Genomic DNA, 122189 nt, shown 5'->3' on the forward strand with positions numbered 1-122189 from the left:
GGAAGGAACCACTAGTACTAGTGGTTTACTGCTATCCCTAGGGTCCCTGAGCTGGGACCCGGAGTAGAGGGAGGGCCTGGGTCCCTCCCTCTCCACTTCCCTCCTCTAGGACACTAGTGGGGCAGTTAATACTCCAGTTCAGGGGCAAGAAACGATGCCCTGAACCCCCCTCTCCCTCCAAGAAGAGAAAGCGCGAGACCCATCATAGTAGTGCTGGCAATCTGCCACATTTCACAGAGATCTAAAAATTGGTAGACCGAGAAGGAAGAAAACTACTATGAATTTCAGATTGTGAAGTGTGCCATACCTTTTATCTATGCTCAGAAATAATACAAGAAAAAATTAAAATCTTGTCAAGTCTAGGATAAATTATTAATGTGGAACTAAAGGTTTTAACTTTCGTTGAACAGGCAGAACCCATTAAAATCAGTTGTAAATTTTTAGGAATTTAATTATAATTTTATGTTGTAGGTCTGCGAAGAGCACTATGGACTAATTTCATTGTTATGAGATTTTCCTGGTAGACATGAATTCAAATGAAACAGTCACTAACTCTGCAATAAAGCAATGCACTGAGCCATAGAATAAACAAAACAGATCAAGCAAATAAAAATGAACTTTTATATTGGGCTTGAAGTTACACAAAAAGAGTGAGTTGGGCCTGTTGGGGGCCTTGTATATCTTCCCTTGTCGTCATTTAGATTGCAAGATCGTCAGACCAGAGACGTGTCTCTTGATATGCCTGGGATGTGCCCAGCATGCTTGTGGGTAGTATAAAAGATCTTTCAATCTCTATTTTATATACTTGTATGGTCAAATCTAGGCTCACTGCAGCATTTGCAGTTCGATTAGATCTTTGCTGAGGAAAAGAGGGAAGGGACAAGAGACCCTTTTCTCTTAGGGTGAAATTCATTATCCCCTATATAAATCCCAAGCAAATCTGTGTGGAGAAATTTACCGGTACAGGTGGAAGAAAATAGATTCTCAAATGCTATTACTGCCCCTATGCACCTCCTCCAAAGAGATTGGGGGTAAGTGGATATATATTAGTGCAGATCCTGAAAATTCTCCTGCATGTAACTGCGGCTGAGTGAAACTCATTTCTCAACAGGCAGAGGGTGAGGAGGCCTCTCTATAAACTAAACACAATCCCGGTCCCACATATCGTTGGGCCCGAGTTGCACAGGTAGCCTTCCATGCTGGTGTAAATCCATGCAGAACTATTCAACAAAGATATTTTTCATAGATCTTTGCTGTGCTCCATCCACTGAAGGAGAAGGCCTAAGCATTCTTTATCATCCTTATAGAAGGTAGGTATTTAACCCACAGAAAATAGTTCCCCTGTCCCATGAGTATTAGATTTCGGCCCTGGTCCCAACAAAGGAGGATTGGAGAGTTTGGCAGGGAATGAAAGGCAATAGTGCAGGATTCTAGGAAGGGGCTGCAGACTGGAAGGTTGAAGGCTAGTCTGGTTGTCAGGGCAGGGTGCATCAGCATATTGGCTAGGGGAGATGCACAGACTTCACACACATTATCACCCTTTGCCCACAGGGTAAGATGAAAAAATTTGTAACATCATAACCATCAGGTTGTCAGAGTTCAAATAAATTTTTCTGACATACCAAGCAATTGTCCTGCTCTAGACACTGTCAATTGAAATTCTGCATGTAATATTTAGGAAAGACCTTCGAGAATGACTTCTGTTAACTGTTCGTGGATCTGTCAAAATTAAAAATAAACACTATTTCTAGCTTCAAAACTTCTATAGTGAAACTAATCAAATAACTTGTTGGATTTTCTTAAGAGTTTCTGGTGATCAAATTCACTTGCTCTGAAGAATCATGTGGTACAAAGACCTGAAAAAATGCTTCTGCTTGTATGTGACGCTTTTGGATGATCAGCATACGCTGTGGTTAATAAGCTGTCTTGCAGTACTTCTCCTCAAACTTCATCTTTCATCTGTGTTTAAGAAGTTGGAGATTGATGGTCTTTTTTAAAATTTAAAATGAAATGAAATCACTTGAACTTTTAAAATTAAGCAGCCACCAGTCCAACACACAGTACTTCTAACTGGGAATGATCTGTGCTGCAAACACTTAAACATTTGAAATTCCTTCCACCTGTCACTAGCTTATCAAAAGATCAGATAAACTGACTGTAAAGCACATCCTTTTCCTGGATTTTAAAAAATCATGTATAAAGCCACAATATACATGAAATATCCTCTACATTTAAAACTATTAGCAACTGCCAAACACTGACCTAAGCTGCAGATAATGTTAAAGGAAAGGGCCACATGATGTGAGCATTTTGCGTGACTTCATCTCTTTTTCCATGCTGTCTCTTGTAAATCACATGCACACAAATTGCACTTCAGGGAGATGAGACATTTGGGGATAGAAGACTGAGTGGATGAGTGGATTTTTTTTTTTTAAACACCTTGCCAAAGCAGTACCTCAGTAGCTTGGGATAAGTCACCTAGGCCTGGCTCCACAAAAGGACTTAGGTGTTGCAATGCCTAACTTCTAGGCACTTAGGAAATCACAGGAACAACCCACTGCAATCCACAACACCTGACTCAGGCGTGTAGGCGCCTATATAATGCAAGGGGGAGAGAGAGGTGTCTAAGTCAGTGATCCACAAAAATCAGCATGGGAGGCCAGGAGCTTCCTAAGCCAGCCAACGGGAGAGGCAAACACCCCTCTTTATGGGTAAACCCTGCCTCGATGCACATGTTGTAGCTCAGTGGCTAGAACAGTCTCCTCAGAGATGGGAGATCCTAGTTCAAATCTTTTCCCCCACTCAGGCAGAGGAGAGAATTGAACCCGGGTTTTCCCACATCCCAAGTGGGTGCTCTAATCACTAGACTAAAAGTTATCAGGAAGGTAGCACCTCTACCTCTGGCCAGATTTTGGATGGGACGTGATGCAGTAGGCAAACTCTGAGCTCACCCACTGGACTGGATCCCGCACACGAGATAGGGATGCACACACTTATTTTCCTCTTATTCATCAGTTTGCTCTGTGGCTTAGGTGGGAGATAGATGCTTCAGCACTCAGAGGGAGGCAGCAGTGTGCCTGCTCAGATGCAGAAGTTTATGCACCCAGGGAATTTCTAGCCTGAAAATTTAGGCACTTAGTGAATGTAGTGCCTACAGGGTTCGATGTAAGCTTTATAGATCAGTGGTACCTAAACCCCTAAACTCAGGTGCCTAAGTACCTTTGTGGCCATGGGACTGTCCCTATAAAATCGGGACATCTGGTCACCCTACTCACAAGAGAAAGCACTATGTTTGAGTCTTTAATTCAGAGCCACAGAGTTTTTTTTTTTTTTTTCAAATAAACTAGTTTTCTTACAAGCCTGAAGCCAGCTAGCTTTGCAGAAGTTTCCAGATTTTGCAGGAAGCCTGTACTGCATTGTGGTTTCAGAGGAAAGCCATGATACCTTTTGCATGGTTTCACCTTGAACTTTGCCTCCCCCTGTTTCCAGAGTTTTATTCTGGTTTTTGAATCATTCAGAGCTAAAACTCTAAGACAGACTTGCAGAGTGAAGATCCCCAGAAACTGCTTGCACATAATGCTGTAAATGAAAACCGCTGGGTCTTGTACACATCTTGTGGAACTGAGCAGCTGTGACAATTAAATGTGTTGATAGTTGTTCAAGAAAAAATGTAACTTTTTTTTGGACACTTAGTAACTATTTTGATCCCAGAAACAGTGTTAGGGTATCAGCTGCTGCCTGACACAATCATGCACTTTTCAAAATTTCCCTTCTTAAAATAAAAATGTTGATCAATGCAGTTTAAATTTAGGCTTCTGAGTCCAACTTAATATCTGTCACCATTCCTCCCTTTCTAGTACCTCACAAATGTCCCTTAATGGTGGCTTTGCATGAAAGTGTTACAGAGGGACCTGGAGGTGAACAGCCAGTCCCCTACTCCGATAGGAGGCTGCTAATCTCATGGGTATGCGAGTGGAAGCTGATTTTTCTTAAAATGGTGTCTCCTCTTTAGCTGCAATTGAGCAACTTGCAGGAGGATGACCAAACACAGGTTCTGCTGGAGAAGTCCTGCTTCAGGGAAAAGAGAAGAGAGCCAGCAGAGTTATCATTGCAAGCAACTCCTACTCCCACATCATGCTGACTAATTCAGTGTTAAATATTGTTCAGCACTCATTGTAAACCAGGGCTGCTGTGTCTTAACAGGTTATCTGGCTGCGGTGAACTCTATGGCCAGTTAACCACAACCAGAGATAGTGTGGAACAGGACAGTCCTTGTCTCAGTCATACTTAACCAGTGTTCTAACACCATCTTTTCCTCTACACTTGAAAGGAAATATGACCCAACATTCTTACAGAAGCGGACACGTTCATGCCATGACCGAGGTTAATTGTGAAATTCTCTGATTCATCTTCTTCCCTCTTCCTAACTTGTTTTTCAAGAGGGTAAGAACTTGCCAAATTGCCAAGTTTTTTGCTTTAAAATGTATTGTGGTGTTGGAACTGTTCAAGCTGCTAATACATACACATAACAAAATATTATCCCATTTATAACTTCATGACAGAACTATTTATCAAGAACTCTGCAGCACAGTCTAGTGCCTTGAGTACAGCTGTTTGGAAGGTATGCCAGTTGAAGGAAGCTTTTAAAGAGTAATTTCACATGAAGGCTAAAAAGTAGTGGTTCAACTTACTTTTGCCAGCTCTACTGAATTCATAGGATATAACATAACTTCAAGTGTTTTAAATGATTTATTCAGATTAGGCAATTTTCTCAACACTTTTTTTGGTTTAATATAATATATATAGTTTCAAAAACATTTCAGCTTTGAGGTAAAGTACTTTAAAGGAAAAACAAGAACACTTTTAAAAATAAAAGCAAAAGATCAGTAAAATTTTTAGGCAGGATAAACAGAAAAATATTCCCTCCTCACTTCAATGCTAATGATTCCAACACCAATACAATTCAAACAGCAAAGTAATCCAGTCAGAGTCCAAGTTCCTTCCTAAGGCAAAATTCTCTGATTCCAGAGGCAATTTTGCCCAAGTAAGGATTTCAGGATTAGGCCCATAATAATAAACCAAGAAACTGCTCAGGGCAGCTCTTCCCCTGCCATTGTACCCCACACCCCCACTCCCATATGGTGGAAATAAAAAGAAGCCTTACATTGTCTCTTCCTGCTCTGTGGAGGTAGATAATGCATTCACCATTGCATTATCCCATCTCTTACCTGCAGGGTTTCCCCATGTCAAATAATGCTCACCTTGCCAGCATTATGTTTTAGGCAAGTTCTTATCCACACATAAGAAAGACACCTCAAGAGAATTCTTGGGAGTGCTCCCAGTGGGAGAACATCTATGCTGACAAAGACGACAGCTAGGATTCAGGAGTGTATTCTCGAGATACGAGGTACCTGACGGGATATCTTGGGACAACTGCATGTTTAGAGGGCTAAGTCCATTCCCATACAGCAAGATGGGGAGAGAGAGCATACAACCTCCAGCATGATGATTTCAAGGGAACTCTGATTTAAAATTTGGCATTTCCTAGCCTTTGTGGGGTCTCCTTGTGCAAGAGATTTCACCCTCTGTTTACATGTTATAGTGAGAGATTGCAAGACTTCATTACTCTAAGGTATTTTTTACAGTTGCAAGGATATGATTCGGGAATGACAGGCAATAGAGGTTATCGTTTTTAAGACATTATGAAGGAAGTTAATCGGAGTCTTCATCATCGAGGTATTCCTCTGCGTTACTTAATGTCCGCACTGTATCTGAAAATAAAACAATTCTACTTTAGCCAGGGACAGAATCAGGCATAAAAACACAAAACTTTTAATAGTTTAAATTTGTAGTGCTGTGGGCAAACACATGTGAGCAACTCTTAACACTACATTAAGAGTTTTGTTTTTTTTTTTTTGGGGGGGGGGGCGGGATTTCTTAGGGTTTAAGATATTTGTAGGTGAGGAGCTAGCCAGGAGCTGGTCAAATGGTCACCTTTTCTACACATGAACCTTTGCATATGTCTTTTGGAGAAAGTTCAGTTGATGAGACACTGGCATGCCTGCTGCTCAGTTCTCTTCATGTGAAGCTCCAGGAGCCTGGCTGCCTGAAAAGCTTGCACACCAGAAGAAAGTTGGACACAATTTAAACCTCTCTAATGGGAAAGTTTTAAACACAGAATATCTGATTGGTGAACTAGAAGAAGTTTCCCTAGCTCATTCTGAAGGCTCTAAGTCAGTCTTCATCCTCTACTTTAACTCCCATGCAGACATCTCCTGTCTCTTCTCCTGTCATCCACTGTCCCTTGTTCTCTTCCCCACCTGGTTGTCTTCTTGTTGACTACGTGTTAGTTTTTAGACATGGACTTATACTTTCAAAAACTGCATGTATAAAACACATCTAAACCTTGTGCTTCTGGATGGCAAGTAGAAAATTGGATACAGCAGAGAGGGAGGGCATAGGACTAGTGGACACTGGGAAAGTGGTCCTCCTCACCCAGATATGCAGTAATGTCAAGAGAAGAGCATCTGGCTTGTGCTCCTTAAAGAGATGCATAGAAGGGGAATTCTTTTGTTGTTGGACAGGAGTTCCCCTCCTACAGGAGATGAGCCCTGCAAGGAGGTTCTCATTTACATCTCTTCCAGTGAAGGAATGGAAGGCAGTCCTAACCAACTACGGCTTCTGTCTGTTTCCTCAAATATGACTTATCCTGCAGAGTTGTGTTGTACAACCATTCTCCATCAAAAATAACTGATGCATAATCTGTTCTACACTGGTTAATAAAATATATTTGATGATAAATTCTGAAGTTAAGCAGTATTGAAAAAACAATCAATCATCTTAGTAAGCCAGCCCATGTCTTATATTTTGGAGTAATTGAGAAGTCAATTTTAAACTCTGATCTCGGGAATTGTTTTGCTAAAAGGGAGCCCAAAAAGACTTGTTTTTAAAATCTCAGAAAATCCATTTAATATTTAAGAGTGAGGGTAGTAAAGGTGGGGAATATACACCATCTTGCTTAATAAAGGTTTAGTCCCAGCTGTAAGTGCAAATATCCACACAGCCTTATCTATCAAAGGGCTATGGCCCTTCCAGACACTGTTGTACCAAGGTCAGCCTCTGACTTCTCATTCTCAGAAAGGCCCAGCACATTTCTCTCCTATCTTCTTCCCATTCCTTTTTTCTAATTCCCTTCATCGCCTCCTCTTCTCAGGATCTTCTTTCTTTCTGCAGCTCTCTGCCAACCCTTTATCTCCTTTAAATCTACCTTTTTTACAGCCTTCCAATGAAGAATCTCTAATATCCCTTTGCAACCTTATATTTGAATACTTATCCCCAACTGTATTTGTTTACCTGAATTACAATATAAACTTTCTGGGGAAGAGATCATGTCTTGAGTTTAATATTCTAGAGTGCATCACACTTTCAAACATCAGAATTTCTCAAATATTCTCCTCTCCTTAATCCTCCAAACTTTTAAACACAACTGTTATGATTTGATGTTACTACAGTAGCTTCTGAAAAGTAAACCAACTAAGAGGGTTCCTAATGCTTTAAAAATAAGGTTTATGGAAAGAACAAATCAATTGAATGCAGTGCCATTAAGTACAAACACATTTTTAAAAACATGCACAAATTAAAATATTGTAAAATGAGTTAAAGCAGACCGCAGAAGCTATAAATATGCCACATTCATGCTACAGAGAACATACTGGAAGCAGAACTAAACTTGGATAGTTTGATACTAGGAACAGGAAGAGTCCTAAAATAGTACATAGCAAGTACTGAAATGTAAATTGCAAGGAGTGCAATAGATGCAGATGCATTTGAAAAACAAACATAAGAAGAGGGGAAGAACAGTATCAAATATGAATGGTCAGAGAAATTCAGGGAACAAGAAAAGCACACATGTAGCTGTGACCGTGTTAACAAGAGGGAAGATTATGGAAGATCATTTAAAGGAGAGAAGTGAGCAAGAAGTTAAACACTGATGTTGAAATGAAAACTGCAAACAATATTACAAATTACAAGGTGATAGATTAGGTGGATATTGATGAAAAATGACATGATTTTTGTTTCTCAGTTGTCTAGAAGGAATGAAAGAAATATTCCAGAAATAAAGGTTAGCTTTCTGGAGATGAAAAAGGAAAAATTAATGTAACTAATAGGGACATTAGAACAGAGAAGGATTCAGTAGTAGATGGCTTGAATCCCAGAATTCTGAAAGAGGAAGATAAAAAATACTTCTCATGGAGATTAATTCACCCTAGAAAAATGTATAGGAACCTAGGAAAAACCAGTGTGGCTTCTGTTATAGCTGTTTTTTTCTGAGCCTAAGTTGACAAACGAGATATTCTGATGTTGCAAGAAATTGAATATTATGCTACTACCTCCTAACTTACTTCCATAAAGTACTCAAGGTTAAGGAGTTGTCAGATGTTTCATTAACATTATTTAAGGGTGGTTATAATAGCTCTTCCTTGCCTAGTTAAACTTCCATAAAACTATCCCCCAAACAAAACTGTTGCTAACTTTGAATTAAGATATACTTTCGTCCTATTTCCTTTTCAACTCATTCTCCACCCCTTCAACACTCCATACAGGTTCCCCATCTCACTTCTACTCCCTCCCACAGTCCACCTATCTCATCCCTGATCCTGAACAACTGACTTTAAGCTTTTTAAAACTGCCCTGTATCAGTGTGTGTAGTATGTATAGGTGGAGCTATACCTGTGTTTAAAAAGTTAATCTGTCAGGGGAGTTTCAGAGTAGCAGCCGTGTTAGTCTGTATTCGCAAAAAGAAAAGGAGTACTTGTGGCACCTTAGAGACTAACCAATTTATTTGAGCATGAGCTTTCGTGAGCTACAGCTCACTTCATCGGATATGATGAAGTGAGCTGTAGCTCACGAAAGCTCATGCTCAAATAAATTGGTTAGTCTCTAAAGGTGCCACAAGTACTCCTTTTCTTTTTGTCAGGGGAGTGGCGATATGGGTGGAAAGATTGTGGGAAGATTATATTCTGACACACACTAGAGCACAACTCCCTTTCTCAAGCCAGCAGGAGGCTGGGGAGTATGTGAGGAGAATGGAGTGGGATGGTGTTGATGGGAAAGAGTGGTTTCTGCTTCTGGGATAAGCTGTGGGGATAGAAATAGGCATGAAAACATTTCATATGGCTAACCACATGAGGCACAGAGCAGGGATGAGAACCTTTTTTTCTTTCTGAGGCCCCCACAACATTCTATAAAAACTCCACGGCCCACCAGTACCACAACAACTATTTTTCTCCACAGAACAGCTATGGCTGACACTAAGGGGTAAGAAGCAGGGCAGTTGCCCGGGGGCCCATATCACAAGGAGCACCGCAAAATTAAGTTGCTCAAGCTTCAGCCCCAGGTGCTGGAGCTCAGGGCCCTGGGCTGCAGTCCTGCAAGGTGGGGCTTCAGCTTTCTGCCCTGGGCCCGAGCGAGTCTAACACCAGCCATGCTTGGTGGACACCCTGAAACCAGCTCATCAGAACTCAGCTTCTCGTGGTTCATCAAAATGGAGTTGCTCTGATGAACTCGAGGTCTGTTAGAGCCCTGCTCCCCATGGTTCCAACTGAACAAAGAAGTGAGAAACAAACAATACCTCTCCCTTGTTTCTTTTTAAGCAGAGAAGCACAGGCAGCATTGGTAGCCATATCCAGAGCCAATTTCTTCTCATTGTTTCTTAAATCTGTTCTTGCCCCTTAAAAAAAATAAAGTCCAATTATGTCCAAAAATACTGCCCTAGCAAAACCTTCAGTAACAGTAAAATGAAATCCCTTCTCACACAAGTAGCTTAGTCAGCATAACCAATGGGAAGGGGCAATGGACAGCTCATCTAGGGGTTTATCCAAAGTCAATAGAAAGATACCCAGTGGGCTTAGGATCAGGCTCCTACTTAGGAGCTGTGGAGCTCCCTTGCTGCTTTACTGGGTTTAGGTACCTATTTTTGTCTTCCACAGCAGAGTGAAATTTTACCCTGGATGGGTCAGCCTGTTGCACAGACAACTTCCAGGGTTTGCATGGTTTGCAAATATACGCTGGGCTAGCTAGGAACCATAACGAGATTATAGAAAACAAATTGATAAAATATGCAAATTACAAACTCAGCAGTGATTTACACACAGGAAGCAGATTTGCCACACACAGAGTATTAAAATCTTGGTGAAGATCTTTACCCTTTGCCAGGAGCATCTCTACAATATCTGCATAACCCTTCCAAGCAGCAGCATGCAAAGCTGTATCTCCCAATTTGTTCTGTGGAGTTACAGGGAAAAGCAACAGGATTAAAACACAGCAAAAAATAATCCATTTGCACTAAGAATTAACAATAACAGCACTGTAAATGTCTGAATAAACAGGATAAACTTCCTACCTGTTGATTTAGTTCTACACTTGGCTGGGTAAATAACACTTCCACTATATCTACATAAAATGAAGGGAAAGGAAAAGAAAACTTGATGAAATCAAAACTTGCTTTCTTATATTCCAATTACAGCATTGAAGTCAGGATTGCACAGAGAAAGGATATAAACCCAATTAGTTAGAGAAAATCCATATCATTAAAGCCTGTGAAGACTGCTGAGCAAGCACTACAAATAGATACAGAAGTGAAACATAAATATAAACCTCAGTGACAAACACCATTTTTTTGCTCTTCCTCTCAGCAGTCTGCATTTCGTCTCTCATTTTTTATAATCAGACTGTGATTAAGAATGTCTGTCTGCTTTTAAAATAAAAGGATTTAAAGATGTTCTATTTTTTTTTAAAAATGCATTACATTTGACATATCTGAGCCCTTCTCCGCTGGTTTTTATTTTTATTTTTTTTGCTAACCTGAATTACATAAGAGTATAGACTTTGTTACTGATTATAGCCGATTAAGTAATAAGTGGTCCATTAGCCCAGCAAATAGAAAAAAATAGAACATAATCAGTAGAGTTGATTGAGTGCTATACTGTACCTTTGTGCCCACCATGGCAAGCCCAGTACAGAGCTGTGCTTCCAGCTTTGTCTAAACCATTGACACCAACTTGGTTATCTAAGCACTCTCTCAACCAGCTCACGTTTCCTGAAACAAATAGAAAAACCTGTTTGTTTTTTCAAATCACTGTTTTTAATAGAGATTTTGTTTGAAGAATTGAGTAGCAGAACCACGAAGGGCATTTAGCTCTGTATAAATACTATGTTGCATTAGAACTTAATTTTTGTTTAGCAATTCATTAGAAACCATGTTTGGCAGTAATAGTTATTGCTACAGGTTATGGAGGGGGAAAAAATAGTCCAACTACCATTAAACATCTTGTTCAGAGGACAATTTTTTCCCACCTTAAAAGCTAATCAGTAATGGAATAGGACAAACACATTATATATTGCATCCATTTGCAATCTGGTAAATTCCCTGCCCTCCCTCCCATCCCCTTTTTTTATTTTACTCTGATACTCAATGCTGCAGAATTTAGATACCAAAGGTATTCAAAATATTCAGGTTAGCCAGCCAAAATATGCAGCACATTCCGTCTTTATTCAAATAACATTCAAATAGAATGCCTTTGTTGGCACACATGTGCATACATACACAAACCACACACAGACTTCTTTTGGCATTACAAAATTTAAAATTCTCTAAATGAGAAGTCCAGGGTATCACAGTCCAAAAAACACACCCACCTCTTTTGGCAGCTTCATGCAATGGATTATCAATGGACTCAGCTTGTTCAGCCACTGAAATGAGACACACAATAAATTCTGATCAGTTTCTCATAGTAAAGATTTTTGTATTTCATTTTTTTCAGACTCTTGATAATTAAGTCCGAGAGGCTAGTGTACAGAAGTAGATTTCGCATTTTGTTCTGATGGTGCTAAGGTTAGTGGTCTTCCTGTCTCTTGTGGAAGTGGGTTCAAGAATGATGGGTTAGTCACTGAGACTGTTCTACTTCCTGTGCACATGAGCTCAATTCAAAAGAGGCTGTGGAAGCTAGAGGTCCCAGGATGAAATCCTGACCCTGTTGGAAATCTATGGCAAAATTACCTCTAACTGCAACTGGGCCACAATTTCACACATGGTATTTCTTAGCCTAATGTGCTAAGCTTGTGAAGTGACTGTAATGGTTGACCACCAGCATCTAGTGATCTGCACTCTGAAGCTCACATTTCCTGTGAGTGTTCTTTCTAGCTAAGACTTGGAATGGGGAGGAAAGCATTGACTGGTGCTGGTGAAGATCAGAAGGTGATGAGGGGTGCGCTCCAGAAGGCCAGGGTGAAGCATGTGTGTTTGGTTTTCCCGGGCCCTATGCTGTTGCTGTGGGAAGTGGCAAAGCTAGTGAAACTCCACAGCAGAGCAGCAGGGAGTTGGTTTGCAAATGGAATTATTCTCTTTGGAAAAACTGAGGTGCAAGCATTAGGCAACTTTGAGGACGTGTCCGTGGTATTCATGTCAGTGGTACTCTGAAGAATGTGGTGGTAGGGGTCCCTGCTTTACATGAAAGGATTTTAATTCCATTGTCAAATCCCCTGCGCTATCCAGACCTTCTTTGAGTTTTCCATTTATGATATCACCCAAACAGTGGTTTATAATTGCACTGTTTCATATGTTGAAGTACTTGATTAATCCTGAACAAAGCAAAAAGGCAAATCCGAGATTCTTTGATTATGCACACAAATGCTGTTAAACAATTAATATATGGAGGGAAAAGCAGAATTTGATCACTGTATCTTAGCCACTCTGCAAACAGAATTGCTTAATTATACAGTACACTAAAAGCACTATACAATGTGAAGTAGAACTCTTCTTTTTATTCTATATGGATTGTACTTCTCTCAGAAGACTGAATTTCTTTCCCATTATTTCGTACTATTGCCAAATGGCAATTTTTCCCCTCAGTTCCTTATGATGGAATTATTGTGGCACTTAATATCTCCCTATTATCAGTATTGTCAAATTTACATTGGTTTTCAGTTTGTGCTTCTGCAGGTCAAGCAGATGGAGCACAAGATCATTGGATAGGCATGCTTGCTGTATCAGGGCATATACCCTGAATTGGACCTCCTGTAACTTGTGTCTCATTTATCCATACTAAGTTTACATCAGAGTTCAGGCCAATGTACTGTGCCTCAAAGTAGCTTAGGGATGGGGTAAGGCACCATAGAACAGTTTCAGCAGGAGAGACTGAGGGATCCCCACCTAAGAATATCCCATAGTACAGTGGTTTGAGCACTCTCTGGAGACGTGTGAGCCCCCCATGTTCAAATCCTCCCCCCGCCCCGTGGCAGAGAGGTGAGTGATGTAACCACTGGGATAAAAGTTATAAGGTGGGCACCACCTCCCGCTGGATTTTGAATGGGACCCGAGCTGGCAGGCAAGCTCAGAGGCTGCAACTCAGGTGGTAGCTGAAGAAGAAAAGACTTTGAGGAACTGGTCAGCACCATCGCAGTATGTCATGAATTTGTCACCAGGACACTGGATTGTTGCAGCTCACTCTACCTACGGTTAATTAGGACATTCATAAAGAAGTCACCGCTGGTAAACAAAACAGCGGTCCATTTTCTAAGCAGAAAGAGGCACAGGAAGCCCAATATACTGGTACTCTGCAATTTGTATTAGCTCCGTATTCATTATTAGAGCCACCTAGAGATTCTGGTATTGATTTATAAATCTCTTTAAAGCAACAGGCTTATGCTATCTCAGACATCTTCTCAGAGCCACCACAGCAGTTGATTGTCAACCACTATGTATTTAAAAGATACTGTCACAGAGTGACTTGCCCCTGCAAGAAAGGGAGCAGGATTCAGTGCACCTCGACTGATTACCTGCTGCCCAGTTGGACTTTAAGGGGAGGCACCTGGACTTTACAAAGGAGGAGACAGCTTCAGATGGGTTGTCAGATGCCTGCAGGCACTGCAGGGAGTAAGAAGGCTCCTGAAGGACCCTGAGTTAACAGGGAGAAGGCCTAACTCCAGGCAAGAGGTGCTGGAAACACAGGAAGACAAACCCTCAGGGAGGAAGGGCTGTGCCCAGATTGTGATTGGGGAGAAAGAAGGGAAGTTTAAAGAAAGGACAAACATTCATGGATGAAGACTGCGTAAGCTTGAGTTCTGTTTTTAAAAGACTTTGTGCAGGATTTAATAAATTGAACTGCAGGAGGGGATTTTTTGTTTTGTTTTAATATCTAAACTCTGTAGACCAGTGGTTCTCAACCAGGGGTACATGTACCCTTGGAGGTACACAGAGGTCTTCCGGGGGTATGTCATAAATGTAAAGGGAAGGGTAAACACCTTTAAATCCCTCCTGGCCAGAGGAAAAACCCTTTCACCTGTAAAGGGTTAAGAAGCTAGGATTACCTCGCTGGCACCTGACCAAAATGAACAATGAGGAGACAAGATACTTTCAAAGCTGAAAGGGGGAGAAAAACAAAGGGTTCTCTCTGTCTGTGTTTTTGCTTTTGCGGGACCAGAGCAGGAATACAGGTCAGAACTCCTGTAAAGGGCTAATAAGCAATCTAGTTAGATATGTGTTAGATTCTGTTTTGTTTAAATGGCTGATAAAATAAGTTGTGCTGAATGGAATGTATATTCTGTTTTTGTGTCTTCTCTTTTTGTAACTTAACGTTTTGCCTAGAGGGATTCTCTATGTTTTGAATCTGATTACCCTGTAAGGTATTTATCATCCTGATTTTACAGAGGTGATTCTTTTACTTTTTCTTCAATTAAAATTCTTCTTTTAAGAACCTGATTGCTTTTTCCTTGTTCTTAAGATCCAAGGGTTTGGGTCTGGGTTCACCTATGCAAATTGGTGAGGATTTTTATCAAGCCTTCCCCAGGAAAGCGGGTGTAGGTTTTGGGAGGAGTTTGGGAAGAAAGACATTTCCAAGCGGGCTCTTTCCCTGTTGTATATTTGTTAGATGCTTACTGGTGGCAGCAATAAAGTCCAGGGACAAAAGGTAAAATAGTTTGTACCTTGGGGAAGTTTTAACCTAAGCTGGTAAAAATAAGCTTAGGGGATTTTTCATGCAGGTCTCCACATCTGTACCCTAGAGTTCAGAGTGGGGAAGGAATCTTGACAGGGTACATCAACTCCTCTAGATATTTGCCTAGTTTAACAACAGGCTACATAAAAAGTTCTAGTGAAGTCAGCACAAACTGAAATTTCATACAGACCATGATTTATTTACACTGCTCTATGTACTATACACTGAAATGTAAGTACAATATTTAATTTCCAATTGCTTTATTTTATAATTATATGGTAATTGAGAAAGTAAGCAATTGTTCAATAATAGTGTGCTGTGACACTTTTGTATTCTTATATCTGATTTTGTAAACAAGTAGTTGTTAAGTGAGATGAAACCTGAGGGTAAGCAAGACAAATCAGACTCCTTAAAGAGGTACAATAGTCTGGAAAGGTTGAGAGCCACTGGAGTAGACTTTAAGGGAGCCTGAGTTAAGGGGAAACTCAGGCAGGCCTCTAAAAACCTCTTGGACAGAAGGAGGTGCTATAGGGCAGGGACACCCTTTGACACACATGAACACTGAAGGGGTTCCAAGGTGAGCCAGCAATAGCCTTTCAAACTCCTCCACAAAGAAGGATATCTAGAATAGTCAGTCCTACCATCACCATGTTTAGTTTTTAAGATCACTCCTTAGTCAAAGCATTTCCCAAAGAACCACAAAAAACCTGACAGCATACCAGAGTAGGAAACTGATAATTAGAGCAAGAAGTAGGACAAAAAACTTCCTGCATGTCTGGACAGTCCCACAGGTTTTGTTTTGTTTGTTTGATTTTATAACCTATATACAATGTCTACCTATGGTGGTGATAGGTACTTGAGAAATGCTGATTAAGTATTCTGATGTACTTTGATACTGGACCCTTAACTGCAGCACTGTTACCAGTGTCCAAAAAAATAATCATATCTAGTAGTTTCTACTTAGTGATATGTAAACAAAGAGAAAAATAAATTCTAGACTTTACCATAGTTGCTTGGAATAAGTCCAGTCCTGCCTTTGCAGGTTCCCTTCCACCAATTTGTGTCACTCTGGAGGGGAAGGGGGAAAAAAAAATTAAAAAACAGTCTATTGCATTTTAAACTTAGTCAGTCTACATGTGACACCGCTGCTGAAATAATGTTACTCACCATATCTGAAATGTAGATGATATCCCCTTCTTCAAAATACAACTCATCTGGCTGAAAAAACAAACATAAATATGTGTGAAGAGATAAAGCAAGTACATGAAAAGAGCACAGCACCTTTAGTTTTTGTGGTAATATTGCACCATCCAAAAATCTCCAGTGTCAAGTCAACTGCTTGATAGTCATTTACATTCTCGGCAAGTCAAGCTACTTGTACTACAAGTAAGAAATGTGACAGGCAGTACCGTATGAGGCATGTACGCTAGAGGAGGAAGCTGGTAATCTTCCTACCATGTACTGAATGAAACTATTTAAGTGGAATGGGGAGTAATTAGGTTTTTTTTTTTTTTAATTCTTCTGCACAATATATCTTTGGGCAAACTGAATCTGTCATTTATCTGTCTGTACTAATGACATGTAATCTAGTTTTAAAAAATAAAAATAGTGTGGAGAAGGAAACGCCAAAGATTCTAAGACATCTCAACGACTTGACTTTGGAAGGACAAGGTTAAAGCAGAGCAGTGTGTGAAATCTTATAGTGGGGCTATCACATCCTTATCATTAAGGTTGACAATAGCTTACTGTTTAATAGCCAATTTTCTAAATGTTCTAAAATGTACATAGTGCAAATAAATATTTTGGAAACTGATGAAGGGGATACAGGATAGGACTAGTGATCCAAATGAGATTGTTTGAGCCAAGGGTTTTCTGAGATACAGATCTCTTCTCTCCTCCGCCCCCCGGCCAAAATTATTTTAACATTAAAATAAACTTAAAATAATATTTTAACCTTTTGTGCCTACCTGGGACTCAAACTATGACTGTGATCCTCCCCAAACTGATAACCATCCACTTGGTATTGATCTCAGCTAGGGTCTGGCACCCACTGCCCAGTCGGAAAGCAATATTTAAATACTTAGTATAAAAATGGATCTACAATTTGCTTTCCAAACTGACAAGCCACAGAAAGTCATTTGTGTTTATGCTGCAGGCAGGAGCTCTACTGCAAATCCATGTTTTGTAGGTAGTGTGACATCACAGTAAATGAATGTCTCAGACATGCCCAAGTAGCACCCATGTACTAGGAGTTCAAGTGTTGATCTCGGCAGCTTACTGAGAACATGGGGTGTGGATAGTAGTTGCTCTCTGCCTGCATTCTGCAGTGGCTCCTCCTGAAAGCAAAATTCTGGTTTTAAGAGCCAATATTTCAAAGTGCTCTTAAAATCCATACTTATGCTTCAGTTGTTTTGAAAATTGCTAACCTGTAACTCTATTTCCTAGTTTTCGGAGGCGTGAGTATAACCACACTTAACATTCTGGAAGGGTACAAGGCACTGTGAATGAACTTTAATTCTGTCAGGTTTTTGGCAGTGAATTGCACTCCTATTTGCCTCGTTAACACCCTTACACCTACTCTAAAGGAGGCAGACTTCAAAAAGACAACTAACTCCTGTACTGCCCCCTTACTGATTGTAATGTAACCCTTTCTGAAAATACTCTTCTTATCCTGGGGATTCTGCCAGGGAAAGGCACCTTAAGTTCTTGGTAGGACTCCACAGTAGCCCTTCTGGCAAAGGCTACTCAGAAGATGTGCTTATTCAGCACGAGTACTAAATAGCAAACTTTTAAGGGGAGGTTTGGTTTATGTTTCTCAGCTACCAATCCAATTAACCTAATTAAATGGGGATAGACAAGGAGCACAAACTAGTAGCCCCTCAAACCTGCAACCTCGATGGAGGGGCAGAGGGTCAGCATTCATGGGAAAAGGTGTGCTGGTTTTGTTGTAAACACCAGTGGGCTACACAAATGCTCACTAACCCCCATGTTTGATTTGCATCCCAGTCCATCCACCCCCTCTGTCCTGCTGAATTTTATGCTGCCTTTGGGAGGAGGAAAAAGTAAGTGAGCCCAGTCTCAGAATCTGCTAATCCTCTATTGTGGACATATGGTACAAAGAACACACCAGAGCTCACAGCATTACCTAATAGAAGTTGCATGTAGAGGAATCTGAGCTTGAGAAAGAAATGGACAGTGAATTCTTGTTTAGTGTTGGAAACTAGTTATAGCTCTGTTAAACCAATCATTTAGTTTTTATTTATATAGCAGCGTAACAAGGCTATTTACGCTTTTTTTACAGTCCTGATGCATTAGCCCACACAATTAGATCACTTTGTTCTATGAGTGATATGAAAACTTAAGTACTTACAGTTCTGGGTTCAAATGTATACAGGGCCCTGAACACTTTGACCTGTCCTAAAAAGAAGAAGAAAAAGCATTAACGACAGAGGAATGGGGATAGTTCTCTCTTCCTTAGGGCAGAATATATCATCAGCATTACAAATCTAGCTCAAAAAAGTCAAAGCTGCACTTCCTCCCCCAGTCGTATTATGGTTAATTTAAAATAAACAGCCCCTTATGTGTTGTTTTGTATCTATTAACTCTAAAGTCCCACTAAGGCTCTACTCCATAGTATGGCTTTCATGTCAACAGCCAGTCTGTCAGCTAAAGAGAACCTGCCTTCTGTGGAAGGACATGGGGCCCTCATCCTGCACCATTACAGTCAACTGGAGTTTTGCCATTGACTTCAACGGAGTTCCACAAAACCAGGTTCTGAGTCTGATCAAAGCCCATTGAAATCAATGGGAATCTTTCTACGGACTCCAGTGGTGGTTGGATCAGGCCTTAAAGCACCGAGGAAGGCACAGAGGAATTAAGTGCCTAACATGATGGTCTTTGACTGTAGCATTTTTCAAGCAGACTATATAAATGGGATTTACGCAGTCAGTTGTATCAGTTTTTTTCCTTCAGGAGTCCCCTTAAGTCCAGTAATGAGTTTTTTTGTTTGTTTGTTTTTTCGCATGTGCACACTACTACATCTTTCCCCTATCCACCAGATGAGTAGGGGAGATTCAGGTAGGGCTTCTGTTTGGAAATTTAAATTAAAATTTTATTCTACATTAGGATTGTTTGTTTTAAATAGTTTTAAAACTGTCAAAGCCACCCACTAGCTGGCATGGCTGCTCTTACTGCAGAGTATCAAAAATCTAAATACATAAAAACTGCAGAACAAGCTTCTATACAGACATGAAATATCCTCCACTGCATTACTTTTAGGAAAACAAAGAAGGACCAAATAAATTATAAGAGAGGGTAACTTATCAGCTGTTCAAAGAACCGTTGAAACCTATAGAATTTGCTGAAAAAACATCTTACACAGACAATTCTGCAGTGCTTAGTTTTAAGTGCTTGAAGTTTCAATCATTAGTCCTTCCACATAGTATTTCTAGTTCCTAAAAATTGTAATGTTTCTTATGGTGAATCAGACCAATTTGCACCCAGAATATGGTGCATCATGGTGTTGTATAACTGGGAACCACATTCTATGTTGCTCATCCTCACAGGCATCCATGAACTTAAAGTTGAGGTCTGGCACTGTAAAATAAACTGTGTGCTTAAATAGCATTTTTCAAAAGCAGATCTTTAAACCAGAAGTCAAATGGGAAGAGTTAAACTATTTTCTTAGATGCATTACCCACATGCCCCCTCAGCTTCTGTAAGGAAGGATAGATATTGCTTTCTCTTCCAGTCCTGTTAGAAGGAAGCAAACTTAAAGGGGTTTTTAAAGTTGTGAGGTTTTTTTGTTTTAAATATGTTAGGCATGCAGTGATGTGTTCAAGGAGGCTGATGGAGATAGGTATTTAGCTGTGAAAGTGGTGAGACTGAGGGTCATTCTTATTTCATCTGGCAGTAAGCTCCACAGTTCTGGATTGACCTTTTTGTGTACAACACCCAGGCTCTCACCAAGAGCTATCCGGAAGCATATACTTACTGAACTCCTGTTTTTAAAAGCCTACACAGGAGTAACCTCCAGGGAAAGACATTTCTGTAGCACAGTCTTTCATAGAATTATATTTAAATGGTATATCTTCATGAATAAACTCTAAAAGCTTTGAGTTACCAGATGCATATAGGCACTTCAGGATATGACTTTTTTTCCAATACATAACTTGACCCCTTAGCTGCACCAAAACTTTAAAAATTTGAAGAAGAAAGTAATATGGGACTTGATCAGCAAAGTGAGAACTCTCACACTCACACAAGTTCTCTACAGTCATTCCTGAGCTTAGAAACATGAAAGGTTCAAAACTCTTCAATTAGGTACATCAGACCAAGTTCTTTTTCAACAGGACCACTATTTTGAGAAGTGTCTTCACAGAGGGGCACTTAACTCAGCAAGGTGTGAGAAGCGGCTGGTCCTGCCCCCTCTGCACCTGACTGACGGGGACTGAGCGTTCCGGGGGATGGAAGTGGGGGGGGGGCGCAGGCACAGCAGGAGGACAGAACCCTTTTCCCTGCTCCCCCTCCACCAGCAGGCCAATCTTGGGTGGCACTTGACCCTGCATGCCCCCCCCCCCCGCCCCCATGTATCACCTCTGCCGACATGCTGAGGGTCTAACCAATTTGCCATATCTAGAGTCAGGAAGGAATTTTTCCCCAGGTAAGATTGGCAGAGACCCTGCGGGGGGAGTTCGCCTTCCTCTGCAATCTCAGGCACAGGTCACTTGCTTGTTTGAGCTAGAGTAAATAGTGGATTCTCTGGAACTTGACATCTTTAAATCAGGCTCTGAGGACTTCAGTAACTCAGGCAGAGGTTATGGGCCTATTACAGGAGTGGGTAGGTGCAGTTCTATGGCCTGTGATGTGCAGGAGATCAGATTACATGATCATGAGGGTCCCCTCTGGCCTTAAAGTGTGAGTCTATCATAGAACATGTAAATGACTTGTTTAACTACTGATGCTCTCTAATCAGTGACCTGCTTCTGCTACTTAAGTTAAAGTAAACAACTGAACCGCATAAGGCCAACCTGGCTCTCTCTGGGCCTTTCTGGATTACTGCTCCCATAAAATGCTATTAGGCACAGAAACATGATGCTCATAGAGACTTCTAAGACTTCCTTTCCAACTAAGAAACTGGTTTGTTTGAAAACTATGAACAACACACACAGTTTGCAAAAATGAAATCCTTAAAGGGCTTGCAGTGGCAAATTAGAAGCAGCATTTTGAAGTGCTGTGACTGTTCTGTTACAAACAAGCAAGATGAGTACACAACTTTATTTGTGTTTTATAATGTAATTTAAAAAGAAAAATATTATCACATTAGAAAAAGCATTTTTTTCCTCTGAGTAACTTGCAATTTGTTTTAATTGCAGCAGTACTAATGGAGGGCTGTTTTCAAATAAGTGCCTAGTGTTTTCCTGACAAGAGGCTACAGTTTTCTCACACTAGGGTTCTTCTAATCAGTTCTTTCCTTCCCCCAATTCCAACTCTTCTGTACCAGCCTGCAGTTTTTACATACTACCATGCAACAATCCCCTCTTCTATTACACTCACTACTAAAGCTTTCCCTGTCTTCCTCTTCTTCAGCTCCACTCCTCAAAAAAATTATCCATTATGTGTGAAGCTACTTATTTCGACATCTGAGAGAGGCTGAACTTCCGGAGAGGAAGGGGAGGGAAAGCTTTCAACTCTATTTGGTTAAAATAAGTTTTGCTTCTGAAGTAGAAGAAACACAAGTTAGCTTGGGGAGCTGTTTATTTCTTCTTTCTAGAAAATGAACATTAAAATAAAGCAATAAACTAATATTTAGTGGAGCTGGTACTTGGCAGGGTGAGTTGATGCAACTCTTCTATTAGAATTCAGGGGCCCAGTTCTCCTGTTGTAGGATACAAACAGTTCCCATTGATTGAATTATTCATATTCTCCCACAGGAAAACAGGACACCAGGGACCAGATTCTGGCTACTGCTGTGACTGTTTTGCATTGCTGTGCCAACACCAAACAGCCAGAAAACCATCTTAACTAGCTTAAAGGGATACCCTGAGTGTCATAAATCACCATCTTAGAACCTGGTGTAGGGAGATTTGATGCAGCACCTCTATGCCCTCAGACTTATTTAATTTTCTAATGGACTAAACTAACTCTGGGCTGGCTCTAGAATCATGGGCTTTGAGGTTGCCATACAGTCATCGTCATCCTTCCACCCATTAGGCTTCACTGGGCACAGTTCAAAATCTGGGAGCAGGTGCCTAGAATTGATTTGGGTAATAAGGGCTAAATCCTAGCCCCAACACACAGCATAAATATTGGATTATGCTCTAGATATTCATGGGGCTGAGGGTAGGGAAGAAAGGAATATCTTACAGGCCTCAGAACAGCACTAAATCCAGTAGCTCCTGCACGTCCCTTCTCCCAGAACTCCCTGATGAGTTGGGGACATGGATTTTGGAACAACTTGTGAGGTATTTCCATGGCAATGGAAGTAACTGGGCAGGAGAATGATTTGCCTCTAAACAAAAGGTTGTGGCAATGGGTAAGTGAGGAGAAAAGAATTAAGTGCTCTTTCCAGAGTCCCTAATCAACACTGCAGACCAGGGTGGATTTGATTTAAATCAAATCATGATTTAAATCACTAGTCAGGAAGACTCAATTTAACCATGAATTTCTACATAAAAGTGCGTTCTTGTTCGTTGTTATAACCTTAATACATATTCTTCACAACTCAGAGATCGATGTAGGTTTCAATTTTTAGAAGGTACACACTATACATTTGTTAAGTGATTTATTTTGAAAACTTTTCAGATTTGTTTTACAGCAATATCAGAAAATGAATGATTGGTTATTTCATTTACCAAAGGTAATTGAAGCAGATATTTATGAAGTCATTGAGAGGTGAACTATCTCCAATTCAACAGGTTAATCATTAATATTTGGAGGATTTTCTTGCCATGCTGTATTAGAAGAACATTACCAGACAAACATTTAAATTGTTTTATATAACTAAAACAACAATATTATGTATTCTGGATTTTTTTTCCTTCAACAGCAAACATATAATATTTTAACGAAACAAGCATATGAAATTTTGAATGTATTAAACATTCATGTTATTTAAAATAGGGTTTGTTTTTGTTAAAATTGTTTAACTAAAATAGCTAAATGAATTAAAAAAAAAAAAACAACCCAAAATTAAATAGACTGTCAGCCAGGTCAACACTGGCTTCTGCAGCTAACTCAGTTGTCTTCACCTTCATTTTCCTGTTTGTTCATAATCTGGAAAAGAAAAACAAGCTTTCCTCCTTTTTCAGATCCCAAACGATTTCTCAATTTGGAATGAATTAGTCCAAAGGAAGAAAATATTCTTTCTACACCGGCAGAAGAAGCTACTGCTGTTAAAAGTGAGATTATCACTTCAACAGTCTCTGAATCCAAGTGCTTAAGTGACTCCCACCAGTTCACTGGTGTGACTTTCTTTAAAACATCATCAGCAAACATATATTTCTTGAATGGTTCTTATTCTCAAACTGGGTCTCTTTTACAGCCTGCTGCCATAATACGTTTTTCCTCCTAGTGACAGAATGGTATGGTAAATCTCAAATCAATGAAGGCTACACTCAGAAACACCTCAAGACTTCTGGAATCTGCCGCTCAAGCAGTTTCACTTTTGTTTCTACTGCCTGTCCCTCCCTTCTCACATTTATCTCCAGACTTCTTCTCCTTGTCCAGATCTATTCCGCCCCCAACAATCTTATATTCACTGAACTTTTTCAAACTTTGCACTTTTAGACAGAGGTAAGGGATTGACTCTGGGTACACAAATTTGAAGAGGGACAATAGGGTTGAGGTCTGTTGTTTTTCTCCTCTATTATTTATTTATTTTAAAAAACATTTTTTGCTGTTAACACACGTTATCTCTGGAGACACAAATCCAGTTTGAGAACTGCAAAAGTAAGCATCTCTGATCGTATCTTCTAGACTGAGCACTGAGTCCCATTGGGTAGATAGAAAGATTAACCTAAATAATCTATACAGAAGCCCCTGGAACCCCATAAGATTGGGTCTCTAATCGGTGAACTATTGGAACTCATTTACAAAATTTTTCTTAAACATTACATGAATATATTGTCTCATGCTATAGAATTAGAATTTATAATCCCTCTACCATGATGAGATATCTTTGAGCTATAATGCATTTTAATTAAAACTATCTTTAGATAGGTTTTTTCCTCAAAGCATTTTATCAAAAAATCAGATTTAAGTTAAAAAAAAATCCAAATTTTTTAAATGTATTTTTTTTTAAATCATTGATTTTTATCCACCCTGCTGCAGACAAACTGTTAATATTCCCACTTGGTTCAATTTGAACTCATGACTCTCTCAGGTCCAGAACTAGTATAGCAGATTTCAGAGTAGTAGCCGTGTTAGTCTATGTCAGCAAAAAAAACGAGGAGTACTTGTGGCACCTTAGAGACTAACAAATTTATTTGGGCATAGGTTTTCATGGGCTAAACCCCTCTTCATCAGATGCATGAAGTGGAAAATACAGTAGTAGCGTGTGTGTGTGTATACACACACACACAGAACATGAAAAGATGGGGGTTGCCTTACCAACTCTAACGAAACAAATCAATTAAAGTGGGCTATTATCAGCAGGAGGAAAAATCACTTTTGTAATGGTAATCAGGATGGCCCATTTCAAACAGTTGACAAGAAGGTGTGAGTAACAGTAGGGGAAAAAATTAGCATGGGGAAATAGTCTTTAGTCTGTGTAATGACCCATCCACTCCCAGTCTTTATTCAGGCCTAATTTGATGGTGTCCAGTTTGCAAATTAATTCCAGTTCTGCAGTTTCTCGTTGGAGACTGTTTTTGAAGGTTTTTTGTTGTTGAAGAATTGCCACTATTAGGTCTGTAATTGAGTGTCCATGAAGGTCGAAGTGTTCTGTGACTGGTTTTTGAATGTTATAATTCTTGATGTCTGATTTGTGTCATAGAATCATAGAATATCAGGGTTGAAAGGGACCTCAGGAGGTCATCTAGTCCAACCCCCTGCTCAAAGCAGGACCGATCCCCAATTAAATCATCCCAGCCAGGGCTTTGTCAAGCCTGTCCTTTTATTCTTTTGCATAGAGACTCTCCGGTTTGGCCAATGTACACAGCAGAGGGGCATTGCTGCCAAATGATGGCATATCACATTGGTAGATGTGCAGGTGAACGAGCCCCTGATGTTGCAAATCAGAATTAAGATGCAGTGGTAAGACCATTTGGAGAATTTTACACAGAACCTGCTTGTTCTATATCCAGTGATCTTGAGTATCACTTGTCTCATTTTTATCACCACCAGACTCATGCAAAATAGTTCTATGTCTTTGTGGATTTTAAAGTTTCAGGATTAAGAATTGACAAAAATAAACTGCTTTTTCATTGGAACTACTTTAGATAAATAAATTTGTTAGCTCCAGAAAAGGTAAACAGGTCTATCATAGGTATTTCTAATGCATCCAGCACAGTATTTAATGCAGGATATTTAATATCCTGATGCTGCAAAGAGTTATGAATGCAAGAAGTCCCACTGAATGCATAAGTCTGGGTGAGTATTCTGTTGAAGAGATTGATTAAATGTAGATAAACTTGCAAAATGGAAGGTCATGCAAATCTGTTTGCTAATGGTGGCCTATATGGAGAGTAAGTTAGAGCACCTTAGCTACACTAATACTGTATCAATCAGCACCTCAAATATTGTAGGTGCCCAGAGTGTTTAACAGTTGTTTAAAAACAAACTGTATTGGGATATCTTCAAGGAAAAGGTATGAAAAATTATTTAACATAAAATTTACTTGCAAATAACTTTACAAGTGAAGTTCAGGTGTCCCACTGTTTAATATTGGGAACTTCATTTATTCACAGAGGTCTTGATCCTGCAATCTGTGGTATGCAAACAGACTACTGCACTTACATGGAGCTGGGCTCTGCACAGCAGTCCACCCAAGTGCAATGACTATCAAGACTGGGGCCAGAAATATCAGTTCGTATTTCCAATGTAAGCTGCTCAATATAATAAAGGTGGTGTGTGGGGGTGTTAAACAAATAAACAAAAAAAAAAACCCCACAGCAATTCAGTGCTCCTTAAATCCACTTTCTAAGTCATGTCTGACTAGCAGAAAGTTTTCTTTGGCTACCAAGGGGACCTAAACTATCAGTGAATCTAGAATGTAAGCATTTGTTTAAAAAATAAAAACAACAAAATTCCTCTGGTTCCAAAGACTTTCCAAGTATGAATGAATGCAGTGTTCCCTTCAGTGCCTCCTCTTCAGCTTTTCTTTTCTGAACCATGAAATTAACAAGAATCTTATCAGTTTCACTACTGATATTTTACAATCCTGTTTGCAAGTGTGAAGATCTATTAGTGGCTGCATGTATCTGCATTAAAACAATTAACACTTATAAAAGTTGTTAAAAATAGGAACTAACCCTATGCATACGTTACACCACAAATGACTGCATAACCTTATCCTGTATAGCTCAGTTTTCCTCTTGCCACCCCTATTCCCTATCCAATATCTCATTTTAAACTGTAAGGTTCTTGGGGCAGGGTCTTTTCTTTTCTCTGTGAAGTGCTCTGCACACCTATGTGGCTAACTTATTTAATCTAGAGGATGGAGAAGTAATGCATTTTTAGCTGTTAACAGCACACTCCAAGAAGTTTGCCACAGATCTATGTACAGGCAGTCCTCGGACTTACGACACAATTGGTTCCTGAAAATTGCGTCGTAAGTCGAAACGTCGTAACTCAGAACCACAATACACTCCATTGCGGGACCAAGCATCATAAAGTTGAAATCAATTGTCATAATCGAATCGGGGTCAATTCAGAAACGTTGTAAGTGCCTTTCGTTGTAAGTTGAACGTTATAAAGTCGAGGACTGTCTGTACTGTTCTTATTCAGAAATACAGTATTACTGGACATAGAGCATAGTCCAAGAGCACAGCTGGCAATGGCAATTCACTTTGTCAGGTTTGCAATGTTTGTAAATAGGATTAACATCCTCAACACAAAAAATTTAAATAAGTTAAAAAACTCTAAAAAGGGCAATGTGGTTTGAGGATAGAATGGAACTGCTGAAAGAAAAAGGAGGATCCAAAACTTGCATAGTACTGACTATTGACAATAACTGAAATTTTCATCTTACTCCCATTCACCTCATTTGAATTGCCAAGAACAGATATATCAGGAATAGGGCACATTGTATTATTCTTGCTTCCTAGCACATACAGGGTAGAGATAGCAGTTTTCACAGGGGATAAAAAAAAATAAATACAGCAGTCCAGGAAAGACTTTTTCCACTGACCCAAGAACCAGGTTCTCTGCTTAATCAGCAGAGAAACATGTCATGATTTCACAAAGACCACAGATGCCCGAAAATGAAGTCGGAGGTGATTGGACGGAGGGAAGCAGCATCAGATTTGTAACTTCATTTGGCATGTAAGTAGATTATGTGACAGGATTACTAAACATACACAGCTGTTGTCCAATACTAAACTTTCAGATGTTAAGATTATATTTACTTATTTGGCTAGGATTCTTTTTTAAAGTAACCATCATTTGCCCCCTCCCAGAGTTCTCAAACTTTTTTCTTAATGTGTACAATTCTTGATAGATTATCTCATCGTTCAGCCCCCGTCCAATTTGCAATCATATAACATCCCTGTGGCAACTACAGTTGTTGCTTGTATGCAAAACAGATATTAGGAGAGTGCTTATGTATTTTTAGATATCCTCATTGTGATTTTTTTTTCTTTCTTTCTTAAAAAAAGGCCAATCAACTATTTCTTCCTCCCATCTGTTCACTTTCTGTCTACTACTAGAAATGCTTCTCTGCCACCTGGTCTCTCTCTTCTTTCTGCTCTGCTTTTCTGGACATTCCTCTGCTGCTGGTGGTTGCAATACCTGAAGACAGCTCCTGTTTTCTTATCTACTTCACTTATGTAGTAGCAGCCCAGAGTAGAGGTAGCTAGGCTTGTTACTCCTTATTCCTGCCTGGCTTTACAGACTGGACACCTAGCAGCTGTGAACAAGAAAAATCCAGCACAGTATGACCAACCACCATCAGGAGGTGCTCCCCAAGGAGAACTCCTACAGAGTATCCCATTGCCAAGGAAATTATACCACTGGGTGTGCTCCTCATAGCTTTATATGTCTACTTCTTTGTAACAGTGGGTACCTTTTGGAACATTTAGAACCACAAAACAAAGATTCATAGGAAAACGATAGTATTATAGTCTAACCATCAAAGGAGTGAAGTTTTGGAATAGCCTTCCAAGGGAAGCAGTGGGGGCAAAAGATCTATCTGGCTTTAAGATTAAACTTGATAAGTTTATGGAGGAGATGGTATGATGGGATAACATGGTTTTGGTAATTAAATATTCATGGTAAATAGGCCCAATGGCCTGTGATGGGATATTAGATGGGGTGGGATCTGAGTTACCCAGGAAAGAATTTTCTGTAGTATCTGGCTGATGAATCTTGCCCATATGCTCAGGGTTTAGCCGATCGCCATATTTGGGTCGGGACGGAATTTTCCTCCAGGGCAGATTGGAAGAGGCCCTGGAGGTTTTTCGCCTTCCTCTGTAGCATGGGGCACGGGTCTCTTGCTGGAGGATTCTCTGCTCCTTGAAGTCTTTAAACTACGATTTGAGGACTTCAATAGCACAGATATAGGTGTGAGGTTTTTTGCGGGAGTGGTGGGTGAAATTCTGTGGCCTGCATTGTGCAGGAGGTCAGACTAGATGATCATAATGGTCCCTTCTGACCTAAATATCTATGAATCTATGAATCTATAATACAAGTAGCCTTATCAAGATGAAAAGCACAATATAGCCTTCATATAAAAATGGCTTCTTAATACATTTAAAAAAAGACTGACAGCCTCTCCCTGAAATGGCCTGACAAGTTATTGCTGTGAAAACTGTCTGCACAAGGCATTCTCTCAAGAATTAAGAAGTTTAGAAATGTTCAGTCAATTAAAAAAACTTCTCTGAATATCCCTTTAAAAAGTATCTGAGAGGTAATCCAGTTTATAATTTATCTGTACAAATAGGTCTACAGATTACAAACTCATTGAAAAACCTTTTTTAAAAAACCAAATTCTAACTAACCTGTCTGGTAAATTAGAAGATTAATACAATTAATTAAAGACATAAAGATCACCCATTCACACTTGGGTCTTAAAACTGGGTCAACTCTACTAGGAATCCTCTGAATTTCACTCAGCTATAATCTTTTACAGAAAGACAAACAGTGATAGTTCCATCAGCATTTTTAAAGCCTCATTTTCAAAGGGGCTTAGCATTCAGCAATGAAGGGGAACATCCATCACAGGCTGAAACTTGGCATTTAATGTTCAGCTGATTTTTATTTTCTATTTTTTACTGTGCTCATCACCACAACATTTGACTGCCTTCCATAGCACAGTAAGCAATGTGAATATACATCTGTCACATGTGTCCTCTCCTCCTCTCCCCAAAGTGGTGTCTCTTGTTTTGGTAGGGCTTTTTGTGCTGTTCTTGCTTGTGGTTTTTTTTTTTTTTTAATTATTATTTATTTCTTCTTTAAATATAGCTGTTGCTATGTGTTTGTTATTAGAGAAGACAAGGTCAAAGAAATGGGTCTTACACTTGGAATGGAAACAACTGAGGTTTGTAATGGTCCTTACTTCCTGGGGGAGTTTTGTTCCTTGATTTTGGAGAAGTCTTAGAGAAAGTTCTGTCTCCCACACAGACAAGCTTTATTCTTATCGTTGAGTTCCACTGTGCCAAATGTACAAAGCTGTCGACCATGGATGGTGAGTATCATAGGCTGGGGGAGGCTGTGCCTCCCCAAACAGCCTGTCGTGGTCCTGCCCATGTTCTGCCCCCAGACCCTCTCCTGCCATTCCCGGCATTGTACCCTGACCCAGACTGGCTGGGGCTGGCCGGCCTGCCCAGGTATATTTGTATTTCTGCAGTCCAGCCAAGAGGTGATGAAGGTATGAATAATATTTTTATACCTAGTGGGTGGCGTGTGTTCGTTGTGGGGCAATAATTTGATAGGGGAATGTCCATTTTCAGGTCCTACAAGGGGTTTTGCTTGTGTGACTTTAAACAGTCAAATGCAAAGAAGTTACTTTTAAAAACTGGCTATTTAGTCAACACTATCAACTGGGTACTTTAAGTATTTCAAGAAATATAGCAAGTGGCCAAGATATTGAAGATGAAAAATATTTTAGTGGGTACGTGGTAATTCTATTAGAGGCACCAGTCACAGCTCCACAATTACTTTAGAGTTAAGTTCTGCACTTAAAATAGGGATTCAACCTCTTATCTGTTAAAAATACAGTATATTCTCCCCCAAAATACAGCACTTAATATAGAATTTTCTGATCATTTAAAAATCTGTTAATTAGTTTTTCCAAACAAACTTTGTGACATCTAAATAAGGATGTGTTACATGTTCCAACTACATTAAAGACTAGATCCTGCAAATTATTCAGGAAATTAGTCCTTACTCAGGAGCTTAGTTAGATTAAATTTGTGTAAGGGTTAAGGATCATCTCCTGCTCAGAGGCCCTTCCTTCTTCCATTCAGATAAATAGGCAAAGCTTCTGTTCTCCCGGTCTCCAAACACAAGTAGAAGGGGATATTCAATGAAATTGAGAAGTAGCAAAGTCAAAACTGATAAAGGAAATACTTTTTCAAACAAAGCTGTTAGGCTGGAACTCACTGTCACAGGATATCATTGAGGCCAATAATTTCACAAAAATCAAAAAGGGCCTGGACATTTGTATAGATAGCAATATCCCAGGTTTTGACAGTTAATGCTAAAAGGATTATTGGAAGGGATAGAAAACCTCATGTTTCTTGGCTTAACTACCCTCCATCTATTAAGGATTAGGACAAGACATTCATGGGGGCAGATTATCCCACATCAGTCTTCTGTGGGATTTCTTGCACATTCCTGGAAATTGACAGGATACTAGACTAGATACACCATAAATCTGATCCAATATGGCGATTTCTAAATTCCAATGACAATTTTGTTATTAATTCTAACAGAACCAAAACTGATGGTGGCTCATTAAAGGAGCCATGATTCTATTGGTAAATATGCATTCCTTCACAAAATGTGTATGTTTATAATTAAACTGCATCTCCTTGAGTAAACCAAGCATGTAGTATAGCTTTTGGTTTCTCTTTAAAAGAGATGCTATCAAGAAGTTTAAGTCACCAGATAACTTTCTTTTGCACAAGCATACAGACTGGCATAGTTAATTTCTCCCTCTTTTTTAAAGAAAATTACATGACTGAATTAAAAATAGTATTTTACTTAAGTCTAAAAAGGAGAAAGAGCTGTAGCATATATATAAAACCCTCAATCCCTTCACACACACTTATTTTAGAAAATGCAAGAACTAGTAAAGTGTTAGCATTTTTTTAAAATGGAAATAGACCATTCCCTACTTAACAGCAAACTAGATTTAGGATCTAATCAGCGCTTAATTTGTGCCAGGGCTGAGCCCAGGCACTTCTAGGCTTGGCAGTTCAAAGCCCCGGCACCTCTGGGTTTATACTATGTCAGTTATTAAAGTAACAAAACTGCTCAGGCCTTGGCACCTCTTTCATTACAAATCAAGCACTGAATCATCTTGATAGCATCTTTTCCTAAACGGAAATTTAAGCAACAGGATATTGTCACATATTTGCAAATGACAGAAAATTCAAAAGTTTAAGGGTGACAACTCTAAGCACCTTAAAAGTCATTGGATCCCAGTAGATCATACCTTGTATAGAGCCCTGGATCCTTATCCAAGGCTCCATTCAACAGAGGACAAACTGTGTATTCAGGCTTTGGAAGAAGATAGTCTTCTGTGCTTTGGCAATTTCAACACACTTTTACCAATCAAGCCTTGAGAGTTCACAACTCATTCTCCGATCTTTCATCAGTTATTGTCACAATTTTAATGCTTTTTTTTTTTTTGGTAATAATAACTGAAAAAAATCTTGTCTTTTTAGGAGCAAGTCTCAGATTTATGGCAAGTACTAAATCACAGAATGCTATCGCAAGTAAGGAAAACTGCTCCCAAGAAGGGTGCTTGTTAGGACACCTCTTCCCACGTGGAGGCACCATAGTGACAATCAGCTTCAACTTTCTAGCTTGACATTCCTTAGTCACAGAATAATTCTCGGTGCAGCTTGTTCATCGAGCAGCCTTAGAAGAGCATTTTAACCGAGGCTTGTTTCCGTCCTTCCGCAATTGTCATGCAGCAGCGAGTTTACTAAAAAGGGTTGTAAAATGATCCCAAGACCATTTGCTTCTGCGTCTTCCTCCTCGCCACAAAGCCTCAGCGGGGACTTTAAGAGCTCAGCTCACTTCCTACTTCTCGGCCACTAGCAAGTGCGCTCTGACAGTGACAGCCCGAGCCACGTCCCAGATAAAAAGGAAGCCCCTCGCCCTGGAGCCATAACCTTCCTGGTGCTCTGCCAGCCCGAGGAGCCTGCCCCTCCCACCCCTTCTTCAGCACATCGCAAAGGGGGCCCCGCGCCGGACACATAAAAAGGGAGCAAGGAAAAACATCGCCCACGTGTCAGAGCCCAGCTCCGTGTCTAGCGCCGAGCATGAACTTCAGGCCCGTGTGATGCAAATGCAGGCGGGGTGCAAGGCGGCTGCTGTTCCTGTGCAGGAGGAGCGCGGCGACAGGCCGCTCCCTTACCTGGTTTGGCTGGTTTAGGTGGCGGCTTGGACATCGCGGCGGCTTGGCTTAGCACAGAGCCGGGAAACCCCTTCCTCCGCCTCCCCGCAAACTGCCCTGGGCCGGTCCCTCCTCCTGCCCGGTAACCTGAGCCCAGCGGCGGCGGAGCCCCTCCTCTGCAGCGGGCGCGGGGCTCAGGCGGAGCGGCGGCGGCTGTCCCAGCAGCGAGTCCCCGCGGAGTGCGCGCACTGGGGGCGCGGTGAGGAAGTGAGAAGAGCCGGAGCAGCAGCGAGCCGGCCGCTGGGCGCTGCTCCCTCTAGGGGCGGCTGCGGAGCCAGGCGGACGGCGGGGCTGCAGGGGTGGACCCGGGAGCGCGAGGCAACCAATCTCCGCGCGCGTCGCGCCAGGCAGGCGGCTCCCCTCCCCTCGCCCACCCAGCCTGAGCCGGCCAATCCCGGCAGTCAGCGGGACAGGACGGGGTGGGCCGTGCAGGCTGCTGCCTGTCTCCGCGCGCAGGGGCGCCTGAGCGCTCGTCTTCCGGGGTGGGTGCCCGCTGCTCAGCCCAGCCGCTGGTGGGGCAGCGCTCCGCGGGGCGTCGGTCCGGCTTGGTAGTTCACGCGCACCTCTGTGCTTTCGCTGCATAGTCTTGCATTGCAGACCACCGGCCTGGGGAAGCGACAACAGAGGCCTCGGCTGCTCAGGTAACGCGGTGGGTCGCACTGGACCTGATCGTACCGCTGCGGTGCCACCTACACACCCGAACATCGCATGAAATCCGAGCCACGGCTCCAGCAGCGCCGTTCCCTTAGTTCAGGTGCTCTTGCTATGTATTTTGTGGGGCATATTTGCAAATGCTGTCCTTACGCCAGTTTCTTGAATCACGCACCGGCTAGTGACTACTGCCAAGTTGGCAGATAAAGTTGAAAATTCTCTCGGAACCTTATTTTTCCTGTGCATTCCCTTACAAATCACACACACACACCCCCCTGTAACTGTGCCACTTCAAATAATTTGGGCAGATACTTTACATATACCAGTAGTTTGCAGTGGCATAATTAAAAATTGCAGCTGAAAACTTAGGAAATGCAAAATTAAAGTACTAATTGTGTACATCTGTGTTGGGAGGATTGGTGCCTTAATGTTTGGCATTGTAGGCTGCTCATGGTAAGCCTGATGATGACCTTGCCATGTGCAATAAGATGGTATATTTGTAATTTTTTTTATTGGTCCAACTTCTATTGGCGAAAGAGTCAAGCATTGAAGTTTACACAGAGTTCTGCCTCAAAAATTTGTGTCTCACCCACAAAAGTTGGTCCAATAGAAGATACTATCTCACCAACCTTGGTCTCTGATATCCTGCGAACAATTGGCTACAATTATACTGCAAACAAAATATTTTATTACCCACTCTTGGTTTCCACTTTTCTTTATTTTTCACATATATACAAATAAAGTTGCCTGTTTTATTTACTCTGGAATCCTTCCTTTAAATTGTGACTATAGTTGATACAGACAATGACATAAATTAATGAGTTAAAAGTTTTTCAGATATGTGTAGATGGTATCTGACTTGTCAGCTAATACTGCTTTTTGCGTCAAACCTTACCTGCACTGAAAGGCCTTTATTGATCATTATAAAATATTTGTCATTTGCTAAGGGCTTATCTACACTTAAAATGCTACAGTGCACGGATGCATTACTGCAGCGCTTCCGTGTAGATAGTACCTATCTCCCGTTGGCATAAGTAATCTACCTTCCCAAGAAGTGGTAGCTAGGTTGATGGAAGAATTCAGTCTAGGTGAACACCCAAAGTGTCCAAGAAAATCCTCCAAAAAATTGGGAAAACAAGATCTGAGATTCCTGATACTGTAATGTTAAAAATAAAAAATCAGAAAAGGAAGTTCCCAGAAGAAACTTGAAACAAAACAGGACACAAACTCATTTCCCGCCCCCCCCCCCCCTTCCCTAGGTTACGTTCAAGGGCCCAATCTGCAAACACTTTTTACTATTGCACTAAGTAGTCCTGTTTTCTTTAATGGGACTGCTCATAACAGTGAGAACTATGCTTGGTAGTAAGCAATTGCAGGGTTGGGCCTTAAAGGAGCCCTCATGGTAAGACTGTGAAGACAACTCAATAAAAGTGGTAGAGGTTGAAAACCTTTAAAATGCTTTTTGTGGATAATTGGTGTTTTCCTGTGTAGCAGCTGATTTTGTCATTGTCCAAATAGGTTTGTTCATTGTTCATATTTTAAACAGTGGAAAGAAGGGAACTGGATAGAACACAAATTATGAAGGTGTTAGTCATTGGACTTGGAGGGTAAGTGCAAACAAGTTCAGTCTCTGTTAAAACAAAAATTTAAGATTGCCTCAAACTCCATATTGCGATCTAACAATCCCTGAGTGTGAATATAGCTGTCTTTAATTACTTTTTTTAAAAAACTTAAGCTTAATATTGTACTGTCAATTGTATTTAATTCAGGGGCATAGCCACAGATGGGCCGGGGTGGGCCGTTAGCATCCAGGCCCATCCAAATCTGAGCAGGGGTATAGTGGTGCCACAGTGCCCCGGAGCATCACTCTGGCACCTGAAATCCAGGACGGAGGTATGCGCCTGCCCTTCAGAAAGCTACGCTCCCACAGCTCTGCCTTGCCGTTTTCTGAGCCACCCTATGCGCATGCCCAGCTCGGCAAGTGAAGCCCTGTGTCTGGGGGTATCAGGGCTTGGAAGAGGGCATGGCATTGGGGGAGAAGCTGAGCTACCACAGTCTGTCATTGCCCGTCCACCTGAAAGTCAGGGTCCACCCAAATTTCCACTCCTAGCTATGCCACTGGTTTAATTTTTGATATCTTGTCCCACCCTCCACCATAGATTGACCCTCTCAGACATCAACTCTAGTCTTCCTCTTTTCCATAGTGCTATAAGCAGACTAAAATTAGTGAAAAGATAGAATTGTAGGACTGGAAGGGACCTCAAGAGGTCTAGTCCAGTCCCCTGCACTCATGGCAGGACTAAGTATTTTCCAAACAAATGTTAGGAAACTGCAAACAGTATTTAATATTCTGAATAAAATTAGATTTTTTAATTGCCTTTTTGCTAGCGCACATTGCACATTATTCATTATTTTTGTCCTGACCCACTGTTTGTTCCATTTTCAAAATCAGTGTGACAAATGGGGGGAAAACAACACTGGCAAAACGACTTGGGAAACAGCTTCCGAACTGCAGTATACTCTATCAAGATGACTTCTTTAAGGTAACTGAACTGATGGAATGACTTCATACATAAAAGTAGACTTTAAATGTAGTTCCTGCAAGACTCTATTCTTTTTTCTTGATCTATCAGTATGTGACAATTTAAAATGAAATTCCGTTCATAGAGTCAATATAAAGTATTATCTAGAAGAGAGGGAAATATAATTAAGAATGCTATAATAATGTTAAAGCTTTCGGTTGCCAAAAAATATTAAGAACATGACTAACAGAATAATCATCTCGCTGCATCCTCTGATATTTAAAGGTGAGTAGAGAAACAAATGCATTTCAGGGAATGCTTCATGCTATTGAATTCATCTTTTTGCAGTTCATTTTTAACTCTAGATAGAAAATAACAAATAGAAACAAAATAGCAACAAAAATTAAATATTGTTGCTTGTTCTTTCATATCTTAAAATGCAAAAGCATATCTGTATCTGTATGAGTGAGAGGGGCCTGTTCTTGTTCCTGATGTGGCTCTTGTTCTCGAGTAAAACTATAGTTTATTCAGAAGTTAATATTAAAATCCAGAGATGCTTGTGTTTATATAATATGTGATATATTATCAATATCAATTTCGGTAGATTAGTAAATAATTTTACCTGGATGGTACTATTTTGGGGGGGACATGTGGGAAAATTATTTTTTATTTGAAGAGTAATTTTGGGGAGTCTTAGTGATACATCAAGATTAAATTGGGAGGGGCGGGGAGCAACACTCCTGCTATGTTGCAATCCACTGTTTATGAAAAATACTGTGAATATTCTACTACGGTCTTTTCTTACACCACACGCTTCTTTGGCTTCCTGTTTCTCCCCCTGCCCATGTTACATTTTCTGCTTCATATCCTAGTAACCTAACCCTTCTCCCTAAGCCGTTCACACTGGCCTTCCGGCCTTCTATCCATCCATACCATAAATACTACACAAGGGAATTCAGAGTAATAGGGTTACTATTGCCTTGTGGCCTTCATTGCATTTTTTTCTCTCTAGCCAGAATCTGAAATAGAGATAGATGAACATGGATTTAAGCAATATGATGGTAAGTGAATTGGTATATTGTTTTTGAACATTATGTATTAACTTTAGGTTCTGTTTCTTTTGGATCAATGTAGTCATCAATGGGGACAGTGTTTTGCTTTGTTTTTAAAAAAAAATGGTTAGTGGGGTATGTCTGGCAAAAAATATATATAATTCGATAGAGGATTTTTTCAGGATGTTGGTTTAACAAAAAAGTCAGTATTTTAAAAGTTCATCATCATCATCATCGTACTGGACAGTTTAATAGAGCATACCTTTATTTGCTTATTACACAATACTATTACTATGGAATGGCAATAATATTTTAACTTTCTGCATTTATCACTGACTTTATAGCTTTCTGTTTTGCAAATTAGCTAGCCTTTTCTGTTTCTCCAGAAACAGCTCTTGCTTAGCATAGGGTATTATGAACATTTCTTCTAGTGACAGCATGTATCTAAAGTTCTGAGGAGATGGGTCTCCAGACTGCTTCATCCAGTGCTTTCCTTTTCTAGAGGCTAGTTAAACAAACGATCTGCAACAGACTTTTATTCTCTCTATTCTTGGTCTTCTAAATTATGGTGCATGACACAGCCAACTGTCTGTTGCTTATAGTGAAACCTTTTCAATTTATTAACCTGTCAATATTAAGACTCTTCTGAACAGCATTAGTAGTTGTGATTTCAAACCTAATACCAATTACACCATTTTACAGTGTTAAATGTTTGTTTTTGTTTGGTCATTTAGGACCATATTCTGGCATCCTTACTCATTTTGGGTAGCCTCTTGCTTCACAAGTAGCCCCACTAACTTAATAGGGCTACTTGTGGAGTATGTTGTCAACATGAGTATCAGAATCTGGCCCATAACGAGCAATATGCACCTTAAAACCAAATAAGTAAAATATAGATATTAATATCTTATTCTTGTTTGACAGTAACTTAGAGAAAACTACATTCCAGAGGTGAAATTCTGACACCCTCCCCACCCCCACAACCCAAAGTCAGTGGTAGTTATATTTCAATTCCAGGCCAGTTAAATGAAATCAGATGTAATATAGAAAGTTATCAGATTAAATTAAATTGCACTATTTGCTAAATGATTATCCCTTTTTTCCCCATTTGTAGAGTTGCACCTCATGACATGAAATGTCCGTGTTTTGTTGAATGGCTGTTAGCCTGCAAAGTTAGTGTAGGCCCAATCCTGGGAGATTTTGAGCACTTCCCGTAATATCCTCAACTCCTGATGTGAAGTCACTGAGAATCAAGGCTGCTTAGCACCTCCCAGAATCACATCCTAAATGAAGCAAGATCGGATTCAAGTTTCAACCTTTTTCTAATGCAAGAAGTCTCACTGAGTTCAGGACTGTACCACAGACCAAATGTGTTGTAGATTATAACTAAAAATGAGTCCAAATTGCAATTTGAGATCTGAATCTAAACTTTAAATTCTAGGCTAGTCATCAGGCCATCTCTAATTATAAACCTACAGTTTAATATCCTGCAGCTGATCTAAGATTTCCTGTAATACATGGGTATTTATAACATTAGCCTAAACCTTGAATTCTGTGTTTACTACCAACATTCATCAGCTATGTAACTTTCAGTTCAACTTCTGAACTTCACTCAGTTGACAATGAAACTAGATGAATCAGCTGGACATTCTGGTTCACATGCCCAAGTTCAGTGCTGTTGGTTTAGGTTCCAGTAGTAAATGGAAATGTTAACATTTAAATTTCCATTTCTTTTAAATTAACCCTGCGTCTTTTACTTAACACCTACATTTAGTTCTTAAACCATTTGACAGGGTTTCTGCTTAACTCAGAAATAATGCAAAAATTAAAAGCCAAAACAAAAACACCTAACCTTTTGTGTCTTTTCTAGTACTTGATGCCCTTTATATGGAGGAAATGGTGACAAGCATATACTCATGGATGAAAAACCCAACGGGCTCTTCTGTCTCAACAGCAGAATCAAAGAGTACACCTCTCAATCTGAAAAGTACAGAAGAAGTTCACATTTTAATAGCTGAAGGTTTTCTTCTGTATAACTATGAGTAAGCAATGCTACCTAAGAAATAATTTTTAAAATGTCATGTTATTCACGCCCCATTTACAGTTGATATTAGGGAAACAAAATGACTAAACATGCTGTCATCTTAGGCCTCTTAATGAAGTATGGGATAGAAAATATTTTCTGACCATTCCATATGAAGAATGCAAGAGGAGAAGGAGGTAATGTTTTAAAATTATTGCTCACTGCAGATCACTATGCCCTAGTACCCGTAAGATAAAAAGGTTCCTGTATGCCAGTGTGTTCTCACACATCCACCAACTGTAATAACTCTTAGAGCAGAGACTGCTGACCCTCCTCAGTCCCTTCGTGTGATCTTGCTATTGCTGAGGTAGTGAGCTCCGCCTTGTTACTATTCCATCCCTGAGGGTAGAGCCTTTGTGGTTCCCAGGGAAGTTCAAGCAGCATCTATAATCCTTAAATGTATAGATCCATCCCCTGTTTATCACTATTATTATTCATATTGTAGGTGTGCATGGGGACACCAATCACTGTTCAGACTGCCAGTGTACAGAAACAAAGTAAAAAGCCCCTCGCCCAAGGAACGTAAAATATAGGTTAATTACAGTACAATGGCACTTAAGCATTATTTAAAAGGGGACAGAAACAAAGTGTTTACTCTTGCAGCTACAAGAAACTGTGCCACTACAATGCTGTTCAGTGGCAGAGTTGACATGCAGTTACGTTGTGTATTATTTGAGTTAGATATTGGCCCTTTTCTGCCTTCAGTTACTGTTGCAAATCTGGTTTTGATGGTGTTATTCTAGAATGACACAAGTTAATCTAAGGTCAGAATCTGATTCACTGATTGCAGAATTCCCATATTCATAATGGCCTATGTTTTGAAAAGTGACTAGTAGATTTTGGGCTCCTTTCTTTCTAGGAGCCCAATTTAAGAGACCTTGAATTCAATCATCAAAAGGTGGGTACTCAGCACTTCTGAAAATCAGGCCCTCTAAGGCAGTGGTTCTCAATCAGGGGTATGCATACCCTTGGCGGTATGCAGAAGTCTTCCGGGGGTACATCACCTCATCTAGATATTTGCCTAGTTTTACAACAGACTACATAAAAAGCACTAGTGAAGTCACTACAAACTAAAATTTCATACAGACTATGACTTGTTTATACTGCTCTATATACTATACACTGAAATGTAAGTACAATATTTATATTCCAATTGATTTATAATGGTAAAAATGAGAAAGTAAGCAATTTTTCAGTCAGTGTGCTGTGACACTTTTATTTTTTTTATGTCTATTTTGTAAGCAAGTCCAAGTCGTCTTTAAGTGAGTGAAACTTGGGGTATTTAAGACAAATCAGATACCTGAAAGGAGTACAGTAGTCTGGAAAGGTTGAGAGCCAGTGTTCTAAGGTGTTGCAAGTTGAGCAACCAAAATCACTAGTCCCTTCTCAGAATTTAGACCAATGTGAAAAATATTCTCTGTGATAGAAGTGTATTTTGGCTATTCTTATGTAACTTACTTATGCAGTGAAGTTTGTTTAAGATGCAACATCTGTTTCAATAAGAATCTGCTCTTACCCAGTTTTGCAGTTGAAATGATCGGCAGAAATAGGTGATTTGATAGAGGTCATGTGGGCAATATGCGAAATCCTGTTATAATTAAGGAGTCTCCTTTGCTGTGACCAGCAGATACACAGCCTCCCTCTCTCTTAATATTTTGGATAGATATTCGTACTAAATAAACGATGAAGGGTATATGTGAGCACACCAGAAAAAAAAATGTAAAACTTGCACAAGAAAGCAAATATATTTTTCTGTAGTACCAGAGTTTATCAACCGGCAGATCCACCAGGATACTTCGATGGACATGTATGGCCTATGTATCTGAAACATAAGAGGGAAATGAAAGAAAATACAAATAATATTGGTATGATATACATAATCTTTAAACATATAAAAATGATTAAAAGTAGTAATTTTTGCAAATCACTCTATTTTTCCTTTTTTTTTTTTTTTTGGCATTTACGATTTACGCTGCAGTGTTAGATGCATTTATTGTCTGCTCATAGATAAGTGATTTTCATGCAAGAAAATCTTGTAGAGATTACCCACCTTTGTGAGTTATAGGAATAAACAAAAATGCATTGGTCACCTTGACTAGTGATTCCTAAACTCCATGTGACAAACCAGTTTGTGTGTGTGTGTGTGTGTGTTTAACTAGAAAAATTGTGGGGAGTTATATGGCTCATTGAGTTGATGCATTAGAATGTGGCTTACAATCCTGATTTAGGTCTTTGGGCTTGTCTACACTGCCCACCGGATCGGCGGGAAGTGATCGATCCAGCGGGAGTCGATTTATCACATTACTATAGACACGATAAATCATCCGCTGAGTGCTCTCCTGTCGATTCCGGTACTCCTCCAAAACGAGGAGTGCAAGCGGAGTCGATGGGAGAGTGTCAGCTGTTGACTTACAGCAGTGACGACAATGCGGTAAATAGTTCTAAGTACATGGACTTCAGCTACGCTCTTCATGTAGCTGAAGTTGCGTATCTTAGATCGACCCCGCGTGGTAGTGTAGACAATCCCTTAGATAGAATAAGTTTAATAGATTCCTCCAAGTTGTACACATTGCCAAGCCACTACACAGTCTGACATAAGACATGTCAGGATTTTGGTGCTTTGGTGGAACTATGTAGGGAAGTTTGCATAATACCAAGCAAATAACGCTGTTAGAACCTGATCCTGCAACATGTGGAGCACCTTCAGCTTGTATTGAATGGCAGTTAGGCATGCTCAACACTGTTCATGATCAGGCATTAAATTCTTTCTTCTTTTATTGATCAATATCATACTAAAGATTTGTATTTATCAAAAAGGTTAATGGTGAAATTCACCCGAGTGGCAAGAGATCGTGCAAGGCTCTGTGCATCATGTATTGGGTGTACATAGAGCCTCTTACAGGCTCTCTACTAGAGTGAACTATGCCAAAATAAATGTGTGAATTAGCTGAAGCACATGTTTGAAAATCAGTGGGTGTGTGAGAGATGGGATGGGGGAGGGAATAGAAACTGCCTTTAAAAAAAAAAAAAAAGAAAAAGCCTTGAAGGATCATCTCAGAAGTAGAGTTGTTCCTTTGGGTCACTTTCAAATGGATTATGCTGGAATTATGGGACATATAGTCATACATAATCTTTAGCTGGGGCCCTGTTAGAAGTAACCCATCCTGACACTGATTTACAAATAAAATCATAGAACTGGAAGGGACCTAGACAGGTAATCTAGTCCAGGCTTCTGCACTCGTGGCAGGACTAAGTATTATCTAGACCATTCCTGACTGGTGTTTGTCTAACCTGCTCTTAAAAATCTCCAATGATGGAGATTCCACAACCTCCCTATGCAATTTATTCCAGTGCTTAACCACCCTGACAGGAAGTTTTTCCTACTGTCCAACCTAAAACTTCCTTGCTGCAATTTAAGCCCATTGCCTTTTGCCCTATCCTCAGAGGTTAAGAAAAACAATTTTTCTTCCTCCTCTTTGTAACAACCTTTTAAATACTTGAAAACTGTTATCTTGTCCCCTCTCAGTCTTCTCTTTTCCAGACTAAACAAACTCCATTTTTTCAATCTTCCCTCATAGGTCATGTTTTCTAGACCTTTAGTCATTTTTATTGCTCTTCTCTGGACTCTCTCCAGTTTGTCCACATCCTTCCTGAAATGTGGCGCCCAGAACTGGACACAATTCTCCATTTGAGGCCTAATCAGTTCAGAGTAGAGCGGAAGAATTACTTCTCATGTCTTGCTTACAACACTCCTGCGAATACATCCTAGAATGATGTTCACTTTTTTTTGCAACAGCGTTACATTGTTGGCTCATATTTAGCTTGTGTTCCACGATGACCCCCAGATCCCTTTCCGCTGTACTCCTTCCTAGGCAGTCATTTCCCATTTTGTATGTGTGCAACTGATTGTTCCTTCCTAAGTGGAGTACTTTGCATTTGTCCTTATTGAATTTCATCCTATTTACTTCAGACCATTTCTCCAGTTTGTCCAGATCATTTTGAAATTGAATTCTGTCCTCCAAAGCACTTGCAACCTGTCCCAGCTTGGTATCGTCTGCAAATTTTATAAGTGTACTCTCTATGCAATTATCTAAATCATTGATGAAGATATTGAACAGAACTGGACCAGAACTGATCCCTGCAGGACCCCACTTGTTATGTCTTTCCAGCATGCCTATGAACCACTGATAACTACTCTCTAGGAACAGTTTATTCCATTCTATTGCGTCAAAGTATCTTTGCCTTTTTATTAAAAAAGACAACAAAACTGGCTAGCGGTTACATTTGTTAAAGCTTGTTGTTTAAAAGTGAAAAAAACCTTTACTCTGTCTGTAGCAGCGTTTTTTAACCCTTAGAGAATCTGCTTGTTTGTGTTCTTTTTTGGGAGTGCTGCTTTTTTCTCTTGAATGAGAGGCTGAATTATGAGACTTCGGTTTCTACTCAATTTCATAGTTAAAAAACAAAAAAAACCATGTCTTGTGCCCAGGGAGACTGACATCCCCACTCTGTAATTAGGAGATGCTGGTCTATTTTCAGAAACCTGGATCTTTTATGGAAAACAGAAGAGGGGAATGAATGTAGGCTTCCAGAAAATGGAAGACTCTATTGAATAAGCACCTGCAACATGGGTGTTCTCTCCACAATCTGAGAAAATGCAGTTCAACTGTTTGAAATGAAGCTAGTGGTGCCCAAAGCCCTGATAATTTAAGAACCCTGTGTGTATGATATTGTCCCCTGCAATCCCAGCTTTTCATTGTTGATCCTCTTGCCCTCTAAACGCTATGCTGAGGAATTGCCTGGTATTGTACTGGCTGAAGTGGGAATGTTTTCTTGTTCCTAAGAGGGGTCTCATCCATATACTGATCAGATCAAATCCTGCTTAGCGTGAAATTTGATATGCTCAGATAACAGAGGGCTGCAGAAGGATGCTGAGAGACTCAAATCAGCATTCTCAAAATCTCTCAAACCTTGGGTCTGGAGAGGATTTATTATTATTTTTTTTTAATGACAGAATAAATGTCAATCCTGCAAAAAGGAACAATAAAAGAGCCATATCCAACTTTTCCTCAGGTCCGGTCTACATTAGAAATATTTTTGCTGGGATAGCAATGTCAGTTGGGGGTGTGACTTGATTTTTCTTTTTGCAGTGTTTCTATACACTGGGGCTTTTGCAGGTAGACTGTTATATTGACATAAGTGTTCTTGCTGGTCTAGCTTATTTTGCTTGCCAAGCTGGGATAAGCACTTTTTTGCCAGTTTAATAGGTGCCTCCACACTAGGAGGATCTGCCAATATAACTATACTTTTCTAATGTAGACCTGGACTTCATCAGCCAATCCATATTTATAGTTGGGTAGGAAAAACAGTTTTGTTAAGTTTGTCATTATTTCCTTTAGGGATGGGGAAAGTAATAAAAGAGTATGCATAGCACAAAGATTTAATCTGTCTTCCCCCCCCCCCCCCCCGCTCAAATAAATAAATAAATAAAGTAAATATATAATATATATTTTTAACCTAAACACCCAGGAGTATTAGAGATTACAGCACATTCATCATCGTATCCTCTCCCCATTAGGAGAGTTATTACAACCTAGCTGGAGGTCCTAATGATTACATACATAATGGGCCACAGAAGAATATTAATTTGCATTAACCATCCACTTTCTAGTTGGCTGCGCAAGTTCTGGCAGTAATGGTTCCCAACCTTCTTCACCAAGGGGCTTCCCTTACAAGGGAAAATTTCTGCTGAATTTCTCAGCTTACCATAGAACTAGGATTTCTGTCCTTTTGGGATGACTCTAGACTATGTATTTTTAAAAATGAATCTGGTATTTTTGGGTGGATTGATCCCCTATTTATGGACTTTTATTTAAGCAATATTGGGAGAGGAAGTATTCTTGATTTCTATCATGATAGCACCTACAGATGCCATTCGGGATTGTGCTGGGTGTTATACAAATTTATAGGAAGTTACTAATTAAAATGAACTGTAATATTGTGACCACTTTTCTCTCCCCTTCTTTCTCAGTTTATTTGGATGGAACAAAATCTGAGGAAGACCTTTTTTCACATGTGTATAATGATATAGTACGGGAGCTAGAAACATGGAATAAGTAAGTCGTCTTCGGGAAATTGGAACAGGATAAGGGAACTCATTAACAAAAATCTATGCCAATATTAAGGGATAATGTAAATACCTAGCATTTGAAGTCCTGTGTTACAAAACTCTTGTTTTTCTACATAGGAAGCAAAAAGCTGAAGAAACAGCTTTTTTTGTGTGTGTGGTCTGAGTCTTAGATCTAAAATACTTGGACTCTCTGGAACCATAGATTCCAAGTACACCGGTATTGGCTTAGCCCTTCATCCTTTTGTGGTATGCTAATAGAGTATACTAATTGCTTACTATGGGTGGGCTTTAAGTAAAACTTTAAAAACTGAGCCTATGTTGGTGCTTCTCGGTCAGAGAAGAACTTAATGGCGTTTCGTTTAGAGCTAGATTTTGACTATTTTCTTTGACCCCACTGAAAGACTGAGTTATTTTATCATTTTAGATCCCCTCTCTGTTCTCACTCTTATTGGTGCTTGTTGCATGTTAGGAGTAACCTTTTTATTATGTTCCCCCAAATTCTCAAACCACTGCTTTTCATAAGTGGAGGAATTAGGCCTGTGGATTTATTCACAACTAGAGAGAATAGGAAGGCTCTTGAATAATGATTTAAATATTGAAGAACAGGGAAATTTAGTAAATCTAGTTTTCCTAATCCCCTATTCCACACGTTATTTGATTTGTAGTTATGGGGTGATTTTATTCTCTCTCTACTGAATTCTCACAATCATTAGAGTGATTTAGCTAAAATGCCCCCTTTCTTTCTTTAGATTAGGAAGCATACACACACCTTTTTTCTTATTATTATTTTTAATTAAACAGTAGTTAAAGGAGTTGCAGCACTAAGCTAACTGAAGTCTGTCAAATAATATCTCAACTGGTTCTTAAAAAGAACTCTAGAGGAAGAATCAATGCATCTTTATCTGAAAGAAAAAGCAAGTTTGTGTCTTAATAGTTGATCCCATAAGTCTGTCCTTTCTACTGTGTATAACGTGTGCAATGCTTTTACTACCTCTTTGATACTGATGCAGTGCAGTGAATGTATCGATATCGCTGGTCAGTCTCTACATTTATTTTGTAACTCAAAATCCATTAACATTTGAATGTTCATAAAACATACATCATATGTGATATAGACAACTGGGTACAGAGTTGTGACTGATCTTTACTATTAAAAATAAGAGAGAGGGGAAATGAGGTAGCAAAACCCCAGCCAAATAAACCTCCTGGTTATGGTTTGTGCCAATACATAGCATGCATAATAGGCATGCAGAGAAGGTCATCACAAATACCAGCTATTCAGAGTGAAGCAAGTTAACATTAATTGAAAAATTAAAATTAAGTGAAAAATAATTAAAAATACAGTCAATGATATTGTGTGGATGTGCCATCCTTATGAATGAGAGGGATGTTTAGTATCTTAATGTAGATTATATAGAAACTGAATATAAATACTTGTTTTACAACTCTTCAGATCTGGAACAGATCAATAGCTGGATAGCAGAATTAAGAGATATATTTGAAAGTTTTTGAGAGAAAGTGGTAACATTATGTTTGAGGGGAAAAAAGGTTTGACAAGATTTGAGCAGTAGAGGGGAAAGAATTACGTATTTTGAGCTTCAGGCAGGTGACAAGAATTGTGATGGACATATAATAGATGCCCTGTAATATCTGTGAACTGATATCTTTACTTTTATTTTTTTAAGGTGAGCAGGTCACAGCAAAACCATGTGAGAAGTTGAGATTCTTTCCAGTATGGATTCAGGGTCAATTTTATGGTGTCCGGATGGATCACTTTGCCAATCTACTGTATGTACATCAGTAACACCAGTTTATACAAATCCTCATTGTACTGTAGTGACTGCTATTTCTGTTAGAGTTATAAATATTGATGAACAGACAGTATAGGTCATCCAGTAGTCCAGAGCAGTATTTTTAAAGTGATAGCCTTGCTCAGAGTGGCATCTGTAACTCTGTGTCAAACTTTAAACCTGATTTAATATTTAATCATGTAATATACAGAATTTGAAAATTACTTTAATGTATGAAAATATAGCCCTGGATATTTCATAAATATACTTTCATAAGTATACACTATGTGCACAATTTCATATGCAAGTAAAATATTTTTGGAATTTAAAATCACAAATGCATAGTGATTGCATATGAGTAATATAGGGAAAAATAGAAGTAATAGCTCATAAAATATTAAATGAGTATTAAATGACATGTGGTTAAAGAGGCAAAAGCCATTTTGGAAGTATGTAAATAGAGGTATTGCTCTTGAGACCACAGAATTCTTCCTCTTTCACATGGTGCTTGTTACACAACACTCCAGATGTAGTCTATTGTTTGGGGCATATGGAAAGGATAGTGATAATTTGAAGAGCAACTACTAGGCCATAGAAAGAGTTGTAGGATAAGAAGAGAGGTTGGTGGTAGTTCAGGTGTGTTAACAGTGATAGGATGAAAAACATGCAGCCTGGAAAATAAGAGGTTTGGAGTTGTAAAAGATTCTGGATGACAAATGTACAAAAGATGCTACAAAAAAGGAGAAGGAAAGAATAAGATTCTCATTAATCATAAATGATTAGAAATAAATGAAAAAACAATGTGATTAGAGAACAGAAAAATTATATGGTTTAGATCAACTAAGGCAGTGTTTCCCAAACTTGGGATGCCGCTTGTTCAGGGGAAGCCCCTGGCCTGGATTGGCGAACCACGGCCAGTGAGAGCCGTGATCGGCCAAATCTGTGGACGCGGAAGGTAAACAAACCAGCCCAGCCCGCCAGGGGCTTTCCCTGAACAAGCGGCGTCCCAAGTTTGGGAAACACTGAGCTAAGGAATAGTACCAGCTTCTTCTTCATATAAAAATATATAAATACACACAGGGAGGACTTAAAACTATTTGAAAACAAACTATCTTTTGAGGATTGTCTAGATACCTTAATTCTACTCAAACTAAAGGTGAAAGCCATATAACCTACTACATCGGGGTAGCCAACCTGTGGCTCCGGAGCCACATGCAGCTCTTCAGAAGTTAATATGCAGCTCCTTATATAGGCACCGACTCCGGGGCTGAAGCTATAAGTGCCAATTTTCCAATGTGCCAGGGGGTGCTCACGGCTCAACCCCTGGCTCTGTACAGACCCTGCCCCTAATCCACCCCTTCCTACCCCCTCCCCTGAGCCTTCCATGCCCTCGCTCCTCTCTTCTCTCCCCTCCCTCCCCCCAAGACTCCTGCACGCCACGAAACAGCTGAGCGGGAGGCACTGATCGGTGGGGCTGATGGTGGGTGGGAGGCGCTGGGAGCTGGGGAGGGGGCTAATGGGGAGTGGGAGGCTGCTGACGTATTACTGTGGCTCTTTGGCAATGTACATTGGTAAATTCTGGCTGCTGTTCAGGTTGGCCACCCCGTACTACAGGGTCCTTCTGGCCCTAAAAGTTCTAGTATTGTTCGCTTTCAGGCATTTTTGGTAGCACAGAAATGTGGTTTTTTTGGTTGGGATATTTTTAGCCTGATGACTTAATATGGTAGCTATCTTGACTTTCTGATCATGAATGCAATATTAAGACCTTTACAGTATACAGAAAATACATTTGTGGTGATCTACTAAAACAGAAGCACAGTGTAAGTGTTTGTAGAAATATGTTTAAGATGAAATACTTTCTAATGTGAATTTCTGTATCTCCGTTTTATACAAAAATAAAATATACTGTTTTCTGAAATGGCTTGTGAGAACAATAAATGGCTTTAAACATATATGTTTATTTTGCAGGCAGGTGTGCAGTCATATGATAGCAAAGCAAGTATGTATTAGACTAGTTGCTACTTGCCAGAAACTTCTTATTCTGATGCTCAGAAATCCTGGATTCTGTCTCTGGGGTATAAGTACAGTAAGACAGATAAAACTGGGGTTGTTAAATTAGAGATTTGGGTTCTATTCCTAACTGTGGTTGGAGAAGGTAAAATAGAAATGGGTATAACCTGTTAGTTAACTTTAAGTCCTTAAGAGCTATGATCTTTGATACATCTTTAGATTTTAGCTGTATTTTAAAGATATCTTTACAATACAATGTATTATACCATAGATCAGTGGTTCTCAACCGGGGTACATGTATTCCTGAGGGTACGCAGAGATCTTTCAGGGGGTACACCAAATCACCTAGATATTCGCCTAGTTTTACAACAGGCTATATAAAAAGAACTAGCGAAGTCAGTACAGCCAACTAGCGAAACATCATACAGACAATGACTTGTTTATACTGCTCTATATACTATAAACTGAAATGTAAGTACAATATTTATATTCCAATTTATTTTATATTTATATGGTAAAAATTAGAAAGTAAGCAGTTTTTCAGTAATAGTGTGTTGTGACACTTTAGTATTTTTGTGTCTGATTTTGTAAGCAAGTAATTAAGTTAGGTGAAACTTGGGGTAAGCAAGACAATTCAGACTCCTGCAAGGGGTACAGTAGTGTGGAAAGGTTGGGGGCCACTGCCATAGATAAGTTTTTTCTAAACTAGCTACCGTTAACTTTAACTGAGGCTGGAATTATATCTGCCTTCTATTCTCAGATTTTCTCCATCTGAGGGATCCTATTTAGACACCTCTGTATCCCTGCATATTCTTATATATTTTAAAAATATATCAACGCGATAGATCTGTCTTTTAGGATATTACTATCATTTGTGTAACGTAGTGTTTTGCTGTGTTGCAGGAGCACAAGTCCTGTGGTGATAAAAATAGTTAATATAAAATAGAACAAGTAGCCAAAAGCATCTTTCATTTTCATCTAAACAAGATGCTGGACTTTGCTTTGGCTGGCCCTCGCTGTTCTCATTACCACTTATTATAAGCAAGACGACTCCTTCCTCTCACACTCTCTGCTCTTACTTTTTTGTGTTATGGTCCATTCTTAGGATAGGGCTCCCTCCTGCCCTCCAGTGCCATTAACAGCAAAACTGCCCTGGAGTTAGAAAGGAGCAGAGTCCAATCACAATATATGTGTTACTGACGTGCAGATTTAATTTTTTTTATTAACGCTAATGTTAAAAATTATACAGTACCCAGGTGAAGAAAAGAGTGTCTATAGATCTGGGTATAGGGCTTAAATTATCCAACCATGCCCTTTGCAAGGGCTGGGCCGCTCACGGTGAGAGGGGGCAGTTGCCCCCTGGTACCCTGTTTCTTTACATATAGGTATGGCACCTCTTTAAACATATTTTTCAATGGAAAATAGTCACCACTGACTCATCCCTTCTCTTCTCTCTCTCGCTCCCCCCCGTTACAAACTACTGCCCCTTTCTTTGCTGTCGCCTGGGGCCGCGCTACGCTCTCTGGCCAGGGAGAACGTCTCTGCTGCAGCCAGGCTGCAGTCTAGCGGCTCCGGCTCTCCTCCCTCTGGTGTCTACGACACCCGATCTGGATCCTGCCAGTAGAGGGGAGGGGCATAGGGTACACACCTCCCCCCGCGACAGTCCGCGGTTAGGCCGTTCACTCGTCTCTTCTCTCTTGCGTTGTCTCACGATAACTCACGAGCGGGTAGGAGGGGTCGGACGGACTTTTGTGCGGCTGCGCGGACCGTGCCCGTTGCGTATCGCCGTTGGAGGGCGGTGTCCTCCCGTCTGATAAAGCAAGTACTCGGCCAGGCGCGCGCGTGCGCCTCTTTCGCTCGTGCCGGAAGCGGGCGGGGAAAGCGTTGGAGTTGTCGGCCGCGTGCGGCCTGTCCTGGAAGGGGCAGCTCCCGCTGCAGCCGCAGCCCTGAGGCGAGGAGGACACACCTCGGTCAGGGCGATGCTCAGGGGGCGCCGGCAGGGGGACTGGGAAGGGGATGGGGGGGAACAGCGGCCGTGGCGAGACCGGGCAGGCTGCGACGACGGGGAGGTTCCGTTCAGCAGCGAGCGGCTCAGGCGAAAGCAGCCGGAGCAGGGGACGGTGAGCAGGATGGAGGAGGAGGAGGAGGAGCGGCTGGAGGGGGAGCATTTCCGGAGAATTATCAACGCCTTCCGATATTACGGGTAACCGATACCCTGCTCCGCGGAAGACCAGGGACTCCCCCCCCCCCCCCCCCGCCAGGTTTCCTGAATCCGAGAGACCCCGCCGCACGCCCCCCTCCCCCGAGGCCGAGAGACGAGACCCCCTACCCAATTCCCAGGCCTGGGCTTCCCCCGCCCTGACCCCGAAGAAACTAGCCGGGTGGAGCCAGGAAGTCACTGCCTATATAACCTTTCTGCCCATTTTCTCCCATGCGCCCCTTTCTCTCCCATCCCACCCCCCACGCCACAGGTGTGTGTCTGCTCCCCATCGCTCTCTCTGTCCCCCCATGACAGTTGTTTCTAGTTTTTCTCTTATAACTGTGGAAATACAAACTTATTTAGAAGTGGAGCTGAGTGCATGTATAGAAGTGATAGCAGAGCATGTTGGTTAAGCTGGTGCTTTGTTAGCTGGAGAAATACTAGAAGCGTGTTGAGGGATCTTCATATCTTCCCTTTCGGGCAAAGTTGCTTAATTACAGGAGATGAAGTGAGAAGCACATTTTTCTGTTTTTTGAAGTGAACCTGATTGAGTTTTGGATAATAAATGTAAAAGTACATAATTATTCATAAACATTTATTTTGGACTGTTGAGATTGAACTTTACAGACTATTAAAACACTGCAAAAACCAGGTCAGTTAACAGCATTGTATTCAGTACTGACGTTGAAGGATATAACTAACTCTCTGAGCTTGGTTTCCTACCAAAATAGTGCTTTATGGCCCTTCAAAAAACAATAAGCTAGAGTAGAAAGCTTCAAAAATAATTTTCTCCCGAATGTATAGAACAGAGGAGACACATCAAATAGTTTAAACCAAAAATAAATGATCTAGAGAAAGCAACTGTTTATAGCCACACTTGTGACATTAACTTGGAAATCATATGTCTTCCGTCACTTTAGAACCTTTTAGCAAATTTAAATACATGAAACAGATTTGGGATGTTATGATCCATATTATACTTTTTATATTTCAATTGACTAACTTAACATCTGGGGCCATTATAGTGTAGTGGTCTTGTTTGGACAATGTTAGGTGTCATTCATGATCTTTAAATTATAGGACCATCTCTTTCAAAAGAGCTTTAACCAGATTCAGTTGAAATGAGCTCCATATTTAATAATTAGTGTCAATAAAACATGTTTCAAATAGCTTTATTTTTATAAACTGTACCAAGGTTATTGAAATTAAAGGGTGTCTCTTCAACAGTCCAAATGCTTGAATATAGAAATATGAAATGAGTGGTTTTAGATACCCATGTAAACTGTGAATGAAGTGAGTTCCAATTCAGAGGAGAGAATGTCTCTACATGACTGTCTTAGCAACCATTAAGAAAGGGATAGCTAATAAGACAGAAAATATCCTAATGCCTCTCTCTCATATATTAAAAACCATAATCCTGTGGTATGCCTTGAATACTGCATGCAGTTCTCATCGACCCATCTCAAAAAAGCTGTATTAGAATTGGAAGAAGTATAGAGAAGGGTAACAAAATCATGGAATAGCTTCCTTGTGAGGAGAGATTAAAAAGACAGGGACTGTTCAGTTTAGAAGAGAGATGATTAAGGGGAGATATGATAGAGGTCTCCAAAATCATGAATGGTGTGGAGAAAGAGAATAAGGAAGAGTTGTTTATCCCTTCATGTAACACAAGAAATAAGGGTCACACAGCGAAAGTAATAGCTGCAGATTTGCACAATGCACAGTCAACCTGTGTAGCTTGTTGTCAGGAGATGTTGTGAAGGCCAAAAGTATAAATGGGTTCAAAAATAATTAGATAAGTTCACGGAGGATAGGTGCATCAGTGGCTTTTAGACAAGATGGTCAGGGATGCAACCACATGCTCTGGGTCTCCTTAAACCTCTGGTTGCCAGAAGCTGGGAATGGATGATGGGATGGATCACTCGATAAATTGCCCTCTTAAATTCATTTTCTCTGAAGCATCTGGCATCTGAAGGTGTTAGAAGACAGGATACTGGGCTAGGTGGACCATTAGTTTGACCCAGTATGTACATTCTTCTGTTCTTAAATTTGCTATGGAATACCCTTAATTTACATTGATTTGAAAATATTGTATAGATCAGAATTAAAAATGAAGACAGCAACTTTATCCTATGTAGTTACAGTGAAATTTGTGTTCGTACTTAAATTTTCTGTTAATGAGGGGTTCAAGGTAGAGAACTAAGGCCTCAATTGTGTAGTGATTTATCCACATACTTAATTTTCCATATTGTGAGTAGTTCTGTTGATTTAATTGGACTGTTCAGTGTGAAGAGGTAAGCATGTGCATAAGTCTTTAAGGATCATGGTTCAGGTAGATATATTGACAAAAACTTCTTCCTTATAGTGATATTAAAAGTGAAGTGAGTTCCTTGTATCTTAAGCAGCATAGCGTGTGTACTTCTAATATTATTTTCTTTACTTTTTCAATGCACAGTTAAAAGCTTGATATTTTCAAACCGTTTTCCGAATCAGTCTTATTTGCATGAATTTCTAATGGTATTAAAACCAATGTAGACTTCAGTTTGTGAACCAGTGCCATTGATGGTGACGCTAATGTGCACAGATCTGGGAATAGATAACTGCTTCATAATATGCAGTCAAAAATAACCACATTCTCTATAAAATTCTTATGAATTGAGGTTTTTTGGCTTGGTTAGAGGATTATTGTGAAATGAGATCGAAGCTTTTTGAGTAAAGATGGAGAAGTTGTGGTAGCTGTAATCTGGGGTGTCTTCAAATGTGAGTTCTTTGCATTTATAGTTGAAGCTAAACACTGACAGACTTTAACTTTTTTTATTTTCTAGAACTAATATGCATGAGCAAGTGAACAGAACAGAGAGACAGTTTAGATCCCTCCCAGTTAACCAACAAAACCTACTTCCTCAATTTCTTCTTCATCTGGACAAGATTCGGAAATGCATTGATCATAATCAAGAGATCCTACAGACCATTGTGAATGAGTGCAAACATATGTTTGAAAATAAAGAATATGGAGAAGATGTATGTAAAAATTGGACGCTTTTCATATTTCAGAAGTAAAAATTTCTGTACATTTTTTTAGTTTTTTATTTCTTTTTCTCACTTCAGGTTTCCATTTCTTTTGTTCCCCCCCCCCCCCTCATGAATTCATATTTGCTTAATTACCCTGCCCCCTCACCTTTGCATGTCTTATAGGCATGATGAATTATATTGTATAGTTTTTCAATAAAGGCATCTCTGGCTATTTTTTCTATAATATAGGTACAGTTAATCATTCAGGAGAACAGTACTTGTCTGCTATGGCAAGTGTCAGTAATTACTCTTAATAACAGATCAGTATGATAGAACTCCATTGGAGTTCTAACTGTATCCAAGTTATTTTTTTAAAGTTGACTTTTCACTTGGCTGCATTGACCATAAATAATGTTTTTGTAGTACATTAGTTTACACCATTCTTAATCACCTATGGGTTTTAGGTAAGTTAACTATTTGTGGTATTATAGTTCTGTAAAATTTTAGCATAATTTTCCCCCTACTTGATCTACATTTTTCTATTTTTGTAATGAAGTTTTACACTTATGAACCTTAAGGGACTGGCAGTGATGGAAACTGAAGTCTTCTTTTTTTTTTTTTTTTTTTTTTTTTTGTATCCATAGGCTGGGTACAGTTCTGGGCAGCTCCAGTGTGAGCTTCTCCATGCTGCCTCATCAATGACCTGGAGGGACCTTCCTCTCAGAGTGAGAGGTTGTTCGGTCTCCATACTAGCTCACCCCTTGTCCTTTCCTGAATAAGGACTACCAGTTGTGCTGAATTATGCTATATTATATATTGGTTTTGTGATGTGGACGCTGGTCTATTGAGGGCTGAGCTGATACCACCAAACTCATTTCATATAGGACTGTAAGCTGGATTTGAGCCCTGGTCCCAGAGGTGAGAGGCGAGTGATTTATCAACTAAACCACCCATATAGCTGCTACAGCATGTCTGTTTCAGTATTCAAAGCTAAGGTTGTTTGACGTCTTAAATTTCTGGATTTATTTTTTGTCTAACTTTTATTTGCCCTTTAATCAGGAAAATGGGAAGATTGTGCCAGCGTCAACGTTTGACATGGATAAATTAAAGTCCACTTTGAAACAGTTTGTAAGAGACTGGAGTGAAACGGGGAAACCTGAGAGAGATTCCTGCTACCAGCCAATCATTAATGAAATTGTAAAGAACTTTCCAAAAGAGAGATGGTAAATAGTGCTTTGTTTTTAAGATTTATTATAAAAGAAAATATATAGGCCTTCCATGTTGCACGCCACTTGTAAAAAGTTTATAGAGAGTGGGAAAAAAAAAAGCTTGAATTTAAAAATATTTAAAAATAAGTGCAAATAGCATTGGGTTAATTGCATAAACAAAAAATGCTTGTATGGTAGGGTAGTACAGTAGAATACAAAACGTTAAACCGAGAAATAATAAATCAGAATTATGTATTGTCTCTCTATGGGCCAATATTGAAAGGTCTAAATATATTTTTATTATGTGAGTTCAAAAAGTTGTAATATAGTTAAGCCTAGTGATTCCACAGCAGCACAATACAAGGAATCAAAGTTCCAGTTTGGCAGCTGCTGAGAGTGCTGTGATAGGATCCATGTCCAACTTGCCTCAGCTCAAGAGGAAGCCATAATATACGATCCCTTGAAGGGAAGGGGAAGTAAAATGTGGTTATCCTTGGTGAGAGGGGAGAGGAAATGAGTAAAAGTTCCTTCACCCCTAGTATGGCTTTATTACATTTACAATCCTGTTTGTAAGTGTTCAGGCCCAATATTGATTTCAGACACAAGATACAATGTATCTTGTAAAATTCTCATCTGTTTGTGTGCATATCTTGATAAGTGACTTGACAAAGAGTAACGCATGTCTGTGTGTCTGAAGGTAGGATGAATGCTGATACGGTAACAACCTAAAAAGAGCAAATTTATTTACCAAAAGTGATATAGTAATAAAAATGAGAAAACAACTCATTAATGAAATCCATGTCCTAAGAAGGTAAATATAAATGATTTAGTTACTGAAATTAGTGCAGTTGTCATAAATAAACATGATTTCACTTTTAAACTTACTGAGGCTCTTTTAATGAGGAAAAACAGTGGCGCACTGACACTTATGTTTTAATTTCATTTGTGAACTCGGTGTTTATAAAAGTGAGGACTGATAGCTCTGGCTGTAGCCTAAGCTTGCTACAGCCAATAGCTTCCTCAGACAGTGCAAAACAGGCTCAAGTATCACACTGAAATTTAGGTACAATATTTATATTCCAGTTGCTTTATTTTATAATTATATGGTAAAAATGAGAATAATAAATTTTTCAGTAATAGTGTGCTGTGACACTTTAGTATTTTTATGTCTGATTTTGTAAGCAAATAGTTTTTAAGTGAGGTGAAACTTTGGGTAAACAAGACAAATCAGACTCCTGAAAGGTGTACAGTAGTCTGGAGAGTTTGAGAACCCTGACTTAGCCCACTAAGATTTCATTGGAAGATGAGATTTGTATAGCACTTTCAAAAATATAACTTGAATACTCTTCCCTTGTTAGATACAATGCATTCAGGAATGTCTTCTTATAGAAAAGGTACAGTAAGTTTAGTTTTTATACATTTAAGTAAAGTTATCTTCTGTTTAGAAATTCCCTCATAAAAATGATAAAAATAGAAAGTTGCCCTTTGTTGCGGATATTTATTCATTATTATATTATTCTAAATTTCATAGGTATGTTAGTGCAGTTCAAGCATCAATATTGTCAGTGGCTTTTTCTTGTGAAATGGAAGCCTGTGTGTAAGACAGATCCTTGTCTTAAAGGCTAACAAGTTTTTTATATTTGGCTACATGGAATCCCTCTTTTAGTTTTGCTTTGTAGGAAGGCTATGATGGTGCGTCACTCCCAAAACCATTTGCAGTTCCTGTAACTGAATTTGCAATGGCAACTCTGAAGCAGTTTTCTATATGAAAGCCAAATCGGATGAACGTTGGAGAATATTTATTAAGCTTTTCACTTCAGATATCTTAAGTGTACTGTTCCTACCAGGAAAAATGATGTAGAAAGAAAATTTAAATCTTTTTTTGACTTGTAACCCATAGGTGAAAGCAGTACTTATGAATCCATGTATGTTAAATTTGGTAAATAGTGAAAAACATTTGCTTAACAAATATTTTAAAACTTTTTATTCATTCTGTACTTCGAGAAAGAGCTTTAATTTTGGGGAAGATACTGTGCGTTCTTCATTCATAATGCAAGTTAAGTCTCTTGTTTCAAATGCAGAACTTGCCCAAACCTTAACTGTGGAGCCATGACTAATGTTTTTATGTCAAATGGCTTTGATAGGAAAATATGTAACTGTGAAGAAATCATATTCAGAATAAACTGCTTAGTAGTATAAAATAACTGTAACTGACCATAGTTTTGAAATACAGTAAAGATCTGGACTTGAGCCCAAAAACTGAGGTAGGAGAAATTCTTTACTTTAGAATTCTGAATCCTAATTTTTTCCTTTATGTGGCTTTTTGCCTCTACCTCTTCAGGTTATATGAGCAAGTTAGTGTCTTTTTGCTTTCCCACCTGTGGTTGGCTAGCAAATCATGACTCCTTTTAGATGTGGACCTTGCCATAGTTATTATAGCTTTGTCTCATAGGATTACTGTAATGTGATCTACAAAAAGCTACACCTAGCGACCACTCAGACTGTAGATAATGCAGCAAAGCAATGCCTATCTGTCCAGGCTTTTTGCCTGAGGGCATATTTAGAGGCCAGTGACGTTAAAGGAAGGTGGAAAACCTCTTTTATTGGCATTGAGCCAAATTGTTCCTAATGATTTAAAAATGGTATATGTGTAAAAGCAGTTCTGATTAAATTTGTCAAGTCTAAATTATTTTCCCATTTCTTACGCGACCAGCTGGATATAAGTATTTATAAAATGTTTATGGTGCAAGCATATTATTTGTTGTTCACCGTGTTTGGAAACAGATATGTAGACTTTTCAGACTAAAGCCTATCTTGAACTATGAGTTTAAAAAAAGCTGTCATTCCTAGATAACTTTTCCCAACAAGACACATTGGATAAGACTATCCAAAGTACCGAGCCCTTAAGCACTCTTCAAAATTTCATCCAATTTATATTTTTAGCACAGTATATGAAACAATAAGCTTCAGTTTTCTCAAGTATCCTTAATTTTGTTTGGCTTTTCCTAAGGCAGAAGTGCTCTGTGAATTGGATTAATCATGTTGTGTTTTAACTGTAAGTGATTCAGGTTTTACACATATTCAGAGTGAGTGTTAACAGATGCACTAAATAAATTCAAAAATAAATAAATTGGATCAGCCACTGCAAGTTAATTGAAGTTTCTGTACAGATCTGTATGGGGCAGATTCTGAACAGATGCAGAGCTAAAGGAGGGATCATATTCAATTAACTTTTAAGAGTAATGGTCTTAATGTTAAAAATTAACTCTCAGATTAAAATTTTCAAAAATTTGGCCATGGAAAAGCTCTCTCTGTTTCAGCATCTTAACACTGTATGCCTGAAGTGGTAAAAGTCAAAACCTTTGATTTGTGATCAACAAACTCAAGTCAAACTTTACACTTGCATGTAGGAAGCAATATCCTGGCATAGATTGACTTCAGTTGACAGCTACATGATGATTTTAAGAGTTATTTTTTTTCACTTAGACAAAATATTTGATATCGGTTCCATCCCAGTAGCTATATGACCAAGATATTTGTTCTAAAATGCTGGTTGGAGGTCTAGCATTGTTTTTAGTCCCCATTGGTTTAGTTTAGGCCACTCAATCATATCTCAGTTCCACTTCAGCTGAGTTTCTGTGAAATAAAAGCACAAACATCTTTTCTATGTTTTAATACTATACGTTGGATTTCTTTAGTGCATACTATAGTAATTTAAAAGAATTTGCTATGTTTAAAACACTACTCAATGATGGAAATGTGAGTGGTGCTTACATAATACATTTATTTCTCTCTGCAGTGTATCATGTCTATGCTCATATCCAGGGTGGTTTATTTGCTAGAATCTGGAAGATCTCTGGCTTCAGATTATTATGCCTCTTTAGGGCAACAGATGCAGTACAGAGTAGTACCCATTTTGTATGTTCATCTATTTTTGGAGTTTACTAGCAGTGTTCTCTTCCCATCATCCTTGCCCACTCTGTAGAAGAAGAAACTTGTATGGGCAAAAAAGGATATTACTAACCTGCTTCCTCTTTTTGGATGTTGGTGGGGAACAGCTGCTTCCCTTCACAGGAGGAATCAAGTTTGTTAAGATATGGAAGGGAATGCAAGGTGCCCCATCTGAGCAGAGAGCAGTGTTTAAGGTACTCTCGCTGTTGAATATGGGGCAGATGGTGTTTCCCCTTTCTTCCATCAGAGTTGGTTCTAGAAGGTTGGGGAGTGGGAATCTTAGAGATGTTGGAAGCTGAAAATTAAAATTCATTTCTCTTTGCTTCTAATGGGAAAAGCAGCCACAGGATCTTGTGATCAAACCAATGGGTAGAACTTCTGACTAGACTTAGAAAATGGGACTTTTATCTAACTATATACAGAGTTTATAACTCTTAAACTTTCGAGTATGGCCATGGAATTCTGAAATTCTCTTTTATGGAGGTCTGCTCTAAGTGCACTTTGAGGATGAAACTCTCTGGTATGAACATGACCTCTCACCTAGAAAATAACATTTAAGGAATGCTATCGAGATTGGTAATGTCAACAGATTCACCTAGATGTCAAGTGTGGTTACGGGAAAATATATACACAAACGGTTATCAGTATGAGAATTGTCAGGATAAGAGTCACCTGGTAGTTTCTTTTAAAATTTGTTTTGCTAGAATTATGCATGAAGTACCTAGTTAGAATAATTTGTATTGGTTCACACACTCTAGTGTTAAGAATAAAATGGATGGGAGTTCTATAAGGTAGCACAGTTGTCTAGACAGTGAACATGAGGATCTGACATAGCTGGTTTCATATGTTATCTCTTAAAGAAATGCCCAAGCCACATTGACAGCTTGTTTATAGCTCCATGCACTCAGGTACCATATCATCACTTGTTTTCTATTCTCATATTGGGCCAGATTCCAGCCCTCACTGTGGCTCGTGTAATTCTTTCAGAGCAGTGCAAACTTATGTGACCCTCTACTGCCATTCTGTATGGCCTCCATGATAGGATCATGCTGTAGGCAGAGTGGTGATGCCAAGAGCAGGAGAAGGATTGATGGCACACTGTATGTTCCTGGTTTCAGAGTAACAGCCGTGTTAGTCTGTATTCGCAAAAAGAATAGGAGTACTTGTGGCACCTTGGAGACTAACCAATTTATTTGAGCATAAGCTTTCGTGAGCTACAGCTCACTTCATTGGATGCATACTGTGGAAAAGTGTAGAAGATCTTTATATATACACACAAAGCATGAAAAAATACCTCCTCCCACCCTATGAAAAAATACCTATTACCAACAGGAATAGCTTATCTAAAGTGACCACTCTCCTTACAATGTGTATGATAATCAAGGTGGGCCATTTCCAGCACAAATCCAGGGTTTAACAAGAACGTCTGGGGGGTAGGAAAAAACAAGGGGAAATAGGTTACCTTGCATAATGACTTAGCCACTCCCAGTCTCTATTCAAGCCTAAGTTAATTGTATCAAATTTGCAAATGAATTCCAAGTCAATAGTTTCTCGCTGTAGTCTGGATTTGAAGTTTTTTTGTTGTAATATAGCAACTTTCATGTCTGTAATCGCGTGACCAGAGAGATTGAAGTGTTCTCCGACTGGTTTATGAATGTTATAATTCTTGACATCTGATTTGTGTCCATTTATTCTTTTACGTAGAGACTGTCCAGTTTGACCAATGTACATGGCAGAGGGGCATTGCTGGCACATGATGGCATGTATCACATTGGTGGATGTGCAGGTGAACGAGCCTCTGATAGTGTGGCTGATGTTATTAGGCCCTGTGATGGTGTCCCCTGAATAGATATGTGGGCACAGTTGGCAACGGGCTTTGTTGCAAGGATAGGTTCCTGAGTTAGTGGTTCTGTTGTTTGGTATGTGGTTGCTGGTGAGTATTTGCTTCAGGTTGGGGGGCTGTCTGTACGCAAGGACTGGCCTGTCTTCCAAGATTTGTGAGAGTGTTGGGTCATCCTTCAGGATAGGTTGTAGATCCTTAATAATGCGTTGGAGGGGTTTTAGTTGGGGGCTGAAGGTGACAGCTAGTGGCGTTCTGTTATTTTCTTTGTTAGGCCTGTCCTGTAGTAGGTGACTTCTGGGAACTCTTCTGGCTCTATCAATCTGTTTCTTCACTTCCGCAGGTGGGTATTGTAGTTGTAAGAATGCTTGATAGAGATCTTGTAGGTGTGTGTCTCTGTCTGAGGGGTTGGAGCAAATGCGGTTGTATCGCAGAGCTTGGCTGTAGACGATGGATCGTGTGGTGTGGTCAGGGTGAAAGCTGGAGGCATGTAGGTAGGAATAGCGGTCAGTAGGTTTCCGGTGTAGGGTGGTGGTTATGTGACCATCGTTTATTAGCACTGTAGTGTCCAGAAGTGGATCTCTTGTGTGGACTGGACCAGGCTGAGGTTGATGGTGGGATGGAAATTGTTGAAATCATGGTGGAATTCCTCAGGGGCTTCTTTTCCATGGGTCCAGATGATGAAGATGTCATCAATATAGCGCAAGTAGAGTAGGGGCGTTAGGGGTCGAGAGCTGAGGAAGCGTTGTTCTAAGTCAGCCATAAAAATGTTGGCATACTGTGGGGCCATGCGGGTACCCATAGCAGTGCCGCTGATCTGAAGGTATACATTGTCCCTAAATGTAAAATAGTTATGGGTAAGGACAAAGTCACAAAGTTCAGCCACCAGGTTAGCCGTGACATTGTTGGGGATATTGTTCCTAATGGCTTGTAGTCCATCTTTGTGTGGAATGTTGGTGTAGAGGGCTTCTACATCCATAGTGGCCAGGATGGTGTTATCTGGAAGATCACCGATGGATTGTAGTTTCCTCAGGAAGTCAGTGGTGTCTCGAAGGTAGCTGGGAGTGCTGGTAGCGTAGGGCCTGAGGAGGGAGTATACATAGCCAGACAGTTGTGCTGTCAGGGTGCCAATGCCTGAGATGATGGGGCACCCAGGATTTCCAGGTTTATGGATTTGGGTAGTAGATAGAATATCCCAGGTTGGGGTTCTAGGGGTGTGTGTGTGCAGATTTGATCTTGTGCTTTTTCAGGGAGTTTCTTAAGCAAATGCTGTAGTTTCTTTTGGTAACTCTCAGTGGGATCAGAGGGTAATGGCTTGTAGAAAGTGGTGTTGGAGAGCTGCTGAGCAGCCTCTTGTTCATATTCCGACCTATTCATGATGACAACAGCACCTCCTTTGTCAGCCTTTTTGATTATGATGTCAGAGTTGTTTCTAAGGCTGTGGATGGCATTGTGTTCTGCACGGCTGAGAGTATGGAGCAAGTGATGCCGCTTTTCCACAATTTCAGCCCGTGCACGTCGGCGGAAGCACTCTATGTGGAAGTCCAGTCTGCTGTTTCAACCTTCAGGAGGAGTCCACCTAAAATCCTTCTTTTTGTAGTGTTGGTAGGGAGGTCTCTGTGGATTAGTATGTTGTTCAGAGGTATGTTGGAAATATTCCTTGAGTCGGAGACGTCAAAAATAGGATTCTTGGTCACCACAGAACTGTATCATGTTTGTGGGGGTGGAGGGGCAGAAGGAGAAGCCCCGAGATAGGACAGCTGCTTCTGCTGGGCTGAGAGTATAGTTGGATAGGTTAACAATATTGCTGGGTGGGTTGAGGGAACCTTTGCTGTGGCCCCTTGTGACATGTAGTAGTTTAGAAAGTGTAGTGTCTTTTTTCTTTTGTAGAGAAGCAAAGTGTGTGTTGTAAATGGCTTGTCTAGTTTTAGTGAAGTCCAGCCACGAGGAAGTTTGTGTGGAAGGTTGGGTTTTTTTTATGAGAGTATCCATTTTTGAGAGCTCATTCTTAATCTTTCCCTGTTTGCTGTAGAGGATGTTGATCAGGTGATTCCGCAGTTTCTTTGAGAGCATGTGGCACAAGCTGTCAGCATAGTCTGTGTGGTATGTAGATTGTAATGGATTTTTTACCTTCAGTCCTTTTGGTACGATGTCCATCTGTTTGCATTTGGAAAGGAAGACTATGTCTGTCTGTATCTGTACAAGTTTTTTCATGCAGTTGATAGATTTCCACTCCATACGGCTAAATGCAGTGCCTTGCATAATGATAAGTTTCAGAGTAACAGCTGTGTTAGTCTGTATTCGCAAAAAGAGAAAAGGAGTACTTGTGGCATCTTAGAGACTAACCAATTTATTTGAGCATAAGCTTTCGTGAGCAACAGCTCACTTCATCAGCATGCATCCAATGAAGTGAGCTGTAGCTCACGAAAGCTTATGCTCAAATAAATTGGTTAGTCTCTAAGGTGCCACAAGTACTCCTTTTCTTTTTGTGAATAATTCTTATGCAAAAGCACAATGAACATCTCTTTCCTCCTTTACAAAGGCACATAGAGATTAATTTCTCACGATCCAAGGACTGAAGAAATGTTTAACCCTTAAAGTTAGCTAACATGAGTCCAGGCATTGGCTAGAGCTGATTCACTTGAGTACAAGGAATTTCCTCAAAATCTCTATCGCCACCACTCAAGTTCCTGGATGGAGTACATCATCTCTGCCTTAGTACTGGTCCTTGTTACTGGCACCAATAGGTTAGTAGTTTATAGTATTAGTTAGTGATAGTTAAATTTTTTTTATGGTGTTTATCTTTTTAAACACTTCAGTTCCTGTTCTGAGTATTGTTACCATTGCCAAGGCATGCCTCAGTCACCAGGATACAAGCCCTTCCACTCCTGCAAGAAACCAGTGCTAGTGAGAGACGCGCCCCCCCCCCACTCCAAGTTGCCTGAAGTGTGATGCAGAGTTGCATGTCAGCGATTGGTGTCAAATTTGCAGGGACTTTAAACTAGAACCAAGAGACACAGGGAGGCCAGACTTTAATTTCTCCTGATAGATTCAGCTCTGCTCCCTCCATCTGAGAGACTTTCCTGTTTCAAATGGGTGCCAAAGCACTTTGGTTTCAGTGAGGAGTGCTCCACCTGTATTGGCTGAGTCCCAGCACTGATTGTCTTCCTCAGAGCTGAGAGAGAAACATTGCAAGTTGGCCTCCAAGGACTCAACATCAGTGAAAGGGCGATCCCCTGTACTGAAGGCTGGCAGGCATGCAGACAATGGAAATAGTCAATTTGAAGCTGAGACCATCGACTCCAGCACAGGCATTATCAAGACCATCCCCTGAGATGGCATCATCGAGCTAATCAGTGCAGTCTGCTTCTACCCACCAACTGGAGGCTATCCTTGTGCCATCAACTCAGGAGGCATTTGCTGCGACAAGGGACTTGATCAGCCTCTAGGTACCGGTGTTGCTCGTGATACAGGTGTCTTTTCACACGGTACCGACAACTGCAGGTCACACTTTGCCAGCTACTACAATACTGTGTTAAGTACTGTGGGCACCTCTGGATATCCAAATGTCTATCATACAGTGCTGTGAAGAGGAAAGCCAGCGACGATTTCTCCAGTATCGTTGTCCGCAGGCTCCCAACGCTGATCACAGGCACCGACAGGATCAGTCCCCCAGCCTGCCTTGGTCAGAAGAGGCTGATTTATCTTCAGACTAAAAGGTCTGTTCATACGTCTCACAGTCGTGTCGTGCACCTTGCCGTTTCCCTCAGAGGGCTTACCACTCCTTGTATCCACAGTAGAGCCCTTCCAGGCCAGCCTGTAGGGATCCATGGGCCAAAAGTAATTGAGTTTCTGGGCTTTCCCAGTGCCATTCTGGAATGCTTTGGGATTCCCACAGATGTCTGGGTACTCTTTGTGCCCACCCACTTCTGTAAGATCAAGTAGGTGTTAAGAACCATCCTGCCAAGTACACTAGGAGTCAGTGACCAATACGATGCTCGTACCATGCAGGAAGATATTGCTCAGGCGACTCTCCCTTTGAAAGGCCAGAGGGGGCTCCACCTCAGCCGATTATGGCTTTGTCCTCTTCATTACCTGATGAGGCAGTGGTTCAGATGATTAGAGGGTCCACCAGGACCTTTTAAAAAGGGTGGTTTCTGCCTTGGCTATCCAGGTGGAAGAGATTTTCTTGTCATTCCACAGGCTGATTGACATTTTAGCAACTGCTAGACTTCTTGGGTGGCGCTCTGATTAATGTAGCTGTCCTGGAGCCCACCAAGGTTCTGTGGTGGACTCTATCTTTCCTTCCCCCACATCAGAGCGAGCTGAGCGCAGATATCATGTACCCTCATAGAAGATTAGGGTTGGAAGAGACCTCAGGAGGTCATCTGGTCCTCAAAGCAGGATCAATCCCAACTAAATCATCCCAGCCAGACCTTTGTCAAGCCCTCTCCATGGTTTGAGCACCTCTGCACCCACCTCTCTCCGGGGTTACTGGTGGTCTCAGCTGCCGATGAGAGAGCACCAGGGGCAACAATTGTCTACCTTGCAGTCAAAGGCTGCTACAAAACTTGACCTGTTGCAGAAAACTTTATTCGATGGCTGGCCTGCATTTCAGGATTGCGAACTGCAGAGGTTGTTAGGGTGCTATGACTTCAACTTCCGAGGTTTGGTATATTAAAAGAGACAGATTGCCAGAGAATGCAAGACAGGAATTTCTTGCCTTGTTGAAGAGGTAAATTAGTGGCTAGAACCTCACTTCAGGTGGGGGTGGACACTGCCGACTCTGCTGCTAGGGTCACGGCATCAGCCATTATGATTCACAGATGTTCATGTCTCCAGTTGCCAGGTTTCCCTCGAGGTCCAACAGACCATACAAGACCTTCCTTTTGAAGGGTTGTCACTCTTCTCTGAGCAGACTGACAGGCTGCATGGCCTGATATTCAGGCATTTAAAAGCAGTTTTGTCCTCAGGAACCACATCACTAGTTGCTTTCATTCCTCGCTACCATGACCCAATGAGGAAAAAGAACAGAGATTACTGGAGAAAACTCCCCCCTTCTTCTGCAGCAGCTTCTAGTTCATCCAAACAGACTAGGAGTTCTAAGCAAATATTTTTATGTTTATGTCAAGGACAGCATGCAGCCTATCCTATCCCTCTGTTTACCAGCCTGCTATCTACCTGCTCAAGTGCTTGGTCTCAAATCGTTGGAGACCAGTGGGTCTTAAGTACAGTGGAATACACCCTTTAGTTCATTTCTGTCCCCCTTTTTCCAAGCCCAGGGTGACGAGATGTCCTGATATTTGGGGCTTTGTCTGAGCTAGGCACCTATATACCTCCCAACCCATTCTGATTTTTCACACTTGCTATCTGGTCACCCTATCCAAGCCCCTTCCCAGTCGCTCTTCAGGGACCACTCTCATGAGGAAGCTCTGCTTTGGGAGGTGCAATCTCTCCTCCATTTGGCAGCCACAGAGGAGGTTCCGCAGTTTCTCATAGAAAAGGGATTTTATTCCTGCTATTTCCTGGTCCTAAAAGCAAAAGGAGACCCATGCTAGACCTGCGGTAGCTCAACAGACCTCTCTGGAAAAAGATAAAATTTAACATTGTCATGTTGTCTTCTATTATCTCTTCCCTGGAGATGGGTATGCTGCCATCAATTTGAAAGACTCAGGTTTCCATGTGCCAATACATCAGAGCCCCAGGAAATTCCTGAGATATATGGTCAACCAGTGCCATTACCAATTTGCATGCCTACCATTTGGCCTGTTCAGCTCCCTATGTATGTTTGCAAACTGTGTGACAGTGGTGGTGGCATTTCTTAGAAAATTAAGATTTCAAGTTTTTCCCTACCTGGACAACTGGTTGGTGAGAGGCCAGTCCAAGACTCAGCTGCTGTCCAGCGTGACAGTCATCCATTCTATCTTCGATACACTAGGGTTGCTTATCAGCACAGAGAAGTCCTGTCTCCAGTGCAAAAAATAGTTCATAAGAGCAGTCTTGAACTCTGCAGAAGCCAAGGCATTTGTCCTGCAATTACAATTCCAGAAGATGCTGGCTAGTCTTTTAGACCTGAAAATTCATCCCCACCATGACAATATGAAATTGCCTCAGGCTTCTGGGGCGTATGGCTTCATGCATTTATGTAGTCCAGCATGCCAGGCTCCATCTCAGGAAATGGCAAGGATGGCTGGCTTCAGTTTACTTGCCAATTCATCACCCTCTAGATGTGGCAGTGCAAATGCCCACTCAAATTCTGGCTACGCTGGGCTGGGGGACAGACCCCTCAAGTGTGTGCCTGGAGTACCATTTGCTTCTCCTCAATCAGCTTTAATCCTAGTTACAGATGCCCTCAGGCAGGTGGTCTCACCTGGGTTCTCTGCAGACACAAGTTTTATGATCTATACAGGATTTAACTCTGCATATAAACATCAGAGAATTGAGGGCCATTCAACTGATTTGTCAAGTCTTCCTTCCTCATATCAAGAGAAGTCTACGTGTACCTACAGACGAGGAGGATCTGGTTGACTCTGCTATGCCAAGAGTCATTCAGGCTGTGAGACTTGTGCATCGCCAGTTCAATCAGCCTCAAAGCCTCTCACATTGCAAGTGTGAAAAATGGTCTGGCAGACTGGTTAAGCAGATCATTCACTAGTCATAAGTGGTCTGTCTTATGACTGACCACTTATCCGTTTTGTGGCTGTGGGGGACTCCCTGTGTAGATGTCTTTGCAACATAAGTCAGCAGGAAGTGTAATCAGTTTTGTTCTCAACAAGGTCACAGTCCAGGGTCCCTCACGGACCCTTTCCTGTTGCCCTGGGCAAGCGTGCTCTTGTATACACTTTCTCCACTCCCACTCATACCAAGGATATTGTTGAAAATGAGACAGGCTCATGCCCAAGTCAAAGTTGCAGCTCCAGCATGACATCAGCAATGTTTTCCACTCTGCTGTCCCTCTCGGTCAAAGATCTGCTGACTCTACCACTGGATCAAAATCTGGTCTCCCAGGACCACAGTCACCTCCCCAACCTGCAGGTCCTCTACCTGACAGCCTGGATGCTCTGTGGTTAATGCCCCAGGAAGAAGTTTGTTCAAAGGAAATTCAAAATCCACTTTTAAAGAATAGAAAACCATACACTAAGTATACTTATCTGATTAAATGGAAACGATTCTTCATCTTGTCCCACTAGAAAGAGGTCTTCCAAGTCCAGTTTCCACCACATCATATTCTGAGCTATCTGTTGTTCCTGAAACAATGTCTGGCTATTCATTTAATTAAGGTTCATTTAGCAGCTATTTTAGGTTTCTACACTCCAATTGATAATTCTGTTTTTCCCCCCAATACTATGTCAATAAGGTTTTTGAAGGGTTTGGAAAGGTGGTACTCTCAGGTGGAGCATCCTGTTCCTCCTTGGGACTTGAGTTTGGTGTTGTCAAAACTTATGGTTCCTTCCTTTGAATTGTTAGCTATATGCTCCTTGTTGTGTGTCTCTATCAGGGTACTCTTTTTGGTGCCAATCACTTCTGCCAGGAGAGTAGGTGAATTGTATGCTCTGTCTTCTCCTCCATACACTGTCTTCTACAAAGACAGGTTTATCTAGGTCCACATCCAAAATTTCTTACTAAGGTGTGTCTCATTTTCGTATCAGTCAAGCAATGTACTTACCTTCTTTCTTCCCGAAGCCTCATGCTCATGAGGATGAAGAGAGACTCCACGCTTTGGATATCAGGAGAGTGGTCCTGTCCAAGTAGAATACTAACAAACAGTTTAGATCATTCTCACAGTTGTTTGTGGCAGTTGCAGATAGGAGGAAAGGTCTCCCAGTCTCTTCTCAAAGGATCTCAACTTGAATATCCTCCTGTATAGGCTTGTGTTATGACTTGGCCAGTGTAGCTTCACTAAGCAGAATACAAGCACATTCTTCTACATCACATGCAGCCTCTGCAGCCTTACGAGCTCATGTGCCTGTCCTAGACATTTGTAAAGCAGCAACTTGGTCTTCAGTGCTTACCTTTGCCTCACATTGTTGACTCTCAGCAATCTAGAGATGATGCTGTATTTGGGTATGTGGTCCTCCAGTCCTTATTCAGGTAGGTTCCAAGCTGGAGGTGGGATTGAACTGCTTGTGAGTCACCTAAAGTAGAATGGATATGTGCAATCACTTGAAGAAACAGTTACTAACCTGTTCAGTAACTGTTGTTCTTGGACGTAAGTTGCATGTGCCCATTCTATAACTAACCCTCCATATCGTTCTCTCCAGTAAAAAGGAACTGATTGGATTTGGGGTGGTTCCACCCTGTATACCACCATGCATTAGCGCAGGGCAGCAGATGGGTACTTCTGAGGGGAAACTCTCCAACAGTGCACTGGGCGCGCACACCTGAAGTGGAAGGGACATGTGCAACACATCTCAAGGAACAAGTTTGTAACTTTTTTTTTTTAAGGTGGATGATGTAATATCTTTTATTGAACCGACTTATGTAGATGAGAGAGAAAGAAGTTAGCCCAATAAAAGATATTACCTAACCGACATGGCTATAATTATACTGCATACATGGTCTTTTTTAAAGAAGACCATCTTTAAAGCTGGTCAGCATTTTCTTCGCTGCAATCTGGATTTGTCTCTTGAAGCCAGTCTTTCCAAAGCTGACTTTCCCCACTCCTCTTTATGCTTTGGAAACATGGTAATGCCAACTCTTTGTAACCATTCTGGCTACCTGGTTCTCAATATTCTGAAGACTGCATTTCATTTTATCCCACCTCCACATCTTGAAAATTGGGATTGTCTTGTCCTGCATACTAGTCGGATGCTGTTTTAAAGTGTCTTAGTTACATCCATTTAATGACTTCTTGACTTAAAGGTGACTTGCAAAGGGGGAGAAGAAGTTGAGTGCACACTATTTTTTGCTTTTGACATACAAAAGGGGCCTGAAATTTTCTCCCCCTTCTTTCCTCCCTCAGTTTTTGTCTGCTTGTTCTTTTCTAGAAACATCAGGAATATCAAGTCTTACCTTTTCTGTTCTTATTGGTAGACGCCCTGCAGTGACGTAAATAAAGTTTGAAAGAGCTCCCAAATCCATAATCAAAGGGGGTACTGAATGTATAAAAAGTACTTGAGTTAAATATATTAACAGTTTTCAATCAGCTGAATACTTCCATGTCAATAAATAAGATTTCGTTTATTTTGTGTTTCTGATGTCAAACCCTACTAGGTCTGCAATTGTCCATAGTCCTTAAGGAAAAGCACTCTCTTAGGGTAAACAAGACCTGAATTTCTAATATTTAAAAATTTAGTAGGTTGTCACTCTGCATCAAGAGAAGGCGGGGGGGAAGGGGCACAAACCTGTTTTTTTCTTTTGCAAGTCACCTTTACAAACAAATACAGTTGTTTTTTAGAGGGCTCGTCTGAAAAGTTAAGAAAACGATTTGAAGAATAGCTGTCTTTTAATTTTGTATTACACCGCAACTAAGGATTGCTTAAGTGTGAATTATTTTATCTTTTATTCGGTGTGAATGTTGTTTTTCACAAATCAGGTTTTTGCCTATAGATTTTTTTTAATTTCTCTTCTTCGTGTCCCCCCCCGACCTCCCCCCTCCAAAAAAAAGAATACTTCGAGATTCCATAACTTACTCTGTTACAGTATGATGGGCTTTTTCCCCCCAGGGCACCTGTTCACAACAAGTCTGATTTGTCTACGGCGAAATCATAACATATAAATGAAAATTCTTATCGAATTATCTCTGTTTAAATATATGAAAATCACAGTATTTAGCCAGACCATAGACATTCTATTAAGACGTATTGGCTAAAGGATTAACTACTATTTTTGTTTTGTTGCAGGGATCTCTCCAAAGTTAATATCCTGGTACCTGGTGCTGGGCTAGGTAGATTGGCCTGGGAAATAGCTATGCTCGGTTATGCTTGCCAAGGAAATGAATGGAGCCTCTTTATGCTCTTTTCTTCTAATTTTGTACTCAACAGGTACTTAGCTTATATTTTACTTGCTGGTTGCAACCTATATATACTAGGGAGGCAAAAATCAGTGACCAATCCTTTAACAAAGTAATAACCAATCAAAATAAATTTCTAAATCCCTAATCTAGATAACCAGATCTTTTAGATCTCTTGCATTCATGTAAATGTCTGGGAGAGGGTAGGAGGGAGGAATGGGAGATTATTCCAAAATTTGACTTGGAAATTTACTATCACCATACCTGTATGTCATAAAGATTGTAGAAGCAAGAATTGCCTTGTGATTTAAGCACTGAACTGGAACTCAGGAGATCTTGGCTCAGCCACAAATTTGAGCTTGAGTAAGTTATATAATTTCTGTGCTTCTGTTTTAAATCTGTAAAATGGACATACTTCCCATCTCATAAAAATGTTGAGTATAAATTGATTCATATGTTCAAGGAGTTCTGATACTATGGTGATAATCATCAAAGAAAACTTATAAATAAAAATAAAATAGGTTGCATTTATTGCTAAAAGTTCAGGCAAATTTCCACAAGTATTTATTTAATTTTACGTATACATTTTTTGTTGTTTGACAGAAAAATATTAATAGATGCCTCATTGCTATAAAAATATCAAAACACGTATTAGGCAAGCTTTCTCATCCAGCGGCTGTGTACACCTTCTAATTACTCATAGGCTCACAGCTGTAGAATCCACTATAAGTGTTAAGTTTAAGTGAGGCTATGATATAAGCATTACACCACACACTTAATTAGAAGCATGATATGTTGATGTCCCATGTTCATTTTCCATTAATGACAGATACTAGTCATGTTGCTGAATGCGCAACTGGAAGGCGCTCAGATTGTATGTTAATGAGTGCAGTATAAGAACCTATATAGAATAGAATTATTTCCATAACTAATCTTCAGTTGACAAATCAAAACAATACTGAATCAGGAGTGCTCCAATCTTTCTTTATCTGTTAAGCTGCTTTCTGTTTTGTACCTCACCAGCTATCTCCAACAATACATTATCTGAAAAATGATATGAGCAGGAATCTGGTGCCACTTTTAGTCAGTTTCTGGCTAATGCTCTAAATTTCATTTAGAAAGATCTCACTGCAGAAGCTCTAAATTCAGAGTCTGTTCCAGCAGGACTATAAAAGCTTCACATATGAAGTGAGTTGCTAACCATTTTTTTTATTCGATACTTTCTCTTTTGGTACTTGCATTTTTATTTACTGACTTTTAAAAAACAAACAAGCCCTCGTGCTTAATTTAGTAAAAAGGACTCTTATGTATTATGTCTAGATGTAAAGTGTAGATAGCATTCCTCTCTTTTCCTTTGTCCATATCTTGTTTATCACATTTTGAAAAAAAAATTGTTTCAAAAACATACTGCTAATGTAGCTAGTTTTTGATGGATACGAAAATCCTATCTAATTGTTTGCCTTTAGCATCTACTCAAACAACTTCCATACTTCTAAATTGATATGGACTATTAATGTGTAATTAAAATCACATCCCTCTCTAAACATGTTTGCCATCAAACACTTGGTTCAGATTTGTATTTAAGTGAGTGAAGTTAATATTTGATTCAAAAGCATTGTATGCAAATTTAAGAACCATGGGAATTTGATGGAGAAGCAGAGAGAGAAGTGTGGTTGGCTGTTATCAAAGTCCGAGAAAGGAAATAGCCAATCCTACTACTGATAAGCTGTTTAGAGGAAGAACAGAAAGTGGATTTGGGGAGGGGAGATATCAAGATACAATAGTTGTTCTTACCTTGAGTTGGAATGCCAGCAAGTATATGGGAGGATATCACATTTATTATCTGGTTCAAGGTTCAAAAGGAACCAGATAGCCAGTAGACTGGCTCATCTGTCTGAAGTGACACACACCTGTGGAAACACTTAATACTTTGATTCTTACAAATTTTTTTTAAAAAAAGTTTATTACTGTAGCATCCAGGAACCCTAGTTATGGACCAGGACATCACTGTGATAGCATTGTACAAACATATATCAGAAAAATGGCCCTTGCCCCAAAGAGTTTATAGTCTAAAGTTGTGTGTACACTGCAATTAAAAACCTGTGACTGGCCCGGGCCAGTTGACTTGTGCTCAGGCTAAGAGGTTGTTTAATTGCGGCATAGACATTTGGGCTCAGGCGGCAGCCCGAGCCACAACGTCTACACTGCAATTAAACAGTCCCTTGGCCTGAGTGAGCTGGCACGGTCCAGCCATTGGTGTCTAATTACAGTGTCAACATACTTAAATATAAACAAGAGCCAACAGATGTATATGTACAGACAAACGGGGGAGAGGAGAGAAAGGAAATAATGACTTTGTTGTTCATCGTGATAGGCAGTGATATCTGGTGGTTGGGAGACTGCTTATGTTTAGTGTTCCCACTTTTATCATTCATAAATGAGTAATCTCTCTTAGATGTGTAGGTTAACACACCTGATTTCCTGTGTTGTGTTGAGACCCCTAAATGCAAAGTCCCCTCCTGTATAAAAAGGTCTGGAAAGGACTTCAAGAGGTTATCTCGTCCATCCCCAGTTAGTTATGTGGTATAATTAATATATTCTGTAAGCCACTGGTTCTTCGAGTAACGTCCCTATGGGTGCTCCATTCTAAGTGTGCTTGAGACTCCTGCACCTTTGATCGGAGATTTCTCATCGTAGTATCCGTTTGGCCTGCACATGCATGTTACTTAGTCTCGTGCTCTGTGCTGTTATATAGCACTGCGTGGATGAACCGCCTTCAGTTCCTTCTCGGCCTGAGATGGAGCCTTAGCAGTTATCTGAGTTTTTACCTCCACTGTGTCCCATGAGGTTTTTTTAGTAGTTAGTAGTAATTTTGGCTGTAGTAGTTTAAATATAAATATATAGCTGTTTTTTTAGTACCCTGTAGATAGTTTCTCCTCTCCTGGGAGTTTGATTTTTCTCGGAGGGTATGCTGGGATCTCCTGGTCTCAAATGTTGCCTGTCATGCCAGGAAGCAATCCCAATGAGTGATGGTTAGTCCTAGTGCATCTGTACTCAGAGAATCTTATATTTCCCAGAAGTGCTATGTGGCATTAAAAATCTAGAGCCAGAAAAACAGGGAGATCAAACTTCGATTCCTCATGATGAAGAGTTCACTGCACCTGGCCTCTACCCCTGGCCAGGGGACTCCCTCTGTACACCATTCTGTGAATAAGTCTGCTGCCGTCACTGTTTCTGAACTGCTCTCCTTGAGGGCATCTAAGAGGAAGACCCAAGATTCCTCCATAATATTCACAAAGACCGTCCCTCAAGTTTCTTCATGTAGCAAATCTGCCTCTAAGAAGTTGTGAAAAAAGAAAAGGAGTACTTGTGGCACCTTAGAGACTAACCAATTTATTTGAGCGTGAGCTACAGCTCACTCCGATGACTCCTGTATTTCAGCACCCACTGCTCTCTGACCTGGTACCCACAAGGCTGCTGATTCTTCAGGCCAGTCAAACCTGAAGACTGTAGAGCAGAGGTCCCCAAACTGTGGGGCGTGCCCGCCGGAGGGGCATGAAGGAACTTTGTGGGGGGCGTGGCTAGCGCTCGGGCCAGCCCCCACAGGGGGTGGGGAGGGAGTGCCACCTAGCTCCGCTCCTGGCCTCGTGCCTGGGGCCCTGGCTGCCAGCACCAGCCTCCTTACCGCTGACCACACATCCCACCACCCACCCACCCCCGAGCTGCAGCTCCACTTCCAGCCAGGATGCAGATGGGGTAAAGGGGGGTGTGACCCTGAAAAGTTTGGGGACCACTGCTGCAGAGTCTTAAGCTCCAGGAGGTCATCGATACTACCAGTGGAGCAAGGCTTCAAGAAGAGCTCTATCTCTTCTCACCCAGTACTGGAGAAGCACACTCGGCTCTGTATTGTCCTCGAAGCAGTTGAGATTCATGGTACTGTCAACTCCTTCAGCCACTATTATTTCAGCGCAGGCCATGGACAAGGTACCGACAACACTTGGTATCACAGGAGTTTTGCTTTCCCCGTGACTTTGCTGTGCCCAGCTCATCATTACATGGCTCCGATATACTCCCATTACCGAGGGCTTCCAGATGTCTAGACATTCACCCAGTACTGATGGTTTCATCTTTCTTCCGGTGCTCCACAACTGCAGAGTGATTTGGAAGAGGATGATTTTGATGAAGATCTTGCCTTAATCTCCCAAATATCTCTGCAAAGCTCTCCCTCCGTTCCTATTGAGGCTCTTTTCCAGAGATGTCTGAGGAGATTGGTGTTGCTTGTCAGAAATGGCTTGACCACTGTCTCGCTGGTATGAACACTTATGGATGCCTCCACCCATGCCACATGCACCACCCCTTTGGCCATACTGGGACCTTTGGACAGCCTATCATCAGTAATTTTCTAGCCCTTGAGAACCACTACTCACAAAAAGAAAAGGAGTACTTGTGGCATCCGATGAAGTGAGCTGTAGCTCACGAAAGCTTACGCTCAAATAAATTTGTTAGTCTCTAAGGTGCCACAAGTACTCCTTTTCTTTTTGCGGATACAGACTAACACAGCTGCTACTCTGAAAACTACTCACTGACCTGGTACCCACAAAGAGAGTCATCACTCTCTCCCTCCCTAGGAGACCAGAACTGCAGGAAGAAACCTTTTGAGGAACAGGAATCTAGGGCTGATGAAAAGGTCTCTCCACCAGCCGACCTCTCTTCTTCATCCCTGGATGAGGCAGCTATGCCAACGCTTCCATCCTTGGTGGATGACTTCAAGCAATTTCAAGAACTTGCCGATAGAATTGTGGATTCTTTGCAGATCCTTCCTGAGAAGGTTAAAGATCCACACCGTAAGCTGCTTCATATCCTTCAAACAGCTTCATCTGTCTGTGTTACCTTTGCTGTTAGAGGCCCTACTGGACCCTGCAAAGGTTATATGGCACACCCTCGCCACCTACATGCAAGGGAGCAGATAAGAAATGCAGGAACTCCTCCCGGTTAACGTTGTTTCGTTGCTGATCAATTAGGGATCATGCTCGTTTAAAGTTGTGTGATGCTCCCTTCTTATGTTGTGTGGCAGCCACCTGCTTTGTTCACTGCTTGCAAGAAGAGCAGCCTGTTGCAGCTAGCTGGTGGGTGGTTGGAACCAGAGTGGACCGGCAGCCCCCCTTTCAGCTCCCCCCTTCCCTAAGTTCCCTGTGCAGCGGCTGCTCAGCAGGCTATCGATTGCCTGCAGTTCAGCTGTCCCTTCCCCCACTGACGTGCTGCTCCTGCCCTCTACCTTGGAGCTGCTCCCCGAGACTCCTGCTTACTGTGGGGGGGGGGAGGGGAAGAAGAGGGGGGCTAATGTCAGGGTATCCTCCTCCCCCCGCTCCTGCACCCCGCTTACCCCATCTTCCATAGAGCAGAGGGGACACAGAGAGAGGGAAGGCTGCAGCTGCCCCCTGCAACTTGCTGATCTAATTAACAAGGCAGTGTACTTCTGACCCCACTCTTCCTACTTAAAGGGGAAATGCGCATCTCTGTCTCTCAAACGCAGGGGGGTGTGTGTCTGCCTGCCTGCCTGCCCTCCCACCTTTCCTTCTGCCTTGTAGAGTGTGAGAGTTAACCATTGAGGGCTCAGCCAATTGCTATTTCATTTAGCAGTAAGGCATTCCCTGGGAAATAACCCACCCTCTTGACTCCTCCACCTCAACCAAGCTTCACAATCATCACCACTGTGTACCAGTATTAAATTGTTTGTTTAAAGCTTATTGTGTGTGTGTGTTTGTATGTGTATATATATAAAAAATAAAATAGTCTTTTGTCTGGTGAAAAAAATTTCCCTGGAACCTAACCCCCTCATTTACATTAAGTCTTATGGGGAAATTGGATTCGCTTAACATGGTTTCGCTTAAAGTCGCATTTTTCAGGAACATACTACCATGTTAAGTGAGGAGTTCCTGTATTCAGTCTAAGGACGCAAAATTTTTATTTTCTCATCCCTTTCCTAACTCCTTTGTGGTTGACGCAATTAATGAATGTGGGAGGCAGCACCATACTAAATCTATGACCTACCACAAGGAGCATAAGCACCATGACCTGTTGGGTAGAAAATCATATTCGTCAGTACTTTGCAATTCAGAATTGCCAGCTACCAGCTGTTAATGGTAAAGTACAGTCATACCAGTTATGTCAAGCTGAACTCATTAAGCATCTACCAGCAGAACATAGAGAGCAATTCCAGCCAATTATTACAGAAGGCTAGCTGCTCAGGCCTCTGCCCTCGATGCTGCTGATACTACCGCCTGTTCGATTTCTACAGCGGTAGTTATGAGGCGGGCCTGCTGGCTCCAGCTCTCAGGATTTCCAAAGCAGGTTGAAAATACGGTCGAAGACCTCCATTTTGATACATTATTCGTTAACAGCGTGGACGAATCTCTGCATACATTGAAGGACTCCAGGGCTACTTTGCATTCTCTCGGGATCCATACAGCTGCCCAAAAGAGAAAGCTTAGTAATTTCCCATTGGTGAAGAGATTTCATCCTACCCAATTGTTGAGCTCCCCCAGAGACTATATGAACCTCAATGAAAGAGACAGAGATTCCAGGGAAGAACACCACCTACTTCTCAACCTTTTATCACCCCTGGCAGGCTTGGGAGTCGATCACTATGGACAAATGGATTTTGGAGATCAACTGCATAGGGTACTCCATCCATTTTACTTCCACTTGCCAATGCCCCTTTCCTGTCCATCTTCAGGGACCCCTCTCACAAGAACCTGCTACAAAACTAAATGTGCTCTCTCCTTTTCTTGGGGGCTGAAGAATTGTTCCTGTGCAGTACAGAGGGAAAGAGTTTTATTCTCAGTATTTTCCTGGTTTCAAAAAAGAATGGGGGTTAGAGACCCATCCCAGCTATAAGGCTACTAACACCTTTGTGAAGGCCCCAAAATTCAAAATGGTGACACTTGCAGCAATAATTCTATCGCTGAACCAAGGGGATTGGTTCTTGGCCCTCGACCTTCACAACACTCATTGCCATATTGCGATCCAAAAATCTCACAAAAGAGTCCTATGTTTTACTGTTGGTCAGGACCATTTATAGTTCACAGTGCATCTTTTCAGCCTATTTTCTGCCCCAGGGGCCTTTTCAAAAATTGTCAGTAGTAGGGGCATACCTCCACAGAAAAGGAAATCTTGTGTTCCCTTATCTAGACAACTTCTGAAATGTTGCTCCCTGGATGTAGCTTCACGGGCATGTTGTGAAGCCACAGACCTCTTCCTCAGGTTAGGCCTACTATTGAACATTCAAAACGTCCACCTTGACCCCTGTGCAAAAGTTGGAATTCATAGGAGCTTGTCTCAATTCAGTAGTGGCAAGGCAGGCCTCCCAATGCACAGATGCGTGGCCCTATCCAACATAGTCAGTGCAATCCAGATCAGCCCTCAAAACCTGGTCACGAACTGTCTTCAGCTGTTGGGGTATATAGCTGCTGGCTCTTTCATTATAGACCATGCAAGACTGTGAATGCATTGCCTTCAGCAGTGGCTCAGTATACAGTCTAACTACACTACTTTCCATACTCCCCTTCATAAGGGAATTTCTCAATTGGTGGAAATACCCTCACAGTGTTTGTGCAGGGAGTCCCTTTCACCTGCCCTCCCCCAATGGTTGTCATCATGACACATGCAGCCCTCTTGATGTGTGGAGCACATCTGGACACACGCATGGCCCGGAGCAGGTAGTTGCCTCCAGAAACCACTATGCACATCAACCTCCTGGAACTAAGGGCTGTCGGATATACCTGCTTTTAGTTCCTACCACTAATCTGGAGCAAACAGATAAAGGTCATGATGGACAACATGCAATGCGTGTTCTATATCAACCTGCAAGGATGGGCAAGATCCCCCTCCTCCTGCACTGAGGCTGTTTGTCATCACAGCAGCTTCCCTTCCAGGAGTTCAGAATATGACTGCAAACACCTTCAGCAGGCACTTTTCTCAAGAACATGAATTGGGGGGAGGGGGGGGCTTCATCATACCTCTCCATGTATTGCAGCAATGGGGCACCCGTGGAATAGAACTGTCTGCCATGGCAATAAACAGGAAACGAACCTAGCTCTTCTTCAGAGGTGGGTGGTGTCACTGATCCTTGAGGGATGCCTTTCACTTTCAGTGTTCATCAGGTCTACTGTACGCATCCGTCTCCTCACCCCCGACTCCTCTAATATCCAAAGTTCTAGGAAACATAAATTTTGCAGGACAATTTATATCCTCAGTTATTCCTACACATTTCAACTGTCCTCAGAGTTATGTCTCTGCAATCCCACTTCCATTATTGGGACTGAGTGAGTATAACTGAGGGCAAAAATTTTCTGCAGTATTTTATTGGTGATGCATTGGATAGAATGAAAACAGCTTCACCTTCTGATTCCAGGATGAGTCTGCAGGGATATCCGAAAAGCATCTTTTAATAAACTGAGCAAGTGTGATCTGGAGACGTTGATACAATAAACATGGGACTCCACTATGTCATTTTAGTCACTTTTCATAGTTGAAATAATTTGTAAGGGTTCCATGTTACTTTGCTATGTGTTGGTCCACATTGCGGTGTACAGAAAGAGAAATGGCATGAGGCTGTTAAGATTAATTGCAGTACTGTAGATGTATATGCTCAAATGATATTAGTAAAACTGCCCATTGGCAAATTATTTTACTTTGCAGATCTATTGAAATAATCTAAATACATATTTTTGTTTAAAGAATGACGGTTTCAGAAAAATGTTTTTACTTTGCTGTATTGTAAAGTCTCTTTTATTCTGACTCAAGAAAGGCAACTCTCAGCAAGAATCTAGAATGAAAATAGGTATTCTTGGGAAAATATAAAAATAAGAAAGGACTTAAGTCATCACTCTTCTCTTTATTTATAAAATAAACAAGTATCCTCTTCCATGACAAACAAAATGGGAATTCTAATGGTTTAGCACAACTGAACATATGTAATGGCAATTTTCACTCATCTTACAGAAAGAACTACACACTTGGTTTTCTTTTAAGCTAGATATAAAACATGGTTGAAATACAGGAAGCAAAAAGAAGACACCCCCCCCCCCCCCGCCCTTCAATAAAACTTAGTGTGTTTTATTTGTCTTGAAGAAGTTGGAATAATAACCTAAGTAAAAGCCTACAGAAATACTTTATAACATCCAGATTAGCAACTAAATTCATCATACATATTGTTGAAAATCAAATCATTTTATACTTACCAATTTTATTGCAAAACACTTACTTTTCTAAGTAATACATGAGCAGTTAGTTGAAACTGAATCGTTCTGACTTTCATATTTTGCAGATGCTCAGAAATTAACTCTCATAAACTTTATCCCTGGATTCATCAGTTTAGCAATAACAGGAGATCTGCTGATCAGATACGACCAGTTTATTTCCCTGATGTTGACCCCCACAGTCTTCCTTCTGGTGCAAACTTTTCTATGACAGCAGGGGATTTTCAAGAAATTTACTCAGAGTGCAGTAAGTAGAGAAATTAGAGGTCAGAATTCATGAACATACTAGATATATACCAAGTATGGAAGAACAGAATTCTATTTAAAATTAAAACCAAATTATGGCTTGGATCATTAAAGTAGGCACTAAAGTTGTATATTGCGACTAGATTCTTCTCAACCAAAATGAGTTGAATTGAAAGAAGCAAAAGTTATGTGTGCTCTCGCATATTTAAGTGTCTAAATTGTATCCTTGTTGTAGGGTTATATATGCTCTGCTCTTTTAATGAGAACAGTGACATCTTGGACAACTTCCAACACTGATCTTTCATGCCTATTTTCTTTCCTTGAATTAGACGAATGATTGATGTTAAAGAAATGCACAATATAAACAGCATATGCTTTACATGGATATAAATAAAGTGAAGTCTAATTATTTATTGTTGGTTTAAAAATAGACAACATAGCAAATTATTACTAAAACAGTTTATTTACAAATAAAACAAATAGATATTCATTAAATATCAATGACCAGTATTTCAAGGATCACAATGTTCCTGTCAACACAAACATCTTTATTGTCACTTGTGAAATCTGTCTGGACAAATAATTTTGTTGCAACTGATGAGGTAATTTTTCTCCCCTATTTCATGTACAGAAGATAACTGTACTTAAATATTTTCCACTTCAGTTCCTAGTGCTAGTAAGACTGGAAGTGATGATGGATTTCTTTCTTTTATCTGGAGGTTACTTGTCTATACAAAGTACTAAATAACCAGCTGGTGCTCTTCCTTCCTTGGCCCTGTGGGTATGTGAACACCAGTGGTTCTCAAACTTATTTGATCGTGTCCCCCTTCTTTGTATTGTAGTAGTTTTAAATCTCTGTTGCCGCCACACAGGTACATATACCCATATATGCGACAGTGGTGCTTCACTTGAATCAGTTTCAGCTTCTTTGTTTTTTGCTTGTCTCCCCCACCCCGGGTGGCACGAATGAGCCAGTGATCCATTGTAATAAGAGCAAAAGCAAAACTGTAGTTGTGGTCCCTGCTTACAGTTAAATGTACACACCGCATTATAGCAGACAGATTAATGTACAGATGGCAACAACTTTGTGTAATACTGTGTAAGCTTAATGGAAATCTATCAAAATGCGCAACCCCATGTAGAGTCAAATGCACAGTGTCATCTGAAGACCTGATATGCGCAGAGGAATCCGTTTTGCTCTAGTTATGCATTGCTGTGGGTAAAATGTCCACATTAAATGTTTCTTTTTTTGTTTGGTTTTTTCATAAAGCTTCTCTCACCCCCCTTCACCTAAATGTATTCTGCCACTCAGTTTGAGAACCTCTGATCTAAAGTGCAATTAAAAACCCAGTGCTGGCAGGGCTCAGGGGAAGGGTCTGTTTAAATGTGTTATGGAAGTTCAGGCTTGTGCTGGAGCCCAGACTCCAGTAGCTGCAAGGAAGGAGGGTCCCAGAGTTCTGTCTGCAGCCTGACCCCAAATGTCTACCCCACAATTAAGCAGCCTGAGCCCGTGTCAGCTGTTATGAGCCAGCCCAGGGTTTTTAATTGCAGTGTAGGCATACTGTTTTTGTCCAGCTTTTACAGTAATACAGTATTACTGGTTTCCTTTCAATAAAATGTCAGGAAATATTTAACTTCTAGCCATTTTCTTTACTGTTAGAGAAAGCTGATCTTAGGTGTGACTAAATACCTATATATTCTGATACTAAATGCTAAATTACAAGCCAACTCTGAAATCTTGCGCAGAGGATTGATGTTAAAACTGATCATGTGCACTCGATAATATATTTTCTTTGTACAGATATGTGGGACTGCATAGCAACCTGCTTCTTCATAGACACAGCGCATAATGTCATTGATTACATTGATACAATATGGAAAATTCTCAAACCAGGAGGAATATGGATAAATTTAGGTAAATTGTTCATCATCTTGCTCTCACTTCTATTGTCTGGCATGACCAATGGCCCCTGGTGAGTGGGAGGAGCACTTAGAGGGGAAGTTTTGCTCAGCATTCATAGCCATGGAATCTTCAGCATTTTTAGCTACCTCATTCTCTCAAGCCTCTGAACATGTGTCAACAGTGATTTTCAGTTTCTTATGATTCAGCCAAATCTGAGTGAATTTTCATAAGGAAACAAAATACATCTCCCTGGCCTGAGGACTGCACCCTTCAAAGTGTCAGATCCATACTCCATAACAGGTGCTCAGTTTCTTAAATTCTTTAACCATTTCTTTTTAACATTGGCAAAACAGTGTATTTTCCCCCCAGTCTTGTTCTCTCAGATGGCTGAACCATTTGTTGCTGAAATTTTAGTTTGGTAAAGCAACTGAAAATGGGCTAATAATGGAAAATGGTAGACAACCTAATTACAGGCACCACTGTCAACTAGCTCTACATATTATCAGTTTATTTTACAGCTCAGTGTGTCAAACTTTTTTTTTGTTGACTTAATACTTAGCTGAAATGCTATAGAGTTGACTTTAGATAAAAGTGTACTTCTGACAATAAAATTGGTATTAGTGTTACTGAATCCCTTTATCTTTGTATTCTAGGTCCTCTCCTTTACCACTTTGAGAACTTGGCAAATGAACTTTCTATAGAATTGAGTTATGAGGATATAAAAAATGTTATATTACAGTATGGATTCCATCTAGAGGTACGGATAGATTGTGAGTAATACTTATTGGAGTAGATGGGTCAACCAAAACTATACATATTAGGGCTTTACCTTTAAATGTTTAATATAGATTTTTAACTTTTAAGATGCTTACATGTTTATGTTGCCAATTGTAGTTATATTTAAGTTGTCTGGTTTTTAATTCATTAAAGGGCAAATAACACTGAGTGTAAACACATAAGTGATGCCTGTTCAGAGGAGAAATACACATTTTGGAGGGAATTGCTTCAGGTGCAATTTCAGAAAATATTCTGAAAACTTCAATTTTTATTTTCAGGTGGAGAAAGAATCTGTATTATCAACATACACTGTGAATGAACTATCCATGATGAAATACTACTATGAATGTGTGTTGTTTGTGGTTAGGAAACCAGAGTTGAAGTGTTTCAAATAGATTCTTCAGAAAAAGTGCTGGAGATAATGCTAAAATTTACAACACACAATGGACTAGGTAATGACTGGATACAACCTCAAATCAGTGGTGCCTTGTTTATTCTTAACAGGAATTTGAGAGTGTCTATTTTCTTAATACCTGTATTGCTATCCAGATATATACTGTGCCATGCATATTTGTACTGTACTAGTGAAAATGGAAGAAAATGTACAGATACACTGCCGTCATTCATCAGAATCCATAAAAACATCCCATTTTCATAAGTCTAAAACACCTGGTTTTATGTCTGCCATGAGGTTGTCTTGATAAGGCTGGTTTAATCATTACTAAACAATACTGAAATCCAAAATAATTTCCCTTTTATCTGCAGCTGTCTGTAACATGCACAATCTACAGCTCTCAGGACCTTTTGGAAACGATGTACAATTCTGTGTTTGATATCAGTACTGGGAATATTATTTCCACTTTTGATCTGAGGCTTAAAACAAAAATGTTTGTATTCTGCCTCAGTTTTTAAACAAAATTCTAATTGTTTTCATTTTTCCTTGTGGCTTTATGAATGTTTAGAGGTATGATACAAGCTGGGCCACAGTTTAGAGAAGGATTTCTTATCAATTTAAAAATAGAAAATTTACAAAATCTGAAATTATTGAACAGTGCTAAAATGTTTCTTGAAAGCTGCATTCATTGTGACTTAGCGCTCCCGGGACCATTTTCTGTAGGACTGAAAATAGAAACAAAAGATATAATTTAAGAGCTTCTAAAATATTTTAATTTTCTGGCCATGCTAAGCTTAGCAATCTATTCTAATAGTTTGTTGGCTTTGGTAATTTGAATATTGGTATATGAAATCATAGTACGGAGTGAAGCAAAGCATCATGTCACAAAGGAGCGGGAGTAAATTAACCTTGAAATGGAAATAAGACTTGGTCTGGTAATGCAGGAGCTGCACTCTCACTTTGCCCATTTGAAGTTTATCAGTGTAACTTATCTGTTGCTTAAATAAAGTGTTTGAAGCATTTATTTTAAGGATTACTAGACAATAGAAAAATCCTGCAACTTTCTTTTCTTTTTAGAAAGCAGTTTACACAGTTGGGACAACTGTGCCCAGAGTGTACAGCTGTGCTGTAATAATGGGGAGTCATTAAATTTAAAATTAAGCAAATCCTATGTGAAGCGCCTTTGCCTTGCGCAGGAGCTTCCCCTGACCTGTGTCTTTGCAGAGCTCATCCCTTACCCCCTCCTCACACCTGCTGGTGGAAGCAGCTCTGTCCCTTCCCATGATGGAAAGGCAGCTACTGCCTCAAGGTTGCTGCTGCCCATTGACATAAACCAGCCACCTCCTGTTGCCCAGCTCCAGCACAGACAGGAAGGAGTTAAGGGTGCATTGTGCACTAGCCCAGGGAACCTGCAGAGGTTTTGGGATCTGGCACAGAGGAGGAGGAGAAGACACCAAACCCTAGCCTACCAAGAGTAAGGGTGAGGGATCCTGGCTCCTTCCCTTCCCTGCAGATGGCACCGTCTGCCCTTTTGCACAGACAGCAGCAGCAGCCAGCTAGGGCAGCCTCATGTATGTGCCCTTGGCTGAGCGTAGGGGCTCAGCCCGCTCCAGACAGTGTAAGCTACCTGCTGAAGATGGGGGACAGATGGAGGGGCACTGCCCAAGGACCGAAGGTCATTCAAAGCTACCCCCAGGCTGGCAGAAATCTGGAGGTCTCAGTTCAGCATGGATAGGCTCTGAAGCTGGCTCACAGGGCATGTCTAGAGCAGCAATCAGCTTGCTGTGCTCCAGCAGTGTCTCAAAGTGCTTTACAAGCTGCATTGCACTGCTAGGAGTGAGGTGGGGATCCCTCATTATACAGAGGGGGAGGACTTGCATTTAACCTCATGCAGCTGTGCAGGCATGTGTGCGCGCGCAGGGGTGCACCTGCAGCCCTGAAAACTGGGCCCAGCTGCCTTGTCCCAGCTCTCAAAGTCCATCACAGAGCCAGGAATAGAGTCCAGGGAGCTGGGATCTTGTGGCCAAAGGCCGGGCTGGGAGTGTATGGCCAAAGGTGGGGCTGGACAGAGGGCAGGGAGCTGGCTTTGAGTTGGGAGGTGCTGTGCATTGCACTGAAGAAGGCTCAACGAGTGCCTATTAGACCATATGGCACGCCCTCCCACCCGCACATGTTGCCTCTGCTGCCAGGGTTTGTTACAGAACCATTAAATTTGCCTCTGCAGCGACCCTTGTATTTCTGACCTTCTGGTGTGAACCCTGGTAGAAATCTTGGGGGGACATGTGACCCCGTGTGCCTGCCCACCAGTCCCTCTGACTGTTAGCAACAACTTCTGTATTTGTTTCAGCATACCTGGGTTAATTGTTGGATACTTGGTTGGACCTTTAAGGCAATTTACCCTTGGTACTTTAAATCTACCTCTAATATTATGTTTCCTTGTTCTAAGTAAATTACCTACTAAATAAATTAGATGGATATTAATCCACAGATTGTAATTTCATACAATCGTTTTGTATTTTGAAGTTATATAAATATTTTCTATGAGAATAATTATTAAATGGCTTGTGTTTAGAGGAAGGATCAAAATGGTGTTCTCCTTACATTAATCTAATGGTTAATTTAGCTATACTATCATCCCCTTTGAAAATCCTTTTAAAAGTAAAAAAAAGGTATGGTAGGGAATCAAGCCTTTTCCAGGGATAATAGATTTTAAAATTTATGGTATTTTAAACTTACTCTCACTCATCTAGCTGTGGTCCCTTTTTCTTGGGTCATTTTTCGCTTTCTGTTTTTAAGGCAGATATTTCACGCTTCCAATTTTGCTTTAATTGAAAGTACAATTTTAAAGTTCACATGGGCAAAAAAGCATTTACTATTTTAAATGCTGTCTAGGACTGTATAATACTTGCACATTTTTAAAAACTGTTCTGCTCAGATCCCTAGCCAGAAAAAATATTGGACTTACAGCAGTTTCAGTAAAGGTTTACTTGCAGGTAGTCTGAACTTTCTAAAAGGAACCAGATTTTTGCTTTTTTAATAAAAATAAATTAGTCCAACTTTAAGTAAAGCCTGTTGAAAGTTTAGATGCTGCCATTAAGGGAAATAAAAATAAATAAACCTGTTGCCTTAAGAAGGCAACTTATGGTCTTCTGTGGCTTTTTGTGTGTGTGTGTGTACAATCTACTTTAATTCTTTATAGATAGATACTTTCAAAAAGCCTTTTGCATTTTTAAATTTATTAAAATAAGGTACATTTAGGGTAAATGTTGATCATACAGTCCCTTTACACCTGTATTATTGCCCAGTTGCTCTTGCCCTTTTATTTCAGAATGCATTTTTTCTCTATCTGTCTGCACACTGAAAGAAAAGGAGTACTTGTGGCACCTTAGAGACTAACCAAGACTAGTCTCTAAGGTGCCACAAGTACTCCTTTTCTTTTTGTGAATACAGCCTAACACGCCTGTTACTCTGAAACCTGTCTGCACACTGTGTTACTGATTTTATTTAGATAATCATTACTAGAAATATCAACTTGTTGCATGCTAAGCCCCAAAAAAGTCTCAGTCCTAGACCTGGAACGCAGTTATGCTAAAGCGACAGCAAAGTTTGTAATGGGCTAAAGCTGCAACAAGGTGAATCCACATTTGAACTTCATCCCTAGAGATATGTCCCTAAGCAGGGATGTACTAAATCCCTCTTCATGTGACTTTGGTATGCCCACAGCTGGACCCTTGCGGTGAATTGTAGGTCTCACCCTGCGCCAAGATAAAGACAGGGGCTGAAACGTAGCTCCTCTGTCCCGGGCGGCATTAAATCAGCAGTGCTTAGCTCTAGTTTATACCAAGGGTCCTAAACAGCTGGAGCCTGGTAAATTACAGGTGGTTAGTGAGGTTGTACAGCTTCGTGCCCCCGCTCCAACACTGGGTAGCTACAAAACAGGAGAGAGTTCCGAAGCAAGCAGCCCAACCAAGAAAGGCGCGGGACGGGGTGGCATAGATAAGTGACCAGCCGGGCAAGAGGTTCACGCGGTAACAGCCAGAACTCGTGGCAGGCTCTCGTGTTCCCCCCTGCATTGGTGTGGAGATGGCGGCTTCCAGCCCACCCCACCGCGCAGCGAGAGAGCTGGCGCCATGAGCACGCCCCTTAGAGGGCACTACGAGACGCGGAAGGGGAGGGAAGGACGTTATCCCCCCGCAAGTCGCATGCGCACCTAGCGCTGTCCCGCCCGCTGGGAGAGAAGTGCTTGGGGCCGCGCGCGCCGCGGAGGTACAGCTGCTCGCGCTCAGCCAGCTGATGGCCAAGCGGCACGCGGAGCCGTTAGTGTGTCACGTGCCCTGGAAGCGTTTCCTGCCCGAACCGCCTCCGTTGCTCCGCGTGCCCGGGAGGTGCCTGCGGGACGGCCCCGAGCTGTGGAGCCCCGGCCGCGCGGTATCCGGGGGCCCGGACAAGAAGCGGAAACTGGAGGAGGCCGAGGCGCCTCCGGGGAAGCGGCCTGGGCTCAGAGGCAACAGGCCTGGGAGGGAGCCTGGAGACCCCGCCAGCCCGGGAGGGAGGAGGCGGCAGCAGCGCGGGGGGGACGTAGGGCCCCGGCCGGAACCGGCGATGCGGGCAGGCGGCCCGCATCCTCTGGGGGAAGAGCGGGGACCCGAGGAGGTAAAGGCCGGGGCGGGGGAGGGGTCGTGCTGATTCGGGTGGATCGGCTGTTAGGGCTTCGAGAGGGTCCTAGCCTGCAGACCGGGCTTGGTTTCGGCGGTTCAGGGCCCCTATGCCAGGCACTGAGGGGAAAGGCGGGGTGGGAGAGACTCGGACACGCGGCTCCTCTGTGGGGGGTGTGTCCCGCATGGGTAACAGCCCGGTAAAGTCAGTGCAGAAAGCACAGCGTGCCCCTCTCTTGCCCCTGCCTAGCTGCTCTCTTCACACCAAACTCTCTTTTGTGCCTACAGAAGGCACTTGCCATTCATGGGTATGGCCAAACAAGTGTTGGGCTTATCTGAAACACCTGGTGGTTGTTCACTGTCCAGATACAGCTGTTCCTCCCAGCTACTTCTGTGTAAATCTTGTTTGAAGGTTGAGCATTATCATCTCTGCTTTTTAACAAAACATCTTTTGTATCTGGACCAAGTGAGTGCTTTCCTACACAGGTGGTTCTTCAGCTGGGCAATATATAAAGGTTATTTGCATCAGTCTCTAACCACAAAACCGTAGGTACTTAAAGTAGTTTCCATGCATGGTATACAGGGTTTACAGTTAGGTTCAATGGCTCTCAGCGGCCCCACTATACAGATTGTTCCACCGCCGCTGCACAAAACTTACTGGTTTAACACAGTGCACAGACCTCACTTGAATTTTAACTAGATAAGATATCTTACTCTGTATTTCTAAGATTTCTGTGTAGCTTGTGCCTCCTGTAAATGGAGTCTTCCATAGATTACGCATGCCTCCTTCAGGGGTCTTTCATCTCACTGGAACACTACGAGGACTTGTGTCACCACTCTCCCTCTCTGTAGTGCTCATTCTCCAGGCAGAAGGTAAAACTGAACTTTTTCTGAACACATGACAGTTTAGTTTGACTTCACTTCACCATTGGAATACATACAAGAAGGATTCCATGTTAATGGCTGACATCATTTCTAGATTATTAAATCCACAGAGTTGAGGTTTCTCAGAGACTAACTTTGCACTGAAATTGTTCCCTAGCACAGCTGTTCTGTGCAGTGCTGCCAGAGTGACCCACTTGAAGCAACAGGTCCAGTGGGAAGATGTCACAAATAAGTATCAGTTCAATTATTATTATTATAAAAGTGCAATTCGCAGATCTTTTATATTGATTATATTCAATATTATAGAGGGAAAGTACATACTTTTAACCTGTTGCACATCTTTAAACCTGTCATGAGGCAGAAAAATAAATGCATATTTAAAAAATAAAACTAAATGGCAATGATAGGCAAGAGTTCTACAACACTTAACTTTTGTTGAAGGAAATTCCTGAATAACACAACTGTAAAACCTCCTCCCCAAGTATAAATTATAGAAGCTGGGGTAGAAAAGATCTATTAGTTCATCTCCCTGCCAACTTAGCTGTTTTAACTGAAAATAGAAGCCTTGACCAAATTAATGGGGAGTTCTTGGAGACTTAGTATTTTTAAAAATCTGGCCAATTATAGACTTAAAACCCCAGTTTTAGGTAACCATTTTTTAAAATCTGGGTCCTTGAAGACATAACTATGTACAACTAACAGCTGTGTTGGGCTTTCTGCTTTCCATGTACAGTATCGTGTTCTCTTCTCCTGCTCCTCTTTCTTTCCCTCATGCTCAGAAATGTACATATGAAATATGTAGAATTATCCCACAAATGAAGTGAGGAAGGATTTTTTAATCCAATGGAAAACCCATACTACGCCATGCTTCATACAAGAACATATCTCTGTTTGGAAGGAGAAAAGACCGACTCCTTCCTCCACTGAGTATTTTGATAGCACAAGTTGGTTTAAGGATTTGTATTGGAAATGTTGAGTTCATTATTTATCTCTGTTTTTACCTTGTCAGGGTAATTGTAATTACTAATTGTAATTACAAATTGTAAAGATGTAAACCTTTTTTCCTGTATAGAAGGCTGTAAACATACCTTGTTCTGTCTTACTAAGGAGATAGATATGACTTGCTGAAAATAATTCTGCAGAAAGATTTTTAAATGTCTGTTTTTAAAGTATCTTTTGGGCTATATGTTGACAAATAAGTCTTGACAAATTTACTAGTGTCTATAAACTCTGCTTAGGGTGCTTCTTTTTTGATATCCTCTAGTTCCAAATTTATCAGACATACACACTCCTGAAGAGGTGGAGTTTTCTGATAACAGAGCTACTTGGTTACTCTACCCCTCTAACCTGTTTATTTGGGGTCCAGCAAACTGCTAACTCTTCCATTGATGTTTCTACTACTCACAGCTCTCCCAAACAGCAGCATAATGAAATTGACATTATTCACAATTTTATTGCTTCCTATTGATGTCATAATAACAGTAGCAAAACGGACCGGAATCTTTTTTTTTTTTTTTTTTAATTTCATGCTGCTGCTTGGCAAAGCTGTGAATAACTGCAGTTGTCCTAGAACTGACTTTGCAGACTCAAGAAGACAGCATCGTTTGTCACATTTGGGAGTTTCTTTGTATCGGTAGAGTTAGAAAAAATCAGTCTTTTCAAACGAAAGATTAAATTCTATAGATATAGATGGTTTAAGGCCTGTAGGCTTTCCACTTACCCTTGGCAAGTGGATTTTCAAAGCCCTGTTTTGAAAATATTCCAAAGTTATACAAAAGATCTGACCCTTCCCACACATTCTTTTTGCTAGTGTTTGGCGCTTGCAGCGATCGTTTGTGGTCTGAAGTTATCCTTTCTTTGGCAGTATAGGTTGTGCATGATACAAAGGGACTCTTTGTTTATTTTTTCCTTTAGGTAAATAAGCTGAGGTCCTGTTCCTACAACAGCTTACGCCCATGCTTAAAGTTAAGCAGGAGTGGTCTTTGCATTGGGGCCCTACATTGTAACCACTTGGGAGCAGGGATTGTCTACTATATGGTTGTACAGTTCCTAGCACAATCGTACCTTAACTTGTTTGAAGCCTCTAGAAGCTTCAGCAATGTAAATCGTTACTTTTTACGTGCATCATTGATACTATGCAATATAAAAATTTAAATTTGAAAGATTTTGATGCATATGATCCCCTATATTATTAATGTAATTTTTTCTTTATTTTAATTAAAATGTAAATAGCCTTTCTATCTCTATGGCACTACATTCTCCTACTGCTTGTGTCACAGACATCTAACGTATGGGCATACTATGCTATTTTAGTCTGTCTCCAAAGATCTCGTATAAATGAAAAACACAATTTGTGATAGTAAAGCACTACAGTGCTTAGCATAATGGTGTTCTGGTTCCTAGAAACTATGGTAATACAAATAGTAAATAATAATGATGATAAAGTGCTGTTAGCTGAAAACATATTGGATTTGTGCACATGTATGTGGATGTAGGCTTTGCAAAATGCTTAGAGATCTTCATAAAAACTGCATGTTGGGTTCAAACACTTAATACTATGACACCAAATGACTGCCTGATAATTCTATGTAATTATTTGATCACATTTTGTTTTCGTCTACTGCAGAGCCAGCAGAGGGTGCAAAATTTTATTTCAAAAGCCATGTCTACACTGAATGATGCCAATTCTGCAGTTAGGAATACCATATTAATTTCAAACTCCAACAGAAATGGAAAGAATTGTTTCAAGATTCTGAGTATTAGAAACAATACAGTAAAACAAAATTATACAGAAATACATGTCATTTTAAGTTGTGACAGGAGTAATTGTTTTTGCTTAGTCCCTTAGGGTAGGAAGGAATCATGAGTCTGGAGGAGCAACTTTTATACATAACAAATATTTTATATATCCCACAGTGGATGACTTGGAGGTTTAATTATGTTCCCTTTTTTATGGTCTGTGTTTCTTCAACAGAAACAGTCTTTGCTTGGAGTGTCTCACTCCATTAACTTTAGTGCTGCTTATTTGAGTAATGATCTCTGGCTAAAAACAGATAGATTTGCCAACAGAAGGGGGGGAAAAACAGTTTTGTAACAAATCTGTCTGCAGAGTAAATCAGTAATGAATTTGTTCCAGTCTTATTAGTTGTCATCTGCACTGCTTATCATATACCCTGGTGAAAATTCATTATTAACTTTGCTTTGTTTGTATTTACATATACGTAGATATAGAAAGAAAAAATGAACAGAAAATATTAGAAATCTTTTCTAATATTTTGCTTTCACTGTAGCTACCATTCTTTAAATAAATCTACCATAGATGTATTCAGCTCTCTACTGGGGAAATACTTATGATTCTTGTGACTGATACCACTTTTGGAATGTTCCTTAAGCTAAGAAACGTCTCATGAGTCTCAGACTTTGAAATTGTCCATAGTGTTCGTATATTGTGTGAGAGGCAACAAAGGAGGGTTTGTGATGAACAATTTTGATTTGTGTAAAGTTAAAGTGCAGAAACATTGCCTCTTAAATATCATTGCATGCATAAACTGTGAGCTGCAGTAGACAAGGTTGTACACAAGGTACCCAAAGACAATACAATAGTCCTCAGCAAAAATATTTAAATAATTACGCCAAAAACAGAAGCAAATTATTTGGTTAGGATTGTCCATTTTTTAATGTATTACGTTTTCTTAGAACATTTAAGAAAGTAAAATATATAACCCTAAAACCATCTGGGAAGTACCTCTTGGCTCAGTTTCTTTTGCAAAGGGGGTTATTCTCTTCTTTCTACTGCAGTGCCATACATTAACGTGTTATGTTTTATTTCCAAAGCATGAGGAAGAAATTTGGCAATACAACTCATTCCAGTACTGGAGAGCACCATTACCTGCTATTGATCTGTCTGGCATTCTGGACTTAGATGGGGAGAACATGACAGATGCAAGAACTACTTCCAGGACTGAAATCATAGAGACTGAAATGGAGACCTGAGTAATTAATTCCTTGTAGCAAATCTATTTTGAGGGGGCTTGTTTCTGTTTGTATTCAGGTTTTTCCTACTTTGACAAAAGTATAACATTCTTTTTTCAAAATGTCAGAAACATACTTACTGTTCCAATCTGCATAAGTAAGGATGGGTTTGTCTACATTGATTGAAGGGTCGTTGTTGGACACTTGCCAATAAATTGGAAAGGTGAATTTACCTATACAATGGCGAGAAGGCTACTGACACAGTACTGGCAGAAATATTTGAAAAATGGATGTGTAACAATGTGTAGAAAATCAGAATTTATTTCTCGACTTTCATAGCCAGCAAAATGAATAGCTTGGAGCGCTACCGGTAGAAGACAAATGCCAAAACATTCCTCCTGCCCTGAACAGAAAAGATGTAGTTGACATACATAAGTGAGATTTTTATACCATGCACTTATTTAAAAAAACTACACCAAAACAACCACCTTTACAATCTTTTCTGATGTTTTTGCTTTAGATGTTGAACAAAAACAAACAAAAATCAGATACAAGTATTTCTATGCAAACCAGAAATGACTATGGTGGGATTTTCTTTTCTGCTGAGAGCTGCCCTAAGTTACTTCACCTTCTCACTAGTGATAACTTGAATCAGTAGGTGGCTTATGAGTGTATTGTTTTCTTTTTCACGTGCTCAAGTTAGTGCTATTCCCATTTTTTGTTGTCATTGGGATTAGAGCATTTTGTGGAGTTGAACTGCCTGAGATGTACAAAGCTGACAAGAAGAGCAGAGTGAAATGATCAGGCACGCTTTTTCAGGGTTGAGTGATTTAGGTCCCAGTCCTGCAAAGACTTGTGCACGTACATAACTTTTCACACCTATGTAGTCCCATTAAATTCATGTGCTGCTGCAGGAATGGGACCTTAGTGCTCATTTTTTTTTATTTGATACACTTTTGTCACTAATAGTTGTCCGAAATTAGATGTCATGTCTTATTGGTGAACTTTGATTTCATGTGATTTGTCTCCAAGTATTCTGGAAATGAGATATTTTTGTTGGTATCATATCTGCTTTGAGAAGGTTTTGGTGAATTTTTAATAAAACTTATTTTGCTAAAGAACAATAAAGTTTTCAATGTATATTTGAGCATTTTTGTACTATATTTAAATTACCCATCTTTTCTTCTGTCTTCAGAATGTTACTCATGTAATTGTAATTTGTTATTGCTTGGATATGTTTGGTTACAGTACTAAGTTGGATGGCCTACTTAGTAAACATTTCGAAAATCCTTTAGTGTTTGTACTTTGTCTTCAGTTTTTACACTGTGTGCAGTTTGAATTCATTTTTTTGTGGTACGCACAGAGGTGAAGAAAGGGGCTAGACCTGGGCATAGCATGAAGCTTTTGCTGGAAATCTTTCTTACCATGCTGCTTCAGTGTATCCTGGTTCTCTCCTCAATGTTCCCCTTTGCTCCGTTTCCCTAAATAGACTTCTTGAACTCAAGTGGCCAGTATTTCTGGATATTTGTCAGATTGTGTTGGTGTTTTTATTTGACTAGACCTCAGTTGCACTATAGCAAAACAAAATAAATTTCATTTTAATTTGTATGTGATCCTACATCTCCAGAGGTGTATCTAATGCTCTAATCATTGCTACTATATCGAGGTCCATTTTTAAAGCTTTCAGTGTTTGTTTTGACTGTATAATTTTTATTTAAGTTTTACAGTATCTTGGATTTAAAGGGACACAGTCAATTTTTTTTAAAAAGTCAATTGTGCATAATTTTTAAATTACGTGCTTTTCAGTAACATCTGTTTACTATAACTGAAAGAAGTTAGTAGAAAGTAAGATTTTTCTTTTTTTTCGTAGTTGGTTTATTTTGTGTATTTGATGACATCTTTGTGTGTGGCCAGTCTCCCTATTTCCATAAGTTCTTGTGGTTTATTTACCCAACAGCAAAGTAGAAAAATCATTTTTAAAAATAGGAAAATATTATAAAATCAGACTCTCAAGGGAGTCAGGTGCAAGCGTAGTACTTAAAATTACTTTTAATTTGATGTTTTAAGCTAATATTTCTGGCAGTGTTTCTGTAAAACATGAATAACATGCACATTCACAAAGGTTATGGTCATACTCCACTACCCAGTTATTTAGCAGCCTATTGAACCAAACACTGACTAGAACTAATTACTGTTTCAAAAGGTGCTACAGTTACCTTCAAAATTCCAGGTAAGAAAATGTGAGGTAGAAGAATTTAGAATTTTTTTAAAAAAATGGTGTGTGTGTGAAATTAAACATCTTACACTACATATGCTGAAAAGGCTAATTTGGTTACGAGTATGATTCTTTTCTATATATCTGTGCAGGATTCTCACTCCTAGGTCATGTGTTCTTTAGTACAAGACACAGAACTCTTCTCATTCTCAAGATTAGAACACAAATCATACCCCTTAATGGCTTTTGGGCACAATGCCCCTTTAAGTGTCTAGTTGGCAAAGGAGTTTTTGGTTTTTTTTGAGAAGGGCGTGCGTGACCGTATCAAAAGCCTTGCTAAAGTAAAGATATACCACATCTACCACTTCCGTCCTACCCCCAAGGCTTGTTTCCCTGTCAAAGAAAGCTATTAGGTTGGTTTGACACAATTTGTTCTTGATAAATCCGTGCTAACTTGTTGCTTATTTTCTAGGTGTTTACAAATTGATTGCTTGATTATTTTCTCCATTATCTTTCCAGGTACTGAAGTTAAGCTGACTGGTCTGTACTTCCCCGGGTTGTCCTTATTTTTTTTTTTTATAGATGGGCACTGTATTTGCCCTTTTCCAGTTCTCTGGAATTTCTCCAGTCTTCCATGACTTTTCGAAGATAATCACTAATGGCTCAGATATCTCCTCAGACAGCTCAAAATTTTGTGCACGGAATTTTTAATTTTTTGGTGCAGAATTCCCCCAGAAGTAAAGCATGTAGAGGATCCTTAGGGTGAGTTTGTGGGGGAAGAGGTTGTAGGAAGACACTTATGCTAGGAGCATGTTAGCCCATAATTCTTGCATGTTTTCTTGAAGCATCTGGTATGGCATAGTTAGAGATGATACTAGATTGGATGGACTACTGGTGTGATAAAACAATTCTTGTGTTCCTTAGGTGATGCTGGTGTCCCCCAGGGATCTGTACTGGGCCCAGTCCTATTTAACGTATTCATAAATGATCTGAAAAAAGGGGTAAACAGTGAGGTGGCAAAATTTGCAAATGATACAAAACCACTCAAGATAGTGAAGACCCAGGCAGAGTGCAAAGAGCTACAAAAGGATCTCTCAAAACGGGGTGACTGGGCAACAAAATGGCAGATGAAATTCAATGTTGATAAATGCAAAGTAATGCACATTGGAAAATATAATCACAACTATACATACGTCATTGGGTCAAAATTGGCCGTTACCACTAAAGAAAGATCTTGGAATCATTATGGAAAGTTCTCTGAGAACATCTACTCAATGTGCAGCGAGTCAAAAGAGCGAACAGAATGTTGGGAATCCTAAAGAAAGGGATTGATGATAAAATATCATATTGCCACTATATAAATCCATGGTATGCCAACATCTTGAATACTGTGTGCAGATGTGGTCGCCCCATCTCAAAAAAAAATATATTGGAATTGGAAAAGGTTCAGAAAAGGGCAACAAAAATTATTAGGGGTATGGAATGGCCGTCGCATGAAGAGAGATTAACAAAACTCGGACTTTTCAGCCTGGAAAAGAGAGGATGAAGGGGGGGGGGATATGATAGAGGTCTGTAAAATCATGACTGGTGTGGAGAAAGTAAATAAGGAAGTGTTATTTTCTCCTCGTCATAACACACGAATTAGAGGTCACCAAATGAAATTAATAGGGAGCAGGTTTAAAACAAACGAAGTATTTTTTTCACACGACGCACAGTCAACCTATGGAACTCTTTGCCAGAGGATGTTGTGAAGACCAAGACTATAACGGTTCAAAAAAGAGCTCAATAAATTCATGGAGAATAGCTCCATCAATGGCTATTAACCAGGATGGGCTGGGATGGTGTCCCTAGCCTCTGTTTGCCAGAAGCTGGGAATGGGTGATGGGATGGATCACTTCATAGATACCATAGAATAGCAGGCTTGGAAGGGACCTTAGAAGGTCATCTAGTCCAACCCCCTGCTCAAAGCAGGACCAATCCCCAACTAAATCATCCAGAACAACTCAACCAAAAAGATAAGTTTGAGAACAGCAGATGTTCTTTTCCAGCTTTGTTAAGGGTATAAGAATTTCTCTTCAAAACAGAGGTGATTTTAGGGAAACCAATATCCACTTGTTTCCATGCCATATCCAGAACATACCTAACATATGTCCACTCTGCTCTGATGGATCAAGCCTACTGTTCAGGAAATATACAAAACCAGGATACTTCACTAGCCTGGCTTTAGCCAGGCAAGATCTACTGTAGGAATGTCCATATTTAATTTTGTGCTGAAAGAGGCAACACCCAACTCTGACATACATGCAAAGCTGCTACATAGGGAACTCCCAACATGTTTCTTTGTTTCTTCTCCCCAAACACAAACTTTGGAAATAGGGTTTTATAAGTCTCTATCTCTGACTTTCTTTCACCTTTTCCTTAGCACTTTGGCTGAGAATAAGGGTTGAGGTGAAGACAAGAATGAGGAATGAAATAATTATTGGTAACAATTGCCTTTATGGTTCCTTTCTTCATCTCTAAATCTATGAGCCCTCATTTGAAAATCTTTAATCCTAGTAAAGATGCTGCTCTAGGCCCTGAGTCAGATAAACCACAGGTAGAATTCTAAGGTAGATTGTAATGTTCACATTTAAATTTGTCCAGGAAACAGGATTAACACCATTACTCTATAACTTGATGATTACCTGTTCTGTTCATTGCCTACGGGGCACGTGGCATTGGCCACTGTCAGAAGACAGGATACTGGGTTAGATGGACCTTTGGTCTGACCCAGTATGGCCGTTCTTATGATGTTAAATAACTTTTAGACCAACCTGTACATTTGGCTGGGTTAATTATTTCAGAGCATACAGTTATAACCTTGAAACTGTAGGTGGCAGTGTACATACACAATAAACTATTGTAAAACGGAACATTTTGTTATCATTGGAATGTTATCCTGAACTGTTGCTGAAAATCCAAGTAAGTGACATTGTGAATGTTAATCATTTATTTACTGTGATTTGCAACTGAAAGCAGATGAAGGCACAAGTTCCTGATTACAAGGTAACACAAGCTCTTCAATTTCATTACAATAAAAACAGTTCACCAGAGTTTTCACAGTCAATCACCCTGTTCCTCTCTCTGAAAGCTTTTCAATTTAAGCATGTGGAAATTTGTAGTAATTGTTTCTTAGCACTGTTTCCATTAACTGCAATTGCAAAGCAAGCTTTATCTGATTGTGTGGTGTATGGAAACTTCAGTCTAAAATTCAGTGGCTGAAGGCTACATGAAGTTTATTCATTAATCATAGGGATGAAGAAGGTAAGTACGTTAACTCATAAGAATGAGGGTTATTGTTAGGGGCAATATTTAAGAATTTGTATACAGATAACTGGCATTTAAAATGTGATAAAATTTCTAATGTGTTCTTACAGTTTTAATGAATGATTCTGCCTTTTAGTAACTAGTGAAAACAAGAATATGTTTCCTTCATTAAAATGATCTTGAATTTAAAGTGCATATTATGGGATTTGATTTCAATACAGTAAGCTATGCAGTTTTTAATCATCAGTGTTTTTCTTTAAGTGAACTGTTCTGTTAATATGAAGGTGATTTGAGCACTTCTGTGCAATGAAATGGTAGCCAATAGTAACAAATGTACTTAAAACCAGTCTTCCTAAATTAAACCCATGCAAATCATCCCAAAGTGTTATGGACTGTTTCTTGTCTGAAGTAAAAACAGTTTCCTTAATGCTATTTATTGCTAGCATCTGAAAAACTGGAAAATTGTTTTCTAATAATATCATTTCATAGTTGAGACTGTATGGGTAATCGGACAGATTACCTTTGGATTTTCTTGGAATGACTGTGAACTGATGAAAGTGGGAACAGAGGCTTGTGAAGTACCTCTTTGTTTGTTTGTTTGTTTGTTTTATGATGGCAGAATTTTTTAGGGATCTGATTTGAATATGGTGGAAACAAAACTGCATGAGAAATATGAGGCTGTGAAGAAGAAATTAAAAGAAAAAGTTGTGGCCTCAATGAAAACTTGAAGGAAAATGTTAATTATCTCAAGTTTTTATATATAGGACCATAGAACTTTTACACAATATATGACACCACACACGGCTCAGTTTTGTAATACCCTTGATTGGAACAATGCATAATATGCTTCTAATTACATTGAAACACATAAAATTTAGTCTCATAGGATCAAACCTTAAGTGTCAAACCTCCCTTTTCTTTATAAAGGGAAAGTGCTGAGTGTATTTATATTCCAGATTCTGCAATTTTTTTGTTAGTTTGTTTCCTCTCCCTTTTCTTCTTGGGATCTCAAACAGATACATTTTGCTTCTGATTATCAAATTAATGTGTACAGCATTTATATAAACAGATATAGACTAAATGCCACACAGTTTTACAATTGTCGCTTGTAAATCACAGTATATTTTGACCAGACAGTATCATAAAATCTTGCTACTATGCTCATATTACAGAGTTATTAATGTGCTTTTTAAGTACTAATTTTTCCGAACGTTGGAAAACCTTCTGTGGTTAAATGGTGTAGCACTATGTTTCAGAGAAAACTTTGTACTTCCTTGTAGATAACACGGAATTTAATGAGGAATGTTAGGGGGCTTATTCCTTCACCCACTTACTTCCCTGGTCCTTCTCGCATGAACAGAGAGCAACAATACCCGAAGTCCAAGGGTGCAAACAATTCAATGTTTATTGGGGTGAACTTCCAGCAAACATGATTCCAGTTTCCTTCCTTAGTATCCTCCTTCCCAGCTCTGACACCACAGAGCCTCACACCTGTGTCCCTGTTCCCATTCCTGCCCTTAGCAAAACATGATTCCAATTTCCTTACCCCCATTCCCTGTTCCCATTTTCCCACCCCCACCCACACACCCACCCCCTCACTTCCTGATTGACTGCAGACTATATAGTAAAACTTGAGTTCTGCTTAGCTATACCTTAACCAATCATTTTCCTGAAATTTAACTAATCAATCCTAACATATTGTAACATAATTATGTAACCAATTATATCCCATCACCTTAATTAGTTTACACCCAGCAAAATTAATTATACAGCAGACAGGAACAATCACAGAACCAGACAGAGATTATACAGACAAACAATAGCAAAGTGGGAACAAAACAATACAGAAGTGAGGATTTCACATCCTAGCTATTGATAAGTGGGTTCTTGCCAGGCAGGATGCTATCAAACTAAGTTTTCTTTTACATTTTCTAGGCACTTTCCTTTCTCTGGAGGTGATAGGCAGTATCAGGACAAGATTGTATTCCTAACAGCCCAATAATACCTTCTTTCAGTGTGACTAGTTTGGAATGTGAGGATGTGACCGATCGCTTCCCAGTTTATGCAAAAAGAAAAGGAGTACTTGTGGCACCTTAGAGACTAACCAATTTATCTGAGCATAAGCTCATCTTCTGTATTTTCCACAGTATGCATCTGATGAAGTGAGCTGTAGCTCACGAAAGCTTATGCTCAAATAAATTGGTTAGTCTCTAAGGTGCCACAAGTACTCCTTTTCTTTTTGCGAATACAGACTAACACGGCTGTTACTCTGAAACCTTCCCAGTTTATGGCTGCCTGTTGCTTAGCCAAAGGCATTAGCCTAAGAACAGGGCCTCAGACTGTCACAGTAAGAGAAGGACCTTACACCAGCAGACAGTGATTTTGATTCTTTCTTTTATACCTCCATAACTAGCCAAGTGATAAGAATACACCTAAATTCTTTAAGTACAGGCCTTTGCAGACAGATAATCTATATCCTAACAAGGAATGCATGGCATGAAGGAAGAAAATTTACAGCTTTTTTCTTATAATCAGGTGTATCAAACTCGTTCAATGTTGATAGCCAAATTGTACTTTCAGTTGCACTCTATAGTGACACCCTGAAGGCGAGGGGCAGGGAGCAGTGCAAACTTCCCTTCCCCCCAAAATAAAACCTCTTAAAATGAATAATATCCAAACTGAAGTGATTTAAAAAAATTAGCTTGAACTGGAACCCAAATAGTAAAATGCCTTAGTCACAAGCAATATGATTGCATGGTGTAACTACAAGGTAAGGTATAGATTTCTTTGATGCCTTAAATGTGCATTATCATCTTTTAATATAAGGAGGTGGTGGTTTGGATTGGTTGGTTGGGTTTTTTGTTTTTGTTTTTTTTGCCCTTTAATTACTGATAACTACTCAATCTTAACTCATTTTATGTAGTAGGATTTTTTTTTGTTTTTTCCCCCTTTTGTTTGTGAATATGCATTCAGACTCCCCATTAATAAAAATAAGAAACATTTTGCCTTTCAAGACCTGATTTTCAAGGTCTGTGTTTCTTCTGTATTGTTCTACTATAAGAGAGAGAAATAGCATCAGTTTTTGCAGGGGAAATGCAGTTTTCTAATTTAGAGCTCAATCCTGCAGACATTAAAAGAGTAGTACTTTAGTGCCATAAGACTTAGACACTAAAATGGTGACTTCAATAGGGCCGTCCACAGTATTAAACACTAAGTTTAGTAGTAAGCGTTTGCAGGATTAAGCCCTTAGGACTTGGCAGATAAGTAATCAAGGAGACAATAATTTCCAATTATTTAAACAATATATTTATTTGTATTCTCCACATCATCTATACATATTTTATATTTATTTGGGGATGCAAGTTACTTATTTATAAAGATAGCTTTTCAGTTCACCTTAGAGAATCAAAATACAAATACTACTAGAGGTCAATACCTGTATTCACATACACAACTAATATGCAAGCACGTGACTCCCTTTGACCTGTTTATGGAAGCACCATTTGCACAGCAGAGAGCAGAATTTCACTGCAGTGTGAGTGTTACAAAATCTATTAAAAAACTGGAGAAAAGAAACGCATCACTCGGCAAAACAGCAATGTTTCAACAGATAATGAATTCAAAATAGTGTACAATGGGTTAAATCCTGGCCTCATTAAAATCAGTGGCAAAATTCCATTTAATTTTTGTGGGGCCAGGATTTCACTCAAAGGATTTAATATGTTCCTAAGAGCAGGAAAACTTAAACAGCATTCTCAAAAACAAAGTAGTTGGATTTCTTTTTTGTCAGTGATTGATCCATCTATCTGCCAATTTATCTAATAAGTTTTTATGAGACACCATGACTGTAGTAACTGAGCACCTCAAAAAATAAAAAAGTAAATACATAAGACTATAATAGCTTGCTCAGTCAGTATCTCAGTATCAGGCTCTAAATTGCTTGTAAAATACTGATGGGGAAGTTGAATTTTGGGGCTTTGTTTTGGGGTGTTGTCCGGTTTTTGATGTATCTTTTTCTGTTCTAGACAGTTTTAACTAAAATTAAATTATTTCCCATTACCTTTATTCTTTGTATTTTTATCAATCCTTGATACATCTTAAAGTTCATTTTTGTCTTACAGCTGTGGCACAGTTACTAAAACCGAATATTTCTGTGCCACTCAAGAACTAGAAATTAATTGTTACAATATAACCATTGACAACAGGTACAACACAATTAATATGACATCTCATTACTTTAAAATAGACCACTTTGTTCTCCATTCAGCAGGGACTTGAACTTGCAGACTCTGGAGGGCATGATAAATATATTATTATTATTTATTATTATTGGAAAATCTTACGTCCACACTTCAGCTCTCTTTGTATATAGTTGCGTTTCAACTATTCAAGGAATATGGACTTGATCCTACAAGAAACCTAGGTACTAGGAGAGAACCCTTGAAGCTGTACACTATCCCATCTCGTGGAGTTTGATCTTGCAAACTCTTCCTCCTGCGAGTAAAGATTATTCATTCCCATGAGCACAGGTTTGCACAATCAGAACCATGGAGAGGTACTAGTACTGTATGTTTATTACAGAAAGGATAGTTGCAGAAAGCAAAGTTCTAAATGTTCAACTTCATTTTTTACAGTTTTAAAACATGGATGGATTGCTCATAAATGGTCTATCCACTGTAGAAATATGTAGTATGTACAGCTACCATGCTCCCACTCTCAACCTGTATTATTCCTATACCAATATCTGTGACCAGAAAAATGTTTCACTTTATTAAGGCCCAGATCCTTCAAATGTATGTGTACTTAACACACAAATCATCCCATTTAAATTAATGGGAATACTCAAGTGAGGAAAATTTACATACAAGTGCTTGAAGGACTGAAGTATTTGATCTTTGGGTCTGACTGAATTGATCTAAATCCAGAACCCAAGCTGGTGGGACCAAGGTGGCTGTGCCTTTGTGTTCAAGAGTTAAAGGTGATTTCAAGTTTGCCCTTATATGTTATAATTTGCCTGGGCAGCTGTGATCATTTTTAGATATTTTTTTATTATTTTTGTAAAGAAACAAATGCAGTTATGTTTTTTAAATGTTCAAATGAATTCCAAAAGATTTTGTAAACTCAAACTTTTTTTGAGTCTAATAAAACATTAACTTTTAGCTCTAATGACAAATATTGAAAGTGCTACTGATCTGTGTCACAGTTTGGGTGGTCCTTAGTCCATGTAGAGATGTCTGGCAGCAACAACATGTGTTAACTACTCCTGTGTGAAGTGAATTTTCAGCTAATACACGTGGTTATATGTACCCCTTCAACAGCTAGGTGAACATTAGAACTAATTAAAATTAACTTTAAAAAAGTTTTAGGTATCACAAAGAAAGACAAAGCGAATTCAGAGTTTTTTAAAAAAATATATTCCAAATTAGATCTGGGTGTAAATTGAAGAAAGAATATTACAAATAAAATATCTGCAGAATACATATACACAGATATTTTTGAATTATTCCCCTGGCTCTATGGCCCTGATTCATCAAAACTCTTAAGCATGTGCTAAGTCTCACTGAAATCAAAGCTCAAGCTTGTGCTTTAGTGCTTTACTAAATGAGGGCTTAAAGAGTATTTATCAAATAACATAGGGGACAAATTACATTCTGATTAACTTTATTTGACCAGTTCTATCCCTATTCTCAATATAGCAACTTTCTGCATTACATTAACATTGTGTAATGTATTTTAATAATAACATGGTGTGTGTGTGTATAAGATATATTGCATTATGAAAAGTTTATGAATATAATTACCATTACATATATAATGTTAATAGACTACTTTTATAGAGTAACGGTGTTAATCCTGTTTCCTGGACAAATTTAAATGTGAACATTACAATCTACCTTAGAATTCTACCTGTGGTCTATCTGACTCAGGGCCTAGAGCAGCATCTTTACTAGGATTAAAGATTTTCAAATGAGGGCTCATAGATTTAGAGATGAAGAAAGGAACCATAAAGGCAATTGTTACCAATAATTATTTCATTCCTCATTCTTGTCTTCACCTCAACCCTTATTCTCAGCCAAAGTGCTAAGGAAAAGGTGAAAGAAAGTCAGAGATAGAGACTTATAAAACCCTATTTCCAAAGTTTGTGTTTGGGGAGAAGAAACAAAGAAACATGTTGGGAGTTCCCTATGTAGCAGCTTTGCATGTATGTCAGAGTTGGGTGTTGCCTCTTTCAGCACAAAATTAAATATGGACATTCCTACAGTAGATCTTGCCTGGCTAAAGCCAGGCTAGTGAAGTATCCTGGTTTTGTATATTTCCTGAACAGTAGGCTTGATCCATCAGAGCAGAGTGGACATATGTTAGGTATGTTCTGGATATGGCATGGAAACAAGTGGATATTGGTTTCCCTAAAATCACCTCTGTTTTGAAGAGAAATTCTTATACCCTTAACAAAGCTGGAAAAGAACATCTGCTGTTCTCAAACTTATCTTTTTGGTTGAGTTGTTCTGGATGATTTAGTTGGGGATTGGTCCTGCTTTGAGCAGGGGGTTGGACTAGATGACCTTCTAAGGTCCCTTCCAAGCCTGCAATTCTATGATATCTGGATTGTGGTCAAAAGAAGACACTACACTCAGGCAGAATATCAGAAGCCAGGAATGTGCCACTCTGAAGACTTGATTCTAGTGGGTATAAGAGAGCCCCTGGCTAAGCTCACCTATTCTTGTAGATGTTGTTGCTTTTAGTCATACCTTACAGATAAGAAATGATACATTGAAGACAAAGGATGGGTAAATGAGCTCTCTGGTCTGAAGGCGAGTCCCATTGAAATAGGATTGATTGATTTTTTCTAGGGAAATTGTAATAGGAACATCTCAATAATTCAGACACAAGGAGATAATGTGGTAAAGAGGTACACTCTACATAGATTCCTGATGATTAACTTGATAGTTAAGTGGTCTCTGAGGGTATGTCTACACTGCAATAAACACCTGCAGCTGGCCCTTGTCAGTTGACTTATGCTTGCAGGGCTGTAAAATTGTAGTGTAGATGTTCAGACATGTTCAGGCTCCAGCCCGAGCCCAAACATTTACACTGCAGTTTTATAGCCTTGCAGCCCAATCCCCGCAAGCCCGAGTTAGCTTATGTGAGGTTAGATATATCCTGAGGTACCAAATATCAGGTCTTTAGAAAATCCATGTATCAGATATTGGTGAATATAGTGGTAAACAAGGGCGTTAAGGTGATTGGATTGGTGGAGTATACTACATCAGATTTCTTTATTTTTATACAATTAGTTCTAGAGATGACCCATACTGAGCCCTGTCCAATGCCAGGGAAAACATAAAATCTGTCATGACTGAAAGAATTCATATAGTTTGTAATGAGGTGTGAGAAACATGGAATTGTGAAAATGCCAAATGCCCTCGGTACCTCACTGAAATGAACACAGGCAGATGCATGCTCCTTCTTGGACACATAATGAAGCCTAAGAGGCTCTATGAGGGTGCTTGGGTATACCTGTACACAACTCATTACACAGCCAGGACCTACATTATAGGCAGTGCTAGTAGCAATGTCTGTTACTAAAGTTGTCCCACAGTTCCCACTGTCAGACCCAGTTTTTAGTTGTTTATAGGTTTACCAAAATTTAGCTGTTTGGGCTGAAAATTTCCATGCTGGGCGTCTGCCTCAGACTGAATTAATTTATTTGTTGGAAAATGTCACCCAGAATGACTCAGCTGGTTCTGAGAATAAGGTTAGGGAAAAATACATTTTGCCTATGGTAAAAAGTCATAGTGACCTTTTTCTTTGAGAAGTTTTAGCACCCGCATGTTTAGGAGTAAAAACTTTAAATTTGGCGGTTGCCTAAGGGTATCTCGTATAGAGGTTTACACAATTAAAAAACAATCGTATGTCATTGCTCTCTTGTACAGCTCTGTATTACTTAACATACTTGCTTTGATGATTACTATAAAGCATGAATCCCCACGGGTATGAAGGACAACCTGTAGACAGGGAGATATATTTTTTCCAGTTGTTAAGTACCTGTGTACAAGTAACATAGCATTTAAAATCCATAGCTTAATTATAAAATCTAGTAATTAGCAGGTACAATGGAAAAGCTACTATGAAAGATTAACTACAATATAGAAAAAAAAAGGGGGGGTGGGGGGTGGAAGGGAGAGGTGTGTGGGTGACAGTCTCATGACCAGAATATATAAATCATTACTGAAGCTTCTTGTGATATTAGAGTTGGACAGATTTGACTGCAGTCATTAAATTATGAAGATAAGCAGACACCAGTCTTCTATATTGCATCCTAAAACTCAACTTTGCAGTGAGGAACCCCAGTTTTCTCCCTCTCATTGCTCCTTCTTGCCCCTGTCTAGTACAGTGTCTGTAATGAAGAATTTTGATGTCAGTCAATCTAATTTGTTGCTCTAAAATTATCACTTCCATAGATGTTTGTACTGGAAACTCACAAATGCAAAGTAGAAACTGGATGAAGGACAATTGTGCCTTTTCCCACCTGGGAAAGCATGACTGGCAGTTGCCATTTATGGCAGCAAAGAGGAGATGTGGATCTTCCCTTTTCTTCCCCCTTCTAAACGGGGAAGCAGGTGAGGTGACTTCAAATTTTGGGTTTCAGAGTAGCTGTCTTAGTCTGTATCCATAAAAGGAAAAGGAGCACTTGTGGCACCTTAGAGACTAACACATTTATTTGAGCATAAGCTTTCGTGAGCTTCTGAGCTGTAGCTCATGAAAGCTTATGCTCAAATAAATTTGTTAGTCTCTAAGGTGCCACAAGTACTCCTTTTTTAAATTTTGGGGAAGGACAGTTTCAATTTTTGATTTTCCATTTCAGCAATATTGGACAGAAGTTAACTCAACATTCTGCCACATTAGTTTGATGTTTCTGATGACTTTTTCATTGCAGTTTATTTTAACAATACTGACACTTAATCATTATTACATTTTAGCATTAACAGCCAATTGAAATGAACAGGAAAAGTTCACATCTTTCTTAAAATGGTTGTTTAAGGCTGTATTCAGACTCAGGAGAAGACAAGATTCATTCAGATATACTTGATGTGTATATTACAGCCAAAATAACGGTGTTTAATGTTAAGACTGCGAAGTCAAGCACTAATAAATTAGGAAATGCCAGAATTATGGTTGCCTATACAACTGTAATTGGCCCCCTTGGGTGTATGAGTTCTATTTTTCTACAGGACCGCTGTCTCATTGCACAGGATGGATGGTACTCACTGAAGAGGGAGGTTTTATTATTCTGTGTGGCCCCATGCCTTATTTACTGCATACTTTTTAACCCCCGTATCGACTATAGAATTATTAATTTCATCCTGTCATTCATCACCATACTATCTGAGTGCTTCACAAACATTAATGAGTTTATCTTCACAATACCCAATGAGGTAACTTGGTACCATTGCCTTCATTTTACAGAAAGGGAAGTGAGGCACAGAGAGATTAAAGCCAAAATTGTCAAGTGTGTACTAATTTTGGATGCTTGTCCTGAAACACTGAGGCCTGGATTTTTCAGAGTACTTAGCATTTTTATAACACTTCATTATGGTATGCAATAACAAGATCATAATCAAGGCTGTGTCAAAAATTTTCTGTTATGGAGTCTGTTTGAACCAAATTTCAGCAACTAATTGATAGTTGGGATGATAATGCTTCTTGTGTTTGTATGTTGTGGGTTTTTTTAAGAAAATTTCTGAAAATTGGAATTCCAGAAAAGCCTGGTTTCTCCCCCTTCCCCCTACGGTGCAGATTTGCTGCCCTGGTGCTAATCCTGCAAAGTAATGTTGTGATATCAGAGAAAATCAGTCATTCATCGCTCTCTCCCTCCAGTTAATTTACATACTCAGGGAGACTCACTATTGCTCTGGTTGTAATGAATGGCAATGGCTGCCTTTGATGATTGATATACCATAATCAAAGCATGCTGGGTACGGGTAAGTTCCTGCTGTGGTTCTTTGGATTTGCGTTATGTAGTAAGAAGAAAAGGAGTACTTGTGGCACCTTAGAGACTAACAAATTTATTTGAGCATAAGCTTTCGTGAGCTACAGCTCACTTCATCGGATTCATGTAGCTCACAAAACCTTATGCTCAAATAAATTTGTTAGTGTCTAAGGTGCCACAAGTCCTCCTTTTCTTTTTGCAGATACAGACTAACACGGCTGCTACTGTAAATTGTGTAGTAAGTTGCACTTTCTTTTCAAAGGGTAATTTTGTTTTACTTTCCTCAAAAAGGGATAAATGAAAATAAGTTACAAAATTACAGCTCTTTTTCATGTATATTTGGCATAGCCCTGGGGCTGAATTAAGGTTGCATGGACAATGTTCATTCTGGTATTATTTAGCTTCAGAGTGCTTAACTTTGCATCCTTTTAATCCTTAACTTTGTATTTCCTATTTTTTATTGTTTGGTTTAATGATGAGAGCTACCTACACTACTGCTCAATATTTTCAGGAACAACCCGCACCTCTCCTGCAAAAAAACACTTAAGCACAACTCCTATTGACTTCAGTTGTAGCTGTGAATGCAAAATACTTCTGCAAATTAGGTTACAGGTGTCTCAAGTAGGCACCCAGGAAATGAGAGACAGCTTATGGACACCTGTAAAAAAATTTGGTTTAAGTGACTTGCAACTGTGTGGCAAAGGTAGGGCTCAAATCCAGTTCTCCAGCATGGCATTCAATTGCCTAAACCATCCTTTCTGTGCCTGTCGCATTCACAACATGTCTTTCAGCTTCTGCAACAAATGGGGCAGGTGTTCAACTGACAACAGCCTGTCTCATTGCACAATGCAGATTCATTCTCTGAGAACCATCCATCCTGTGGAAAAAATAGTAGGTGATCATATAATAAAACTGTATTGACTGAATCAAGACTGCACCTTTAACAGGTTTCAGAGTAGCAGCCATGTAAGTCTGTATCCGCAAAAAGAAAAGGACTCGTGGCACCTTAGAGACTAACAAATGTATTAGAGCATAAGCTTTCATGGGCTACAGCCCACTTCATCGGATGCATAGAATGGAACATATAATAAGATTATATATATAATACACACACACATACAGATAAGTTGGAAGTTACCATACAAACTGTGAGAGGCTAATTAGTTAAGATGAGCTATTATCAGCAGGAGAAAAAAACTTTTATAGGGATAATCAAGGGTGAGGACAAAGTCACAAAGGTCAGCCACAAGGTTTGGTGTGACTTTATCGGGGATACTGTTCCTGATGGCTTGTAGTCCATCTTTGGGTGGAATGTTGGTGTAGAGGGCTTCCACATCCATAGTGGCCAGGAGGGTGTTTTCTGGAAGATCACCGACAGATTGTAGTTTCCTCAGGAAGTCAGTGGTGTCTCGAAGATAGCTGGGAGTGCTGGTAGCGTAGGGCCTGAGGAGAGAGTCTACATAGCCAGTTCTGGGAAAAGGAATTTTTTCCCCCCTTAACACCCTCTCTCTTCAGTCAATTTTATAAAATCATAGAAATGTAGGGCTGGAAGCGGCCTCGAGAAGCCATGAAGTTCAGCCCCCTGTGCTGAAATAGGACCAATTATACCTAGACTATATCCTTGACAGGTGCTTGTCCAATGTGTTCTTAAAAACCTAGGATTCCACAATCTCCTTTAGAAGCCTATTCCAGAACGTAACTATGCTTAAAGTTAGAAAGTTTTTTTTACCTTAGTATCATAGGTGCTGACTCCTTGGGTGCTCTGGGGCTGGAGCATGCACAGGAAAGAAATAGTGGGTGCTCAGTGCCCACTGGTGGCCCCACTGATCAGCTCCTCCTCCGCTGCCCGAGTGCCTCCCACCAGCCCGGATTAGCTGTTCAACAATGTGCAGGAAGGGGAGGGCGCAGAACAGGGCAGGAGTGGGAAGAAGCAGGGCAGGGGTGGGGTGGAGGGAGGCCTGGGGCAGAGCAGGGGTTGAGCAATCCTGGGGAAACTAGAAAATCGGCGTCTAGGTGTAGGATTCCTTTTTTATTTTGAGGTCATTAAAGAGCTCCTGACGGCCTCTTATTATTCCTCCTATCTTTCCTTTGTATAAGGATAGTTTACAGTTGTGCCTTAATATTGTGTCCTTGAGAAACTGCCAGCTCTCCTGAACTCCTTTTTCCCTTAGATTTTCTTCCCTTGGGACCTTACCTAACAGTTCTCAGAATCTGTTTAAAGCCTGATTTTTTTGAAGTCCATTGCCCTTACTTTGCTGGTCTCATTCTTTTCTTTCCTTAGACTCTCAAAATCTGTCCCTTCATGATCATTTTCACCCAAATTGACTTCCACCTTCAGATTTGCTACCAATTTCTCCCTGTTGGTCAGAATTGAGTCTAAAATGGCTGCCCCTGGTTTCTTCTTCCACTTTCAGAAACAAAAAGTTATCCCCAGTACTTTCTAAGAACTTAGCAGAAATTTTTTGTGTTGCCGTATTATTTTTCCAACCAATGACTTGTATATAAAGTTTCCCATTGCTACCAATTCTTGTGGCTTGGATATTTCTGTTATTTGTTCTAGAAATGCCTCATCTGCCTCCTTCCTCATTTGGTGGTCTATAGTAGACCCCTACCATTATGTCATCCCTATTTTTTACCCATTTTATCTTTACCCAGAGTCTTTCAACTGGTCTGCCTCTGACCTTGTTCTGGACCGCAGAGCAAGTAAATATACTCTTGATGTATAATGCAACATCTCTTCCCTTTTATCCTGTCTGTCCTTTCTGAAAAAGTTACACCCCTCTATACCAATATTTCAGTCATGTGACTTATCCAACTAAGCCACCCACTGTGATGCCAATTAAGTCATAATTTAGCTTGTGCTAATATTTCCGGTTTATTCTCCATACTCCTTGCATTTGTGTATAGACATCTAAGATGTTGAGCAGATTCCCCCACTGATTTTCCTCTTGTTGTGCCTATGATCCTATTGTCATTTGTCTTGTCTCCCTTCTCCCCCACCCCAACATCTAGTCCTCTGTTAATGTCACCTGCCCCCTTTGAACCAAATGTCCTCACTAGGTTGGCAAGTCAGTGCGCGAAGATGCTCTTCCCCTTCTTGGTGAGGTGGATCCTATCTCTTTAAATGTATCTACGTATCTGTCAGGGTTGGGGAGAACAAAGGAAGACAATAGTAGTTTTTAAAATATTTTCTGATTTCTTTTCTATGTCCGTGACAATCCAGGTGGAAGTATAAAGGTCTAATAATTGTTTTACAGACTAGAAGATAACTAATGTGCAAGTGTCAACATTCCCTCTGTCCATAAAACAAAGTCTGATCTCACTAAATCTATGTCTCGGTGCATGTGCACGCTACTGCAAAGTAATTACAGGATTTCACATTTAGCCTTGGCTAAAACTTCTAAAAGCCCCATTTTCAAAAGTGACACTTACACACCTAGGAGCCTCAGTCCCATTGAAAATCAATGGAACCTAAGGCCCGAAGTCTCTTTTGAAATTGAGACTAGTCACTTAAGTCACTTAAGCATTTTTGAAAATTTTACCCCTTGTTTCTCTTCAGATGCACCATTTTAACTAACAATGTGTTTTGAAATGACTTCGCTAAACCAGTGCAAAATAATACTGTGGACACTCTCAATTTAAATTTTATATTGATGTATACTGATTTAGCTTAATTTAATAACTTGTATATTATTTATGATGTACATAAAATATATTAATCAAATTCAGAGTGCCACATTGTACTTTGCACTGGTATAATTAAATCATTGACATAACTGTTTTAAAGTTGAACCTGTGCAGCTTTGGAAGATAGATTGCCCTTTCTGGCAATGGTTCTCTGTTGCCCTGTATCTTGTTTAGTTATTTTATACCAGTGCAATATGAGTTCAAGGTAGGTGTAAAGCACTACCCCATAGCATTGTTAACTGCATAAGATGCAAGGCAAAAGAGAGTCTAATGTATTTGTAAAGAACTTTGGGATATCTTAAGTATTAAACATACTAGGTAAAAAAAAATATTTTATTTGAATGCTGTCATTCAAAATTCTTCTCAACTGCTTCTGTGTACTACAGAGTCTGGTGTCTTAAAAAAAACACAATAGATTTTAACAGTCCTAGGGCCAGATTCATCCCTGGATAATATTGGCTCTTGCTCTGTTAGTGCTTCAGCAGGGGAATGTCTGCTTAAGGGAAGTTGCAATGATGAAAAGTGAAAGCAATTTCCTTATTGAAGTCAAGTACAGAAGAACCTCAAAGATACGGACGCCAGAGTTATGGACTGACTGGTCAACCAGACACCATGTGAAACTGGAAGTAACCAATCAGGCAGCAACAGAGACCAGAAAAAGAAAAAAGCAAATACTGTACTGTGCCTGTATTGCATTTTAAAGATAGGCACATCTGGGCTGCCTGTCCTCACCCGCACGTGGGACAGCCACTTGCAGCAAGACACTGGCCAGAGCCAGCAGAACAGGAGCAGCGCCGGGCTCTGTGCTGCTTTCACCCCTCCCCCCAAAAGGGGGATGTGCTGCACTGTTTTTACCCCCTCTCCCCCAGGCTGGGGACATACTGTTCTCTCTCTCTCTCTCTCACACACACACACACATGGTAGGGGAGAGAGACAAGCTTGCAAACTCATGCTGGCACTGAGTAGGGAGCTCAGCTGCTGCCGAAGCCTGGCCTGGAGTGGCAGCTGCTGATCCAGAGCCCGAACTGTGCTTTTTTCAGAGTTACAGACAGCTTCCATTCCCAAGGTGTCCGTAACTCTGAGGTTCTACGGTATAGCCATAAAAATGAGTAGTGCTGTATGGGAAGGGTGGGGCCAGGGAGAGTGCTCATTTGGCACATCCCTTTGGTAGCCTCCACCACTATGGCTTCTACTGAGGGTATATCTACAGTGAGCTGAAGTTGTAATTTCTAGCTTGACTAAACATACCCACACTAGCTCTGACTGGGCTAACATGTTAAAAATAGAAATGTAGTCATGGCAGTGTGAGTAGCTGGCCACTCCAAGTAGGTACCTAGGGTCTCCAACAGGTACATTCTCAGGGTGGCTAGCTCCTCATGCTGCTCATGCTACTGCAAATACTTTTATTTTTAGTGCACTGGCTCAGTCAGAGTTAGCAAGGGTATGGCTATCTGAGATGGAAATTACACCTTCCATCTCCAGGGTAGGCAAACCATTAGTCCCAATTGTCTGCAGCTGTCATCACCCTGGGAGAAACCCCAGAAGGAGGGGTGGAGATGGTAGCACCATCTGTGCTCCCTAATAATGACTAACCCTGTCATGGTCTGGCTGGCCCTTTGAGGCGGGCTGGGCTCAGCCTTGGCCATGACTTAGCATCTATTCCCCAGTCTCATTGAAGAGCTGGCAGCATAAGGCTGATCAGTGACTCCAGATAGATGTAAAAGGGTTTAATTAGAAAAACTGATCCTAGCTGTGGTGGTTAAAGAGCACGAGCGAGCACTACTTAAAGAGAGCTGGGAACTTATTAGAGGAAAGAAAGCCCTGGAGGGAGGAATAAGGAGAGATCCCCTCTGGGAAGCCTGCAGAAGTCAGGCAGACTCTGCGGGAGGCCCTAGGCCCTGAGTTAGGACCTGCAAGAGCAAAATAGTTTCATGAGCAGGCTGCTGTGGGGGAGCCCTGACATAGGGCCTAAAAGGAGCAGGGAGATCCTCAGAGATAAACTGCTAGAGTCCCTGGCCAGGGGAAGCAGTAGGGGATTTCTTCTATGGAAGAAGCAAGATAACAGAAGCTCTGCAGATGGGCCAGGAGAAGGGCTCAAGAAGCAGAGGACTTCAGTGTCACTTGAGAGGAGCAGAAGAACTGTTAATATAGACATTTGATTTGGCCTTAGTTGGGCCTTTTTGTTATTCTAGAAGGGAGGTGAACTGTTGCATGATTTGGCTGGAGGGCTGAGCCATAGAAAACCCAGAAAGGGAGTTGGGAAAAGATGCAAGCTGAGACTGACCACTGGAGACAACAAAGCGACCAGTGGGTGGGATAGAGGGGGATATGAAAGGCAAAGTCCTTGCAGTGCTACATGCAGGGATGAGTAGGTGCCCTGGAAATGAGGGTACACCTTTGCATCCCTACTGGGATGGAGAAGGGCAGGCTGGGACAAAGAAGTGTAACTGTTTTTTACCTTTGTCAGCTTTGGCGAACCTCCCCCCCACATCACCCTTCTTCTTCTTCTTCCATCCCTAACCCAATGTGGTAGGCATTGTACAAACAGAATATAAAAAGATCGTCTTTTCCCCAAGGAACTTACAGTAAGACAAGAGGCCACAAGGTGGATACAATAAAGAGGTGAAGGGAGCATAAGAAAACAGGAACAGTTATGATCAATATGAGATGATTATTAAATATCAATATTAGAATATCAGTAATCATAACCATACTTTTGTTCCAAAATATTGGAATGTAGTAGTGAGGGTGAAATATAACGAGACCTTCTCCATTTTCTATTATTAGTTGGGGGATAATCAGCTGGTTATAAAATAGTGCAAACCACTGTGACACTCGTATAACTGTCTTTGGCTATATGTGTAATGGGTTGGTGTGAGTTAACGTGTAACCCCTTGCCTCAGTGAGGGAGGACTTGTTGGAACTAAACTTCATGTCATCTCCATGACAGTCCAGACTGTTAGCCTCCTCCACGCCCCCCATATCCTCAAAAGCTCTGCTAGCCTCTGTTTTGCCTTGCAGGTTAACCTTAAGTGCACTCTGACCCCAACCTCATTACAAAGCATTCCTCTGAAGTATCCAGCCCTTGTCACTGGACACTCCCAGAAATTACCAAATCTGCTGTCTCCAAAGCGATAATATACACACCACCCTGTTAGATCAGCTGGGGATCAGCAATTTAATATATTGCATTGAGATGAACTTATAGTTAAAACCAAGAATAAGCTTACTAAAAAAGAACAGAGTTTAAGTGATACTAAGCAAAGGTAATAGAAACCGAAAATAGTTACAAATAAAACAAAAGTATAACACACTTTCTAGAGACTAATATTTAACAGGCTACAATCCTTGTCTAAGGCAATTTCTCCCATAAAGCCACCTCTCAGCATCACCAACCCACATGACTGGGGATCCACCATTCATGGATACAGAAGATGCTGACCTCTTTGTTCCCTCAGTGATGGATAACCACAATGTCTCTTTCCACCCCCACCCGCCTTAGAGTTCAGCAAACCTTGGAAAAAGTATTCTTGATGATGTATTCTTGCTGGTACCAGGTACTCTTTTCTCATCCTCTTGTTATTTTGCTTTTCCTGTTGCGTTCAGATGCAAATGTAATTCCCATTGGCTTTGGCCTTCCCTGCTCCATTTACATTCCAGACCTAGGCAGACAGGCAAATCAAAATTCCTCTGTCTGGACAAACTTGTTTACCAAGCTTGCCTTGTTTCATGGTTTGAGCATATTTTTAGTACATACCCACAACTTTTTAATTGTTATCTGTACGTACACCATGCAATGATTAGGATGACCAGTCTGATATAAGTTTTCATTTAATCCCTTACACAACATTCTTTATAGATAAATACCATGACGACAATATGTTGGTAGTGAGTTTGTGAGGTCTGATAGACAGTGCTGCTACATAACAGTGAACTCTTTGCCAGTGGGCATTGAGGGGCTCTTGGGTCAGAGCTGGAACTTAAGAAATGTTGTTGATTGCACCGAAAAGTTAGAATCTAGCTTGCTTCCTCTCAACTGTGCTGATTCTGCAGGATGAACAGAAGTAAAGAGTACTAAAAATATGTATTATCAATTATTTTGCTTAATGAAATAGTATTATTACAGCCCCCAGTCAGAATAGGGGCTCCATTGTTGCAGGTGGAGTACAAACACACAAAGACTTTGTTGCTGCCCTAAAGAGCTCATAAACTAAGGCCTGTAATACGCACAATTTCTGTACCAGTATAATTATTAAAATTAATGGCATGACTTTTTTTTTTAACCAATAGTTATACCAGGACATGCCCTTGTGTGGATGCAGTAATACCGGTATAAAGGTGTCTTATACTGGTATAGTTTATTCCTCTTCCCTATATTGATACAACTACACCATCCAAAAGAGGGGATTGTACCACTTTACTGGTGGGCAAGGCTTATGGACAGGTTAGATTCCTAAGTCACTTTGGAAATGGGACTTAGGCACTTAAATTGCTTAGGTGTTACAGGATGATTGGCCCCTTTAAGAAGGAATGGGTCCTGTTCACCTGTGAGTAATTAGCCACCTCCCAATGGGGCCTGATAGAAAGCACCTGGCATCTCTAAAAACCCAAGAGGCAGTTCAGACAGGGAGGAAGAAGATGCAGGAAGGATCAGCAGCTGCTGCTGCTGGGAACTGTTGAGGGTTCCTTGGAGCAAGCTGCTAGTTCTGCACTAGCTCTTTCCTGCCCCCCTCCACACCTTCCCTCCAAAAAAGAATAGGAGTTGAGAGCTGCTTCAGGGGAAGTGCTAGTGCACAGAAAGAACAGAAGAGAGTTGACTGGCTGGAGCTGGGGAACCTTACCAAGCAGAAGGCCCCCAGATAAAGGGGAAGATCTGGCTTAGGTAGGGGCAGGCTGAATTCAAGTGAAGAGCGTGATTCTGGAGGAATTCAGCAGGGAGGAGACTTGTGGGAAAAGGAGGCCTGGAGAATGGAATGCTGTGAGGAGCCTGCTCACAGAAGATCTGAGATGAGGGTTGTGGCAGAAGAGTTGTAAGAAGTTGGAGAATGGCCAGCAGGGTGGAGGTCCTGGAGTAGGAGCACAGGTATCATGGAACAAGGATTGTGTAGATGACCTGCAGAGGTGGGGTCCTGGGAGAGGGATGACAAAACTGGTAAACTGTTCTTTTTTAGCTTGTTTTATTTTGGGATTTGTGAACAGTTTCACTTTGAGAGACCTACCAATGGATGTACGCATATTAATAAAAGATGCCTAGAAGAGGGCTTTTATTAGTCTCTTAGGGGGACATCATTCCTTTCCGAGGCTGATGAGATGGCCAGTGGTCTGGTCTGTGGAAAAGAGAATGGGCGATTTTCTGGCTTTGGGGAATGAAGTAAAGGAAAGCTTGCAGGTTGTGCTTGTTGTGTTGTGGTCAGCCACGTGAGGGTGCCCTGTTTGGGAGCAGCTGTATGACAAGAATTTTGAAAATTCTGCTCTAAGGCCCATATCTTGCAATATGCAGTGTGCAGGTGGACTGCTCTGCCCATGTGGAGCCCCATTGGACAGGGTCTCAATCAAAGATAAGACTCAACAAATGAATGTAACAAACAATTGGAGAGAAGGGGCGAGGAGAATGAATGACAGAAATAAGATCAAGTGGTTCATAGGCTACCAATGTGCACAACTTGATGGCTCCAAATCATTTAAACTTTAATTATAATTAATCTACATCAAATCACTACCTACTGTGCCATTTGACATTGCCCCCAACCAAAGTGACCCTCAGCTCAGTAATTATTTATGCGATTTAAGTAGTGTGTATTTTGTTTTCTCCTTTTGTCCCTGCCCCCAGCCACCTATAAGTCTTATGAACTCCTGTTTTTATTTAAAAACAAAAAAAACAACCCAGAAGTTAAACAATTCCCATGACTCCTTATCCATCTCCTACTCTCGCTCTCTATAAGCCCCACACCCCAGGGTTGCCAGGGTTGCTTCCTGGAGACAGGAAGGATTTCCTACCCTCTGCCGCCGTCCATGAGGACAGAGGTGGAATCCTGCAGGTGTCAGGTGAAAGAAGGAAGAAAGGTCTTTGTTGAAATGGTTTTGTCATTAAGAAATGAAGATTCAGTATGACTCTGAATACACACAAAGAACAAATCTTTTGAGAAAAAAGATGGTGCCAGTTTCCTCATTGTCAATGTTTAGAGCACAACAGTATTTTAAACATCATGTGGGGTGTATTATGGACTTCACTGGATACTACAGCTGTGATTTTTAACCTTTTTTTTTTTTTTTCATTTTCTGACCCTAAAAATTTTCAAATGGAGGTGCAGACCCCTTTGGAGATCTTAGACATAGTCTGTGGACCCCTAGGGGTCCATGGACCATAGTTTGAAAACCACGGGACTAAAGAAAGTGAAACGAACAGAATTTGGCATGAAGAATGCTGACTATGATAATAGAAAGCTGTGACTAATGAGCAAAGAAAAAACAAACACACAATGTTTATTGGTAAACTTTATTTGAAAAGCATACACATACAAAACGTGTTTTATAATACAGACAATAAAGTGATAGTGATATTTAACATTGTTTCATTTTTATTGGCCTATGTAAGGCTCACCCAGAAACTATATGTAAAATTGCTGAATAAAGATAACTTTGAACTATCTGGTGGAGCCCAGTTCTTCTAGGAACAGTAGATGGATAGCTCATGTTTAATTTAAGACATCTTGGTAAAAATCCAGGTTGTCCAAACAGCTGTATAGAAGTAGCTTCAAAAATAGCGTGTATTGATTGGAATCTCTTTATATTATTGACTTCATCAAGGAAAGAGCATTTGGGGCTTTGTGAATAGCCACCTTGAACAAGATTTTGACTTTAGAAGAAGCAAGCATATTACTGGCTAGCTGAATAGTTGAACTCTATGCCCAAAGCATCAATACCCCAGGCCCTGATTGCATTTTGACTACACAGAAAACTACACAATCACTCCAAAGCAGTGTGACCTGTAACAATTAATTTTATATATATATATACACCTATCCAAATTTGCAGAAAACTCATAATCTGGAAATACTGATATAAATTATAGACCGAGGGCCAAATCCTGCTTTCCTTGTTTTTATAGGAGTAGCCCTATGATTTCAGATGGAATACTCAGGCAGGATTTGATAGAATACTCAGGCAGCAATGAAAACTGCACTTGCTTTCAAACTACCAATCTGAAAATTAATAAAGTAAGCACCACTTTTTATCATAGACTGACATATTTGAAAATATAGTGAATTAGTCAGCATTTCTTGATCTAAATTTAGTGCCTTTGCACCTTGCTAGTAGTATGGGAGCCAGCTGTAAGTGTGTGTTAAATAATTAATTACAATGAGAAATAATGTTTTTAAATTCTAGCTGCCAAATCCTGCAGTCCTTACTCAATTGTAAAATACATGCAGGATTCTCTAGCTAATCCTTCTTGCTGATCACTCAGTGCAAGTCTAGATGCCTCATCAAAGCATTAACTTAAGAAACAGAGCTCAGTAAATGTTACGGGCCAGATCCTTAGCTAGTGTAACTTGGCAGAGACTATTAATGCCAGCTGAGAATCTGGCTGTAAATGAAAATAATCAATATTTTCCATCTCCTTTAGTGCAGGAACTAGGGAGCTCACCTTCACTGAGAAGGATAGTTGCAAACCTATATTTTATTTTTCCCAATTTTGGTTTGGTTATATTTACTTATTTGGTTTGTTGTGATTTTTGTTTATATCACTGTCTAAGGAACTAGACAGTGTCTCACGAGCATCAGAACATCACAAAACGTGTACTGCATGTAGTTTAATTAATCTTATTCTGATGTGAAGATAATAGCCTCACAAGTTCAGAGTTATTGCATTTTGTTTTAATCAGACTTCTTAAACATGAATACATGTGGTCCTGCAACGCAAACCTTTTAATTGTTGCCTATCATAGCTGTGTCCAACATGGAAATAACACAACTATATATATTTAAATTCTGTAGAAAGGCCTGACCATTTCCTCCCATGAAGAAAAATTAAATAATGTAGAAATATTTGTAGGGACGAATTTTCAATTCTTTCCTGCTCCTTTCTGGTGCAAGGGGAAACTTACTTATTCCCTCAATCCAGTTTGAAATTGTGTACAATTTGAAATGTATTATTGAGAGATACTAGTGAATGGTTTAGGAGAAGCTATTAAGAGTTCTGACGTAGAATTAAACAAGAGATGTGAACGATGCTGTAGGGGTTGGTGCAGACTCTGGGAATCGTATACCCTCTGACGGTGTCCCCAGCTTTAGAAGGAAATTCATTGATCCTGCATTATTGAAGTAAATGGGAATTGTACCATTGACCTTAACTGAAGCAGGATTGTGTCTTTAGGGCCTGATCCAAAGTGCATTGACGTCAATAAGATTTTTTTCTATTGATATCTTCAGGCTTGGCTCATTGTGATTAGAATTAGTGTGGTCAGCTACCTAAGGATTAAGTTTTATGGGGTGATTATTGCCATTATTGTTTTAATCACAGGAAAAACTGGCTGTGTATTAAAGGAATGCAAATATGCCATGGGAAGTACCCAGAACATCTGGTGTCTATCTTTACCTTCTTTTTTTTTTTTTTTAAGAGATGTACAAATCTAATGCTAGTTCAGAATGGGTTGGTGGTGTGACGTTGCACTCCATATGTTTTATGGAAATATGCTGATGAGTGTGAATATAATGTAACTGGAATATGCTTCATGCAAAAGGTCTCTTGTAAGGTATCATTACAAAGTTTATAATCTACTGAGTGTGTTCATCGTATTTGTATGTATGTATCATTCTTAAATATGAAATATAATTCTGAAGTCCTATTGTAATTATGCAAAATGTGGGCCATTGATTGTGGTTTAGAATCTTGATGGCTCCCATTGACTGGGACAATTGGTTGTAAAAGGCTCTGTTTACTTGCAAGCTTTCCTGCATTCCTGTGAGTCAGGCTGTGGAGCATGAAGGCTTGGGGTCTCACAGGACATGTGACCATGTCACCTGGTACTGGATTCCATCTTTAACCTGGTGCTTTTCCATTTAGAAGGAGGGGTGGGAACCCAGAGAAATAAGATTCCCGCCTTGTGCCAAAGTTATAAAAGGGGGTGGAACAGAACAAAGGGGGCTGCCAGTCATGAGAAATCCCCAAGTTACCACTTGAGCTGGAACTAAAGGTCTGTAGCGGGGAAAGGCTTGGGCCAAGAATAGGAAGGCGTCTAGTCTGTGAAAGATGCTTATTGGAACATCTCTAAGGGTGAGATTTACCTGTATTAAGTTTCTTAATGTATTAGGCATAGACTTGCGTGTTTTGTTTTATTTTGCTTGGTAACTTATTTTGTTCTGTCTGTTATTACTTGAGACCACTTAAATCCTACCTTTTAAACTTAATAAAATCACTTTTGTTTATTAATGAACCCAGAGTAAGTGATTAATACCTGGGGGAGCAACCAGCTGTGCATATCTCTCTATCAGTGTTATAGAGGGCGGAAATTTATGAGTATACCCTGTGGAAGCTTTATACAGAGTAAAATTGATTTATTTGGGGTTTGGATCCCATTGAGAGCTGGGTGTCTGGGTGCTGGAGACAGGAGTACTTGCTGAGCTGTTTCCAGTTAAGTTTGCAGATTTGGGGGTGTGGTTCAGACCCTGGGTCTGTGTTGCAGCAGGCTTGCGTGTCTGGCTCAACAAAGACAGGGTTATGG

At 40.2% G+C, this 122189-nt stretch overlaps 4 protein-coding genes and 1 long non-coding RNA gene across 16 annotated transcripts; 3 read left to right on the forward strand and 2 right to left on the reverse strand.

Moving 5' to 3' along the window:
- Positions 1-4736: 4736 nt before the first annotated feature.
- On the reverse strand, positions 4737-32979 carry OSTF1 (osteoclast stimulating factor 1). 2 transcript variants are annotated; one of them, XM_048851318.2, is made up of 10 exons: positions 32740-32979; positions 18364-18410; positions 16161-16211; positions 15998-16061; positions 11698-11751; positions 10991-11098; positions 10403-10452; positions 10206-10284; positions 9632-9730; positions 4737-5771 (listed from the first exon to the last, which is right to left on the reverse strand). In XM_048851318.2, exons 1-10 carry the CDS (start codon positions 32771-32773, stop codon positions 5713-5715), a joined length of 645 nt encoding a protein of 214 aa, XP_048707275.1. In that variant the 5' UTR covers positions 32774-32979; the 3' UTR covers positions 4737-5712. The 2 variants fall into 2 exon arrangements, with proteins under 2 accessions (XP_048707275.1, XP_048707274.1); XM_048851317.2 differs by lacking the exon at positions 32740-32979 and adding an exon at positions 31810-31952.
- A 163-nt stretch (positions 32980-33142) lies between these two features.
- On the forward strand, positions 33143-48955 carry NMRK1 (nicotinamide riboside kinase 1). 7 transcript variants are annotated; one of them, XM_048851311.2, is made up of 9 exons: positions 33143-33532; positions 34976-35036; positions 35882-35972; positions 36964-37012; positions 38874-39045; positions 39152-39223; positions 40845-40951; positions 45115-45199; positions 46899-48955. In XM_048851311.2, the coding sequence occupies exons 1-9, from the start codon at positions 33487-33489 to the stop codon at positions 46900-46902; spliced, it is 687 nt and encodes a 228-aa protein (XP_048707268.1). In that variant the 5' UTR covers positions 33143-33486; the 3' UTR covers positions 46903-48955. The 7 variants fall into 7 exon arrangements, with proteins under 7 accessions (XP_048707268.1, XP_048707270.1, XP_048707267.1 ...); XM_048851313.2 differs by lacking the exon at positions 45115-45199 and having other exon boundaries at positions 34948-35036; XM_048851310.2 differs by lacking the exon at positions 45115-45199.
- LOC142072193 (uncharacterized) lies at positions 40813-50849 on the reverse strand. Its single transcript, XR_012668585.1, has 2 exons — positions 50662-50849; positions 40813-40908 (listed from the first exon to the last, which is right to left on the reverse strand). It is a non-coding gene; the product is annotated as an uncharacterized LOC142072193 (long non-coding RNA).
- A 36-nt stretch (positions 50850-50885) lies between these two features.
- On the forward strand, positions 50886-84808 carry CARNMT1 (carnosine N-methyltransferase 1). 5 transcript variants are annotated; one of them, XM_048851309.2, is made up of 9 exons: positions 50886-50983; positions 54039-54234; positions 55285-55448; positions 71067-71207; positions 72299-72364; positions 80505-80683; positions 82484-82597; positions 83239-83342; positions 83641-84808. In XM_048851309.2, the coding sequence occupies exons 2-9, from the start codon at positions 54046-54048 to the stop codon at positions 83755-83757; spliced, it is 1074 nt and encodes a 357-aa protein (XP_048707266.1). In that variant the 5' UTR covers positions 50886-50983; positions 54039-54045; the 3' UTR covers positions 83758-84808. The 5 variants fall into 5 exon arrangements, with proteins under 5 accessions (XP_048707266.1, XP_048707263.1, XP_048707261.1 ...); XM_048851304.2 differs by lacking the exon at positions 50886-50983 and adding an exon at positions 51042-51216 and having other exon boundaries at positions 83239-83355; XM_048851303.2 differs by lacking the exon at positions 50886-50983 and adding an exon at positions 51042-51216.
- Positions 84809-87850: 3042 nt separating this feature from the next.
- Positions 87851-94557, forward strand: C5H9orf40 (chromosome 5 C9orf40 homolog). The gene is made up of 2 exons (XM_048851319.2): positions 87851-88409; positions 93131-94557. The coding sequence occupies exons 1-2, from the start codon at positions 88050-88052 to the stop codon at positions 93287-93289; spliced, it is 519 nt and encodes a 172-aa protein (XP_048707276.2). The 5' UTR covers positions 87851-88049; the 3' UTR covers positions 93290-94557.
- The last annotated feature ends 27632 nt before the right edge of the window (positions 94558-122189 follow it).

The sequence above is a fragment of the Caretta caretta genome, chromosome 5 (genome assembly GCF_965140235.1).
Source record: "Caretta caretta isolate rCarCar2 chromosome 5, rCarCar1.hap1, whole genome shotgun sequence".
NCBI classification, from domain to species: Eukaryota; Metazoa; Chordata; order Testudines; family Cheloniidae; genus Caretta; species Caretta caretta.

What these genes read in the sequence shown, in the direction of transcription:
- OSTF1 (XM_048851317.2), bottom strand. Translation starts at nt 31,846, where the DNA reads ATGGAGCCTTGGATAAGGATCCAGGGCTCTATACAAG. An exon ending in ATACATTTGAACCCAGAACT is followed by an intron (nt 16,212 to 18,363) that starts GTAAGTACTTAA and finishes TTGTTTTTTCAG; the next exon opens with CCAGATGAGTTGTATTTTGA. An exon ending in AGAGATGCTCCTGGCAAAGG is followed by an intron (nt 9,731 to 10,205) that starts GTAAAGATCTTC and finishes ATTTTTTTTAAG; the next exon opens with GGGCAAGAACAGATTTAAGA.
- NMRK1 (XM_048851310.2), top strand. Translation starts at nt 33,487, where the DNA reads ATGAAATCCGAGCCACGGCTCCAGCAGCGCCGTTCCCTTAGTTCAG. An exon ending in TTTCTTCTGTATAACTATGA is followed by an intron (nt 39,046 to 39,151) that starts GTAAGCAATGCT and finishes CTGTCATCTTAG; the next exon opens with GCCTCTTAATGAAGTATGGG. An exon ending in AGAAAATACAAATAATATTG is followed by an intron (nt 40,952 to 46,898) that starts GTATGATATACA and finishes TATTTTTTTAAG; the next exon opens with GTGAGCAGGTCACAGCAAAA.
- CARNMT1 (XM_048851303.2), top strand. Translation starts at nt 51,143, where the DNA reads ATGGAGGAGGAGGAGGAGGAGCGGCTGGAGGGGGAGCATTTCCGGAGA. An exon ending in AACGCCTTCCGATATTACGG is followed by an intron (nt 51,217 to 54,038) that starts GTAACCGATACC and finishes TTTATTTTCTAG; the next exon opens with AACTAATATGCATGAGCAAG. An exon ending in ATAAAAGCTTCACATATGAA is followed by an intron (nt 72,365 to 80,504) that starts GTGAGTTGCTAA and finishes CATATTTTGCAG; the next exon opens with ATGCTCAGAAATTAACTCTC.
- C5H9orf40 (XM_048851319.2), top strand. Translation starts at nt 88,050, where the DNA reads ATGGCCAAGCGGCACGCGGAGCCGTTAGTGTGTCACGTGCCCTGGAAG. An exon ending in AAGAGCGGGGACCCGAGGAG is followed by an intron (nt 88,410 to 93,130) that starts GTAAAGGCCGGG and finishes TTATTTCCAAAG; the next exon opens with CATGAGGAAGAAATTTGGCA.